Genomic DNA, 141,645 nt, shown 5'->3' on the forward strand with positions numbered 1-141,645 from the left:
ACCCTACTCTTGACCTTGATCAACGATTGGCTTTTTAGTCAACTAGCTTGAGTTCTTTTAGCGTGTCGTTGAGCTTAGAGTGTTAGTCAACTTGCTTGAGTTCTTTTAGCGTGTCGCTGAGCTTAAAGTGTTGTTGAGATTTCATGGAGCTTATTGGGCTCAGCATGATAATGTGTTTTCCTCGATTGACGTGTACCTTGATTTACGTACTGATTGCATCACATTGTGTTATGCTTGTTTATTTTATGTGATTTGACTTGTGTATTGAACTTGTTATGGATTGTGGTTGATTTGTATGTATGGCCTGATGTGATGAAATGTGAGGGCTAGTAGTGGACCATAAACCTATTGTCATGAGGTTTGTTGCTTCGAGACTTATTTCACACATCGTATCATTATTTCATTTCTCTTTCGTTGAGCCATTCTAATTGTGTACCTTGTGCTTTGTTCCATTTATTGTTTCATTGAGCTTTTGTATTTTGAGAACTTGTCTCATGTCTTGTTCTTCGAGCATTGTTATATTCCTTGGACTTCTGCTCAGTTCCGTTGAGTGATTCGGAACTGGGTTTCTGCTGGGGTTCCGTTGAGTGGTCCGGTTCCTGCTCTGTTTGGATTCCATTGAGTGATCCGGAATCCCTCGTGATTTGCGATTCCGTTGAGCGGTCTGGAATCGTATCCAGCTTGGATTTCATTGAATGGTTCGATATGCATTGTACACCGTAATTTTGTTAAGTGGTCCGGAATCGTATCCACTCGGATTCTGTTGAGATGTCTGGAATCCCTTTTACTCCACGATTTCGTTGAGTTGTCTGTAATCGTATCCTGTTTTGGATTCCGTTGAGTGGTCCGGAATCTCCTTTGGTGCCTTGGTTCAGTTGAGTGGTTCAGAACCCGATGTTCATGGATTTCGTTGAGTGGTCCGAAATCGCATCATTTGACTGTTTGGTTCCTTGGATTTGATTTCAGCTTTAAAAATGTAGGCTTCGGCCGAACTATGTCGCTCTAGCCCAGCATTTCGGTGTATGGTGTGTGTTATTGATTGATGTGATTGTGGAATGATGTTGGTTATTATTGTTGTCATTATGATTAGACTCGTTGACCAATATGGCTAGAGATTTATGTTGTTCTTCATCGAATGTTCCTCGAGATGTTGCATGCCTGTTGTGTGGTATTATATTGAGACATAGTAATTTATGTGATAATTGTTCTAGTGTAGTGAATGATGAACTACGAATGGCTTGATCCCTGTTTAGGGTACGTAGGCAGTCTAACAAAAAGGTTAGATGCAGCAATAAAGTGTACAAAAAATTACTACGTAGTTGGATCATGAGTTGTGCTTTGCACATATCCCGTAGGTGGGGTATGTTAGATATACATGTAGTTGGTGACATCACGTGTCGATCCTGGACGTATGTCGAGATCAGGGCATGACACAAAGACTGGGTGCTGCACTAAATGCCACCCTTGCTTCGCTAAAAAAGCGAGATTAAATGCATGAAGATCCCGAAAGCCTAGTCTAGCCTCCTGCTTAGGCCTACACATCTTATCCTAAGACATCCAATGAATTTTACAGGTATTGGGATCACTAGTTCACCAATACCTAACCATAAGTTGTTGGAGCTCCTCACAAAAAGCTTTAGGGAGTAAAAAATTCTGCATGGCATAGGTCGGTAAAGCTTGTGTAACCACTTTAATAAGCAACTCTCGTCCCATACCACTCAATAGCTTCCTTATCCACCCATTCAACCGATTTGTAACCCCCTCCTTAATGAAGGAGAAAGTTTTCTTCTTGTTTTTACCAACAAAGGTCGGGAGGCCCAAATAATGATCATGACGATCCACTTGTTGTACTCCCAAGAATGAGGCAAGATGAACTTGCACAACTATTTCCCCATTAGAACTAAAAAAGCCACATTACTTTTATGGAAGTTTATTGCTCGCCCCAACGCTTGGGAATAAATGTCCAATATATGTTGAACTACGCCACAATCCTCCATTGTAGCATGAGTGAAGAAGAAATTGTCATCTGCAAATAAAAGGTGGTGTAGGCTCGATGCAATATCATCAATATGGATCCCATAAAACACACCCTTCCTCTCATTTTGGGAAGTTAGAGTCGATAAACCCTCATCACAAAGCATGAAAAGATAAGGTGACATGGGATCACCTTGTCTCAAACCCCTTGACGACTCCAAATATCATTTCGCCTCCCAATTAACCATGAAGGAATAAGAGACAGACGAAACACAAGTCATCACAACGCGTACCCAAGCCTTCGCAAAACCGAGCTGAAGCTACATGGCTTCCAAAACCCCTATTCTACTCGATCGTAAGCCTTACTTAGATCCAACTTGAGAGCTAGAAAACCCTCACTACCCCTCCGCCTATTATGCAAGAAATGGCCTACCTCGGCAGCCATCAGGGAGTTGTCAGAAATAAGCATGCCAGGAACGAAAGCACTATGGAAAGGAAAAATCATGGATGAGAGAATAGGCTTTAGTCGATTAGCAAGAACCTTGGCACATATTTTACACAGAACATTGCACAAACTTATCAGACGTAGTTGAGTCTCTTTCTAAATTAATTTGCTAAAATTTTACGTATTGTTTATAAATAAATGTATTTAAAGCTTATGGTACATTTGAAAATAAACATACCGACTTTTGGTACTTTTAGATTCTAAATGTACCAAGAAATAACATATGTCAGAAATCCAATTGTACCATAAAATCAAATGTACCAATATTATGGATAATCAAATACCTCCAATGAAATTGTAAAAGAAAATGTTTAATCAAATTCTTAAAGGAACAGATGGTTAAGCAACGAAAGTTTTAAAACGCACTAATGTTTTTGCCCAAAAAAAAAGGGCATTAATGTCTAATAAAAAAATGCGAAAGATGAGAGAAATTCTAATTTCCTCGTGAGAAAATCTTTGTAAATGTTCTAGCGCTTGTTAAAACGCAAACACATATTGGTATATTACAAACCTTTGGGCTCTGACTAAGAACCCTTTTGAGCCTGTAATTTTGGGTAAGGCCATTGAAGCCCGTTATTTGCTTATATTTATGAGCCATTCTTTAATTATTTATATTAATTTAAAATTTTAGAATAGGTCATAAAGTTTTAACTTTATTTTTTTATTTTGCACCATAATATATTGGAATAGTATTAGTTTATACCTTTGGAAGAATCGATAGTTTTGATTCTTGATAATGTGAGATTCAAATATGAACTAACGTGTAAGTCACATTTGCACCACATTGACAAATTACCTCAAACATAAATATTGAAAAATGTAGTTAGCCCTTGATCTTATTATGTCAGCATATTATGTTAGTACTGTGTACTCTTCATAAAACCGAACTGATGTGGTGGCATTTCATTTGGCTGTACTTGAGTTTATTACGAAACAAGTTATAAGAATAAACAACGGTTATGTTACGTACTACATCAGCCGATATAAAACATTTGAGATGATAGTTGATGCCCGTAACAGTCCACTCTATAAAAAACATTGTCTTTACCCTAAACCAGTTAAAACATAATGAAGAACACAGATGCTATTCAACATTAGACATTACAAATTTCAACCTGAGGGAAAGCATGGATCATATGGTGAGAATAGTGCAAAAAACAAGTGTTACAAAAGAGAAACAAACGGCCGGAAACACTTTTCTTCTCCTCTTCCACCAGAATGCCGGCAACCTAAGAACATGCCGGTCCCCGTTGAATTCATCATCTTCAAACAACCAATAATTCAACTACACAACACATATGATACATCCAACCCATTAAGCTGATGGATTTCCTAACAGTAATCGTCTCCACAAAAACATACAATCAAACGCCCATCCGAGACCATTTTCAGTACCATAACCAATTCCGGATGAGCAGTCAGCTTTTGCATTCTCTGTTTTCTTCTCTTAACATTGCAGTCTGATGCGATCAAGACTCTCGGAGACAGTTTTCATCCTTGGACGCAGTTCGGGATCGAGCTCAGTGCAATTAAGGGCAATGTGAAAGGCTTCAACAACTTGCTTCTTTGCATAAACTTCTTGCACAAGTACAGGGTCTATGATCTCAGACAAGGGGCGCTCATCTCTGAATGTCTTCCTGACCAGACTCTCGAGTCCCTCGCCACCATTTTCGAGCTCCTCATCTGGCAACCTTCCAGTCAAGATCTCCAAGAGCACAATTCCAAAGGAGTACACATCACATTTCTGAGTGAACTTGCTGCCAGAAACTCGGGCCTCGGGCGCCAAGTAAATGGTTGAAGAACTTGGACCAGCCATACCAGAAGCCACAATGGATTGATTCGAGTTGTGCTTTCTCGACGCTGAAGTGGTGAACTTTGAGGTACCCAACATAAGACGTGCCAATCCGACCCCGGATATGTAAGGTTGGAGATCATCGTTGAGAAGGATCTTTGTCGACTTAATGCTTCCATGAACATACTTTCGAGGGCTGTGTTCATGTATGTACACCAAACCCCTTGCGGTCCCCTGAGCAATTTTTAACCTTGCCGTCCATGGCAATGGTGGCAAAGAGTTGGTTAATTTACCATGGAGTGCATTGTACAAGCTGCCATTGCGAATGAAATCAGTAACCAGAAGTTTCTCATCATTCGCATAGTAATATGCTCTCAGGCGGACGATATTGGGGTGGACCACCTTCCCCATCGCCTCCGCCTCAGCCTCAAACTCCTTGAACCGCCACGCGGCGTCACCCTCGCTCAGCCTTCTCACGGCCACAACCGACGGCGCCGCACCAGATCCCTTCCCGCTATTCCCGGCGACCACTCTGTACGTAATCCCACTCCTGCTCTTCCCCACCACGTACGCCGATGCCCTCAGCAAATCCTCCAATTCCAACTCGAACCCCTCGTCCACCACCACGAATGTACCATTTTGCCCTTCCCCCTCATCCTCCACCACGACAGCCACCTCCTTTACCACTTTCTCTTTTCCCGTTTTTCCCTCCTTCGCCCTGCTTTTTACGCGAAGCAGCCACACCGATACCGACACTGCCCCAACCACCACCGAAACGCCCGAAATTATCGGAACCGTCACTGACACGCCGCTCCCATTTTCTCGCTGCTCTGCCCTCCGTACCAAACTCGGATCCGGGTTGAGAGGCTTTTGAACATCCTCACCTCCGCTTTTCGGGGAATCAGGGTTTTGGGCTTCCGGGCACGGAATTTCCAACGGAATCCCGCAGAGGCTAGGGTTTTCGGAAAACGCGGTGGGGCCCTGGTTCGCCAGCGATCCCACCTGAGGCACTTTTCCGGTGAGGTTGTTGTGCCGGAGGTCCAGGCTCACGAGCACCGGAATCCGCCCGTACGAAGCCGGAACTCCGCCGGAGAATTTGTTGTACGAGAGGTTCAGGGTTCCAGCGAGGGAGGGAAGCTCGGCGAGAGACTCGGGGAGGGAGCCGTTGAGGAGATTGGAAGACAGGTCGAGGTGGTTCAGTGCCTTGAGTGATCGGATTTGGTCCGGGATTGGACCCACGAGAGAGTTGTTGGAGAGGTCGAGAGAAATGAGGGCGTCGGCGTTGAAGAGGTGGGCCGGCATGGGCATGGAGAAGTTGTTGTTTGAAAGATTGAGTCGCTTGAGCGAGTCAAGGTGACCAAGTTCGGAGGGAATGTAGCCAGTGAGGCGTTTGTTGGTGAGGAGGAGGTCGGTGACTCGGTTGCCGGTGCAGGCGACGCCGTGCCAGTGGCAGGGGGTGGGATCGGATTCCGACCAGGAGTCGAGGATCCGTGTCGGGTCGGTTTCGATTGCTGATTTGAGTGCGAGGAGGGAGAGTCCATCTTGGTTGAGACAGTGCACCACTTCAGGAACCAGAAGTAGAGCAATTTGCAGCAAAAAAAGCATCATTTTTTTGTGTTTGAAGTTTTGGGAAATTTGACGATGCCACACACACACACACACACACACTCTCTCTCTCTCTCTCTACTGGTTCATATGGAGTTGCAGAGAGACCGGAGGAAGAAGAAGAAGGGGTTTTGCAGTTCTGAGTTTGAAATTGTGGAGAATTGTGTTATTCGAGGGAAGTTTGAATTTTGCTGACAAGTCTTGTTGCACTAAGCATCTCTAAAAAGATTTCAAAATGTTCAAATCAGCAATAATGATAACAAAAAATAGTATCAATGTTACCAAGAAACCAAATCTAATGTCGCGTGACATTGAATGACATTTCTTCTCCCTGCTGCCAAATTTGACAGCACCTCCAGATTTTTTAATTAATTATTAAATTCTTTTTATTAAATTTTTATTGGTTTAAAGCATTATCCTTTTTTTCTTTTCTTTCTCAGTGTAAAGAAAATACATATGACCAATGTTGTTGCACTAAGAATCTCCAAAAAAAAAAAGATCAAAATGTCCAAATCAGTAATAACGATAACAAAAAATAGTTTTAATGTTTCCGAGAAACCAAATCTGATGTCACATAACATTGAATGACATTTCTCCTCCCCTGCTGCCAAATTTGACAGCACCTTCAAAAAAATTTAATTAATTATTAAATTCTTTTTATTAATTTTTATTGGTTTAAAGCATTATCCTATTTTTTTTCTTTTCTTTCTCAATGCAAAGAAATACATATGAATTTTGATTTTATGTTTAAAATTTGCCATATCAATTGAAAAACAAAACTTTAAAAGATGTCAAAGTGCCACATAAGCCTTTAAATTTAAATTTTAGGTTTAAAATTTGAGATGGTCTAATGAGTAGTTAGCTGCAAATCCCCAATGTTTAGCATTTTTTAATTTATTTTTTTTATTCTTTTTATATGGGTATATTCAAAATACTTGGTGTTTGATCGTTTGGAAAATTAAGAACAAATTAAAACGTGATTGAAGTTTGTTTTTTTTTTTTTTTGGAAAACAACGTGATTAAAGTTTGTTTAATTTCAAACAAAACAAGCAAAAGAAGGGGGAATGAGAAGATTTGTGAATTTTGAGACTGGATATACAACTAATCCCTTTGTATTATTAGCTTAATTATTTTCAAGAAGACAAGATTGGGTTATCCTGTTCGTTCCCACCTGCAATCGTCGTTACCGTTGTGCCCAAATTCAAATTCAAGGGTTATAAAGGTAAAGTGACATTTAGAGCGTTATTTATTTGATCAAGAGTAACATTGCAACTAAGTTCAACACTGGAGAATAATATTATTTGAATCCGGAACCTCTCATAATCCTCTTTGTGAGAATCTCGAGTATAATAAATTGTGTCCGTTCATTGTATATTGTGTGGTTAAAAATTATTTTATATGATAAACGAACACGATTCACGAACTTCCGAGATCTTCATAAAGAGGATTCGTAGAGGATCCTGTTGGATATTATTTGATGCCAAATATTATGTTGCTCACTTAGGTAGCTTAGAACCACCATGGAGTGACTTAGTGGTTAAGGACGAATTTCATATCCGTATTTTACACGGCACGCTCTATGTTCTGGCGTCGATGAATCGCATTATGATGGCCAATGCCTTAGGAGCCACCAGCTGATCCTCTTATTTAAAGAAAAAATAAATTAGGTGGCTTAGGTCAGTCCTCATCTTTAGTGTAAAATATTTTTGTATAAAAAATAACAAAATTCTTATTTCACTAAGTAAGGTCGGTTTTATGATTCGTAGAACATCATTGCACTCGTTTTATGATAAGTCGTTCATTAGCTCCAAATATTCTATGTCTTTTCTTAAAGCCTCTTTCTAAGTATTTCTAAGACGACCTCTACCTCTTTTACCCTTAACCTCTAGGGGTGTGCTATCCACACATCCCATTTTACTTCTCACACACCCCTTAATAATTTCTATCCGTTGATCTTCTTCAATTCATCCAATCCGACAGTTGAAAATTAAAAAGATATGCGAGAAGTAAAATAAGGTGTGTGAATATCACATCTCTAACCTCTATCTCTTAACCGGAATATGTATAAGTCCTCGTTACACATATTTAAACCATTTTAACAAATTCTTTAACATTATCCTAAAAACTTTATCCAAAAAAGTGTTTGTGTGGGGACTGTATTGTAATTTAGTGATGGGTGTCAGAAGATCGTTTGACAATGACATTATTTACACATGCAGACAATGCTTGTTACACTTTTCAGTTTCCACTAACTAAGCAACCCGGGGTATTTATGTCAATTCATTCTAAAATTTTGAGATTCAAAATTCTAGTGGGATACTGGTCAACAGAATCCGAGTTCAAGCTCTCTCGTCTCGTCTATACTGTTTTCTCTTGTGAACACCACCCGGTGACACGTGTTGTGATCTCAACACCACTAATTTTTCTTCAATAATCCGGTCGACTCAGTAGTACGCAAAATAAAATATCAGTATTGAATTGTAGAAATATTTTTTTTACTTATTTACCAATTTAATAGATATCAAGCCAGATTATCGAATAGTCCGGGCAATTGAAGACTTATCCCAACACCTCCAGAAGCAAATACTACTCCGAAGTGCCTTATGTAGGAATTTAATAAAATTTCACCGTTTTTCTTTTAACAACGTTTTATACAAAAACACTCATAAATCTCCACATACAAATGAGGAAAAACAAAAATTTCAGTTTTGTGTAACCCGAGCCTACAAAAACAATAAAACAGAGAGCTGTCTTTTCAAGTTCCTGGTTTCAGGATCAAGGTATTAACGGTCGAATTTCGGTCACATTTGACCGGATTGTGCTCGCTTGAATCGACACGAGTTAACCTCCATGTCCGGCCATGTCGTACTAGTCTGTTCGGAGTATTCCTTTCATTATTGTGTGCGTGGTGCAGCCAGAACTCAAGAAGAGATTTAAACTGATGGCAATACTCGACGGAGAAATCTTTGCCAGCGGATATTTTTACAACTCCGGATTCATCAGATTGTTTCGACAACTAAATAAAAAAACCCTCACCCTCCCTCCCACACATGATAAAGTTAACATAAACTATAGGTATTTTGGTTGTCCATGAAAAGTGTCGTACCAAAGTTGAAAAACCGTACTCAACCCTCCATCTGTAAATCAGCAAAAAAATCATTTGAACTTCCCGAAACACGATCTTTGCTTGCATTTTTCTTCTTTGTACCTGCAGAAGACGGTCATATCAGTTAAATACAACACAGAAGAATGTTTTCCGGTTACATGATTATTGTGCTTGGTTTTGGAGTCAAACGAAATTCCCTATTTCTCTTTTATCAAATAAACCAACCTTTGTTAGACTTCGGAGGATTCATATCCATATCCATATCGTCACTATCGCTGTCCTCTGCAGCTGCTTGAGGCCTTGATGTATTTGTAGAACCTTGCAATAATTCATCCATATCCCATAGCTGCATTAAACGATTGTCAATAGTAAATTCAAAAACCCAATAAAATCATCACTAGAAAATAGGTTGGAAACTGTTTAACTCTAAGAGAAGTGATATTTGCATACAAAGTTAAAACTTCATAAACTAGAATGTAAGCGTGAATTAAGATTGCATCACAGAACCATAAGTGCAACGGGTTAAAAAAGCATTTTCCACAATAGACAATAGTATATTGAGCACAGAGAGAGAGAGGGAGAGAGAGAGAGGGACACACCTTCAACATCTGATCATGTGCTATACTTCCCAGAAACTTTTTATCATAGGAGAAAGCTACAAAAGCAAAAAAAAAAAAAAAAAATTGTTAACCAAACACAGCCCAGGAGATAACTTGCAGATTAATGAGTCCTAAAAGGCCAGAGTATAAAAGTGAAGAGTTACAAATAATAAACAAATAAGAAAATTTGATTTTAGGTTGATGGTAAAGATTCAACAATGAGACCATATTGAACTCGGATAACTAGACCATATTGAACTCATGATCAATGAGTTCGCTGCCATAATGTATTTTCTATGAATTATAAACTGATATGTATCCTCAACTTCCTCAAGACAACAATAAAAGTGGAATAAAGAAACACGTTTTGTTTACTCAACCCTCCAGAAAAGAAAATAATGCATTACCGAGACCCTCAACTGGATAGTCTGAGTGTTCTGCAATAGGTTGGATGACTCTGTTGGGTAATATACCTACTAGGCTGAAACAAATTTGTGTGAAATCAATCTTAACGATAAAAAAGTTAAAGAACAGTTGAAATATTATGAATCAATTCTGAATGCAGTTTCACCTGATAAGTCCAGTTTCCGATCCAGTGATCAACCTATCTTCATCAAGCTGACACAAGAAAATTCCAAAATGCTTCAACGAACAACAGTCGTACAAATATCAAAAGCCAACATATGTAAAATAGATATATGACCAACTCACCTTCAACAAAACATCCACAGAATTCGGAGAGAGATCAACAAATCGATCACTGGAATTTGAAGAGTCATCCAGAAGAGAAAATCAGAAGTGGGAGGGAGAGAGGTGCAATAGAATTGAAAGTCTTTCCTTCATGCTTATAGACAATATCTCTTACAGTCAAGTACATTTTTCAATTTTTCACACATGATTAGAAACTAAAATATAATATACCTGCAATCCTTGAAACAGCCCCATGAATACAATAATAGATTCCCAATATGTGAGCTGCAAACAACTTTCCGACCATTCTGATCAAACCAGCATGAAAGGTTAAGAATAACTGGAAGAAATCATAAAATCACTGGGAGAAATTCAAAGGGAAAGGAGAAAGCAGTGAACCTTCATGATAACCACGGACAGTAGCTCCTCTTCTGAAAATTCAGATTGAGCTTGAACCTGAAATAACCATAGAACCAAATTTGGAAATCTTTTAGTAATCCACTATGAGCATTGAGCATGTATTCTATGGAATTTTAGAAAGAAAAAAAATCTTACTTTATTTCTTCGAAGATTGCAAACAGAAAGAGTCCCATCTCCACTTAACAATGCAAAAGAAGAAATATAAATAAACAACTCTTGAGCGTATGTTATTTGCCGCAAAAGTAAGGAATACAATAATAATGGGAATGCAGGACTACCTAGTTCCTAGGAGTTTCATGGAATCAGCTGCAAAAGTCATATCGGAAATGTACTCTTCATGAGCTTTAAAAGTATTGCAGCAAGATTGTTGCCTGGTGTCCCACACCTGAGCAATAAGCAATGTCAAACACATGATAAAACCAACGAAAACAACAGTAAATGAGGCACAAGTAACATAAAATGACCTTAATACAGCCTTCGTCATCACCAGAGGCCACCGTGGACTCGGTCAAATTGATAAGCTTATTGACCGCAGACCTGCATCAGATTAAGGTAATGTTTAGGATATGGCCAAAATAAGAATTCCTTGAGAGCTGACTAGTTACAGAGCAGAGAGAGAAATAGAGACCCGTGAGCCTCGTCGAGGCGAGCAATAGAAGCACCAGTTTCCACATCCGTAGCAAGAATTGAGCAGTCGGGAGATCCCGTCAAAATGGCTAACATTATCGTCCATGAGTAGCTTCTTATCAGCACAACTAATTACGGTATGGCAACAATATCAAATAACTAAAAAAATCAAATAAAACCTTGGCCATTGTTGATGAACCGAACAGCTCTGCAAGATTCACTGTGTGCATGAACTTCCAACACCCTAATATCATATTCATCTTAGTCATCACCACAAGTAATTATAATTATATAAGAATACAAAAGAGTAATTAAGAAAAAAGGCCAGAGGAACTTAAAAAGTAATGACCTTTGTGGTACGGAATCAGATGTGTATCGGTACAAGTGAAGGTCGCCATTGATAAGACCAGTAGTGACCAACTGCTGCGATGGATGAAAATCAATGTCAAACGCCAAGTGCCCCAAATTTATCTCCATTCCTTTATTACTTTCCTCTTTCTTTCTCACTATACGCAACGAATGATCGGTGCCTAATTTACGCAAGAAAATATGTTCGTAGGCCCGTAGAATGTTGCAGTTTCTACTCTATAGTTTTCTCAATTCAATCCAGAATCCACTCCAATGTTTGAACTAGACGATGGCTTTTCTACTAGGAAAAAAGAAAACAAAATGCACACATTACAAGTTGCCGTCGAAACCAACCCGAATAGCAACATGCACAATTAACCACAAAACTGACACAAATTCAACTAGAATATGTGTAAACTCAAACACAACAAAATTTCTAAAATCCAAAATAATCAAATAAACTGAGAGTAATCATTTCAACAAACAGCTCAAACCATAAAAAGTAATATAATTTGATATCCAACTAATTGGGCCTCAAATTTATGCAAAAGATGTCAAAGTTTTCAAATTAGTAATGGTAATCACAGAAAATCAAGAAAAAGATTATTGCCGAGCAAGATGAAGTATAACTTACAGAGTGAAGAATGAGACTGAGAGAATGAGGGAAAGCTGTGGAGGTGGTGGGGCGATGAGACCGACGGATGGAGAGAAGAAGAGGAAGGAGGAGGAGGAAGCGGTGCAGCGGCAGGCAACATAGGAAGAGGCGGAGGGGTTTTGAGGGGACTTAACGAAGGTACAAAACGTAACCACTGTTTATTTTTCGCTGGTATCCGTTTGGGTTAAATGATTTGAAGGCCCATTTTCGATTCCAATCCAATATTTTGAAGGCCCACATCTACTTTCAAAGACACTATATTTTCGAAATTAAACTACATAGGTTGCAATTTTACTTCAATTAAATCCAACGGCTAAAACGCTTTGCAGCACCGAGTAGTCTTAGGCTACACACCCCATAGATTGATTGATTTCATGTTAAAATAATTGTTTCAAAAACAAAACTCCGCTAACATGTTGGACCTTTCAAACATGTTAAAAGAGAAGTGTGAAAACCGCTAAAAGAGAACCATGGATTAACTTCACGCTTTAGGTATGAGTTTTTCAATTTTGACCTTTCAAATGGTTAAAACATGCAATTTTGGTGTGCATACAGCTAAAAGAGAAGTGTGAAAACCGCTACTCATTCTTTTTTACGCCTCGGATCAACTTTTTGGTGAATTGAAGTTTCTACTAAAAGCGGTTACAGTTAAAAAGAAATTCTTATGTCCTCCATACAGAAGCAGCCAAGACATTCTGTTAAACAACATTAAAAACCAAGAAAAAATGACTTCAAGTACAATATAAGATGAACACGTACATCATAATGCTATTGAGTTGGACGTCATTCCTTTAAGGATGTTGGTCATTCGTCCTACTTTTTGTCAAATACATATACTAAAGCCTCGATCTACCTCCGCTCCTTCCGGGAATCTGCAACGCATCATAATGGCCAAAGCCGTGGTAGAGAACTCTGATCGGGTTGTCCCTGCCGTATTCTTGCCCGTACTCGGCAATGGTTATCAAGCCACCGGCCTTCTCATCGTACATGTATACTGTAATTGGCATCCTACAGTAGCCAATGGATTCGTCATTCCAATGTCCAACAATAGAAAGCTCCGTAATAATATAGTTTTCAATACTGATGTGCTAAGGTTTTTTTCCGCTGGGTTTTCGTAGCAATGTTTATTGTGGATGAACTATGTTCCTATGGTAATACAGTTTTCAATACCGATGTGCTTCTGTAACTATACTGGCGAGCGTGAAAACGCAGGGAGAGGACTTACCGGAGAACATGTGAAGCCATGAACAACTCAGGCTCACCTCCCCATACATGTGGCTTTCTTATTTGGGAAACGTAAGTGTCAAAATCGCCTTCAACAAACCTGTCACATTGTACAGACATCAAATACAAGTCCATCATCAAAAACTTCGAATAACTTGGAAAATTATGTAAATTATGCTGGTGTTGGTTATCCATATGCCTTCACCGCAAAAGCATCATGCACTCGGAACGTGTTTTCACTTTTTGCTTCATATATTGACGCCTTACCAATAGGGAGAAAAAGAAGGGTGGTTCAAATAGAGAAGAACGGGAATGAGAAAGATTGGGGAAGGAAGAAGAAGAACAAAAGGGAGATCTAGGACTTCAGTAATCCGCCGTCTAAAAGAGTTGCATCTTCGCTTGATTATACAAGTCAACCCAAAATCTGCTCGCTCTCCCTAATTACATCAAACTCCCCCAATCAAATCCCTAAAGTTGTGATTTCTCCCTCAGATATTATCCTCCACATATTTGTATACAGAAATATGACATGCAATTCTTCTAGGATAGTAAAAGATGGATAGCATATATGTCATTCAGAAAGGAAATGTAATAGAGCACACGAGGTTGTCAAAACATCAGTTAAGCTCACAATCAGAAAACTCACCATTCGGTTTCTTCCCTCCTTTTGATAAATTCATCCGCAACCTATAAATTTAACATACCAACGCATCAATGACATTAAAATATCCATGGGCAAAAGTAGATAATTCAGTATCAAGATTCTTTCATTATTTTCTGGATTTATGGGCTTTGGCTTAGGATATGCACGGAATGGACTGGAAAAGGTACAAAGACATACTCTAGCTCTCAAGCCATCCGCTAATTCTCTCTGAAGGCTCTCACCGGGAGCTGATTTTCCAGCTCGTAAATGAGCCCCATGAGCAACTGAACGGAATAAGCACCTCCCGTCACCAGGTATTCCTGTGCCATATAGAGATCATTAAACACCGGCTAAAACTTACAGGATTCATCTGTTGTAAAAAGACATTATGAAAACTAAGAAGGATGCCTACTCACCAATGATAGAATAGTCAGTGTAAACCTTTTTCCCATGAGAAAATTTTACATATGACAAATCACTGTCCTCTTCCTTATTGTCCTTGTGAGCTGCTTGAGCATGCGCTGATTCAGAACAATTACAGACCAACAACCCAAATAATAAGCCAGAAGAGGCGCATCCTTGTGGGCAAGATACACGGCGCACATTACACTTGATTTTGGGAAGCATTCCTTGTCCTGAAACCAAAAGCCTGGTTTTCATACCGTGATAGGTAAATGAAATGTCAAAACGTCGCTTATGAGGCCCTCCAGCATTAACTGTTAATGAACGTGAGTTGCCTATTTCCTTGGAGAAGAAAGATTTGAAGCAGCTTGCATAGGATGTTTGGCCAATACTGGATGGACGAGTCTTGGAGTTAGACAAACGGACAAACTTTGTTCCCGACTTCCCCGTCTGCAGGGCGTAACAACATGAACTTGATGCTCCTCGTGACACCACACTACAGATCGTACTGCTCATCTGCATTAGGTTACAGTCACTCAGGCAGACAGTAGTCTTCGGCGAATGGTTAATGGTAGGACAAACAATTGCATTCGCATAGCCTAAGGCAAAAGAAAAATGTGAACTACTCGTTAGTATCATTATGTAACGAATATAGAAGCGCGAGTTTGCAATTGAAATCAATCTAGACAGGGAGATGAGATCGTTAAAGTTAAAAAGTATTAGTAACATTGGAAACACAACATGCAGAACTTCTTGCAAAATGGTTTATCCCTGCACGATCAAGTTATCTTCATATGTTATGAAAAGCATAACGCCAGAATTGTAGTATCGATATATCTCAGGTCGAAAGAGAATAAGGATCTTGGCCAGATCAGTACCCCACTTAGCATTTGGTTTTCGTGAAAAGCAGAAGACTGAGCTGAATTTGAAACTGAACCCGAGATCTGTTGACTTAGTTATCAAACCGATCTTCAAAATCTCATTACGATTCGGTTTGTCAACCCCAAAAACTTAAGCAAATGGCAAGTAAGAAGGAATACGCAGATCAAAAGGAAGGGACATCAAAGTTATGTAAACCATCACATTACCTTGGTAATCGAGATTTAACTTCATGCCATTTCACATCAACGGAGATCCTCCCTACCAGTTAAACCCGCGTTATAGAAACACACACATGGCAAAGGATTTTCATACATGAACTATAAAACATCAACATTCAATGAAAATATACAAGAGATTATAAATTTAACATTTTTATACTATCAATTAGAAACTACCCTAATTTCAACCATACTAAACAAAGCTTTCAATCCTTAGCGGTATCGCATAACGCAAAATAAGATTCAACAACAACAAAATACCCAACAATTCAAATTTTCACATAAGATTCTAATTCTAATTCCAATTCCTTAGGCTTAAATTATGAGGATTATAGAAACTGGAAAAAAAAAGTACCTGCTGGGATTGCAAATGAACAAAATAAAGAGGGAAACTATTTAAGAGAAAAGCTTGTATGTACAGGAGAGGAGGTTAATACGTAAATGGATAATTCCGGAGAATTCCAGAAGGGAGAGAAAGAAGGTTCTGGAAGTGGAAGGAAGAAAGGAATACCTGCCAATTGCAATGCATCAATCAAACAAAAGGCATTACTCAATTAACAAGCAATGAATATATGAAGACATGGCAATTTTTGTGTCGGACCCGGTGGCTTCTGGTTGCTACTTGTCAGTTGTCACTTCTCAGTTGCTTTTTGCTGTGTTTACGGATAACAGGGTCGACCGGACTTGGGCTTATGGCTTTTCATATGGGCTTTTGCTTCACATGTTTGATTTCTAATTTTATCCAGCTTTGTTTTCTTAAGCATCAAAACACAATAATATAGGACGATTATATTTACACCCTCCAAATTACTTCTCTCATATCTTTTTAATTTTTTAATATTTTTCAATTAAGTGTTAGTGGTGTGTAGAAAATATTAAAAAATTAAAAAGGTGTGGGAGAAGTAATTTGGGGTGTGTGAATATAATTTCTCATAATATACGGTTGAGATTTAATTAACTAAACGTTCATTGGTGAAAAATAACGTGCAGAGAAGAATCGTGTAATCGCATTGGGAGGGGGTTCGAACTCGCAAGGGGTGAGCGCACTATATTGATTAATTAACATAACTCACGTTTTTGTCAAAAGGAAAATTTTATTCGAATACATGATTTGTATTTCTACACCAACTTACTTTCTACACGCAAAGGAGGAAAAAAGACAGTATTAGTAATTTCCAATTCCAACCAAAATGCCAATTCCAACTTCAAATCCATTTTTAGTGGTTACTAAATGTATTTTTTTAATCATTTTTTTTTTATTTTTTGTTCTGAAAATAGCTATTACAATTGTGAAAAGTAGATAATATAATAAATAACAGTTTAAATTTAACATATTGAGTATAGAACAAAATTTAGAAAAAAAAGATCAAATTGTAAATAAGTTTTCAAATTTAAGTTTTATGTTTACAATTTGACATCTTCTTTAAAGATGCTCTTAACACCATTGAAAATAGACTGGTGAAAAAACAAGAGAGATCAATCAAAACACCAACACATTAACAATATTAACAAACAACAAAACACAGTTACTAGGGAGAGATCAATCGTCTTCAGTTTCAAAATTTGGCTTGAATTTAATTTTCGGTTTTAATTTCTTGAAGAAAAAAAAATTCAAAACACGGTTACTAAAGAATTGAACATTAAAATGGTATCAAACTAGCTTTCAAGTTTTTCTGTCAAGTGGAAGACATTTTTTATCAAAGGAAAACTAATTAAAAGAGCTTGAAAACTTTGAGTTTTAATGATAAGGACAAAATTAAGGGTAAAGTGAATAGTACCAGGATTGACTTTTTAGTGTAAAAATGTGGTTTTTCGTTAAAGTGAACAGTACCGGATGCTTTTCGTTAAAGTTCCCTTTTATCAATCATACCTTTATAATGCTAAAAGAAAAGTGTAGATAAAAAATGAGTCAAAGACCACTTTCCTTTTAAAAAGTTTGAGTTAAATATTATTTATAAAAAAATCTAACAGAAATTGTATTGAGACTATTATTTAGAGGAAAGTGTAGAAATTCTCCTTTAACTTTAACTCAATTGGAGTAATGATCACTTAACTAAAAATACATTACCATTGGTCCCTTAACTCATCAAAAAATGTTGTTATGGTCCTTTTCATCAGCTTGGTTTGAACTTCGGTCAAAATAAGTTACGACGTCACATGACACGCCCCAACCTAGATATCCAAATGACACATGGATGGCACATGCTGGGCACCACTCGAGAGTGACGAAAGTTATGAATATATGAATTTGTGAGGACATGAGGGGACATGTAATCCAAAGTCATACAACAAACAATAATCACAAGGAATATGCAAACCCTAAGAAGCAATAATAATAATCCAAATTAAACATGAACAAAACAGAATGTCCAACGGCCACAAATCCTAAATAAAAGATGTACAAATATGTCCAGAGCATACCACTAAACGGAAGTACTAGTGAAAGGTAAGACATCAAGTTACAATTATTCATAATGAAGCCACACGTAAGTGGAAGAACGCAAGATCACTGGTAGAGAAATGCCTCGAAAATCGGGTCGTATTCCTCGTCACTATGTCCTGAAGGGGGCGCAAAAACAAAAAGGTGAGTGGACCATAATTTATACTAATACTAATAATAATAAAACCGATTTCTTTCTGAACATACTAATCCCCTGTTTTGAAAACGTATATAATACTACACAGTAGGTTTTCTGAAAATTCTAACGTGCCATGAAAACATTCGTAGATAATAAAACCATATCTAAAAGTGGTATCAAAATAGCCCAAAGGCAAATCAGAGAAAGCTCGTAAACCCAAAATAATAAAGTACTCAACTAGGGGTGTCATAGTCACCCGAAGACACAACCATCATCTGAAGGTGAAGATGTATGACACTAGGTTACGCCAATGAAGAACTAGGGTAAGTCCCATCACCCGAATGTGAAGTTGCACGACTTTGGGCTACACCAGAGAAGAAATATATATATCCTCAACTGTGTCCTATGGCCATAAATGTATACATACTCATGTTGTGTGTATGTTCTATATGATAACCCACTAGATAAGCACCAAAAACGTATCTCAAAAACTCATACCAAGCTTAGCATTTAAAATCTCGTCAACCAAAATCATAAACAAGCCATAAATGTGATTCCTCTAAATATGCCATTTTATAAACCGTAAATGGGCAGGCCATAAATATTTCGTAAAAACAATATAAATAATCATAAGCTCTCCGTAACCATAATTATAGAAATCCGTAAAACATATTATAACTCATTATCAATTCATGAAATATGAAATGCATGCAAGCCTAATATTTTATAAAAATATGCAATTTAAGAAGGGGTCCATTCACAAATATTCTGGTATCGGGAAACTGCTCGAACTAGGGAGGACGGGGTCACTTCCAACCTATGCATCCTTAGGAGACCCAACAAAGATCGAAGTTGGCTAGAAAATAGCTGGAAGGTGGCCAAATGATCACGGATTTGGAAATTTCCAGAAATGAATAGTGACCTTCTTTGTGTTTTCCTTGGCCGAAAATAGCGAGAATTCACCAGAGAAAAATGTTGCACAGTGATGACACTATGCAGCACGGGGAAAGAGGTTTTAAAGTGGTTTTTCTTCTATTTTCTGGTTCAAGACTTCACTAAAGAAGCTAGGAAGGGTGGAGGTGTTGAGTAAAAATTGTACACAATATGTAAACAAATAATTCACTCGACACAATTTCACCCTCGTTCATTTTTCCAAAGAGGGTTTTTATTAATTTGAGTTCGACCCATTATAGGCTACGCGCCTATTAATTACAACACTTCTTTTGGGAAATGAATACCCTTTGATTCTAATATGAATAAATCGTAACTTGGGGATTTGGATGTTTATTTGATTTTGTGACTACACCTAGGTAGAGCCCTAGATTGCCTACGTACCCTCGTTGAGGGATCAAGTCACTCGTAGTTCCTTATGTGTTTTGTTGGAGTTTGATGCCTTGTGTAGTTTCAGCTCATACAGGTAAAGAGCAACTGATGCTTTGTGCAGTTTTAGCTTATGCAAACGAAGACTTTAAGCTGTTGGAGCGGTTGATGCCTTGTGCAGTTTTAGCTCGTGCGGGCGAGGACTTTGAGCCATTGGAGCTTTTAATGCCTTGTGCAGTTTTAGCTCATGCAGGTGAGGACTTTAAACCATTGGAGCTGGAACGCAGCTTTGTGCCATTTGAGTTTTGTTGCGGCTTCATGCCATTTGAATCTTGTTGCGGCTTCGTGCCTTTTGTGTCTTGTAAATTTAATGGGAATATTTGTGATGAACCCACTATTACTTTGGTATTTGACTTTATCTTGGTGTCGTGCATCTCAGACTTCTTGAATAAATTTAACCTTGACGGATGCCATATTCATAAAGCTTACATGTGTAATATGGAAGAGCTACTCTTTTTTTTCTCTGGGTTCCATGTGGGTGGCATTCCTATTTAATTTGAGGTAATTGTATATAGCAAACTTCTTATTTCTTCCCCCATTTTTTAATATTTTTTTTTTTTGAACTTTCAAACCCATTTGATATGGGACTTTGAACCCGTTTAACCCAAGACCTAAGCTTCTTTCCAATCTGACAACAAGCTTTACTCTTTATTTTTTATGACTTTAAAGGTTTCCAAGTTCTAATAGAACTTGTCTTCCCATTTCAACAACTTGACTTCCAATTTCAATAGCCTCATTTCTTCTCCACATGAGGTGTAAGGTGCGGATTTTATTCACATCCCTCCCCCTCTTGCGAGATGGCTTTCAGCAAAAATTCCCATTTTTTTCTTGGCTCCAATACACGTGGTTTTCCTCCACAAGCAAGAATCAATTCTGATATACCTGGGCTTCCGTGGATTTCGTATATTTCGAACCTCCATTTGGATTGGGTAACCGTTGATTTCCAAGTGAGAATGGGTAAGGTTTGTTGGAGCTCATAGCCTTTTCAAATTTCTTCAATTTACCATTATTTCCGCCCTTAAATCGCAAAGGCTTCTTCTTGTGCAGGTCCTAAACTCTTTTATTTTTCTGCTGCATTGTTCTTTTGCTCTTACTACCCGGCTTGTAATTCTTTTGTGGAGCAAAAATTCAAAGCAAAAAGGAGGAGAAAATAATCAGCAGGTCACCCCATTTTCATTTTTTTAAAATGTTTTGGGTTTGATTTGGAGTGGGTTAAAACTTTGAATTGCAACTGATTGGTTTAATTATTTCGTGCATGAGTTTCTGGCTATAATATCTATTCGATTAGTTGTTGGACAAACTATTTTGTAGTATTTTGAAAACAAGTGTTGATTCTTGGCTTCAAAGGTGAGAATTGCCCCCCTAAAATTTGTAGTAACGCACTCTTCATGTCTGCCATACTTGATTGGGGTTTTGGTGCGTTAATGTGTAATTATCACTTTCCGGCATCTCTGTTTCCATATAGAGAATTATTTGACTGATCTTGACAGTAGGCATTGGTCACCATTTTTGTGCTCTCATCCATGTGTTGTCTTTGATACTTGCCATTCTTTCTCCTTAACATTTGTGCAAGTGTTGTTTTTGATACTTGCCATTCTTTCTTTCCTTTTTGTCTTGTAGCATTTGACAATTTCATTTCAAAGCCTTTGGTCAAAATTTTGACCCAAAAATGATCGCCACACTTAAGTCCTTCGAATGACACCTTCCTCATTTCTTTTACTTGTCTTTATCAAAAGTTGAATTAGGGGACTTCCTTTTGTGGAATTTAGACCAAACATGAGTCGGTCAAGGGAATAAAGTTGCATTTGGCTTCTTTTCCTTTGTCTATTTGTCTACAAATGCATCCATTTATTTCATTGGACCTCAAAGAATGACTTTACATATAAGACTTGGCTTCCTATGTCTGCTCCTTAGCTTGATTTTTCTAACAGATGGCAATTAGAACTAACCTTACCCCAACATAACAACAATGTGAATGACATTCATGTTATCTAGAAGTCTTTTTCTTCTTCCTCCTTTTCTGGAATAATCTTTTAAAGTATAGAACATTTAGGAAAATGTCATCTACTTGGGGTATGTTGTTCTGCTTTTGCCAACAAGCTTCTGCATAGTTGGTGATCAAATGAATAAAAGGTTGCCATCCATATTTGGAGTTGAACAAAACTTGCTCTTTTTTTTTTTACCCAAATCCATTGCTTGTTGTGACACTGATTGCTGCTTTCTTTCTTGATATGGACATCAACCATGGACCTCTTTAGATTTGATCAAGGAAGAAAATATCGGTAATATCGGAAATATCGGTAGTCCGAAAACACGGAAATATCGATGGAAATATCGGGATAATATCGATATCGATAAAAATTACATGGAAACCACGGAAATTGTAAGAAAAACTTGGAAATTTTTATTGAAACTTTGCAGGATGTTTATTTAGTCAATTATCTATTAGTTTATTACAAAAAATTGGAAGGAAATGCATTGCATGATGGATTTAACATTATCAAGTTGATTATATAGCGAGCTGACAAACATTGTGAGTGTAGAAAATATGTAGAAATTAATGAAAGAAGTCTAAACACACCATAATCATTTATATATAATGAATTAGTACAATATTTTACACTTTATACATTGTATGGTAAGATACATGAGTGACTTAGTACCACATAGAGTTCCTATGAGGTTCAAAATTTTCACTATTTTCATCATCTCTATGTGTAGAGTGAGTGTATTTTGAAGAGTAGTTAGCAACCATGACAATGGTTTTCAAGAACCAAAACCCAAAAGTCAATAGGAAACCGAATACTTCGGTATTTTTCGGGATTACCAAACAAATGGGATTTGGAAACCAATCCCATATCGAAAATTTCGGTATTTTTCGAGATGGGATTCCCGAACTTCAGGATGGTTTTGGTTTGGGATTTTTCGGTTTGGGTTTGAGACTTTTTCGGTTTGGTTTGGGATTTTCCGGAATTTTTTCCAGCCCTACCATGTAAGTGACCAAATAAAAAATAGAAAAATTAAAAACCACATGCCATTGGCTAAGTAATTAATTGACACAATTTAAAATATAATACCACGAAAAATTTGGAAAATGTGCAAATTTGTTTCTTGTAAAAAGAATTCAAAACAAAAGAATATATATAAATATTGTAGCATATTATCACAACAACATAAGTGGTATAGTGGTTAAGGCGTTAAGGAGTTAAGTGGGAGGGGTTCGAACCCCTCTATGCTCAAAATTGAGACTTTTCAAAATTTTCAGGAATTTTTGGACTAATATCGCGATATTATCGATAATATCGCGATATTATCGATAATATCTCGATATTTTGACGAAAACTCATTGGATACTCATTAAAATATCGGTAACTCAAAAAAACGAAAATATCGCCGATATTTTGGATATTTTCTTCCATGGATTTGATCGGAATTTCATGGGATTATTTCTGCCACTGTCAGTGGGGAGTTGGTGGGTTGTTCAGAGTCTACATCTCCATTTGTTTGGTGAAGGAGAATGTCAAGCAAGGAGACAAAAGCCAAAAAAAGGCTAAAAGAAATATTAGAGAAAAAGAACATCATTTGCCGTGGATCTTTTGTTTGTTGTTCCCCCCTTTTTTTACTTGTTTCTCTGCAGTGGTCTCTACTGCAATGTTTTTTTTTTTGTTCTTTCTGCAACATAATATCAAACAAGAGAAAAAGAATAATTTTAATAGAACTTGTTTCATACCTGGTGATGAATGTTCTTCTTTGGATCTTGATTCGAAAGCACAAATGGTTGAACTCCTTGTTTTCTTTTTTGGCAGCACTTCGTTACTTTTGGTATTTTCTCTCAATGTCTCTCTTATTTTCTGCAGAGTATCCCCTCTCTTTTTCTGTCTTCTTCTTGCTGCAGCTGATGCCTATTTATAGGCATCCTGGGAAGACTCTAGAGTTTTTTACGTGTAGGAGATGGAGGTCATGTTTTCTGCCACTTTCTTTTAACCTCTTTCACCTTCTTTTGTTGTAGAAAAGTGGGGAGCCCCCCCTCTTTTGCATGTTTCCCCCTTTTGCATGAATGGATTCACATCCTGTTTACTTTTATCATGATGTATTTTTTTTAAATTTATTTATGGATGTTTGACTTGTATGTAAAGCCCATCATCATCTTTTGGGTTGAATTATAGTTTTGTTTTGCCTTGTAGTTTGACCCAATTTGTATGGACTCTATTTTTTTTATGTTGTATATTTTTGTTGTTCAACAGGAGGGTTGGTGGTATTGATCGTTTGTTGATGCATGAGTGTGTGTGTGTGTGTGTTCTTCGGCCAAGAGAGGGAGAGAAGTGAGTGAAGAAAAGAATAAGAGAAGAAGAAAAAAGAAAAAGAAAAAAGAAAATTAAGAGAGGGAGAGGGTCACGGGACAAAAAGGAACACCCTAGAAAAAATGGGGGTAACTTGCCACGTGTCAGCCAAGGGAAGGCCTAAAGTGGAGAAATATCTCCAATTATGAAATTACCAAAATGCCCTTGACGTTCAAAAATACGTAGACTTAGTTTTAGCTTCGACATCCAATCCGTTCACGCCTACGCGTTCGTATCGACGATTTCTATGGGAATAAAATAAAATAAAATTTCCTACATGTCAACGGAAGTCAACGTTTTCAATGTTAGGGGTATTTTTGTAATTTTAACTAATTAAAACGGGTCGTTGCATCACGCACGAGGCTGAATGAAGGGGCAAATATGGAAAACCAAATGCAAAGAATTGTAGCAATGGTCCCTTAACTTTAACCCAATTGAAGAAATGATTCCTTAACTTTAACACAATTTGAGCAATGGTCCCCAACTTTAAACCAATTATTGCAATGGTTCTTCCGACATGATTCATTTGACGGAATTCTACGAAGTTGATGAAAATGACCATAATTGCATGTTTTTGTGAGTTAAGGGACATTGGTCATGAATTTTTAGTTAATGAACCATTACTTCAATTTGGTTAAAGTTTAGAGACCATTGCTACAATTTTATCTATTATTTAAGAGGTATTTGTTGATTTGCCTCCCGAACTTGTATTCAGCTACCAATTCCTCTCCTAAACTTTCATTTTAGCCAATTACCCCCTTGAACTTGAATTTTAGCCAATTACCCCCTTGAACTTTTATAAATAGCCATTTTCGCCCATGGTGTTAGATTTTAAAAATTTTCATATAATTTTCCATCCATTATTTAATGTCCAAAAGTTCCTCCACCACATTTATACATCGAAGTTCCAATGTAGCAGAATTAGCATTGAATTAATGAAATGAAAGCATTTTTCTGTATATTAAAATCTAAAGGGTATTAAGGGCAAAAAATAATACAAGTTAATGAAGGGTGTTCTTGTATTTTACCATGCTTCTTCAAGGATACTTAGGCTCTTTTGCCATTTTACATAAGTATTCTTGGAGTAGTAGGTCTGGCCCTGAACTTACGTGCTTATGACTTCATTTCTCAAGAAACTCGTGTAGTGGAAGATCCTAAATTTGAGACTTTCTCCCAAAATATTCTCTTAGCGAAGGTGGTGGCAAACATTCTCAAATCTCACTTTTTTTTAGAATTTATGACAATTTACTCAAAATTTTATATAAAATCTCTAGAAATCAATTATACTTCATCAAAATTCATAAATTTATTAAAAACTAAAATTTATGAATTTATAAATTAGTTAAATTCCTATTTTTTGTTTTATTATTTAAAATAAATAAAAATATGCAAGGTTAAAGTTAAAATGAAGTCTGGGAAAAAGAGGCACCAAAGTTGGATTTTATATTTGGCCAAATCGGATAAATGATCCTTGCGGTCATAAGGTATTCGGAAGATAGCCCATGTGCTAAAAAAACTCGGATATAAACCCCTGTGGTGTACTCTGTTAGCAAATTTAGTCCAAAAGTGATTTTTCCGTTAACTATCTGTTAATACATGAGTAAAATTGTACTTTGACGTGTGCATCTTCTTCTTCCTCGTCTTTATACTGTCCAATGTATAAGAACAAGGTCTGTAATTTGTACTTTCACAACACCCGCAAAACGCTTGATCCTCCAGAAATCCAAGACCTGACTTTGTCTATTAGATCTAGTGGTGAACGATTAGGTATTCCCATAGAATGGCAATAACCCAACAAAGAACAAGGAAGCCGCAGCTCTTTATCCTCCTCCTCCTCATCCTCAAAGCTAAATTCTTTTTGTTCTTCTAAATTTCAGTATAATCAACAAATAAAAATAAAATCCCCCACAATAAAAATGGTGGGTGAATTGAAATAAAAGGTATTTATTTTCTTTCTTTTTATATGATTTTGGTTTCCCTTTTCTCTTGTTTCCTCTTTTTTGAAAAAATTTGTAACAAAAACAGAAGGCAAATCCTCCTCCTCTTCTTCCTCCAAGAATCACACAAAACAGTATCACAAGAGGAAATCAGAAAGCTCAGGATGCACAAAATCTGACAATATTTACAGCCAAAATAATATCACCAACGAAAGTGCTTAAAAATTAAGCAATAGCAGCAGCAACAACAACTCGAAAAACCGATTCCAGAGTCTTCAAGAATGCATCCGGCGATCGATTGGAGCATATCCCGGCGATTCAATCGGAGTAGCTGCAAGTCCATGAGTCCAAGCAGATTGAAAAATCATGAGAAATCCAAGAGATATGGAAGCCAACAACAACATAGAACGAGATGAAGAGGACAATATGACAGCGTATGAGCAAAGCAAAAGCAGATGAAGAAGAACCATAAGTCTCTATGTAGAGAGAGAGAGAAAAGAGGAGAGAGAGATTGAAGAAATTAAATGTTGGGAAGACTGAGGATCAAAAGGAGGAAAAGGAGAAGTACGGAGAATGTTCATTTTCTGTCGGTTTCGACTCGTATCTTAAAAAACGCATTTGCCTATCTCTCACTTCTTCTTCTTCCTCCACTTCTTCTACTGCCACCACCGCCGCCGTCTTTTATTTTGCCGCTTTCAATTCATGTCAAAGTACAATTTTACACATGTATTAACAGATAGTTAACGAAAAAATCACTTTTGGACTAAATTTGTTAATGGAGTACACTACATGGGTTTAAATCCGAGTTTTTTCTAGCACACGGGTATCTTCCGAATACCTTATGACCACATAGATCATTTATCCGATTTGGCCTTTATTTTATATTTTTATTTTAGTAAATCCTGGATTTGATTTTGAATTAAGAAGGGCATTTTAGTCAAACAAACTTACAACGGGAAATTCCCGCCCCAGGACACAGCTTATAAGTCGTAGCCGCGTAGAACTCGTAACTTTCCTTCCAAATTTCACAATCTCTCTCTCGCGCGCGCCGTATTCGATCGCTGCTCGGAGCTCAAATCTTGCGACACTGTTCCTCCAGAGAAGAAGGAATCCCTAAATCGTAAACGATCTTCCCTCTTTTGGGTTCTTTTTTTTGTTTGATGCTTTCTTATATTTCTATTTAATCGCGTTTGATTTTTAGTTGTTATATTCTGTTTATCGCCTTAATTGCAATTTTAGGGTTCATTTGTTTGATTATTTCTTATATTTCTATTTACCCCGTTTGAATTCTGTTTATCGCCTTACTTGGAATTTTAGGGTTTTCTGTTTGATTGCTTAGAAGTGTAGGACCCTGTTTGTTGCATACAAGCTAAAGAAAAGCGAACCCCAATCTGGGTTTTGTTTTTCAAACTTGGTCAGCTAAGTTAGTTAGTGATATTTAAGTATTAAACCCATGGATTCGTACCCAAGAATCCCTCTCCAGAGGAATAATCCCGAAAACCTGGACAGATTTATTCCAAATCGTGCCGCTTTGGACTATGACTACGCTCATTTCATGGTCACCGGAGGAGAAAGAAAAAGCAAAGAGAACCCTTCTCCTTATCAAAAGATGCTGGAGGAATCGTTTCAAATGAATCGGCCTTGAATTCTGTCCTTCAAGGACAACCCGCCAACCCCAACTGAACCCATTCCAAGGAGATTGCTTTTGCCTCCTTTGCATAAGCCCAAATCCCTTCGACATATCCCTCAGGGTCCAGAGAGGATACTGGATGCTCCACGTATCGTAGATGATTTATCCTTGAATTTATTGGACTGGAGCAGCAAGAATATTCTTGCAGTTGCTATTGGAAACACAGTGTACCTGTGGAATGCTTCGAACTCATCCATTGCAGAACTTGTCACAATCGATGAGGAAGATGGTCCTGTTACAAGCGTTGGTTGGGCTTGTGATGGGTGGCAGATTGCCGTTGGCTTAAATAATTCCTTTATCCAGTTATGGGATTCAATCTCCCTTAAACGGGTAGGAATGTTTAGAGGTGGGCGCCAAGGAAGATTAGGTTCATTGGCCTGGAATAAGAACATTCTTACCACCGGGGGAATGGACGGTCGGATAACAAATAACGATCCAAGAGTGAGATACCACATTGTTGGGACCTTCAAGGGTCACCAGCAGGAAATCTCTGGATTGAAATGGCCAGATTCAGGCCAACATTTGGCCAGCGGAGGGAATTACAATCTTCTCTTTATATGGGATAGGTCGACAATCTCTTTAAATTCACCGCGCAAATGGCTTCACAGGCTTGAGGATCACATTGCAGCAATCAAGGCTCTTGCTTGGTGTCCATTTCAAGAAAATTTGCTAGCCTCTGGTGGAGGTGAAGGTGACCAGTGCATTGAGTTCTGGAATACACGCACGGGTCTCATGCTTGAACTGGTTGAAAACAGCTCGGAGGTGTGTGGTCTCCTGTAGTAGATTACTCTTTTTCCTTTTAGCCTCTCTATAGTCATTTCTGATTTATAATTTCATGTATGTGCCATTTTCTTGACCTGTATATGCAACATGATTGACTTCTGTTCTTGAGTTGGCATTGTCTAAATTCTAGAATGCGATCCAGTTTCATTTGGTTTATGAAAGAGCCTTATTTTTATGCATATCATGTGCTTTCCAGTTTTTAATTTGTCGGATAATTGATTTTGCGTGTTGATTGCCATGATGCATGTTTATACATCTATCGCACTGGAAGCATCTTATAACCCGATTATAATGTAGAATATGCCAGATATCCAGTCGGCATGGTTACATCATCGAAAAAACGATGCCTCAGGCCAACGATACTGGAGTGTAAGAACAACTTTGACCAATTTATTGAGGTACATTCAAGTTTTCACTTTCATTATAATAATTAACTTGTAATATTGCATGGTTATTTTTCAATTTTGAGTAACTCCTTTCTTTTTTGTCTTCTTTCGGATTGCTATTCTCTTCCATTTAAGAACCATGAACTTAATTTGATTATGCATGTTGCTTCTAATGATTCTTTACATTAACTGCATCCTTTTTCAATTAGTTAATTAGGGCGAAAGGGATGTAGCTCAAAATGGTAGAGCCCTCAGCTTGTAATTTTCTTTACAAGATGAGAAGATCAAGGTTCGAATCCTTGCGTCCCGCTACTTTGCTATATTGGAAAAAGTAAGGCACCCTTTCAGTATATTGACAGATTTTGATTACGACTGTCATGGTTGTTACGATGATTACTGTGGTTGTCATGACGACACTCTGTTGAAATTGGGTCAACACAATGATTGGTTGATCGAGTAATTTTGTATTTGAGATTGAAGCATTAAAACTCCTGAATAGACGTGTTAAGGTTGTCGATGTTAACTTGGCTCCATTCTTTTACCATCTAGAGAGAAAATTTGAAGTTTACTCTTAAGTAAAAGCACTTGAGAATATTAGTAGGCACTAGAAAAAGAATGATTTATAAATTTCATTAGAAATGTTGCGAAAAATACATTGAAGGAGAGATCAGCTGGGGAAAACGCCCTTTACAATAGTAGTACAGACCGAACGATCAACAATTTACGAGCTCAGGTACAAAATATTCATCCTGGGTGGAAATTTTACCCAGATGAGCAAGTGAATGCTAGATCCTGGAAAAACTTTCCTCTGTGCTCAAAATTTCTTAATTCATCAAAGCTTGCCCAACCTGGACTCAGTACAATAGTGTCCCCTGCAATAATAAGAAAATAACGAAATAAGCTTGATATCTCTGCGTCGCTAAAATTATAATTACGAAGATTACACACGTTAAAACTATGCTGGAACCTGCTAATACGCAGTTAAACACAAACTTTTCTATTGTTACAAGACAGGGGACGTCATGCAAAGAACAGACAGACAGGTTTTCTAGCAGTTTATAGCAGTGATGGCACATACCAGTTGACAGCAGCCTCAAGATTACGGCTCTGATGCAGGGAATGCTAAAATCGGTATCAGACAGCTTCTTCTGAATCAGCATTCCAGAAGACGCAAACTTGGAGACATTTATGAACTGATAGCATTAGTCAGTCAGAAAATAAGAATTAGTTGGTAAAAGAAATCTACAGACGCAGGTAAATTAAATTTCGTATTGGAAAAGCACCACGAAAGTCCAAGGCACAAGCACTGATATGCAAGTTTGCAACTAACCATATCGAGAGATGTTACAAAATGAAATTTTAAGAGTGACATGTTTATTTGAAGAAAAAACGAAGGAAGGTCACACACACGAGAAAGGTACATGGACTTTATTAAACTGACGTAAAATTCATTGGAATTCCTCACAATCAGGGATTTCTCACATAAACTTTAGATGACCATCCAAAAGAAGACTACATTCCAAACTCTTGATCTCAGGAAAGAAAGTGTGAAATATTAATAAAGCTGGAAGGGCAAAAGTACTTGTTGGGAATCTTCATTTGACTACGGCTAACCTCCACAACTGCAACCTGGAAAAAAAAACGTAAATGACATCAGTATATGTAAAAGCAATGACGCCGTTTAGCCAAATAATGGTTTGGTAGGCTCTATAGAATTATAGTCCAACTATCGATTAGAGATGAGTTTTTAACAAATCGTATTATTTTTTGGCTTTTGAAGCTCTTTCCGTTGGAGATATTTTAAGAGTCTTCTCTTTAGCATGATGGTAATTATGGCACAGATGCTAAGAAAATCATTTTTCATTATAATGGCGACATTTGTATTTTACCTCCAGAAAGTTGAAAGCCGTACCAAATTAGCAAGGAGTTAGCAGTAGAGCACCACTAGTAGTCTAGTAAATTTGGCAAGCAAGCAAGCAGGCATGGCTTGGGAATTGATGTATTGGCTCATCTGCTTCTGCGTCGACCTTGCCCTCTTCGCCTCCAGCCTTTACCAGGTACTTGTTTCTTCTTCACCTTCTTTCTTATAATCCGCAAATTCTAATCAATGCCACCACCTTTAAACCCCAGAACCGCTGCTTCTCTTTTTCCCCTAATTTTTATTTCTAGGGGCGTTTTGGGTTTGTTTTGTTAATGTGGAGCCAAGAGCTTTCTGAGATCGCTCATGTATTTGTATTTGTGCTGCATTTTCATGGGAAAGTGGAAGATTTTGTGGGTTTTTGAAATTTCACTCTTAATTTCCTGTGGATTGTGGGTTTTCAAGGGAGCATAGTAACAGTTTATATGAATAAATATGAGAGAAATCAGTTCAAATTTTATCGTAAATCCGAAAATTCGCCTTTGTTGTTTGTGGGTTACAGAATTTTCAAAACATAGTTGAATGTACTGGGCAGCATTAATGAAATTCATATTTTGTGCTCCTAGAGTGAAACGACTCTAATGTTTTTTCAACTGCTATGTATTTTGTAGTATGTGATGTTAACAGACTTGGAGGCTGACTATATCAACCCGTACGAACTATCAAATCGCATCAATCAATTGGTTGTCCCTGAGTTCATATTGCACATTGTGTTCTGTGCATTTTTCCTCTTGGCTCGGCGTTGGTTCATGTTCCTCGTTACAGTCCCTCTTACTAGCTATATTGTCATGTTGTGAGTATTACTCGTCATTTGAATATGCAATGGGTTGCTAAAATTATGCGATGCTATTATCTCAACAAAATGCTTGTGTTACAATTTGTGTTTTAACTTGTATGAATGCATGTCGAAATCATAATAGACTCGTTTACCTTTTAAAACAGGAATGGGGTTCTTCCATTTTAAAACTGCCAAATAGCTTCACTAGACTTGATACCTGCCCGTCGCATTATTATGCAATTGAGAATGCAGTTGAACCGCTTCACTTTTTCTTTTGGCTTATACTACCTATGAAATGTCTGTCCATATGCATATCTTGATGCATGGTGTTTGTGTTTGTGGGGAGGGGGCAGAGCTTGCATTCCAACTTCATAACCACCATTTACCTATGATTCAGGTTTGTAAAACAGCGGCATCTTATTGATGTTACTGAAGTGTTCAGGGTTCTTAATACTGAGAAGAAGTGCAGGCTTGTCAAACTTGGCTTCTACTTTTGCCTTCTCGCTGTAATCATCATCAGGTTTGTTCTTTACAGTATACATATACTATCTTTTCCGGGGAAAAGTTTTTTGCTTTATGATTTAGTTCATTATCTCTAATTAAGTGTTTCATTGCTGTTTGGGTATAGAATTGCCATCTCTGGAATATTTATTCCGAGGGCCGGATCTGAAGAGTTAGACATTCGTGCCTCGTTTCTAGAATTCTAGAACTGACACTTTGTAATCTACTTTCAAATTCAATGTATATACCTTTCACTGCTTTGAGTTCGTTTAGCATCTGATGACATGAAGGATAAATGGATTCCTTTGTTGTATTACATGATATTGATGGGCATATCAGGATTAAGGATTAACAGATTCCTCATTAGTTTGCAAAGTTTTCTCAATGGAATTCTTTTATATTTTTCTTTTATCATAATATCGATTACTTTAAGAAGTTGCTGTATGTATAAGGGGTGATATGTTTATTTTCCGATGATCCCACTGTAATTGTTTCTGATTTCATTTTCTTTTATTTGAATGCATTGACTCTATCTATCACTTAATTCTCTCTCTCAAACAAAGTAGGGATTAAGTTTGTGAAATATTAGTAAATTTGTCTAATACAGCATGCAGGATTCTTTATCATCGATCAAATTATAAATAACCACCTGTTTGCAATAGGGTACCCAGTTCCCTGAAGAGCCTGGATAAGATCTATTAAAATCCTAATTTACATTCGAAAAAGGAGAATCTCTGCTTATTAATAAAAATTGTGGATGAATTTGTCGTGCAAGTTCACTGATAACTTGATGATCGATTGGGGCATCACCCTACAGCTCTTTGCTGAAAAGCACTGGAGTTTTCATTGTCCACTCATAACTGCCATCCCAAAATTTGTTTCCCTTGAGGAATTGTTTACCCCTTAAAAAATGTGCTACTGTTTTATATGAGCCATAAGCACCAAAATGTACTCAAAGTCAGCGTCTTATAATTGATTTCATTAAGCCTTGTACCTTTTTCTTTCATCATCAGTTTATCTGGAGGCAGTTTTGATCGTCGCTAGTTGCTTATTTTGCCTCCTTCAGTAACTTATCAAATGCCGATAATAAATCCTAATTTGCAGGCTTACCTTAGCTGCTTTCAACTCTTTGACTAGTGAAGAACATGCTGTGATATTTTGATTACTCACTGCTTGACAGTATGATAGCAGATAGCCGCTCATTGTAAGTTTGTTTTCTATCTGTACTACTGAAGGATGAATCATAGCTCAGGGGATATAGAAATTTAGAGGTTCAATGGGTAGAATGAATGATTCAGTGGACAACCGTACCCTTTTGTTGTTTTGATATCTGAAGTATTCCCGTTGACTGATAAGCATGGGGAGTCCGTGTAGATTGTACCTTTGTATTCGGAGGATTAACGGTGTAGTTGTTAGTTTGTCTTGGAAGTGAGTTAATCGTGTCCGTGGTATGTCATCTTATGTTTTTAAGGTCCTGTTATGATGTTAGCTTCTCTCGAAAGGCAGCAAGAATATCTCTGTTGTTCACTGTATGCAGAATGCTTGATTCTAGGGTCTAGTCACAGAAGAATAATCTTTAATTGTCGGTCTGTCTGTGTAAAACCTTACATCGCACATAACAAATTTCGTAAGTGAAAAAAGTGACAGCTGAACCTGCCTTCCGACACTCATAGTTCATAGTTTACCTTAGTCGTGCCAATTCATTCACCACTGCTATCCTTGCCGCCTTATGACTGAATGTTTCAACTTTCATTTCTGGGTCCGTTTCCAGCAAAATGTTGAAATTTGTATCCATTGCAAATGCATTCTTTTCTTCTTTTGTGCATAACCTCTCCACAACTCTTGGCCCTGTTATACGAGACCAATCACTGGTTGGTGGTGGTATTAAACCATATGTTTATCTATGCCATTACTTTATATAACCGGTTGCACTTAAGATTTTCTCTTGTAATTAAGAGAAAACTGGGTGCATGTAATTCCCGGTTGTGGGCAGAAAATATAGCCCCAAAGACTTATACGTGCGTTTGGGCTTGGTGGGGGACATGAATGGGGTTCATGTAGGCCTTAGTTTTTGTATATATGTTAGGGCTTTCTGATATGGCTTGATATTTCCAACAAGTTAGGGTTAGGGTTTAGGGTTTAGGGTTTAGGGTTTACAGTAGAGTCCGGGTGAGCCTAAATTGACGGATTTATGTGGGAGAGTGATATCTGCACTCCTTTTTCACGTCTTGCACTCCCATTTTTTTGTCTTTAGCCGTTAGATTGAATAAACAAAAGGCGAAGAGGGCATAGTTGAGGGCGAAGTGCTAGAAATCAAAAGGGAGTGCGGAAATCATTTTCCCTTGTAGCACTGAGGTCTGAAATCGACAAATGGCATCAAAATGGGCCCCATATTTTCTTCCATCCCCCAGGTGTCCAAGCCTCATGAGGTTGCCAGACCAGACATACTGTAGGCAGCTTCACAACAGCTTGCCTTTCTTCGTACAGTCAGTAGAACGCTAATAATTTTGATTGGGCCCACCTCAAACATCATCAGCAAAGTGGGCCCACATTGTCAGTGGGTCCTATCCCTGATGGGAAAGTTTTAACCGCAGATTTAGATGACCCTACTCCCCCAGCGGTCCGTGACTTGTAGCATGTTGGGTCCCTTTCGGGCCCTGGGGCTCGACTAGTGTTGTTTTCCTGTTTTTGGACTGGGCCACCATCATTAAGGCCTATTTTTGTGCTACGGAAAGTGGGCCTTCATATGGATGGTCACTGTCAAGTGGGCCTATCAGTTGGACAATATCTGACCGTCCGATGCACCAGCCCCTCTCTGTTCATGATGATTTTTACGCAAAGGACCTGTTTGGGCAACTGAAAGAAAAGTCTGTGGAGACTGTCTTCTGTTGTCTTTTGTTGTTTAGGAAAGTAATTTTAACAGGTTGTTTTACCTGCATCTTCTTCTTTCATGTTAAGGCATGGGCTTCCCTCTCTTCTGACATAAAATGAACTCACTCTTAGATTCACAAGATGCTCTCGAAGATTTGTTTCGTTCGTTGGTTTTTCTTGATCCCACAATTTCAAGGTAAATGAATGACAAATAGTTTTAGAGTTTTGTCAGACATGGGAAGAACTTCTGCTCGTAAGCATTTTGGCTAAAAGCAGTTTCATTAGAAGCGTGTCGAAGTTGAAAGTGCTTTGTGAAGAAGCACATTCTCCACATAGCATTAGAATGGGGTTTTATTATGTTAAACGCTCTCAAAAGCGCTCTCGGAGTTGCTATTATAGAGTGTAGTAGTAGTAGTAGTAGTAGTTGCATGAAACAACCTCCTATCCACAGCATCTAGGGTTACATTATCCAAACATTAAGACTCATATCCTGGCTGTTGCTTTGCTATCACTTTCGGTATGGCCCTTTTGATTGTTATGCAGCACTTGCATTGTACCTCTCACTGTTCTCCTCTTTGAAAATTTCTTTAAATCTTGCATTTATGTTAAATTCCTAATTGTAAAATTAGTATTACCGCAATTAGCAACAAGAAATGATAACCACACACTATTTTTCCTTCCGCATACCGATGTTAATTTTTGTTCATTGTTTATGGTTGATTTAATCAATTTATTCGATCTGGCTGCCATAGACTAAGAGGAGTGTGTACGAGGAGAAAAGTTGTGTGGTTATCGTTTCCCTTCCTAAAATTCACAGTTATGATTCACCTTGTTTTGTGGTTTGCTTGTGATGGAGACATTTTTACAAATGCTCCTAGCTAGACAAAGCCTTTTGGATTGGTTTCTGAGTTATTTCTTTCAACTACTTGGTGGAAAATGAGCTCTCAGTTGGCCCTCAACTTGTGGTGGCCCCACTTGAATTAGACACTTTACGTTTCTGTGGCGGACTGGGGCGACCCTCGATGTTTTGCAACTGGATGGTAGGTTTAGGCTAGTTTTATGATGATTAACATATTATGTTGTTAGATTATTTATTTAAATCACTAACAAGTGGGTTTTCATGTGCTTACCGTTTGATTATTTAATGATCTTGACTAAAGCACATTGTGTCACGTAATAGCATTGTTCCTTGACTAAAGCACATTGTGTCACGTAATAACAAGTGGGTTTTCAACTTGTTACTGCGAGTCATAGTCTTTTCCGTTAGCTACCCAACCCGCCATCCACAACTAGCACAAAGCCTTAGTTTGTCCCTTGGAAATGTGCATGAGGGTGGTTTCTTCCGGATTTGGATCCCATCTGGATCTAAATTATGGGATCCTTACATCTTAGCTATTTATTGTGTATCGTGCGGTAAAAAATTATTTGATTTTTTTTATTTAAAATTAAACACAAATAGTACTTAACGAAAACTGATCGCACGATGTATAATGAACGACTAGGATGTGGAGATTCCTAAAATTTTCACAAAGTGAATCCGGAGAAAATCCTCTTCTGTTTCTTCCTCTCAAGTCTAAGTCAAAAAAGGCATAATATACATAAATAATGAGGGAACTTTAGTGAAAAACTCACGGTACTGTTTATTTTAACGAAAAACCACATTTTTACATTAAAAAATCAATCATGATACTATTTATTTTACATTTTATTTAATCCTTATTGTTAAAACTCAAAATTTTCAAACTATTTTTATTAATTTTCCTAAATAAATATTGTTTGGAAAATGCGCATTCTATGGGCCATCTTCACATGGACTGCACGCAGACGAATGGTCACTGAGACTGAGGTGGACATTCCCATCTTTCATTTCATATGCAATGTGGCTGCTTTCAATACCTTTTGTGGTCCAAACCCTAAAATTCCTATGCGGTTTGGCAATTTGGTCAACTTCTACAAATTTGGATCCTCTCTGGATTTTAGTGTCTGGAACCTAAGAATTAAGAAATTCAAACCCTTGATTTGTGAAAGAGAAATCAGAATCATTGGTTTGTGTGAGGTGGGCCAGCAAAATAATTTAACTCGAACTTTAGGATTTAATTTGAGTGGTTCAAATTGCCGAATCATTGTGCTACGAACGATGAGATCTAGAGAGATTTTTTGTCCAACTTTTACACCATATTTGCAAATCAATGTCAACAATCTAATCTTTATTCCAAATAATCCCAATTGTCTCATATTTCTATTTTCTTTGTAAATAACTTTATTTCAAACTAGTATATGCCCACACACAAAGTGTGTGAATTTTTTTACTTTGGTTGTTAAAATTGAAGGACATAGGAAGAGAGTGAAAGAGAACGTGGGAGTGAGGAGAGAGGGAGAGAGGTTGTTTTTATTTTTTTTTAAATTAGAGATAATAAACTTACATATAGGTGAGGTTTAGAAAAAAAAACAGCAAACTTTTGTTTTGTAAAATTATGTTACTGTCCTTATTTTTTTGTTGTGATAGAAGACAAAAATGTCTTTTCACCCTCTTTTGGTTGACAAAGAATGTTTTATTAATGTAGATTTAGATAATACACAATTTACAAATGACGTCAACAAGTTCCGGTTATTTCTCTTTCGATCTCTCATCACAATTTCTTCAGACTTTCGAAGATTGTGGTTGAGTTAATTATACAGTAATTCTATTTTATTTAATGTAAAAGGGGTTGAGACTCCAATATAACCAAAAAAATAATAAGTACATACAATCCTTATTACATAAGGAAAACAATAAAGGACACAAATATAACTTTCCTAAAACATGACTCTAATAATTACACAATATTTACATTCCCTTTCTACATACTAACTCACACAATACTCCTCCTCAAGTTGGTGCATAGATATCACACATGCCCAACTTGATAAGTGAGTCATCAAAACCTCTACTACACACAGCATGAGTAAGAACATCCGCAAGTTGCTCTTCTAAATTCACAAATGGAATTGATACAATCTTCTTTTCGAGTTTCTCTTTAATGAAATGATGATCAACCTCCACATGCTTCGTCCTATCATGCTGCACTGGATTCTCAGTTATCTCTCTTGCTGTTTTGTTATCACAATACAAATTCATCGCCTCCTCCTATTTAAAACCAAGACCACAAAGCAACTTTCGTAGCCAAAGGATCTCACACACACCATGTGCCATACCCCTATACTCGGCCTCGGCAGAAGACCGTGACACCACCTTCTGTTTCTTGCTTCGCCAAGTAACTAAATTACCTCCAACAAATGTAAAATACCCTGACGTAGATCATCTGTTAGTCACATCACCTGCCCAATCAGTATTAGTAAATCCCTCAATCCTCATATGCCCATGATGCTTATACAAAATCACCTTTCCCAGGGCAGACTTTAAATATGCCAAAATTCTCATCACTGCTGTCATATGATCCACACTCGGTGAGTGCATAAATTGAATTATCACACTCACTACATAAGCAATATCCAGACGAGTGTGAGACAAATAAATTAGTTTCCCTACCAGTCTCTGATATCTACCTTTGTCAACTGGTTTCTGATTGGGATAAATTCCTAAATAATGCTTCTCTATAATAGGAGTATCCACATGTTTACGTCCAAGCATGCATGTCTCCTTTAATAAATCTAGAACATATTAAGATACCTCTAGATGAACGAGCTACTTCTTCTCCAAGGAAATATTTTAAATCTCCCAAATTCTTCATCTCAAATTCGGCAGCAAGGCTTTGTTCTAGTTTCACCATCTCTTTTGAATCATAACTTGTTATAATCATGTCAGCCACATAAATAATTAAGGCTGTCACCTTACCACTCCTCTGTTTTACAAACAACATATGGTCGGAGTGACTTTGGTAATATCCAATCCTCCTCATAACTTGAGTACATCTACCAAACCACGCACGCGGTGATTGCTTTATACATGTCTATTGACCTTCATCTACACCTAACCGGTTTTTTTCCTTTGGAAGTTCCATTACCTCCCATGTATCATTTTTATGTAGTGCCATCATTTCTTCATCCATTGCAGCAGCCCATTTAGGATCCTTCAAGGCCTCCTTAACTCGGGTTGGTACTTGGATTGCTTCCACATTATTCACCCATGCTTGACGGTCCAGTGCAAGATTTTTTCATGACACATAATTTGCTGTTGGATACCTCACTTTTCATTCAGGAGAAAACCTGTTAGGAGGAACACCATGATTTTGCCTTGGTGGCAACTTATTTGTACCCACAACATTATTGAGATTAGTTACATGAGCATTAGTGGTGTTTACCTCATGGATATTCAGATAAGACACATTGGGTGGCACTATCGAGCTCGAGAGAGAAGGGGTTATAGGTTCGGCAGCAGCTAATGGCTGGACTGTTCCAAATTCCTTAGCATCCTTGTCGATCTGCTATGCTTGTCTTGGCAGGAAGCGGCTAAAACTTTGTCACATACTAGGCAGTTTCTTGATGAGACCCATTAATCTCATTTTCAGTAGTTTCTTGCTGAGACCCTGATATCTCTGCCTAAACCAATTGTCTAATATATCCAACCATCCAGGATCACCTTGATCCCCACTAGCACTCTCCCTTTGGGGATCTGAAGGTGATGGGAACAAAGAAAAAAAAATACTCGAATTCGAAAAAGGTAACATCCATAGTCACATACATATGGCAAATGTCAGGGTGATAACACTTATACCCTTTCTGTTGGGATGCAAATCCAACAAAGACACACTGAAGAGCACACGGATCCAAATTGCTACGATGAATCTTGTGAATATGAACATACGCTACACACCCAAACACACAGGGAGTGAGGGTGTTGGTGGATACTACAGGAACATGTTCTATCAATACTTGAAAAGGTGTACAGAAGTCCACAACCCAAGATGGCATACAGTTAATCACATACATGGTATAGGTAACAACTTTAGGCCAAAACCGTTTAGGCATGGACGCAGCAATAAGCAAGGCACGATCAGTTTCCAAGATATGACGATTCTTTCTCTCAGCCGCCCTATTTTGTTGCGGAGTATGAGGGCAAGTAGTTTCATGGAGAATTCCTTGATCTTGAAGAAAACCAAACAATTTGGAACCAACATATTCACCTCCATTATCAAAGCGGAGAACCTTAATAACAAAGAAATATTGTGTTGTAACCATCTGAGAGAAAGACTAAAACAGCACACTAACATCACTTTTATTCTTCATCACATATATCCAAGTCATACAAGTGCAATCATCAATGAAAGTAACAAACCATTTAATTCCAGAAAGAGGATAGGAGAAGGACCCCAAACATCAGAGTGCACAAGATCAAACAGAAACAATCTTTTATTCATACTGGGAGGAAATGAAGCGCAATGACTCTTCGCGAGAATACATACTTCACAATGTAATTCTGATTCTTTTATTTCATGAAATAAACTAGGCAACATACGCCTTAAATAACCAAACGAAGCATGTCTTAATCGACGATGCAATAACCAAAATTCTTGTAAATTATTGGTACAGGATGCTCGAACTGCATTAGCTTTGCCAGGAATGACGTCATCCACATAATATAAACCCTCTCTCTTAGTGCCACACCCAATTATGTCATTGGTCTGAATATCCTGAAGTAAACAAAACAGTGGATACATGAGTACAACACAATCTAATTGCTCAGTAACTTGAGGAATAAATAACAAATTATGAGACAATGATGGAACAAGCAAGCAATGGTTGATGGATAGGGCCGGTGTGAGATTCACAGTGTTAGCCCCAAGAACAGGTGCAATGGTGTCATTTGTCGTTGCTATACACTTCTGAGGAGTTGTTGTTGTCGATGCAAATTTCCACCGTCTTCAGTCTTAATGAAAATGCAATTGCAAAACAATTAACACCTTTGATCAAGGACCTAAGCCTCACGCACCCACGAGGTTGGGGGGGGGGGAGGGTTAGGCCAATGGATCTCCAATGCCTGAGTCAGTTTCTCTGAAAGAGTAAAGTGTTTAGGGTTTTTTTAGGGTAGCAAAAGCTTCCGAAATTTGGAAGAATATGAGGTATTTATAGGGATGGGACTAGCCATAGTGATAGGGTTTTACCCTACACATGGCAGCATCATATTGGCCAATGTTTATGGATAAATATTCTCAAGGTATTAAATAGGAAATAATATCTTAAGATAATGGAGTAATTATCCCTAATTGATTTAAATTGGGATTACAAACTTGATTGGAGTCAATCTTCAATTGGAAATGTATTAAATATAGGATTTGGGTAATTAATCCTTATCCTTAATGCTTTGACTTTTCCTTGCTAAGGGCAGGTGAGTTGTGGGCAGTCGTATTCAGTTACTGAGACCTTCAAAGGTGTGAGCTAGGTGTGGGAGCATCTGAGAAGCCTACCCATTTAATGAGGGCAATCATGTCTTTCTTGAGCAAAAGTCCACGTGTCGCCTTTAGAATTTTTGGGATTAATTCAGGCTCCACAAATGCCCCCATACCTGCTGGGCTACACGTAGGAAAAGGTAGACCTGGCATTTTCAACCCGACCAGTTAACCTGACCCGACCCGACTTGTTAAAATTAGTATTTGGGTGAGTGATTGTCGAGTGGTTAACGAGTCAACCCGTTAAATAACAGGTCATTTTAAGTGAACTCACAAAACCCATTAACACCCGTTATTGAGAACTTTTGTAATTTCAATAGTCCTACCACTCTTCCTCTTCTACACCGACTTCCTAAGCCTATTTACTTTGATCCTCCTCCACCCCACAAGCCTCTTCACCACCACCATCCCCACCTCCAACACCAACACTAGCCTCTTCCAGTCGCCGACTTCCCCTCATAGGTATTTCACTCTGAATTCCTCTTCTCTTCCCATAATTTATTGCAATTGATTCCACATTTTCTTCGTATTATAATTTCCCTCTGTATTTCTTTGGTTTTATCAGATTTTAGAAACCAAGTGGTTTTGGGGCAATCGGCGTTGGCAGCACAGTCAAAATTAGCTTATGCACTTCTTGCTCTTACAAATATTTCTCTTGTTTCTTTTGTGATTTATTGAATTGGGTTTTTAATTTTATTTCGAGTTATGATGTGGGATGATAGAATATCAATTTGAACAATTATTCAATAGAAATTGAAGTGTTATTAGGGTCCTGGGATTTATCCGTTAAGTAGTAAAATGCTCTTGATTTTATCTATTAGCTCCTGATTAGTGTTCCGATAAAGATGTGGTTTTCTACTTGTTTTGCTTTGAACATGTTAGATTGGATCCTTGGGATTGGGCTATATTTACTTATCGAAAGAATTTGCATTTGGTAGAGGAATGCAGTAACAATGACGAAGATGTTGGAGGCTGCTTTTCCTCAAATCCATGTTGATCTTTCGAACTAACCTTCGCCCTTTCCAAAGCGTGTGGTTAGCAAGCTGGTTCCGGTTGCTCAAGTTACAATAAAGGAGAATGTTGAAGGAAAAAAAGATGGGTTCGGGTGAAAAGGGTTGGGTTCAGGTGACCCGTTAGCTTAATGGGTTGGGTTTGGGTGACTCGTTAAATTAACGAGTCGGGTTGAACCCGACCCAAACCCAGTAAACCTGACCCATTTACAGGTCTAGGAAAATGGCAGTTAGTGTAGAAATCCCAAGCTGTGTAGACTTGTAGAGTTGTTTCCCAATTTGAACTTGATCTCCTTTTTTTAATTTGGATATAGACTTCTTCTAGGAAAAGGAAACCAATTGCCCCCAATGCCTATTTAATTCTGCCTTAAGCAGGGGATTAAATAAATTTGGAGAACAATCTTCATTCCAACAAGGAAGAGAGAAGCCAGAGGAAATTTTTCTTCCCCCTCCCTTAGCTTTCTTCTTCTATTTCCCTTGCAAAGAGTTGTCTCTCGTTGTTGTTCTTAGTCACCATGTCGCACCAAGATAAGAAAAATTGGAATTTTCTTCTTCTTGAATTTTTTGGGAGTCTTGGGACTTGAAAAATTGGCTCGGCGGGGGCCGATGTCATGTGAAACACGTGGTAGGGGTGCCATGATGCAACTGGTGTGCATGGTGGTGTAGTTTGGGAATAGGCTAGAGTGGGCCAGGTGATTGACTCAGCTTAGCTCGGGCCGAGGTGGTTGAGACCGAGGAGACTGGCTTGGGCAGAGCCTTTGGGGCTGCTGGGCACTGGCCCGTGCAAGCATGAGGTGAGAAAGTGGGAGAGACCGACACGGGCCAGCTCTCGGGTCTTGGTGGCTTGGGCCAAGAAACCTAGGCTTCGCTGGAGCGTAAAGGAGAGGGAGAGAGGCGTGGGGTGCTCACCCCTACTTGCTGACAGATTAGGCCATGGGACTGCTTGGAGTGTTAAATGCGTGAAGGGAAAAGAGGGAGGCATGGGCCTTCTCCCCTGTTGGTCTCGGCAGTGCGAGCTGCATGTTGAATGAGAAAGAGTTGGGTCGTAAGGCCTGGTGCTGGGCTCTACGGACCTTTGTTTTTTTTTTTTTTTTTAAGCTACCTTTTAAATATTTTCCTTTGTAATTTTTGTAGAGATTTTGAGATGTCTTCATCCAATCACAAAAGTGACGAGTATCATCCACCTTTGTATCATCAAGGTGATTTTTCTGACAAGGTGGGTTACTTTAAGGCTGCGCATGTCAAGATCAATTCCGACAAACTGTTTCGGTTTCTTGAGGAGTACAAACATGTCATTTTGTCAGGTGTTCGCGTAAAGCGGGTGAAGGATGATGGCGGCCAAGAATTGTGCGGCGAGGGTGCCACTACCAGGAAGAGGGCTATCAAATTCCATTCGTATTACTTTGTGTTGGGATTTACTTTTCCCATGCTGCATCTTTTCCAGAAGGTGATCTACTTCATGAAATGCGAGCCTGCTTAGCGTTCCCCGAATGTAATTAGTGCGATGGTTGGGTTCTTCAACTTTAGTAGGTTCTTTGATCTTGGCTTGACCATAAATAAGTTTTGGTACTTCTTTGAAATCGGCCACAAGGAAGGTGTGGGGTAATTGAGATCTCTCCATGGGTTGCTCGATGCTCCCTGCAAAGGTTATCATAAGTGGGTGAAGGACACCGTGGAGGTAAGGGGAGATTGTGAGTTTGACTCATCTCCTGAACTATGCGTTTTGACTGTCTTTATTAGTGGTAAATGAACTACTTGAATTTTTGTTGATTGCTCCATGACTTCAGTTTACTGATCGTCTTTCTTACTTTGTGTAGATTCAGAGTTTGGCTCAACTTCAAGAACTTCGGTAGATATGAAGAAAGTGCACATCGCCTTGGGCATTCTTGCTGAGTACCGTTAATGGGGCTGGCTGCTCAGTCCTATTTGTTGGGAGAAATACGGGCTTCCTCCGAAGGAAGATATAAAGCGAATAAAGGATTAAGCGCTTGCTCGTCTGATCGCTGTTGTAGAGCTTGTTGCCAATGAAGGTGGAAAGAAAATATACTCCTCACTTGCTTGTAAGCCTTCGATCGAGAAGAAGCTGAGGAATTCTTCTGCTACTCGCGGGGGTTTGTCTGCTGCTGAGAAGCTTGTCATCGACCTTACTTCTCCTAAGGAAATGAAAAAATTCGTTGAGCCTGAGCCTGTGAAACCTGCTGCTTCGAAGGTAGCCATGACCATTGTTGAAAGGGTTGGCCAGCAGGAAGGTTCGATGGTGCCCCTAGTGTCTGGGTTTGTGTCGAAGCGTGTGTCGGGAACTAAGTCCGGTTCAGCTTCTGAGAGGTTCGTCGCTATGAAGAGCGAGAAGGTGGATTCCGTTACTAAGGTGGCGCCTAGACATGTTCTTCTTTCTGCTACGATTGAGTCGTCTATTGAGAAAGAGAAATCTGCTCGCACGGGCAGTTGTGAGAAATCCACCGAGTCTAAGGCTGGAGAGTTTCCTGAGGTTTATGCGCTGTTGAAGGCTGACATGCTTGAGGACTTTGATGCATGCGCCAAGTTCGTTGACAGTGTTGGGAAAGTTGTCATCCGCTCAGACTCTTTTAATAAGCATTATGCCTACTCGAAAAGGTCATCCCTGATTACCATAATACATAAGACTTTGATCCTGGTAGCTGAGTCTATGTTCGTTGATTAGGATGTTGTCAAGTGTGCTAAGGAGACCGAAGTGGTGTTGATGGCTCAGCTTCGCTCGGCTGCTGAAAAGATCGAGAAACTGGAATCTAAACTCGTCGTTTTGAATGGGTTTGATGTCTCTGCCTCTACTTCTATGCAACTGGAGACTGCTCATCATGCGATCACCTATTTGAAGGCTAAGTTTAGTGCGACTCAGGCGATGTTGGAAGCTACGGAGAAGGAAGTTAATTGTGTTTCTCCGGTGGTCAAGGACCTTAAGCGTGTCAATTTGGAGCTATGATCTGCTTGTTTTGCCAAGGACGAGGAGCTTGTCTTCATGCATGCTGAAGTGTCTCGTCTCTGGGATGTCGCCAGTAAGCTTAAGTCCAAGGAAGTGGATCTACAAGGTGCCCTGTCTACTAGTGAGAACTAAAAAATGAACTGGATAAGCTACAGGGTGCTCACACTAGGCTTGTTGAGGAGAATGTGCAGCTGAAAAATGAGAAAGTCGGTCACGAAGTGGCACATGCTTCTTGTCAGGGTAATTTCTACTAGCTTGGCTATGTAGACCATCTTCAGGGCATGCCGTCAGACTATGATTTTTTTAAGAAAGACTTCAAGACTTTCTTTATTTCTCCAGTTGATCTGGCTGATTTCTCGTTTAAGGCTGCCTTTGGTGGAGCAGCTGAGGTTCAAGTAGTCCAGTCAAGGGCGGCTGAGGATGAACTGATGGAAGCTTTAGTTGCTAAGAGCGACGCGACTGTTGAAGGTGTGGCAGTTGAGGGACCAATGGTTGCGCAGGCTGCCAATGAGTAGTCTTTTTGTTTAGACTTATGAACTTTCTTCTTTTTGTTTTTTTTTTCTGCTTTATTTGAACCTTGTTGGCCTTTGAGCTGGTTTATCAATTTGTTAGAAATTCAATAAACAGCAGTCGATCCCACGTCGTCACTTAGGTTTTAGTGTTGGCTTCGGGGCTTCGGGAGCTTTGCTTGCTTGAGGCGACTTGCAAAACTTTATCATAGGACAGACGGTTATGTTAGCTACTTTGATGGAGCAGTTGATCCCATGTCGCCATTTTAGGCTTTAGTCTTGGCCTTGATACTTAATAAGCGTTACTTGCAAGAGGAAAAATGTGCTAGACTTCTAACTTATAGAGCCGGCGGTTGAACTTGTTGCCTTCGTAAGAAACAGGTGAGTTGGCATAGCTACTGTAGTCGTGAATCTCGGCTTTAGTAGCTTTATGAGCTTCGGCCCTCCAGGGCGTGTTGCAAAGTTTTTAACTTATAGAACTGGCTGTTGGACACTTGTTTCTCGTAGAAAGCAGAGGAAATCCATATAGCTGCTATAGTCGTACTTCGACTTTTATGGCTTCTCGAGCTTTGGCCCTCTCAAGATATGTTGCGAAGTTTTTAACTTATAGAGCCGGCGGCCAGACATATGCTTCTCGTAGAGAGCAGAGGAAATCCGTGTAGCTACTATAGTCATACTTCAACTTTAGCTCCTACAAAACTTAAATTGTAGACCGTCAGCCAAAAACGCTGCTTTTAAATAAGTAGATAGGTCCGCGTAGTCATAGTAGGTGTAAGTCTTGGTTTACGGATTACTTCGGGTTGCCCGACGTCTTACTTACAGAATCAGACAATATTTACACAATTAGACAACCCGCGTGACCACTTTAGGTGTCATCATTGGCTCTCGAATATGTTTTAGGCGTAAGGTGTAGGCAGAATCACGACTTAGAAGCCATATCCTTTCGAGTTGTAACTTGATTTTGTAGGTCGTTAAACTAGTATTGCAACACTTTAAAACCAAGCTACGTTCATGAAAACTTACACGTCGAGGATAGATCATCTAGTCACGCGAACTCTTTCATGGGCAGGAATCCTGCACTTAGCATCTCTTCCGATTAGAGACTCGGGATCCCGCAAAATTAAATCTTTCAGTCAGCTAAGTTTATTTTAGGAAAATGACTATCTTGGCCAATTCTGGGAGTTGTTTGGCTCAAGTAGTTGCTGCATTCAGGGGAAACTGAGCAGTCGTACCACTCATCCATGTCTGGATACTTCGGATTAGTTTACCCTCTTCTAATTAGATAGCACACGTTATGTCTGCAAGGGTAGGGACGTCTTCTGCTTGTCACAGGGGTGGTCAGTTTGTTTATGCATTTGGCCCAAACTTGTGAATATTTCCTTCAATATTCATTGAAAATAAAGAAATTTATTAACTTTGCTAGTAGGCAGTAATGGCATAACAACTAACAATCTTTGGCATGCGAGGTCTTGTTCATTAAGCTACTTGAGTCTTCGAACTTTATTTGTCTTGAACGTCGTCTAAGGAATGGTAGGAGGTGACACGTAGTACTTTCTCAGGTTGTAAGCATTTCACTGCTTGTCGATTTCTTTGTCATTAATAGTGGTGATGGTATAGCTTCCCTTTCCGCCTACTGAGCTGATCTTGTACGGACCTTCCTAGATGGGAGCCATCTTTTTCGAGCCATCCCAGTGGGGCGGTGATGAAGGCTTTTCTGAGGACTAAGTCTCTTAGCTGGAATTGCCGGATCTTCACCTTCTTGCTGATAGGCCGTAATGCGGGTGATAACATTCTCGCGCTCTTCCTCTGCCAGGTCTAAGTTTGTGGCCATCTCCTTCTTGTTCTGCTCCAAATTCGGCAATACAATGTTGATGCTTGGCACTATGATGTTAGGATGAATGATTACCTTAAAGCCATACGTCAAGGAGAATGAAGTTTTGCTGATTGCTCATTTCTTGGTGGTGCGATACACTCATAGAACACCAGGGAACTCGTCTGGCCACTTGCTCTTCTTGTCTGAGAAGAACTTCGTAAGGCAGTCGAGAATGGTCTTGTTGGACACCTCGACCTGCCCATTACCCTGTGAATACCAGGGCATGGACATGTGCTGCTTGATGCCATATTTTTTGAAGAATTTCACGAAATCCTTACCTATGAACTGCGGACCATTATCGATGACGATGAAGTGCAAGATGTCGAAGCGGTAGATGATGTTCTTCCATATGAAGCGTTCTATGTCCATTTGGGTAGTTGTAGTTATGGGTTTAGCTTCGACCCATTTTGTGAAGTAGTCGGTTGCTACAATCATCATGTCTCTACCCCTAGTGGCAAGCGGCATTGGTTTTACCAGGTCCATCGCCTATTACATGAATGGCCAAGGGCTCGTCTACGGGTAAAGTTCGTTGGTAGGTAATGCGGGCACGAGCTTAAAGTGCTAGCAGCTGTCACACATTTATACATACTCATTGGCATTTTGATGCATGGTTGGCCAGTAGTAGCCAACGTTAAGAGCTTTTTGCTCCAGGAAGCGACCTCCAGAGTGGTTTCCACATACGTCTTCGTGGATTGAGCTAAGAGTCTTTAGGTTGTCGGGATGCGATAAGCAGTAGAGATGTGGTCTTGAGAATGATCTGCGAACAAACATGTTGTTCCATATGTAGTTGCGTGCTACCTTCATCTGGAGCTTCTTGAACTACAGTCTGTTTGCGGGAGCGTTCTGTTGACTATGTAGTCAATGATGGGATCCTACCAATTTGAAGTTGTGTTGATTTGCACTGCCTCAAATGCTGGTTCCTCATTTATACTTGGCTTCTCCAAGTACTTGATTGGGATGAAGCGCTTAAGCTAATGGTATAAGGCAGAGCCTAGGCCTGCTAATGCGTTTGCGTGGGTATTTTCTACTTGTGGAACCTAAGTGAACGTGTATGTCTGGAACATGGCCAGCTATTTTCATACCTTCTCAAGGTATCGGGCCATCATTGGATGCTTTGCTGCTTACTCCTCTGAGGTTTAGTTGGTGATCAACTAGGAATCAAAATAGATCGCGAGTTTTTTCACTGCTAGGTCTTTCGCCAATCAGAGATCTGCTAGTTGGGCTTCATACTCTGTTTTGTTGTTTGATGCCTTGAAGCAGTGATCACATGCTCGAGCATCAAATCGTCCTGGGTAGTGAGAATTAGGCCTGCCCTCGATCCTTGGTAGTTGGATGATATGTCGACGTGCAAGCACCGAAAATCTTATGCATGTGGGGCATGTGTAACTACGATGTGCTCGACTGCCTTTGGGACGTTTATGGGCTGAGTTACTGCACTCGTCAGAACATCCGTCAGTTTTAGCCTTTAACGTCGTGCATCTGGACTATGCAGAATATCGAGTAATGGCAATGATTATGTACGTCCGAAGGTATGGCTTAAGCTTCCAGGTTGCAACAACTAGGGCCAAAATCAAAGTTTTGATTTTCAAGTATCTGGTTTTCTCATTGAGTAGAGCCTTTGAATTGTGGAATACAGCTAGTTGGGCCCCCAACTCTTCTTGTATGAGGGTAGAGCTCATTGCTGCTTCAAATACCACCATGTAGATGCATAGATCCTCCGCTGCTTCCAGCTTGGATTGCATTGGTCAGTAGGTCGTGAGAGGAATCAACTAAATGCAACTGCTCGTCAGGTCAGACCTTGGATCTCATTTAGAATGGTGAATGACTTCATATCTAGGATCACTCAGATCTTCTTTGGATGTGTGTTTTGCATAATCTGACCGCTATTTAGGGTCAAGGGAGATGTGTTCAACTTCTTATTCAAGTTTTCATCCTAATTCATCTGTCAGGGCATTATCGACCTTGACGCCATCTTCTTGACCCGTTTGCTGTGATTGCTATTTGGTGGAGGTAGAATCGTCTTTCTGCACTTCAGCTACTACTGTTAGGGTGAAATACTTCTTGTTCAACTCTATGAGAACTTGTACAATGCATCATCGAGACATGGCCTGATCGCATTTAATCTCTCTGACTGCTTCTCCTGGGATGCAAAATCAAATCTTCTGATACTCGATCGAGGTCACAGCTTCAATCTTCACTAGCCAAGGTCGGCCCAATATCCTGTTATAGGGAGATGGGTCGCTGACGATCATAAAGCTCTGCGATGAGACAATTGGAGGGTTGGTTATGTTGAGTGTGATTGTGCCAATGACAGTTGAGGTGAATCCGTTGAATCTGGTCAAGACCTTTACTTTATGTCTAATCGTCTTTCAAGGCCCATCTTTTAGATGAATGACAGTTGTAAGATGTTGATTGAGGTGCCATTGTCCACCATAATTCTGTCAATGATGGTGTGGGCCAATTGAACAGAAATCACCAAGGCGTCGTCGTGAGGAAAGTCTATTCCCTCAACATCCTACTTGGTGAAGTCGACGATTGGTCCAGGTACAACATCTATGGCTTGAACCTGAAAGACCGATCTCACCTACTGGATCTTCCTCTTCTTGGAACTATTGCTAGCCCCTAGATGCTCGGATTCGATAAAGATTCCGTTGATTCAGATTATCTTGGCTGGGGTGTTCGGCATCGACGTCTGCTTCTTGCTTTGGCCGAGCAGTTAGTTTCTTGACATACTCATCACACTTGTCTTCCTTCATAAACTTCTCAACATACTTCATCTATATGGTGCAGTCATTGGTTGTGTGCCCCGAACCTCTGTAGAATGCGCAGAACTTTGTCTGGTCCAACTTAAAAGTGTCAGCCCTTATGGGTGGTGGAACTTGAACCACGACTTATCCTTAAGGTTGCAAAGGATCTGGTTGATTGGGACTAAGAACTTGGTGTACGTCTTGGGTGCCGTGCCTCCATTCGTTGGGGATCGGTTTCTGTGTCTGCTTCTTGGCTTGTTTTTGTCATTGAGCGTTTTGTTGCCTGCCTTCTTCTGAGTCGACTCTGTATCTTTGCGTTGCTGCTCAGGCGGCTTCTATGAGCGCTTGGCTTCATCCTAGAGGGATTGTTTTTCTGCCAAATCATACGAGTCTGCCAGGTTCAAGTTCTCGCCCATAATCAATTCTTCGAAAAGTGGATGATATGTTGGGATCCCCTTCCGGAAGGCTGAGCATGTAATGCTATCATCGCATCCGACAATCTTCACCTTCTCCACCTTGAACCTATTGACGTATGTACAGAACGACTCATTTGGGTCATTCTTCATGTTGAATAGGTGGTTAGACCTTTTCTTGATCGACTGGTATGACGAATATTCCTTAGTGAAACCCAAGAAAAGTTTGCTGAAGTTCCGGATTGAATGTGGCGGCAGGGTGTGGAACTAGTCTTATGCCTCACCTTGGAGCGTCGTGGAAAAGATCTTGCACATGAGAATGTCGTTGTTGGCATAGAGGGTCATGGTGCTTCAGTAGTGCATCAAGTGCCTATCCAGATCTTCATCTCATTTGAACCATTTGAACAAGGTGAAATGTGGCAAGCTAAACTTCCGCGGTGGCTCCATTTACTCGATCTCATCCGTAAATGGTGACCTGCTCAGGTTGGCTACGTCTTTATGGAGGGCATCGTTGGTGACATCAATGCGCTGGAATTCGTGCAATTACTCTGCTACGAACCTTTGTACTTCCTCATAGATTTACGCCTGGTGAGGCGGCGGAGCTTCCAAATGCCCCCCGGTGTTGACCTACGGGTCCATGTTGCTCTTTAGCATGTCCTTCTCATTTGTGCCTTGATCGCGGTGCACGTGGTTCATTTTATGCTGCTCGCCGTTGCACTAGGTGGGGATGCCATTGGAACTTGAGCTGGACTGCTTTCGTGCTCTTCTCTGTTCATCATGCGGCTGCCTACTCTGGTGCCTCGCAGAAGATTCTCCTTGTGGGCCTAGCATCGTGTGGATATTTCTCGTGGAATGTCCTCAGTACTCGTCAGAGTATGGACCCAACCTCGAATGCACATTGACTCGTGAGCTGAGTTGGGAATAAATGTTTCTCTGTGTACCTAGGCAGAAGAAAATGTTTCCCCAAAGGTCCAAACAAGAGTGCACATTACCCGAACACACGGTTCGTGGCGAGCTAAGCAACTCACTGGAATGAGTCACGTTTTTCCGCCATTGTCCTTCTTTGGGACATCTCGTCTGGGGTGTGCTGCATCTCAATGCACTCGAGGAGTTGGTTCACAAAGGTGGTCTGCTACGCGAGGGCGCTTGTCAAATTGGCGATCTGCTGGGGCAAGTGGTGCTCGCCATTTGGATTGGAAGAGTCTGGATAATGGGCGTTTCCATGTGTGGTGGAAGTGTAATGGATTGCAGGTACAAAACCTGAGCCTAGAGCAGGCATTCCTGCAGAAAAGTAGGGTGAAAATAATCCTGAATCGATCGCGGGACCGGTGGTCGGAATATGGATCACCGAAGATGGTTTTGGATTAGATTGGGCTGCAGGCCAAGTCATCGGAACAGGTCGCAGGGCGGGCAAACCAGGTTGGGAGGTTGGCACCTGCATGGTGGTGCATTAGGGTCGTGCGTGGGCTAGCTGACGTTGGGCCGCACCTTGCTTTTCGCGGGCTTAGGCTCAGTTAGCAGCCAAGTGGGCTCGAGTTGCCTTAGCAGTGAGCTGGGCCTGGGTTGCTACGATCTGAGCTGTTAGCTGAGCTTCAGTTGCCCCAGCTTGGGCTGCAGTGGTTTGGGCCTTTTAGGCTTAGCCTGCTTCTCTATAGACATATGCCTCATGCCCAGGGTTTTGGTGGTCTGTGCACTGCAAAGGCAGCAACGTGAGAACTTGGGTTGTGGCCTGGTGGCCTTGCCATAGCTGTTGGGTCACGGCGGTGGAGGTGATGCGGCTCCACGGCCGTGGGGCTCCTCTTGCCGTCGCGTTGAGCCTTCAGAATCTCCATTATAGGGCTATGTCCTCGTCTCTACTCTCCAGTCCAAATCCTTTTACGTATGGGGTTTCGTTCGTCATGGTTCTTGAATTACCTACCATTGTATCATTTCTCCAAAGATTGATCAAGAAACTTTTCTAAGAAAAATTAATTGAGACGACGTGTGAGAAATTCAACATAACAGAAAATTCAAGAAACCAAATGCAAGAGGCTTCTTCGAATATTTGAATTAGTTCTCAATGAAAGCATCAATTTGTCGATGCAAATTTCCACCATATTCAGTCTTGGCGAAAATGCACCTGCAAAACAATTAACACCTTTGATCAATGACCTAAACCTCATGCACCCATGAGGTGAGGGTTAGGTCAATGGATCTCCGATGACTAAGTTAGTTTCTCTGAGAGAGTAAAGTGTTTAGGGCTTTTTTTAGGGTAGCAAAAGCTTCTAAAATTTGGATGAATATGGGGTATTTATAGGGATAGGGCCGGCCATAATGTTTTTACCCTACACATGGCGGCATTCTATTGGCCAATATTTATGGATAAATATTCTCAAGATATAGGAGATAATATCTTGAGAAAATAAAGTAATTATCCCTAATTGATTTAAATTGGGATTACTTACTTGATTGGAGTCAATCTTCAATTGGGAATGTATTAAAGATAGGATTTGGGTAATTAATCTTTATCTTTAATGCTTTGACTTTTCCTTGCCAAGGGTAGGTGAGCTGTGGGCAGTTGTATTAAGCTGCTGAGACTTTCAGGGGTGTGAGCTAGGCGTGGGAGCATCTGAAAAGTATGCCCATTTAATGAGGGTAATCTTGTCTTTCTTGAGCAAAAGTCCACGTGTCGCCTCTAGAATTTTTTGGATTATTTTAGGCTCCACAGTTGTCATACAAGTAAACAAATTTTTATCAAAGGTCATTATGATATGTTGCACTAGAGTCTAGAATCCAACATATATGATGGTCCATGTTAGAGGCTAAAAGAACAAGCCCCATACTACCTGTATTGGATGGTGATTCACTAAGAGTGGTCTTAGTCAACAAACTTTGACTTGGATCTCCAGGGGGCACGACTTCATTGGTACTAGGTGCGGCATTGGCAATGGATGCACGACTTCCACTTGCTCTATTAACAGCTCTCTTCTTGGCATGTAATTTTTTCTTCAATTCTAGGAACCACTCAGGGACTTCATGCTTTTGGAAACAGGTATCCTCAGTATGACAGGTTTGACCACAGAAAGTATACTTCAAATCATCTTTATTCTCCCGAGTAAAAGGACGAGGAGTTGTCGATGAAGGGTGACACATATGGTCGGCCAACAGAGGATGGCCGAGACACCATGGTTATCGTCGATGTTAAGGCTCTTCCTTGGCTGCCGACACTACCTCCTCTCATCCTTGGATGCCGACACTACCTTCTCCTATCAGAATATCACTATATACTTTATCAAATACATCATCAAGTCCCACCAGGAAGGTATAAACGCAATCCAATTAAATCTCCTCTTGAAGTGTCTTCAAGGCAAGAGCACACTCCATCTTGATTGGTCTTCTTTGATCCAGTTCTTTCCATATTGCTTTGAGATCAGCATAGTACACATTAATAGGATGCCCTTCCTTACAGAGTCAAAACGACTTTACCTTCAATTCATAAATTTGAGAGATATCCGAGCCATCATAATATGTTCGTGCAACTTCTTCGTACACTTCTGTAGCAGTATAAAGATGGATGAAAAAACCATGATGGTAGGATCCATGGAATTAATCAACATCCCTTTCACAATTGCATTCCCAGTTTCCCAAGCATCATACTCGACACTCTCTTCCTTCGACTCTTTGATACTCCATGTCCCTTTCTTACCATGCCCAACGATATGCATCTCCAATACTTTGGACCAAAAAGGATAATTTGATCCATTGAGTTTCACAGTATTTGGTATGTTTGAAGCATCATTATGTATCACCATGGAGCTCACAATTGAATTGTCGGTGGTCGTACAAGACCCACCCTCCAACTTCAGTCGTAAATTATCTTCGACACCATGTAGTCAACTTTGAACCCATGTTTCTCTATGAAGGAAATGAAAATTTCATGGAAATAATCAACTCGAGGAAGAGTCATAGCTAAGTATCAAACTTATTATAAATATGTTCCGTCCTCATATCTGGATGTCATAATTAAGTATCAAACTTATCACAAATATATGATCCTCGCACCTGTAGATGTTAAACACACTACTATGTAAGATACTAACATTTCATAATCAAAACAATAATATATCCCACACACTATGTGTGTGTGAATAAAATAAAATAAAAAATAAAACAAAAAAGGATTTCGGAGATGGAAGGAAGTTATGTTTGATGACATGTAAGTGAAGAACATACTTGTTAGATTTGGAATATTAGATTAGAAATCATGTATGTTAAATGGTGAAATATTCAATGAATGTAGTGGTAGATACTAAGATGTGACAAATTGACAATATTGTTTCATGCAACTAGACATGACAAAGCCATGCAAATGTTGTGCATAAACTCATTCTCCCCCTTTTTATTTTTGTTCCAATTTGTCACCATCACCACAGGTACTGCACATACAATTTAACCTTTTTTTTTTTTTTGTGTTGAGTACGATGCTTTATTAAAAATCGAAAGAGAATACACAAGATAACACAAGACCGCTATTCTAAAAATCGGCCTAGGTGGGATAAGCAACCGCCTAGGTGGGTTAAGTGGTTGGTAGGTAGGTTAGGCTGTTGCTAGGCAATGGCTAGGAGGTTCCATTGTTTTTAATTTTTTTTTTTTTAGTTAAGTTACATGGTTTTCTGGGTACTCTACTAAAGAAGAACTCATATTACGAACTAGTGAATTTTCGAATTTCGTTTGGTTTTGGTTTTTTCTTATTTTTGCTGCATTAATTTGTGATGATGGTAATGCCATGATAGCTTAAGTTTCAAGTTTTAAATTTTAACTTTCTGAAATTCTCAATACAAGTATATTTTTAGAGAGTAAGTAGGCACTTATTTATACAGAATCTTTCAAAATATAAGAAGACAATATGCTAGGCATAGTACACTAATGATGTGGTTCTCAGTAAAAAACCTTCCCAAAGAACTTATTATTCTAGAGGGTGATCTTTGTATACCATTTTTTTTTTCACTTTTTGCACTTTTTTTAATTCTAATCATTGGTTCTTTGATTTGTTTGATCTAATAGGTAGTAAAAACTAGAGTCCTTGTGGAGAGAAATTATAGCTAGATGATAAATAAATGCGTGTATGCTACATAATGAAATTGTATACATAGATCCTAAATAAATGCCTACATGAGATACATCAATGCATGTTCCTTATTTAATAAGAAACATGAACCTAAGCTAAAACAATGAACAAGTATTTTTTTTTTTCTCTCTCAAAAATGGGACCAACTGTTGGCTTCGCTAGGTCAATCTATCCTTCCGAGGCTCGGGAAAACACAAAGGCATTTCACCCTCCTTTTGAGTACTATCGTATGATTCATCAGTGCTAAGAATTGAACCAAGACGCGACGTGTGAAATACGGGCCTAAAATTCGTCACCAACCGCTAAGCCACCCCGTGGTGGTTAATGAGCACATTCTTCAATCAGACCCTTTCTCTAACTCTTCTAAATCTTCTTCAGAATAATTTACGTCTTTTTTGTCCTACATCATTCTCCGACTTAATGAATATGATCCCACTATTAGTAAGTTCACCAAACACAAACCAAAGCACTTGTTCTTTGTAATTGGATTTATTTTATGGGTCGTGTCGTGACTCACCCACTAAACAAGCGGTGTTCACTTAAAAAAAAAAAAAAAAAGCACGGCCTAAAGGGTTATAAATAGACCGAATTAAAAAATAAAGTCATTTTCAATAACAAAATCGTTAGTCAAATTTGTTTATGAAATGATGTGCAATTAAGTTGAAAGCAAAACTACAAATACGAAGCTTTGTACTTTAAAAAAAAATAATAATCATCTTCAAACACAAAACATATCCAAACTTTGTTTTAACTATGAAATCCTAGAGTTTTATAAAAATTAGAAATATCCCGACCATTAGTAATCAATGATTAGCGAGTTGCTTAGGTTAACATTCAATGTAATTTGTGTCACATTTTGTTATATATAGACCTTTCTCAAGTCCGTTAAAAAAGGAGTTTGAACTATATCCCCTTCAAATTTCCTCTTCTTCAATCCTCTCCCTTTTCGCTTTGCTTTTTTTTTTCTTTCTCTCTCTATAAAAAAAAATCAGCACAAGATATTAATATAATTTAATCATGACCGTTCAAATATGAAAGGATGGGAAAAAAAAAATTTGGAGGGAACAGGGAAGAGAACTTACTCCTTTAAAAAAGTCCACATTAATATGGTAGGGTTGTTGAGGCTGGTATTTGACTGGTGCATGGTTGTTGAGGACACATAACTAGGGTTGACAGAAGCACATATTCATACTGACATTTTTCTGCTTTCTATGTTTTGTTGTTTCCTTTTTACACTTTCTCTAGGGCTTAATGATGCATGATCAAAACTTCGATTTATGGTGTTGCCCACAACTCAATATGTTCTTTGAAAATATTATGTTCTGTTTAATAATTATTTTCGTTTTTAATTTTTAATTTTGTGTTAGAGATAAAACAGCAATATAGAAAAAAATCAGGGATATTAAGGAATGGACGAAGAAGGGTGTAAGACAGGTAGATAAATATATAATAAAGAAAGATACACAAAATGCAAACTAAAAATTAAGTATGAAAAACTATTAAGTTGTTTTAATAAGAGATTTAAGATACAATGCTAACTCAAATCATGAGTTTTTTGATATACAAGTTTTTGTCACTTAATATGGTCGGGTATTCCTCTCGACTTATAATTTTGTAAGTGAGGGGTCTTAGATTTGATTCTCGTCAAAGCCGAATTCAAACCAATTAGTATGACTAGCCCATTTGTGAAGTTTAGACCATTCTTCACCCCTTAATGTAGATAATATCAAATGTATTAAAAAAAATTCACCGAGTTTAATGAGAAAAAAAAAACTAAATTTCAAGTATAGTATATGAAATAAATAATTTTTAACATAAGCTTAGTCTCAAATTGTTTTTTTCTTCTTTCAAAAAGAGAACATCTAGTAGCTTCGCCACGACACTACACCATTTTGGAGTCCGGGAAAATTCACAGAGGTATTTCAGCCTCCTCCTGAAGACCATCCATGCAATTCATCAGAGTTAGGAATCGAATTCAGAATGTGCCGTGCGAAATACGGGCTTGAAATTTATCTTCAACCATTGGGTCATCCCATGGTGGTTGTTTAGTCTCAAATTGTTAAAATGAACAATTTTTTTGTTTCTTGTGACAAATAATACTTCCCTCTTAGTCTTAACAAACTCCTTAAAATTCAAATGGTTGTTAGATGACTTCCATAAACTCTTGTTTTTCCTTAACAGTATAGGGAGGGAATTTGAACTCTAGTCATCTGACTCATCATTCACAAAGGACGTTGCGGAGGACTACCCTGCCAATTAGAATTATAATATGAATCTCGGGCACTATTATTCTGGGAATAAACCTGAAGGATTATAATTCATTTATTTAATAATATAATTGGAGTCTTTAGGACTCGAAATGGCAAGTGTCTTCGTCCATGAGCGGTAGGTCTCGGGTTCGAGACTTGGGAGCAGCCTCTCCATAAATGGGGGTAAGGCTAGCCGACATTCACCTCTTCCAGATCCTGCGTAAAGCAGAAACCTTGTGCACTGGGTACGACCTTTTTTTTTTTAGTTAGTTTTGGGATGTTCTGCCCCTTATGTGACCAAAAAGAATAAAGTTATCATTGTATTGATATATTATTTTTAGCTGCAATAATAGCATCTTTCAAAAGGTAGCAGGTTCTCACTGTTTATGTCCACCCCTAGGAGTTAGGATGGTCATAGTTTTAATTAGCTCAACATGTTGCATGTACTGAGGCAGAAAGGACTACACTTATCTGCATTATTGCTACAGAATATGGCCCTAGGGCACAGTACAAAGCTATAAATATTGGTTTGCGGATCCGGTTCTTCATATATTTTGACGGATATGGATCTTATCCGAATCTAAATGGTGAGAATCTTAGGATTTTTATATTCTAATCGTTTATCGTATATCATACGGTCAAAAATCATTTTGAAAATTTTTATTTAAAATTAAACATAAATAGTATCGAATGAAAATTAACAGCACAATGTACGATAAATAGCTAGGATGTGAGGATCCTTAGAATCTCCATAAAATGGATCCGGAGAGGATCCTCATCCTGTTATGACACACATTTTATTGTATATACGTGAAGATTCGGGTACACATTTTGACAACTTTCTAAGGACAACTTCGTAATATATTTCAACGATTTACTAATTTATTTTTCAGGTTTTCCTTCAAATATTATCTCTACAAAAAATTAGTCAAATACGAAACCATATGACCTGGATTAAATGGTAGTCACTTTAGTGTTTCTTTATAGAATCATTTTCTTAAATATAAATGAATGCCTAGTTTTTTTGTTTTTTTGACTTTTTGCGAGAATGATCAATAAATGATAAAGTAAAATATAAACATTTCGGATCGTTTAAAAAGATTATAGAATGAGAACCCCCACAAGAATGTATATCCATAAATATGTTTCTCAACTATATATTTAGGATTCGGATCCGGGACATACATTTCTTAAACACATTTTGTATGGCCCACTTTGTATTCTATTTCAACAATCTTAACCATATATTTTAGTACATCATTCATATATAGATCATCCTTGTAAGAATTTAGACAAATTCAAAACCATTAAAATATTTATTTATAGTGAAAAAAATAAAAGAATATTGTAATCAGGAAAAAAATGGACGGATATTGTTCTACGAAAGTACCACAAAGAAACATTTCCTTGGATGCTATTCTCCACAATTTGGTCTAACCGGTAATGATGACGAAAATGTGAATTTGAGAAAACTTTGGGCTGGTTTTTTAATTTGCACATTCACAAATTAATTGCGCTTTGACGGTGATAAATTATAAAGAGAGAACCTTTCTAGGTTCTTTCCATAAATAAATATTTTTGGGTAGTATGGACCTAATCAAACCTAGGTTGGGCCTACCCTACCCAGATGTTATAAATTCAAAGTAAGCCCAATTAGGTTCTGTTAAAATAAAATGTTGGATCATCCGACGACCAGAGGAGCTTCTATGTCAGATCATCTGTCTGTGGGTGGGCCCCACCCATTTGATCTCTTGCCCTTCATATTGGAAAGAGATCCTCTCCGGATCTTTTTTCACCAAAGTCACGGAATCAAGCGATCCGAACCTTTCAAATTTCATATAACGACTCACCTGTTTTGATTCTTTAAAAGTTGTGATAATTTTGGACTGAAGAATGAAATTTGAAATGCTCGAATCACTTGATCCGGTAGCCTTGATGGATCTATGTCAGATTATCTGTCTGTGGGTGGGCCCCACCGTTTAGATCTCTTTCCATTCATATTATCCATTGATCTGATCAGCACTACTACTCATCCAGAGTTTTCACACAAGAATTAAATATACATTTTTCTTTGAACTCAGTCAATCAACCTGCACTGATACAACGTTAATATTTTTAAGAGACGAACTATTGCACAATAGCCTACCTTATTAATCATGCTTTACTACGTTTATCTGTCTTACACATGCATTATCAAGTGATTAAACAATTTCGAAAATTTCATTTAAAAATTCAAGTTTTGGGGCACACCAACATTAATTAATTGACAGTCAATGAAATCAACCTCCAAATTCTATCGATATTTTTATAAATTGAACTATCAATATTACCGTAAATAACAATACTTTGATCACACGCAATAATCCTTGCCTTGAGCAATAAAACACAGGTCCAAATGTTGACCACGGCTGAGGAATACACAAATGCGGTAAAAGTAATTAATGAAGTATTATTACTGACCCAGTTATAATTATCAATGCAGGAAAACGACGGGTCGTCTTCTACTTACTGTGTCGGGCTTTTGCTTCATGGACGGTCCGCGCCCTATGAGACCTGGCATACGTATCATTCTACGCCCCAACGGCCTACTGTCCTACCACTGCACCGCACTGTACTGTACGCCTTCCCATTTGGTATAAAACTAAAGAAAACTAATGAAAATGATTTGAAAATTTTGAATTTTAACGATAAAAACAAAATAAAGAGTAAAGTAAATAGTACCATAATTGATTTTTTTGTGTAAAAATGTGGTTTTTCGTTAAAGTTCCCTAAAACTAAAGCTCTTTTTTATTTTATTATTTATGGTTTTGTACAAATAATATTTAAATTACATATTAATAGAATATTCATTATCAATAAAAAAAAATCATAAAATTATTATTATAATCCTCTAATCAAAACTAAACATAAGTACAAAAAAATGGGATAATGTATGTGCCCCCAAAACTTTGTGTTTTTTAAAGTCTTACTTACGTGTGATTCTAATATATCTGTAATTAAAAAATAAAAATTTAACCTTTATCCCACTACTGTGTTCTTTCTCATTTTCTTCCTCTCATCTCTTCCACAGTCCACACTAACCACCTACAACCCCAATATGTGGGATTTTTTTTTTATTGGGAAATTGTATTTTCTTTTAAAATTCTAATTGATTAAGGACAACTTTAGGATTATGAAACTTTCACTCTATTTGCATCTTCAATTTATATATACTGGTCTTTTACCACACGTGTAGTTTGTAGTCGTGTGATAATTGCCTCTTTTTTATTTTATTTATTTATTCTAAAAAAGTTGAATTATTTACATGTGTTTAAAAGATTAAATAAAATAGATATGTAGGTAAGTCCTCCTCATATACGTGAGGTAGTTTTGATTTTAATTTTTATAGTTTTCTCCCTTATAAATTAAATTGCTTTATTTAAAAAATTAAATAAGGGAGCGGCATTTTTTACTATTACTTTTTAACATATTTTCACTTTGTGTATACATATAAATTTATTTATTTATTATTTTACAAAAACAAAATTATTGATTATTTATATTATTAATAGGTCTGTAAATTTTTTGGATGACTTGTTACTTGACACCAAATGTCTCGAAAATAACAAATTTTAGGTCAACCTATTAACAAACCAAATCATTATTTATAATAGATAATGTCATATTTTTGTGTTCTGAAATTGTAACTTGCAAGTGAATGAAAGTTGAACTTTGTAAGGACATGAGATCTAATTTGGGAATCTTCTATAGCCAATCCCATAATTTTTGCTCACCATCTGACTGTAATAGTCATCATCTTATATATCATTGTTGAATGAGTTTAAATTTTAAAATCATTGTAGTTTTTACACTCTTTTTAGCCATTTACACAATTTTGTTTAATTATTGCCATTAATTATGCTTGATTTATTTAATTCGATGAACATAATTAATAAGAAAGAGTAAATTGTAGCTATGATCCTTTAACTAAAAATTCATTACCATTGGTCCCTCAACTTATCAAAATGTGCAGATATGGTCCCTCAACTAAAAATTCATTACCACTGGTCCCTCAACTTTAATTCAACTGGAGAAATGGTCTCTTAACTTTAACCCAATTGTAGCAATGGTCCTTCCAACATAACTCGTCATGACAAAAGTTTTGACGTAGTTGACGAAAATGACCATAATTACACACTTTGATGAGTTGCGGGACCCTAATTATATAAATGGTTATTCCAATATAACTTATTTTGACAAAATTTTGACGAAATTGATGAAAATGACTATAACTACACATTTTGATAAATTGAGGGACCAATGATAATTAATTTTTAGTTGAGAGATCATTGCTCTAATTTGATTAAAGCTAAAAGACTATTGCCATAATTTACTCAATAAGAAATATGTGTGAAGCTAAAAATAATGTGAAAATCATTTAAAAAGAACTTGAAAGGGAAAAAACAGGGAAAATGGAGGCAGCGTTAGGCAAATAATGGTGGTCCCCCTCCATTTCACCATTTCATCCTCCTCCCTCAATTTAACCTCTCTCTCTCCTCACTTTCTCTCTCCTAACTCAGCTTCAGCTCTCACGAACTGTACAAATCAAATGGAGGTAAGAAAATCCGTATAATTTAAAAACAGGACACGCAAAACAAGCAACGGTGCTTTCGTAATACTTCCAATGCCCCAGAACCAGAACTACTAATATCTCTCTCTCTCTCTCTCTCTCTCTCTCTCTCTCTCTCCCCACAACCAACACCCAGACGCTCTCTCAGACAACTCAAAGAAATAACATTTTGACCGCCATAGCCATCTCTCTCTCTCTCTCTCTCTCTCTCTCTCTCTCTCTCTCTCTCTCTATATATATATATATATATATGTATACCCACTTGCCCAATTTGCCCACATTGCCTAGCTTTACCCGTTTCTCTCTCACACCCAATTTCAGTCACAAAGACCACTGTTCTTCCCGAGACCTTAATCAAATTACCGGGCTTTTGCTTAATTGATACCTACACTTTGTCCGAGTTGAGAACTTTGAGAAATTTGTCACGGAATTGAGCTCTGTTTCAGTTCAATTTGCCGCCCAATTCAATGGACCCAACCGGAGCAACCGTACCCGGATCCACTTTACCGGGACCCGAGCTCGAGTCCCTCCAATTCGGGGAAGAAATTCACCAACTCATGACCGTGCCGCCCGAGAACGCCAGCTCCTTCACCGCGCTTCTAGAACTTCCGCCGACCCAAGCCATGGAGCTCCTCCACCTCTCGCCGGAACCCGACTGTGCTCCGCCGCTGGCCGGCGTCTCCGCCGACCCCCAACACGCGCCCTACGTCCAGCAGCCCCCTTTCAATTCCAGCCTAATTTTCCCTACCAATTCCGCTCTAACCGAACGCACCGCCAAGTTCTCGATCTTCGCCGGCAATGGCTCGCCGGACATTAGCTCCGTGCCGTCGAACTCCGGAGCCGAATTGGAGAAGGTGAAGACCGAGCCGGCCGAGACCGATTCGAACCCTAACTCGTCGCAGCTGACGCTCGACGAGACCAGGAACAACCAGAGGAACTCGGCGAAGAGAAAGGAGCGAGAGAAGAAGGTAATTCCCCGTCCAATTAGGGTTTCTAGGTTCCCCTTTTCGGAATTTTGCTGAAATTTCAAAGTGAGCAATAACAAATCCGATTTGAATCCCCTTCACTTTGTGAAATTCAGGTCAAGGCCCCGACGAAGAAGTGCAAGACCGAAATCAAAGAGGACGCCGAGAAGATGCCGTACGTTCATGTCCGAGCTCGTCGCGGTCAAGCCACGGACAGCCATAGCTTAGCAGAGCGAGTAATCCTTTGATTAATTAAACCCACAATTAATTTTCACTAATCAAGTATTTTGTGCTAATTAATTAAATATTCTGGGATTTTACAGGCTAGGAGAGAGAAGATTAATGCGAGGATGAAGTTGCTGCAGGAGCTGGTCCCAGGATGCAATAAGGTTCGATTAACTTTTAGGATCTTAATCTTTTGATTAATTGGTTGATTGGGGATTTTAAGTATGATTGTTCTTTGGAAAAGTGTAAATTATGTTTTTTAAGATACTATGTGCTTTTTTAAATAACGGTTTTGTCATTGTCACCTTTTCACAAAAGTGCCTTGCTTTTTCTACCAAGAAAAGTGCTCTCGAGCCAGAAAATTTTTTCATTGTGACGAGAACATAAATAGTACATCACGTATTTTTATAGAAGTTGTGAGAAATTTTATTTTATTTAAATTATTAACTTTTTAACACATATATCCCACAATTTGTATAATGATACGTGGTGTACCATCCTGTGTACCGGACACATTGAAAAATCTCTCATCTGTCTATGTCCCAGTGGCATTTCCGTAATTACAATGCAGTTCATTTTTCATATTTAATTTTTATAATTTGGAGGAAAATTGAGAAAATGGAAAGTTGTAGTGGTGGGGTGAAGGTGGGTGTGTGTACTGGGTATGGTGAGGAGTCATTTTTAAGGTTAATTCTGTCATATGAAATTTCACTTAGTTTTGTCACGTTAGGAATTTGTACTCTATTTCTTTGTCTAAATGACTCGTGGTTCCAAATTAGTCTCAAATAAAGATATTTGAACTCGGGTGTAAGGCGGTGGACATATTGCCATGTCTGACCAGAGAAACTCTTATGTCTCTTGTTATATACCCTTTTCTTCCTTCCTCTCTCATGTGATAAGAGGTACGAAGAAAGAAGTATATACCAAAATGTGTAAGTTTTAGATGTCTAACTGACCTAACTCAAATCTGTCATGACCCACTACTACTAATTCACTTAGAACATAGCTGAATTTTGTTTTAAATGACGGATACGCCCTTACTGACTAGGACATTGTCATGGGGTAATGCTAGCTGGACTGAGTTGTGGTGCTTTGGGGGAGAGACCCCACAATTAGTGGGCATGTTGAATTCGTAGATTTAGACATTTGTGGGTCCCACAAGTTAAATGGAGGGTTCCCTCTATGTGAAGGGTGCATGGTACTACCATTTGTAACAAGTTTGGTATCCATCCCTCGTTGGATGACGGAAAAAGGAAGACAAAAGAAAGCCTCCTCTAACAAACTGCCCTTCACCACCTAACTGCGTGGGACATCATGATGTGAGTGCGTGAGAGTCCAATTTGCATTTCACTTGATTGAGCTGAACCAAAGATCTAGCATGCCTAAGATTCCTATCTGCTGATGGCAAGTTTTTGGGATTTTCTGGTATAAGTTTTGGGAAATTACCTCAAATTGGATAGGACAACATTTCGAATAAAATTTAGCAAATTACCTTTTCTTCGGTGTAAGTTTGATAATAGAAAACAAATGTGATTGATTTCTATCTGCTCTCATTCACATTGGAGTTGATCCATTGAGCTGTACACTGCTGGACGCTGACAGATTGCTATAAAATTTTACTCCACGTGATTCACCTTGCGGAAAGGGCCAAATGAGGACACTTTCTTAAATGAGTTGTTTATTTTAGTGTATATTTGATTCATTGCATCTGCATCTTGCCATCAAAATATTCAAGTTTCAAATGTGCTTCCTCGTGGAATTGCACATTTTAGAAGTCATTCTGTTATTCTCCAGTGAAGTTGTCTATTGTATTTCAGCCTGTTCTTCATGCCAACTCTTGTTGTTCAAATAGACACGATGACAATGTTTTTGAAAATGGGAAATGTGGATCCATGGTGATCAGTTTGAGATTCTTATTGGGAATACCTCGAATTTCTGTAAAAAATTGTTCTGCTCATATATGATCTTAGTTTGGCTTGATCTGTAATTGGTCTCTTTACAATGACAAGAAAATTATATGATAAAGAAAATTATCTACCCAACTTAGGGCTCATTTGGAAGTGCTTTTAAAATGACTAAAAGCGCTTTTGATGAGAGTGTTTTTGGAACCAATCCTTAGTAGAAATGCAAGTGCTTTTGGAACCCAAAACATTTTCACCACAAGCGCTTTCGGCCATTCTAAAATCACTTCCAAACGAGCCCTTATTTTTTCTGGTTAAATTTTATATGAGGAGCCAAAACATTTTGATCACTAGAGGGATACTCCAGTTACGGGTTCCATCTCATTGAGTGGAATGTGTTAAATCAAACTTTTTTCTGTTAAATGATCTTACAAATACCTTGAATCATTTGAATGTTCATATGCATTTTTGAGAAATATTTTACGCTTCCAATTTAGTCACTGACTAAAAGAATTTTGCTTTGCAGATTTCAGGAAAAGCATTGGTTCTAGACGAAATCATCAATCATGTGCAGTCCCTACAACATCAAGTTGAGGTCAGACCTGCTGCACATTTCATACATCTCAATTAATAGTTTTGACACTGAAATGAAAAGGCTTGTACTTGAAAAAATTGGTTAAAGAATCATTTATTCCTTTGTTCTTCTGAATAAAACTTAAATGAATTGACGGATTCTTCTTAATCTTATGTGGGCTATCGGAAGCATAACCAGGGATTGGATATATTGTCTTAAATCCAATTAATCATATTTAACTTGCCCAGAAGTTGTGCATAATTACGGATCTAGGCTCTACCTCCTGTCCTTGTACATACCACCAATTTGGTTTTAAGTTGACTACTTATGCTTTAGTTATAGTACTGGTAATTTTGAACTATGTTTTACTGCTATGTTCTGATTCTGGTTAAATTTTACTTTTTGTTTCAGTTCTTATCAATGAGACTTGCAGCAGTCAACCCAGGAATTGATTTCAACCTTGATAGTATATTGGCTGCTGAAGTAAGTATCATGTAGCTCCTTTAATTACTGTTGCATTGTAAAATTGGGAAACATTAAGCTTGCCCCAGTGTTTTATGATTTTATCACTTGTTCAGTACTCTTTTCGGGGGTGTGTTTATGCATGCATTCTTAGGTGTCTGTTTCCAGTTTCCATCATATGCAGTTTGCAAAATTACAATACACGTCAAATTGCTCATGAAATTGCACCCCTGCAACCTGTAACCGTAATATCATATACTGAATAATAATGGCAGTGTAGATTACCAAACACTTTCATGGTATGTCAAGTTGAAGATTTTAGATTTGTGATTTACAACATGACAGACTGCAAGCAAAACATTGACACTATTTTTAGTGATTAATGTCAGGCCAGTGGATGGGTTTTGGACTTGGAGTCCTGTTCTGTCTGCTACCTGGCTACGTATTATATATCGACTGTTCTTTAAATTACGCTGATAGCATAAAAATCAGGCGATCTAAAGGTTGATTATGATTGTTGGTTTTAGAGGTACTACTGAAATTGGGGGTCCATGAAAGAGTAACTTTCTCTTTCGTAATAAATAGAATCATTGTAATTGATGGGCTACAATACATCACAGAGCAAGTTATATCTTTGAGTTAGCGTCAAAAAGTTGATACTGTATGTTTCTGATACTGATTTACTTTTTCCATCCTCCACAATTTTCAGAGTGGACCTCTGATGGAAAGTAACTTCGCCAGTATGGTTACACCTCTGATGTGGCCGGAAGTCTCAATCAACGCGCACAGACAACCGTATCAACAGCAATGGCACTTTGACGCGCTTCAGCAGCCAGGTTGGGGGCGGGAAGAAGAAAATCATACTTTCATTACCCCAGAACCCCCCCTCATCAGTTGCGACTCTTCAGCAAACTCAGGTAGACCTTAGACTGATTTTAAGGTTATTGGCAAAGTTCTTTTGCGTATCTTATTTTCGGGCTGAATTATCAATGAAAAATGGACATGAGTTGCAATTTGTTTCATTTGCGACTCAAAAACCAAAATGAAACAACGATGTTAACTTGATTTCGGTATTTCTGTACAGAAAATCTGCAGACAAGTCACTTGAAGAAGGAAATGTGAAGACGTAATTGAGTTGTGCTAGTAGAAATGTATATAGAAAGTATAGTATGAGCAGTTAGCAGGAAGTGGAGGAAATTCCTCAGTAATCATGGAGAGTTTCGTTGTTCTCCAATTTTCAGGGTCAGTTAAGAATATCCCGATTTCCCTCACCTCGAGAGGAAATAGATTTGGTGTGTTTATCCTTAGTAAGTATAACTATATATATATATATATATATATATATATATATAGATTACTAACTATGAGGGTCATTGAATCTAATACCTATTTTTTGAACTGTTTGATTTGATTCCGATTGTAAAAACATTGAAGGAACCCTTGCTTTACACTACTGTTATTACAAGACTTCTTTGTTCATTGTGCACCATAAATTTTTCTGCACTTTAGCAATTACACGGGTAGGCTGCTGACGTATCTTGTCGAGGATTTGTACTCGTTTGATGTCGAAAACTTGTTCTTCGAAGTTAACACAACTTAACTACATCCTCATCTGTCACGGTACGTTGTTTTGAGTTGAAATCTCATGAATGATAATCTTTACTAAAGCTTACGGATACACTTCTCTATGTTTTTTTAGCAAAATCATGTTACAGAAGGGAAGCAGGCCGTTTTGCTAATTATTCGATTGGGCTTGATTTTCTTATGTGAAACAAAAGTGGCTTGTGTTTTCAATTTTCAATTGGAGCTCTTTAGTTTGATGCCTAGGGTGAATGGTTTGTAAGGAAAACCAATATCTGGATTTGCTTTGTATGTTACCGTCTAAAATTTAACCAACTCCATATACTCTATAAATTTCGTTCACTCAGAATTTATGAGGTGTGGGAAACATGTTAGGATTAGTTGCACACACGGGTACAGATCAATCATCACTATTCATGTTTGCAGGACACACAAGGCAGGGAGGGATGACCATGTTCATCATATGCCGTGTGCGTGTGCAACTAAACACTTCTCGTTGTGAGAAAATTGAAATTTTTTATTTTTTCCGGAGTAAATATAAAAATAGACCTAAGGGTTGTTGGTCTAGCAGTCAGGTCCTTGGTTTGCTCCCAAGTGGTTTGGAGTTCGACTCTCTCTCATGGTTCCTCGCTCCCAAAAAGTGCGGAGTCCGCTAGAGGACCTAGTGATTAGCCAAGTCAAAGACTTGGATACACTAGTTTATATATATTAAATATAACGTGTAACAAACGGGGACATAGCCTGTTGGACTTGAACCTTGGCATCTCCTTAAGCAGTCTAAACAATTTAGAAGGGTACCTTTTGGAAATGGTCAAACAATTTTCCCGCCAACTCTCCCTTTCGTCCTTCCCTCCAATTCCGCAGAATTTAAAATCTCTATGCTCCAACGGTCAACTGAGAGAAGCTCTGTTGGAAATGGCCGCTATAGGCCTTGAAATGAAGTTCGACGGCTACTATACGCTCCTAAACGAGTGCATAAACCGAAGGGCTTTTAGAGAAGGCCAAAGAGTCCATGCCCACATGATCAAAACCTGTTATCTACCGCCTATGCACCTCCGAACTCGGTTGATTGTCTTCTACAACAACTGTGATCGTTTGGGTGATGCACGCCGTGTGCTCGACGAAATGCCTGAAAGAAATGTTGTGTCTTGGACTGCCATGGTTTCGGCTTATTCTAAGAGGGGGTATGCCTCCGAAGCCTTGAATCTTTTTCTGCAGATGTTTAGATCAGGTATATTATTGTTTTTATTCGAGTTATGTAAGTGCATCATTCAGACATTGCTCATGCTGTGAGTAAAGATCATCAGATTTTCTTGCTTAATTCAATGATCTTTTGATTAGTTTGAGATTCTTGTTTATGTTTTTAATTTCGTTGTGTAACAAGGGCTTCTTGTATTGACAATATCGGCAAACTTTGCAGGTACGGAGCCTAATGAGTTCACATTTGCGACACTACTTACTTCATGTACTGGCGCTTCGGGATTGGACTTAGGAAGGCAAATTCACTCTCTGATAATAAGAAGAAATTTTGAGTCACACATATTTGTCGGGAGCTCACTTCTTGACATGTATGCCAAAGCTGGTAGAATCTATGAAGCAAGAGGAGTTTTCGACTGCTTGCCAGAAAGGGATGTTGTTTCTTGCACCGCCATAATCTCTGGCTATGCCCAGCTGGGTCTTGATGAGGAGGCTTTGGAGCTATTCCGCCAGTTGCAGAGAGAAGGAATGATTTCGAACTACGTCACTTATGCGAGTGTGTTAACCGCATTATCAGGGCTTGCTGCATTGGACCTTGGCAGGCAAGTTCACAACCACGTCCTTCGTCGGGAACTGCCCTCATATGTGGTTCTTCTGAACTCGTTGATTGATATGTACTCTAAATGTGGAAACCTGAGTTACTCAAGAAGGATCTTTGATAGCATGCCAGAGAGAACCGTCATCTCATGGAATGCTATGCTTGTAGGGTATAGTAAACACGGAATGGGAAAAGAGGTGGTTAAGCTTTTCAAATTAATGAAAGAAGAAAGTAAAGTCAGACCAGACAGTGTCACCTTTTTGGCGGTTTTATCTGGTTGCAGCCACGGAGGAATGGAGGATAGAGGGTTGGAATATTTTTATGAGATGGAAAAAGGTGAAAATGGAATTGAGCCAGAGCTTGAACACTATGGGTGTGTTGTTGATCTTCTTGGGCGTGCTGGTAGAGTTGAAGAAGCATTTGAGTTTATAAAAAAGATGCATTTTGAACCAACTGCTGCTATATGGGGTTCGCTTTTAGGTGCTTGTAGGGTTCACTCAAATATCGACATCGGTGAATTTGTGGGTTTCCGGCTTTTACAAATTGAGCCTGAAAATGCTGGTAACTATGTCATTCTTTCTAATTTATATGCTTCTGCAGGGAGATGGGAAGATGTAAGAACCGTAAGGGAATTGATGTTAGAGAAGGCTGTGATAAAGGAGCCTGGAAGAAGTTGGATTGAGCTTGACCAAATCCTTCATACGTTTCATGCAAGCGATCGCTCCCATCCAAGAAGGGAAGAGGTGTCTGCAAAGGTGAAAGAATTGTCAATTAAGTTAAAGGAAGCTGGTTATGTTCCTGATTTGGGCTGCGTTCTATATGACGTGGATGAGGAGCAGAAGGAGAAGATACTCCTAGGCCACAGCGAAAAACTAGCTTTGGCTTTCGGGCTGATTGCTACTGCTGAAGGAGTGCCAGTGCGTGTCATAAAAAACCTTCGGATTTGCGTTGATTGCCATAACTTTGCGAAACTTGTCTCGGAGATATATCGAAGAGAAGTGTCGTTGAGAGATAAAAACCGGTTTCATCACATTGTTGGAGGAATCTGTTCTTGCGGAGATTACTGGTGAGTTGTGAAGATCCTCCTTAAAAGCTACAAATGTCTGACTTAAGAACGGAACATATTCAAAATAGTTACGTTGTAACCGTGACACGAAAAGGAATAGTGAAACGTAGAATATTGAGAAATTATACTTGAGTATGATGTAGAGAAGTATAACGTCAGTCTCTGTGGACACTCCTGCTATTGAGAAAACCTTTCAATTTTTTTTTTTTGAACAAAGGATACTATCTACACTAAGAGCAATTCTAATGTGTAAGGGGCTCCCCATGGCAATAGGCAATTGAATCCCTTCAAGGAATAGTAACTGTCTTTAATGAACAGTAATTGTTTTTTCCATATTCACCCCTAATCCGAATAGTCATGGCAATAGGCAATAAAATATTATTATTTTTATTTTATAAAATAATAAAAAAATAATTTTATTTGTAATTTCTGATAGGATTTTTAACCGATCTTGTCACGTCACGTGTCATTATCCAAAAGTACAATTTTTGGTGATAAATTTTGGAAAGGGATCCTCTTCGGATCCCTTCCTCCTAATCCACAAAATCAGGAAATTGGTGCCATTGAAAATTGATCCAACGGCTGAAGTTATTATAATTTTTAAAGTGGGTCCTTGTTTGTAGCCGTTGGATTAAATTTCAATGACACGGATTCCCTGATTTGATAGATTATGAGAAAGGGATCCAAAGAGGATCCCTTTCCATAAAATTCGATACAATTTTTTATGATAGATTTCGATAAGATTTTATCCAATTTCGTTGTGTCACATGTCATTACCTTTTTAGAATTATTAAGGATAAATTTCCAATAAGATTTTTAACCAATTATGTCGTGCCACATGTCCACATTTCTCGCAACTGTATCACATTATCCGTAATCGGATCATAAGTAACTTCAACTCATCTAGAACACAATGCAACACCTTCAATAAGCGTCCAATTCGTACCTACATCATTAGCCATATTTTTGGAAACAAAAGTATATAGAAACTTTAAGAGAAAGATTGGAATGTGGTTGAAAGTATTTGAGAAAAATATGAAAGTGTGGTGTAAGGTGGAAGATAATGATAAGGTATTTTTTTATATTAATTTTTAATATTTTTTTAAATTTTTATTAACTTAATTAATTTGTACCGTTGGATTACACAAAATTTGAAATCCAACTCTCTAGATTGTGACACAAGGCATAACGGTAACATTTCATATTTTTTTTCTTTTTAATTTTTAAAGCAAAAAAACTTGGATTGTTGATTTGGATTTGAATGGCTCAAAAGGTGCCACGTCATCTAGCCGTTGGGGGAGTTTTGAATTTTTTTCATTGTTGGAAATCGAACGGTCCCGAAAAAAAAGTCGTTGAAATCCAACGGGCGAAAGGGTGCCACAGTGCACCCAGCAACGACTACAAACAACCTGTCCAGCTCGAGCCCCATCGCTTGCAAATCCTATTGGTGATGCGCCCCCACGCGCGCTTGTGTTGCACACGCCTGACGCAAAATTTTTAATAACGTGGTTAACGTCAGACGGATGTCATCCCCCCTCAGGGGCTCGAGCCTTGGATTTGCGCCTGAACTCTCCCTTGTGCTCCCCCAGCCTAATAGCCTGAAAGAGCTGGAACTGCTTAGGCTGACGATTTGGGTTCCTGTAGCAGGGGTGGGCTTAACCTCACAATGAGTTAGCAATAATGTGGTTCAAATTCATCTTTCAATTTTAAAATCAAAACTCTCACTTTGTTTGGTTTCCAAACAATTCCATATAGAAATATAACCAAACCAATACCAATTCACTACATATCTTTGTGCAAAAAAAAGAAATAATTAAATTAAACTAAAAGTAATATATGTTAGGTTTAACCACGTGGCACAGATTTAGATTTGAAATCAATAACGCCCAATTTAACGGGTTGATTAAGAGTTGAATGACATTGGGTTAAAATAATAAGTAAATGTATGAGATTGAAATGTTGTATAAGGCTGCAATTGAATATAAACATGAGCAAGGTAAAATATAATTTACGCTATATAATTTGTTATGCGTCTAATGAAAGTGCATAGAAGTAAACAGAGGGTGTCAAAATTACAACCCTATAAAATATAAATGGTGCTATCCACACAATCTTTTTAACTTTTCACATATTCCTCTCAATTTCCAATGTCAAATCAAAAGTAGAAAGAGCTAACTCCTGTGTCCGGACCCAGGATATAAATAAAGAATACCCAGGGTAAATAGCATTACCCAAAATATAAATAAATAAAAGGGAACTTTAACGAAAAGCACCTGGTACTGTTCACTTTAACGAAAAACCACATTTTTACACTAAAAAGTCAATCCTGGTACTATTCACTTTACCCTTTATTTTGTCCTTATCATTAAAACTCAAAGTTTTCAAACCATTTTCATTAGTTTTCCTTAAATAAAACCCAAGGAGATAAATGTGAGTAGAGTTGGGCTTGTCCTCCTGAGTCCTGACCCATAGAATTATAGCAAAGGCCCAACAAAGAAGCAAATACCACAGAAAAGCAAAAGTTCACTCTCAACGAAGCCCCTCTCTCCCCTCCTTCATCTCTCCCTTTCGAGCTGGGAGCGGAAGTCTTCACCATACCTGCCTCTACAATGCTCCGCCATCGCCTCGTCCAGGCGCTCCGAACCCGCGGCGGCTCTGCCACCGGTCCGAGCCGGTGGACCAGCCCGGGCCACGAGGAACAACCCAAAGGCTACCTCTTCAATCGGACCCCACCTCCCCCAGGCCAGTCTCGGAAATGGGAGGATTGGGAGCTCCCGTGCTACGTCACCAGCTTCCTCACCATCGTCATCCTCGGCGTCGGCCTCAACGCCAAGCCTGATCTCACCATCGAGACTTGGGCTCACCAGAAAGCCCTCGAACGGCTCGAGATCGAGCAGGCCGCCCTCTCTGTCGCCGGGTCGGGCGAATCTGACTGAAATGCGATCTGGGTATGCCGGTTCGTTCTGAGATCGATCCCTTTTTTGGTTGAGTTGAAATGGGTTTTCGGTTGTTGATATGATATGTAGTTCAAATAAGGGTTTGGGGATGTTTAATTGGGCTTTTGATGTGAAGCTTGATGATTACTTCATAATTTAGTTGTTTTTCAATTATTTGTATGTTTTTACTCGTCGATGTTATCGAATAGTTCATCAATTTCTTGCCTCTAATTACAGTTTTTTATGCTTATAGTTTGAATTATGCAGTGGTATCATTAGGTAAATTTGTAGAATTAGGATGCATTCGTGAAAATTTCTAGGACTAGGATGCCATCTATGTTCCTTAAGGGATTACACTGTCGATAGTTAGTCTGAAGAGCATAAGTAGGATAAAGTTGTACTGGGTTTTGCTTCGAATGATGCTAGATGTGTAACGAAGGTTAACAAAATGATAATGATGCTAGATGTGTAAGGAAGGTTAACAAAATGATGCGACAATTTACATGGTACGTAAGCGCTTTCATCAGTTTATAAATTAGACATTGTAGAACTTTGGGAACGGTTAGCGGTTTTCTTTTTCTTGTAATTGTTCATTCGGAGATATAAGTTTTAGAGGCGTGGAGAGAATCAAAGTGCTGAATTGATACATAGGAGCCAGGATTGTAATCCATGTGCATAAAACATATCTGGATACTTAGCACTTACATAGTAACACCGTTGACTTTTAAGCTCTTGCATCAGGTTATAAACTTAAACACCATAGAACTTTGATACCATTTAGCATTTTTCTTTTTCTTATAATTGTTTCCTGGAAACATAAATTTTGTATGTGTGGAAAGAATCAAAATGCTGAATCGTGATATAGGAGCCAGGAGTTGTGGTTTCCATGAGTTTTACAAATCACATTTAGAATATAAATGCAGATCATTGAAAATTTTCTCTGAAACTTTGGAAGTATTTGGGTTGGTAAATAACGCACTCAAAGGTTTTGATTAGCCAGTATCATGAACACCATCTCTATTCCATATTTCCTCATTGAGGTTGTCGGCTGACTCTTGAAAGAAGATTCATTCTCTTTAGTGGGATGCAGTATGTTGTGGTCTCACATTATAAAACTTGGTTGATACTTGGGTGATTTCTTGGTTTGATCATAGAGGTCTTTTGTGCTGTTAGGAAAATCATAAACATAGTTTAGGTGTCATTAGCTAAAACTAGAGCACTGTGGTAATCACCTATATCTATAACTGAACTGGCTGGTACCCTTTTCAGCGGGTTTAATTACGCTTCAAGTTGATTACCATTGGAGAAGCAAACAGGTGAATTGTTCTAGTTTTATATAATCAAGGAGTTGTTTCTGGTACTTATCAGTGAGGTATTTTTCATTTGACATGTGATGGATTTTCATCGTATACTTCATTTGTATCAAGAAGCTGGAGCTCTTGTCGCATTGTCACTCCATACCATTTCCCAATCTTAGCGACTTGTTTTTGGTGTTAAAATTTGAGAGGTTGGGACGTTGGCGTTGATGAAATTTAGATTCAGTTATCTTTGTCCATTTATTTTTAAGTTTTTTCAGACATAGGCAACAGGGTAACCCTGAAAAGGCCCAGGGTGTGATGAATTGGTACAATGGATACATAAAAGGATCAGCAGCTATTCGTATTTCATTCTTTTTCAATTGAATTCGTAGTCTTTGTTTCAGGTTGATTTTGTTGTTCGATTTATTTGAATCGAAGCTATCATCTTTGAAAGGGATTTTGAGTTGTTCTGTATGGTTCAAATATATGCCATGAACCTTGAATGTTGCAAAACCATGAGTTTGTAGTTAATTGGTGCTCCAGCGGCGTCTGACCACAGTTTCCGGCAATACGCTCCCCAACGCTCTCTCATTGCCTCTGTCGTTGCCATTTTCACCAATCAAGAGTACGAGAGGATGTTTTGCTTTAAGCCCGTCATACTTTCTTCCCCTTCTTTCCACACTCTTCAACGGACTTGTAACAATGTTCTCCCGTTTAACAGCAGTCTTCGTCAAGTAATCGAGAAGTTGGAAATTAACAGGGCAACCCTCAAACCCTCTAATTTCGACTTCTCGGAGGTGATCATGGGAGCATTTGGGCGGAGTATCTTTCTTTTCGTTTCTTAAGTGTTCTTGAATAGAAACTCAAGTGCACCTGAAATCAAGAACAAACCAGAGCAATTCCATCAAGTCTTACACCCCAAATTGGTGTTTTAGTTCATTTGCAAAGAGCTTAATTATAGCCGAGCTGGTTAAGAGTATTTACTCTTGAAATCTAAAGTTCTGATCAGTTCGATTCTCCCCTCCCTCAGTACCGCTTGTATATATATAAAAAATCGAAAGGGCATATACTTACATTCAACACAAGTTTAAGCAAGTAAGGAGACGCCGTAACGAAAGAGTTTAACTGAAGAAGATTGCAATGATCATCTAAACCAAATGTCTCCAAATGCTTGAGATTTTCAAGCATAGGAAATACTTCATGTTCATCTGCAAACCAAATAATAAGGCACTAACTAAACATAATCCCACAAAAACCAAGGAGAACCAAACATATAAAGTTAAACCACCACAAATGTACTAACCAGTATTCCATCCAGTTTGAGAGTCTCCAGCTGAGAAAACCAACATGGAAGTTGATTCAAGGCAGCCTCTATGAATCCATCATTATCAGCACAGATGGATATATCTACAAGTTGCGGTACGTTCCTAAGAAGGTTTATCCGATCTCCGATACAAAACGATACAAGATTTGCGCCACAAATATTAATGCTCTCGATCTTGCAACATTTTCGTATCTCTATGTACTTCAGTGCGCTCGACATGACTACTCTTAAATTAACCAAATCATTGGAGTTGTCCACTGATAATCGTTCAAGAACTGGACAGTTAGACATGATGTAGTTGAGTTGAAAGCTTTTTCAGCCACACCAACACTTTTGAAACAAAGAACTTTGAGGGATTTGAACCCAATGGATGCAGAAGGGTGTGGACTTGGAACAGCAGGAGACAAATTGAAACCTTTCATCAATGGAACATGAAATCTTTACCATCACAGAGACAAAAACGCAACCTGCACTGCTCAATTACTGGGCTTTTATGTTGTTCTAGCACACTATTCACCCAATCAATGTACGTGTTACGCAGTTTTTTGAAGCGCACGCTGCATGATGTTTTTTGGGGATCAAAGTTGAGAGTCGTAGTGGACGTTCGCAAGCACCTCCATCGCTGAGAAAGGATACTAGTAGATGCGGCTTTCTTGAGCGGCAAGAAAGGCAATATACTGACAAGAACTTCGTCTGGCAACTCACTGATTCGGTCTACCGAGTTGTACTCATGCTTGCCCTTTCTTTCTTTCAGTTAGAAGATTAAGAGGAAATTTTACGTACAAATTCTTGCAGTCAATGAAGCAGCGTGGTGGTGCTTCTCGATTTCAAGAGAGAAGATGAGGAAGGAAGAAAGACTTAATTGGGTCTTTTGGTCAACAGAGTCTAGTTTCGCTGGTCAGTGCTCGAATAGTATTCTTAAACTCCAGAATTTCCCCAGGTACGGTTTCTTGTATAGCAAGTTATTATTAATTGTAATTTGTATAAGATTTTACGTGGTGTCCTATTCTTTGTAGGGGTGTGCTATCCACACACCCCATTTTACTTCTCACACACCCTTGATAATTTTTTTCATTGATCTTCTTCAATTCATCCGATCTGACGGCCGAAAATTAAAAAGGTGTGTGAGAAGTAAAATGGAGTGTGTGAATATCACATCCCTTCTTTGTATTATAATGAGGGTATCAACCAAAAAAAAAATTATGTGTAATAATTTGAGTTGAACAATAACACCACAATTTCAAGTGCATACAAAATTGGTCGGGTTTGTATTCCCTTATATTTAATCCGTGTGTAGGCAGGGGCGGATCCACTCTTGGACTCGAGTGGTCCTGGGTGATCACGGGACCACTCAAACATTCGAAAAAAGCGCGTGTGAGAACATCTGAGGACCACTCAATGGTCTAGACATGTGGTGGAAGAGAGAAGATCACCATGACGCTGATCTTGGACCTTGGTTACAATGTAGAAGAAAAACTTTTCTCTCCATTTTTCACATGGCCAACTCTCATTTTTTTTTTCAATTGACGTCTAATCAGGTGGTACTATCCTAGCATAAGGGATGATGTATTACTCAACCAATATTTTTAAAATTGACACCATATTTTTGAAAAAAAAAATCCCTATAAATTCATTCGATTCCTGAAAATTACTTCATAAAGTATTATGAATTCGTAGTTGCTTGCACTTGCATCTCATACCATCAAATTCACTAAAATACTAAAGTAAAAATTATGATATTTTTGTATGTTGTATGTTCAATAATAAACCTCAAATTCTCAATGCAAGTGTAGTTTTTTTTTTGTAAGTGTAAATAGACACTTACTCTTGTATGATTTATAGTAAGTTTACTTAAATATGTCTAGCCCACCTAGGCCTTTGCCTAGACTACGTCCAGGCGCACATAGATGCCCCAGTCTGTTGCCGGACTATCGCTTAACTTCCCTTGATTAGGACCATCTGAAGTTAAAATCCTGAATCCCCTACTGATCGTAAGTGATGCACGAGATAAGTCTCTTTTTGACATTTTATTCAATGATGTGCCCTCGTAGTTTACTCAAAACTGTCATTGTTTTAAAAAATAATTTTGGTACCTTTTTACTATTATTATTGATTTTAGGTAAAGGATAACTTACATCCCCCAATAAATTTTACGAGAATGAACATAGCTCACCTATTGCACCATATAAATTTTATGATTGAATCTTTAATTTCTTTATCTTCATTTGAAGATCGTATTTATAAAAAATTATTCTAATCGGAGATCGTCTATGCATCTAAATTCGAATGTATGCAACAAATCGACGGTGTGAGTACCAAGTAAAATTTTCATGATGAACCGGCCATTTAATTATTACATTTAGGAGACAACGATCTTTGATTCAAATGATTTTTTTTTAAGGATGATCATTTCTAAGATTTGAACTTGCATTCTTGCAACTTATTAAGTCAGGTGATACATGAAAAGATTATATATAGTTAGTTAGTGTAGCACCTTTCACAGCTGTTAATTTTTGTGAAAAACACTAAGAATCAAACTATCGGAAAAGCATGATTACCTGAACTTTCATAAATAAAATAAATTTTAAGCAAGAAGTTAGTCGGATCCCTAAGACCATATCCAAAGGAAATGTTAAATTATAAGAGTCAAATTACAATTGACGACTGATGTGACAATCTGAAACCTTATGTCAAATTTTGTATTTTTCCAACCGAATTGTCAAATATTATATTATTATTTAAATAGAGCTTTAAACGATTATAACTATTAAAAAATATTGAAACAAAATTTTTATTGGTTAAAATGTTAGTGGAATAAGGGATCCACTATTAAAATGAATTAAAAATAAATTTAACATTGATGTCAAATTTGACATCAAATCTAAGCCTTCAAATTCAGTTAACAAATAACATTTCGGTTGGAAAGACTTTTGATGTCAAATATGTATAGTGACATTCCACCTAGGATTTTGACATCTCCTTTAGAGATGCTCTAAACAGTCTATCTGTCAAAGATTCAAAATATAGACAGACGGTGTGCAAATCCAAGAAAATTTTATTATAAACAAGAGTATTTTGTTTACTTATTAAGTTAACTAGCATATGGGCATACACAAAGTGTGAGAAATTTTTTTATTTTTGTTTTTGAAATAGGAGAGAGAAAGAGAGCGATAGAGGATGTGGGAGTGAGAAATTTTGTTTTGTTTTTTTTTTTAATTAGAGATATATTATGATTACATGTAGGTGAGACTTTGAAAAAAAATAGCAAAATTTGATTGTGTGAAATTACATTTCTACCACATATTTCTTACTCATGTTATATTGTAATTAGAAAATTAAACTGATAATTTTATAAAATTTTGGTTAATAATGAGTGTTTTATTAATTAGTAGAGATTAACAACTAAATTTTGCCTTTTATGCTCCATTCTTTCCAGCGTGCAAAGACAAGTTTTTTAACTTTTTACGCATAAAAAATTGTTCAGCAAGAGATCCATCAGGAATGATGAATGCGTGTTTCTTAATTTTGCCTAGTTAATAATATAGTTCTGGTATGTATTTAAGAAAATTGTTATTAATACTTTGAAATTTTAAGTATGCACTCCAATTTTTTAAATATTTAATTTTAAAGAAAAATACTCTTATCAAAGAATGCATAATTCGATTTTTAAAGTGTCAATAGTAAGTTTAAAAAAAATAATTATTCCATTTCCAATTGTAACACTTAATCTCCAAGCATGTGGGATGAAATCAGACATACGCATGTGTTGTCTGGTTGCTTCTTCTTTTTGTGATTCTGAAAAGACATAAGCATGTGCATATTGATCATGTCAAAGTAATGCCAGGAGAGAAGATCACGTTGCACCGATGCAATTGTTTTGTTTACGAGCGTAGTTACAGAGTATATATATTCCGTAATTAGCGTCATATTAAGTTACTAACTATTTACACTCAACACTTGTACATATACACACACACATACACATATATAAGTTAACAGACTTTTTAAAAAGAGGGATTCTTATTTTTTCAATGATCAAGATGGTGTCCTCATTTAGAAAAAAAAAAAAAAAAAGGACCCATCTTGTTAAAGGATTCCTATGAGTTAAATAGTTATATATGGTCTTAAACCACTCTTTTATAGTTATATATGGTCTTAAACCACTCTTCTAGTACTGATGAGTAACTTAAATCAGACTCATAGGAACATAGCGTTGTATGGATTGACATATATTGCACCTGACATGTGTAGTGTTACGTACCAAATTTTAACCGAATGCTACTCGTCACTCAACATGTTGCGTTGACAATGAGTTCAGTAACTAATTATATATAAATATAAATATAAGGACAAGGTTATCATTATAATTTATTGACAGATTAAGTTGAAACTTGTTTGTACCATACTTGACCAATCCCGAAACTACGGAGCACTGGTCAACGTTATACCATCAAGGACCTAGAAGAGTTTCTCTCCAATCAGGAGACCAATCACAATGTGACATGTGTCGACATCATAAGCCAATCACAGCGCGACACGTGTCAACATCAGAAGTCAATCACAACACGACACATGTCAATGTCAGAACAAAGCTATAAACTCTTCTATAAAAGGAGATCATTCTCCCACAATATTTTCTAATGTCATTTGTACTAAATCATTCACTAGTAATCACTAAAGGAGAGCTTGAACCTATGTACTTGTGTAAGCCCTTCATAATTAATGAGAACTCCTATACTCCGTGGACGTAGCCAATTTGGGTGATCCACGTATATCTTGTGTTTGCTTCATTGTCTCTATCATTTACATACTTATCCACACTAGTGACCGGAACAATCTAGCGAAGATCACAAACTTAACACTTTCTGTTGTACCAAAGTCCTCACTGATTTTATGCATCAACAAAACTAATGCATATCATTTTTTGGAATGCAAAACCTTTCATATCCATTGTTGGGTACAAAAAGTGCGAAACAAACACTATTTTGAACATTATTTTAATTTGTAAGAGGCTTCTAGCTAAGTGGTTAAGATCATTTAGTTATGCATCAAAAAACTCATGCTTGATTTCCCTTCCCATCACTTGTAGAAATAAGTGGAAGGTTAAGTCTATCTTGGATTCTTTCTTAAGTTAGGAATTGAAATTCTCTGTTTCAGTGCGAAGAAGATGGCCTTGATCATGGGACCATTTTCTCCATAGCCATTTGGCAAATGAATGTGTCTTTCACAAAAAGTATAATTTCCCCCTTTGAAAATACTCCTACCAACACACATGGTTTTGAGGTTGAGGAGCTGCATGCATGTGCACAAAGTGGAGTGATATTCTTATTATATTAGGTTGATCGGTGAATACTAACCTTCCATTAATCACCTTTTCAGCAATTGCTCTTTTTGATTTGTTGTTTGGAATTGTACGAACGAGTGGTATGTCGAGATTTCTTGGGGGGTGACTTACTTTATCATCTCATTCGAATTACTATTATTTTCCCTGAAATTGAATATGCTTTTGGATAATGTACTATTTCTTCTTAGTTTTCTGGAAAATTTGCAAGCTAGAAAATAACCTAGTTTTCTATTCTAACAAGCGACTGTGTCTGTGTATTGAGATCCTTTAAATAAGCTTATTTATTAAAGATCTCTTGTAGGGCCTAATTCCTAAATTTATTACATTTATTCCACCGTCTATCTTTTAAAGCCTTATATCAAACATTATATGTATTAAAAATTACTCAAATTCGAAACTATATGACAGTTGAATTAAATGGTAACCATTTTAATGTTTGTAATTAGAATAGATATCCTTAATTCAGGAATCTTGTCCACAATTATCGTTTCTTGTATAACAAGTATTTAACAATTGTAATTCATATGGGAATCTTTTCACAATAGGGACTGTCATAGCCATATATATAGTTGCATTTTGCTTTTAAGGTAATAAGTATTTCATTAATCAAGTAAGAAGAAGAACATCATCCACAAGGAATGCAATTCCATCATTACAAATGCAACAGAAAGACAATACAAAACCTACCCCACATAACCACATCTAACCAAACAGAAATGCTCACGAGGACAAAACTTTACATTCTTTCTGATGAACTTGCAAAAGACGACATTGTTTTGGCAAAGAAGCCCTGCTATGAGACATCACAAAGATGTCCTCATAGTTCTTTGCCAGGAGAACTAACAAATCACAACCAAAACAAAACAAAAAACAACATTACACAAAATAAGCGCTTTAGAGGTACGATTCTTCAATCACGAGAGACCCACACCTAACTAACAAGAAAGATAAGCTCACAAGGCTTAAGCCCTATGAGTTGGACCTAACACCATGAAGACACACAAGGTAAACATCGTACCATCACTTGAAGACTGTACAATGACAAGAAAACTTGATTGTGAATCCCTTAAACCATTGCAACTACCACGAAGGAAAGACTGCTACGAGTCACCAACAACGGCTAGGTTCCTTCACATGATCCTTGTCAAGTGTGCTAACCACAAAATCGCCACCTCATATTTGAACAACAATTGTCGCTTTAAGATCTGAAGTTGAGCAGTAAGTCATAATAGCTACAAAAGCTCACATCCTCATAAAAAGAGAGTGACCACAACCACAAATGCTCTCGTCGATAAAGTGAGAGAGCGATCACTACCAAAAATATGAAACGAAATAAGGAAGATATCAAGAAGGATTGTCACCACCTCAATGCCAAAGCCTGAGACCGTCGGCGATATTTTTTTTTTTTTGGTCAAGGGGGAGATTTTAATACAACCAAACACACAGATACACAAACTTACAAATAGACAAAGGCCCAACAACACCTATAAACAACCAAAAAGGGCCTAAACAGAAAAAAAGAAAAAAAGAAAAAAAAAGAAACAGAAAATGAGCCCAAAAGTCCAAAAATGAAATAACATCCGAGAAGTATCCACTACTTTCTCCACAGTTGATCTGAGGAGCTTCTAGCCAGCTGATTCTCCGAGCACCGCCAATCATCTCCTTCTCAGACGCCTCCTGCACACAGCCATAAGCAAGGAGTAATCGGCATCCAAGCAAAAGAGGCCAATCACCTGTTTGAAGCTCAACAAAATTTCCGAACAACACTGCTGAAAATGGCAAACACCAAAGAAAACGTGGCGGTGTTGGAATTTGTCAAACCGTTCATATATTGTAACCTAATTTCATTATAAATGCTAGTCATAGTATGGTATCAGGCAAAATTCAGTCCTAGGTTTACAACTTTTTTTCTGATCCCCTACTCTCTACTAGTAGAAGTTAATTAATAAATCAAAACTGAATCGGTCTTTATTTATTTTGTTCAAGACTAAGTCTAAAGACTTGTGAAATATATATAGAAGCATTATTTGTTAGCACTAACGAGTCTTTTTTTTTTTTTTTTTTATCGGAAAGACTCAGCATCATGGGTCATTTTTTTCCTTTTTAGGCTTTTTAGAAGTTGAATAAGGATCACTTGTGTTTTTGGAGTTCAATTTTCTCACAGGTCGACTTTGTGGTGTCCAAAACCTAGTTCTTCTTGTTGCATCACTGAACCCATTTACCATTTCAAAGACGTATGTTTGTAATTGCCCATCAACAAAACTGAAATCCCTACCAAAGCCCCTAAATTTAGTACCTCGCAAGGATTTGCAAAGCTCTGAACCATTTTGGGAGATGATATGAAATCTTTCGGTAAACTAAACATTCAAATGGTTAGATTCAATTCTTGAAAATTAAAATGAGTGTTATAAGATTTGAGAAATGTGAGGTGTAAAGAAAATGTGGAGTGTATGTACAAAATATAAGATGTATATTGAGAATGTAGGGTGTAGGGGTATTATGAAAAAGTATGTGGGGTGCATTAAGATAATTTTTAAGTGAAAAATCAAATGTGAGGTGTATTAAGTATGTGATGTTTATTCAACAATTTGTGAGGTTTTAATATAATTAGTGTTTACATAAGAGAAGTTCAGTTTGATATGACTGAAAGGTTTATGATAAATAAATGCCGTATTGTAGGACCTTAAAATGCACCCAAATTGGACTGGACCCCGACTCAACCACTACTCCATAAGGTGACAATATATTTTTCACTGAAACGCTACTTTTCCCTGTTTTTTTTATTAAATTCTTTTATTTTGTATGCATGTGGTCCGTGGATGCAGGGCAATCCTACCATTCTAATTTGTTTCTGCTTAAAAAAAATAAGCTGGGAAAGGAACGGTCCTCTAATTTGTGCAGAATTAACGTCAGAAGGTGACAAGAAAAGGTGGATTTACGTCGGTGCAGGAGGGAGGAAGGGGACATGACAAATTAAGGTGAGGATATCACTCAGCGTAGATTACTGCTGATTGTGTCATTGTCGGTGGGAGTGGTCCATTGAGATGACCAAATGGACCAAACATGCGACGGGGCAACTCCCTTTAGACGTACTGGTTGCAATTTGATGGAATACAATTATTTTCGTATAATGCATGTGTTCTTTTTATGGAAAATTTACTTACCTTTTACGTATTTTTACCCTACAAATATAATTATAATTATTAATTTTCTTGATTTTGATAGCCTTGATTGTTTGATCATAATCTTTAGATGATGATTAAGAGAACAAACAGTTTCGATTATAATGTTTGTATGATGAAGATGCATTCATCATAATGAGAGACAAGTAGGTTCTTCTTAAAAGGAAACCCAAACAATATCCATTATTTTCTCGTCAAACCAATAATATAAGTTAATAAATAAGAGACTATATAATTTTGTATCAATGACTTCAATGACCCGAAATATCTCTTATTCTATGAAAAACCCTATTGTCAACTTAGAACCTCTTCGAGTTTGCATCGTCTCGTCAGGTTTATTTTATAATTTAATACTATTATTTATATTTTAGTTAACTTTTAGTGTAATTTTACTTGTTTAAATTTTTCTTGAGGGTTGTCACTTAGTATTACAGTATAGTGTCATTCCTATTCACTTGTAAGTGAAAAGTTTTAGGCTGTTTTTTATTTTATTTTAAAAAAATTAGAGATGATAAACTTATATGTAGGTGAGGTTTAAGAAAAAACAGCAAAATTTTGATTTATGAAATTACATTACTGTCCTTAGTTTTTTTATTATGATAAAAGATAAAGATGTCTTTTTATCCTCCTTTAATTAACAAAAAGAGTTTTATTAATGTATTTTGGATAATGATTTGCAATGTTGGAGCCAGTGAGTGTGGTGGGGATACGAATGGTAAAGCCTATCCTATCTTATTTTGTTAACCCATTAATTACCTGCTTGATTGGGAATAATTAATACTATCATCACCAACTTGAGAAGCAGTACTTTCAACGTCCCATTAGTTAAACTTTTGAGGTTTTAACTAAGGGAACTTTAACGAAAAGCACCCGGTATTGTTTACTTTAACGAAAAATCATACTTTTACACTAAAAAGTCAATCATGATACTATTCACTTTATCTTTTATTTTGTCCTTATCATTAAAACTCAAAGTTTTCAAGAATTTTAAGATTACAAAAATAAACCACGTACATGGATGAAGTTACTTCATTATATTTAAAATGACGTGGTCACGCAGAAGACCTAACCTAGGAAAGAAACTCCAACAAGAAAATAATTTAAATGTTTTTAACTGTTACTAACTACCTTACCTTATAGCCAAAATAAAATGACATTATTGTGGACAGGGAGAGAATCGGGAAGGAAAAAGTTGATTGAACTTACAAGTCTTAAAAGCATATCACATTCAATACGATCCATTCACCGCCAGTCCAAACGAGAGATTTTTTGGGATGCTCAGAACGCCGGACATACGGACACAAGTGGAGGTATACTTCGAAAATAAACTTCCATCCACTCATATAATACATATGGCATAACGCGGCGTGTTCTTAATATATTGTAAAGGGTGAATTTTCAATTTAGTCAATAAATTATCAATCCGAGTGGAAATTAGGTCCATAAACTTCTTTTGTTTTTTTTTCCCAGAAAAATCAGTAATTTAAATATAAAAAACTGCAAATTACATCCTTAATATTAAATTCGAAGCTACTATATTCAATTTTCCGTCACTTTAAGTTACGTTATTTGCATGTGATACACATCTACGAGTAGATTGATAATTTTTTCATAGAGAAATAGTGTATGAAATTAACTTTGGAGGGTAAATCAGACATAAGGTTCGCATCGTATATGAAATGTTAAGGACTTATAGGTGAGACAATGACGGTATTACACTCTAAAGTGTGTGAATTGACTCAAATTGACGAAAAATTGGATAAAATAACTTTGAATATAATAGAGATGAAATTAGCAATTTTAATGAATTCATGGACTTATTTTACCGAAATAATAATCCAGTAATCTAATTTTCACTGAGATAATAATTCAAAGATTAAATCGAGTAAAATCTTTTTTCACCTCACCTCCCTTCTCATCCCATCCTCTCACATTCTCTATTTTGTCTTTCTCTTTCTATAAAAAAAATTAGTATAAGATGTTGACGTGGTTTAACTGTGATATTTCAAATAAAAAAAGAGGAAAAGAGAGGAAAAAAAAAAGAAAAGATAATGCTCCTCCAAATGTAATTCACCAAAACAATGATGGCAGTTTAGGCATACCATACCATACTTACACTCCACGACGCGTAACGGCGTAACGCAACCCCTTAACCGGTACTACCCGGTCACCCAACGCCCACCGACAACCTCTCTCCCGGTCACCCCACTACCCCATGTCCGTACCCCTACACAGTCACCCCACCCCTTTAAATGGCACCTTCCCTCCCTCGAAAATTTCTCACAAAATTTAACACCCCATTAACTCAAAAGCTCTTAATCGGCGTGAAATTATTGATAATCCCGGAGCCCCCACAGCAAAAATCCATTCGGTAAGTACAACTTTTTACTGTCAGTTACTTTTTTGACTGCTCGATGCTGCCTCTTTCCGAGATATTGTCGTTTTCTTCTGAGCTTATAGCTTCCGGCGTCATTTGGTTCTGGAATTCGAGTTCTTTAATTGTGGTGTCGCGCTGCTGACGGAGAGACTGCGGCGGGTGTTTGTTTGGTTCAGTTCGGCGTCGTTTTGAGCTCGGATTGCGACATTGCGTTGGATCTTCTCCGGTCACGTTTCTGGTAAGTGGTTGCCCATTTCTTTCTTCACTGCAGAAACTTCACGTTATTTTACATTCTACGGTCACGATCTTGCCACGTCGTCAGCTGAACATATGTAGGAAATGATTGTGATTAAATTCAAAAGGGAAAATTAATTTTTGTTAATTTGTGATGATTAATTCAGCCAACTTTTTCACCTTTTTACTTTTTTGTTGTTGTTGATGTTTCTATAATTTCATCGATTTGACTTGATTCTATTGGTTGGTCAAGCTAAAAAAGAAAAACAGTAAATTAAAATTTAAAAAAAGTTGAGTATCTTTTGTTGGTTTAGCTGTTGCCAGTTGCTAGATCGAGATATATTCATTTTATTCCACATTTGATGTGGACATAGAATATAATAGATTTGTGTCATGTTTTGATTATTTATTTGATTCCCAAAATTGACAATTTTTCCGAAAAAATTGATATTTTAAACTATTCTAATCTACGTTAAGAGAAGTTTAAACTCGAACTCGGATGAAGGCGGGCAGACTGTCTTAACCAATTGGCATAACAGTAGACGAGTCTGAGATGCATGACTGTCACTGTTTAGAAATATGGCCCTCCCGTGCTTTATATGATTTCGACCCTTTTGGTTGAAATTACTGGGGGGATACCCGTGTCTTAAATGTCGGTGGGGATGTAGCAATGATGATAGCATAAGCAATATTGCATTGAAATTCAAAAGGAACTCACCCGAATATTAGAATAGTTTGGAATATCACTTTGATAAAAAAAAGGGAGAAATGAGCCTTCTTTAGGTGAATGAATAAAAAAGGTCGTACCCAGTGCACAAGGCTCCCGCTTTACGCAGGGTCTGGGAGAGGTGAATGTCGGCTAGCCTTACCCCCATTTATGGAGAGGCTGCTCCCAAGTCTCGAACCCGAGACCTACCGCTCATGGGAGAGGTGAATGAATACATGTACTTTTTTCTTTTTGTGCGTAAACAAAATTTGATTTTGATTTGAGCGATATTCGGGGAGGGGGATCCGAATCTAGTATAGAGGAATCCTTTGCTGTGCGATTCTTATTTACTTGAGCTACAAGTCCCTTGCAATGAGTAAACAAACTTTGTTTGGTCCTTGTGATTGATTTTTTTGTCTATCCTTCTGGAGTTAAGAAATGAACGTAAGGCTCTGTGACTGAGACGACCTTTAAATAGACTAGTCATAAGCTTGCTCTTCATTGCATTTTTTGTGATGCACTCAACGCGCTCAGTGTAGCGCTGTTTTGATTTTGTTGCATGGAAAACGTTGTGTATAAGTCTCCGGTTGATGACCCATAACAATGTCCAATTTGCAGGCTGACCGAAATAATTTTAAAGTTGAAGAAGTTGCTGCATAAGAGGTAATTGTAATCCCTTTGCTTTATGTTTCTATTGCTGGTTTTGGCTCCATTTCTTTGCTTTGTTTTTTCGTTTTCAAGTTGTCGCTTAGGAAGTAATAAGGAGAAGAGCTTTGCTTGGTTGTTGATTGTTTTGTTTTCTTCCATGTCACAGTCTTTCGTTTGATTGTTGTAGCTGGAGGAACTAAACCTTGTTAAGCATGAAGGAGGTTGACAAAAGGAAAACCCCAAATACTAAAAACACCAAGCGGACTGGAAGAACTGAAAGGAGAGACAATAAACCGAATCAAGGGAATAACGGCAAGACATTGAATGGAAAAGAAATTGAATCCAAAGACTCTTATGCTAAAACAGACCCCAGTACGTTAGTAAGTGATTCAAACACGGGCACAGAGCTCTCTGAAGTTAATGAAAACTTGGTTATACATTATGTAGATGATGTCAACAGGTTTGAGGAGGTGCCTCAAGATCTGAAAGCTACTCCAATGACTTCCAAAGAGAACATTGATGGCGAGGTGTCAGATTGCGAGACAATAAAGGACTCCGTATCATCTCAAGGGGATTCACCTACCCTTGAGGATGAGAAAGTTGAAAGAGCTTCAAGGGTACCTAAAACCATTGCAAAGAAGAATTCCTCAAAAAGCTCTCATGGATCCAGGGAGAGATCTGGTAGTGAATCTACTAAGTCAAAATCCAAGGGGTTGCATAACACTGCCAAAAAAGTCACTAATTCAAACAACGGGCCTTCGGGAGTTAAAACCAGAACTTCTTCTGATAGCGAAGTTCCCATTGAACCTTCGTTAGAATCATTTGAGGAGGTTGATGATGAGCCTATTAAAGAGATAAGAGTAAGTGATATCCTTGATGGGGCCTCAAATGGTGCTCAGACTGTGGAAAGTGACCATGAAATAGTAAATGCGGAAGAAAATGGCGAACAAGAGGTTGAATTAGCTTTGGAACGAAAGATTGAAGAAATGGAAATGCGAATTGAGAAACTTGAAGAAGAGCTGCGAGAAGTTGCTGCTCTTGAAATTTCCCTCTACTCTGTAGTACCAGAGCATGGGAGCTCTGCGCATAAAGTTCACACACCAGCTCGGCGGATTTCTAGACTTTACATCCATGCTTGCAAGCATTGGACTCAGGACAAGCGAGCGACAATTGCTAAGAATACTGTATCAGGACTTATATTGATAGCTAAGTCCTGTGGCAATGATGTCCCCAGGTAAAATTATCATGTTATAGTTCATAGTGTTACAAATGTTCTCTGATTTCTGGATAATGATTTATTTTTTCCTTTTGTATGTTAAGGTTGACCTTCTGGTTATCAAACATTGTCGTGCTAAGGGAGATCATATCTCAAGCATTTGGCATTTCACGCCAGTCAAGTCCTTCAGTAAAGTTTGCAGAGTCAAATGGGACTAGCAAGAGAAATGAAGAGAAGTCTGCCTCACTGAAATGGAGGGGTAGTTCCGGTAGCAAACAAATGAACGGTTTAATGCAATTCGCTGATGACTGGCAAGAGACAGGAACCTTCACAGCTGCATTAGAAAAAGTTGAATCCTGGATTTTCTCTCGGATTGTTGAGTCAGTATGGTGGCAGGTACACCTACACAAACAAAGAACCTCTCATTCTTGCTTTTAACATGTTAAAGGTGGCTGGGGTCTACATCACGACAATCATATTGTTTAATGGATAAGTTCCATGTTCAAGGCCATTTTTTTCCTTGAAGTGTATACATGAATTTATATAGACTGACAATAATTTTTAATTTTGATTGAAAACTTAATTGTCACTTAACCTGTGATTTTTGTAGTAGCTTTGATGTGCTTTTATGTTTTGCTGACCAGAGTCTTATCTTTTTAGGCTTTGACTCCAAATATGCAATCTCCAGCTGAGAGTTCATCTACAAATAAGACGACTGTAAGGTTGTCAGGACCTGCACTGGGTGATCAGAAGCAAGGTAGCTTTTCTGTCAACCTATGGAAAAATGCCTACCAGGATGCTTCTCAGCGGCTCTGTCCTGTTCGAGCAGGGGGGCATAAGTGTGGCTGCTTGCCTGTTTTGGCAAGAATGGTATGAAATCATTGAATATCTATCTAAGAACCCTCTGTGGTTAAATTTTTTTTCCGTCAGACGTTGGAATTTAATTTCAATCGCCAAAGTTTCTCATCTTCATCATTTATTCTTCACTAGAACATTTGTATGAGCTTTCCTTTTGCTATGGCGCCTTTTAGGTAATGGAACATTGTGTTGCAAGGCTAGATGTGGCAATGTTCAATGCTATTCTGCGTGAATCTGCCCATGAAATCCCTACTGATCCAGTGTCAGATCCGATTCTTGATTCCAGGGTTCTACCTATTCCCGCTGGCGACTTGAGTTTTGGGTCTGGTGCTCAACTTAAGAATTCTGTAAGTATCGTGCTCATTTTCACTTAGTTATTTTTCTTCTTTTTAAAACAGAAAGAAATATCTACTTTTGAATGGTTCACATCATTTATAAATGCATTTTCTTAAGGATTCCCAAGGAAAATTGGTAGTTTGTTGCTTAGAAGGCCTCAATATTGCTATTCCTGTGGTCCTTACCTGGAGATTCTTAGTGCCGGCAACAACTAGTTGGGTTTAGATTGCTCACTAGTTACTCATAAAACTGTATATGTGAATGTCCTCTTCACCATTTGCTTGAATCCATGACAGGGGCATGACCTGTGCCTCCTTCCTCATAATACTTTTACGTCCTTGGGTCTTATTTTAGAAAAATGTGATTGCTAGATTTAAATAATGAGGAGGCTTCATGTCGTGCAGGTTGGAAATTGGTCTAGATGGCTAAGTGATATGTTTGACATGGATGCTGATGATCCCCTGCAAGAAGATCACCCTGGCAGTGAGGACGATGATGGGCAGAGTGGGGATGGTGATAAATCCTTTCTTCTTCTGAATGCCTTGAGTGATCTTTTGATGCTTCCCAAAGACATGCTTATTGATAGGAGAATCAGAAAGGAGGTTCGTTTTTATAATCTCATTGCCTTCTTATTGAAGGGAAATGGCTGTGGTTTTAGTTCGACTGCCTCAACTTATCTGAATTTTCTGGCGTCGTTTTCACCTCTCCTTTTGGGCTGATTCAAATTTGTTTCCTTTCATGTTTACTAGGTCTGCCCATCAATTAGTCTTCCATTAGTTAAGCGGATACTTTGTAACTTCACACCAGACGAGTTCTGTCCAGATGCTGTCCCAGGAGCTGTATTGGAGGCACTGAATGCCGAGGTATACTTTTGCTTTTATTCAGTTTTTATGTTTTGTGGCCTGATGTGTTTTTGCAATTACAACTGTGTAGGTTTGAAACATTTGACAACGTTTTTTTCGTGAATCTTTTTAAGGATCTTCTGTTTAATGTTAAAATGTGAAACCAAATGGACCATATTCTGTAGTTTCTAATGAAGAAATGCGCTTTTGCTATGGCAAAAACAAAATTAACAACGCTGAAGGTTTGACATACCCTTTCATCATTTCTTCAGAGCATTATGGAGCGCAGATTGTCAGGAGAACTGGCGAGGAGCTTCCCTTACACAGCGGCACCAGTTGTGTACACCCCGCCTTCCTCAGCTGATGTGGCAGAAAAAGTTTCAGAAGCAGGAGGAAGTTCACAACTGGAAAGGAGTGTCTCAGTTGTACAACGAAAGGGATATACAAGTGATGAGGAGCTGGAGGAGTTGGATTCACCACTTTCATCCATCATTGACAAATTACCATCAACTCCAACTATCGTAGCAAATGGAAATGGAAACGGAAAGCATGAGCATACAGGTCATGCCTGCACGAATGCGAGGTATGAACTCCTTCGTGAGGTGTGGTCTGCGTAATTTTCAGAAGAGCGGACTCGACATGTGTATACCCGTTGGTTTTCTGGATCATGAAAGTATGGAGAAAACTTAAACAGAGCTGTGAATAATGAAATGGAAATATCAAGAGGATTGAGGAAAAAATGTGGCCCTAGCCATTAGTGTTTACGTATATTGTGTTAAGCTGCCATCTGATTTAAATTACTCATACGCAATAAACTCGATCTGGAAGAATCTATATTCGAAATGCATCAGAGAGGCTTGAGACTCGAAAAGAGAAAACTAGAAATTGAAAATGAAATAGTTATCAAACGGGACCTTCATTTCTTCCTTCAATAGTCGATATAGATATAGTGAATTATCCATTCTAATCCCAAAAAATGCTATCAAAGATGACTCGCCGTTGATTATAATGGCTGGCCAGTGTGTGGCCCAAATCCCCAACCGGTGGTACTAGGTTGACAAATACTATTAAGGCTCGTTCATTCTAGCCTCGTTTGGTTGGTCGGAATGTAAGAGTGGGAATAAGAATATGATTCATTTCCTTGTCGATGACATAATGAATTGAGATGCAGTTAACAAGTATAACTTGGCTTTTTCAGTTGCGATCTCTAATTCGACCACTACTACATCAGTTCTGTATCTAAATAGCTGGCTGAATATCATGGATTGCTTCACCATGGGGATTCAAATCACTATGCGGGGTAGGCACTTGTTGCTTTCGGTGTCGTTTGACCGGCACCGACGCCCGGCGAGATGTTACTTTGGCGTCTAGTGAGGATTCGACTGGACTTATAATGTGAAGGTTACTATCTTGCATAGTTTCTGCCAGAGTGAAGCATTCGAATCAGGGAGTATCAGCAGGTGCCTATTGTGATAGAAGAACATAGCTGCATGTACGAGGAGAGCAAATGCTGAAGAAACCCCAACAAGCAAGAATAATCCCCACAAACTAGTGAAGCTAATGGAAGTGGTGGCAGGGTCCCTCTTACAACCTGCATCTTTCTTGAACCATTTGTCCTTGATACTCTCTATTTTACCTTGCTCTTGCAGATTAGTGATCACCCTTGAAACATCAAGAGTTAGAGGTGAACCTTTTGGGAAGGCCTGCACATCACCAAATCAAAGAAGGAATATAATCCCACATGCATGAGAAAACATGCATTTAAATAATAACAAGAATAATAATAATCAGATGACTTGTTTTTGTGTGTCTTGGAGCTTGGTCCGAAGTCAATTTGAAAATTATAGGAAATTAGGTTAAGGTAAATAAATAATTTCATATTTGATGAGCATCTCATAAAATATGTTAAAATACGTGTAGATTCAATCAAAATCCTCATGAATTCTATACAAGTCAAGTAAACTCCCTCAAAAATCCATGTATTCATAATTCTTCACAAGTAAACTCCCTCAAACTCCATGTACAATACATCCCCAAAACTAAAATCTTTTGCTAAAATATCTCTTCATCATTTATCTCTTCTTTAAAGCACAAAATTTTGATTGCCCAAATCCTAGAACTGAAAATATTTTGACCTCAAACAAATTATCACTTTGAATTAATATATTACTGCAAATGTCATTTGATGAATGAATTTGTAAAAAGCAGTTTGATAACCTTTTTGTTTTTCAGTTTTCAGTTTTTTTATTTTCTGAAATTTTGTTTTTGTTTTTTATTTTTAGTTTTCATCCTAAAAACTAAAAGCTACTATTTTGAGTTTCCAAAATTTGTGTTGGTTTTTTTTTCTTCTAAAAAGGTTTTTTAGCCAAAATGGTCATTGATATTTGCATAACACATCACTTTGGTCCCTAAGATTTGGAATCAATAAAAGTGGTCCATGAAATTGTCCATCATCAATCATTTTGGTCATTCCATGCAAAATTATGTTAATTAAGGATCAAAATGACAAATATACTCTCAATTTAATAAATAATGTACCAAAATGATTTGACAAAAATTAAGGGTATTTTGGTTATTATTTTCTTATTTAATGGAGATTTTTCAAGGAATGATCAAAATGATTGATGGTGGATAAACTCAGGGTCCAATTCTATTGATTTCAAATCTTAAGGACCAAATTGAAGAGTTATGCAAATCTTAAGGATAATTTTGGCTAAAAAGCCTAAAAAAAATTAAAACTGAATTGGTTATCAAACGTACCTAAGAGACTCAATGTTTCATGGTAATGCTTGTGAGAATGCATATCAAAAGAGAAAAAGCAATTAGTAGATTAACTTACGAAGGCAAAACCACTGTCAGCATTGAATAACGTTGGTTCAATCATGGTATATTCTGAGCAATAAGTTGAAAGAAATAGGTTCATGAATGGGGTTTCATCAAAGGCAGCAGAAACACCGCCCTTTTCAAAAAGTTGAGCCAACTCTTGTGTCGATCTGTAGGCCCTAAGCTTTTCCACATGAAACCCTAGTTCATTTGTCAGTAACTCCTGGACAAATGAACCTTCTTGGAAGCCAACAAAGTCTCCATTCTTGAGGAGCTGGCCTACGTCAGTAACGGTTGGTTGGAGCTTTTCGACAGTTAACAGCGATGTTAAACTTGCTGTGTAGGTTTGAGTTAATATGAGGACTACAAAACACCATACTACCACTACAAACCTAGACAAGTTGCTCACTAGTTGCTCCCCTGTGACAAAAAAAAAGTATAAAAAAGAGTAAGAGATAGCACATGGACAATTAATGACGACTAAATAATCTATGGATCCAGATGAAAAGAACACGTACTCTGTGCAAAAACCATGGTTGAGAGGGAGAACCAAAAGCTTACGGCAGGCCCGCCAGGCCCGCGAAAATCCTCGTTTATCCGGTGTTCAAGAACCCAGATAACGAATCCAATGAGGATGAAACAACAACAGGTTATTACCCAAAGGTCCCAAGTAAAAGGCTTCAAGAACACCAATGCACCTTGCCTACTTTTGCTATGTTTGATAGGTACCACCATTGATACCCCAGATTCTGTGTAAGGCAATGTAAAGTCAACATACAGCGACCTATTTGCTCTATTCGTCATATCTCCCACTCCAGCATCATAGTTCTGCCAAGTAATACATGACATAAGATTTTATGAAGAAATTGGACAGTTTCTGTGAAGAAATTGGATATAGTTTCTGCCATATAAGTAGGTCTCATCTCTTTTAGCAGAATATATAACTTACTTGCACCCAATGTACCACTATTGATTTTCATGTCTCTCTCGTCATGGGACCAATTAATCATGTAAAGAGAGAGAGAGAGAGAGAGAGAGAGAGAGAGAGAGAGAGAGAGAGAGAGAGATGCAGAGTACTGGTGATATAGGCCTAGTGTATGTAAGTTTTTCTCTACTATAGATGCGGTTAGAGAAACACATATATGTAGTTTACCTAGCTTTTACTATGATGTAACCAAAATAGTAGCAAAGGATAAGCAGTTTACCCCAAGAAACAGTTGAAAGATCAAATCATTGTAGCTGCCAGCTGCCTCACCATTAGGCTTCGCGAAAGGGTAAAAATCATAGGAAACAGCATATGGTAATTCTTCGATTGCGGCTTTAAAGACATCAATACAGAATCCAGTGATCATGGTTGTGTTAGTGCTAGGATCAAATGTCACGTTTACAAGTTCTCTAAACCCACGCTTCACTGGAACTAGAATTTTCAATGTATTCCCATGGTTAGGATTCTGCCAACCTTTTGGAATGGTGGTTGTGTCACCAGGCCATATAATAGGTCCAAGACTACTGGCATTAGAAGTGGTAGAATATGTGTTTGTGCTTGTGTTTGTGTTTGCAGACTTCATGTTTCTCACAAGTCCATCTTTGGGTGTCCAATATCCAAGTCCTCTTTCCCCACTACCAATTACATTAACTATCTGAAAATCTGATGACTGAAGTTGTCCATTAACAAGAGTAAAATTACCTGAGAGGCCTCTGAATATTGTACTCGATAGTGCTTGGACAAGTTGAGGACCACTTAGAGAGAAACCTAGGGTTTCTAGATCATTGGCTCTGTCGGAAGTGTTTGTCTTTTGGAAGCTGAAGTTTTTAGAACTCCCAACCTTCTCCACTGCCATGGCCAGTGCCCCAGCAGTATCGTAAGCCCACAGTCCAAAAACATCCAACTTAACATTTAGAATAGTTGGATTGTCGTTTTGGAATTTTTGCTGCCATCTGACTCTGAAATGTTCAAGCTCCTGTGTATTTGGGATGTAAGTTTTCAAACCCAACACCCCTTGCATGTTATCTATGGCAGAAGAATTTATGGAACCAAAAAAGTTTGTCATCCCATCCGTCATTATCCAAGCATAACCTTCACTCATCATGCCTATCTCTTTTGCCTTGGCAAAAACCCTAGAACCAAGAGAAGGCAACATGTGTACTATGAATACCCTTGTTTTCATAGTCATCAAGTGTTGAAGCTTTGAAACAATGTGGTCATCAGTGACCACTGGAGGGATGACACTCCAGTAGGAGATACGAGCACCAACTTCTTGCAAAGCATTACCCAGGTAAGGTATTACTCCATCTCCAAACTCGTTGTCAACATAGATGAGCACTGCTTCACTCCATCCAAAGGCTTGGAAGATGGAACTTATGGCTTTCACTTGAGATGAGTCATCTTGTGCAATTCGGAAAAAATATGATGTCTGAGAAGTAGCTGGGGAAGGACTTGTTGTCGAAAATGAGATTACGGGCACCTGAGCTTTGTCTCCAAGATTGACTACGAAGTTGGCCTCTTTTGATGACTCCGGTCCTATGATAATGGCTTGCACTTCAACGTCCTTTATCAATTCTAAAGCTGTTTAAGGGGTGGAAAAACAGAGATTAAAGTAAATTCTGATGCGGTTCTAAATTGATACAAGAAAAAAGTCGAATTTATTTCCCCCACACCTAACGGGGAATAGTCAGTTGGGGATATGTGGCTCGATATAACTTATAAGCCATGAGTGTGGACGAACATAATCCACCTCAAAAAAGTATCACAATGACCTACAAGTAAAGAGTTGATGATTCATTAATTACTTTCAGCATTAAGATCTTTTAAGATAAACACTACACCTGATCAATAAGTCCATTGCGCATGATCACCCAAGGTATTGGATTTATGCATTTAATTTGGGAACCATATCGGTGCTGCAGCGTATCGCAGACTTATTAGCAATGGATCCATGCTGGTCGAAATTGGTATCCGAACTTAGTTTCTAACTAGGTAGAGCAGGCTAAAGGAAATTCTAGTAACAGGTGTAAGGGACTATATCACTCTTGAGAAACAATAAATCTAAAGTTTAATATGGTGGTTCATTTCTAGTAACGCCAAGACCTGTTAAGATAAAAACTCACTTTTAGATGAGTACATTGAGCATGAACTCACCCTTATTATAACAGGTTAATCTTGGTTAATCTACGTAATACGTGACATATTCTAAGAAAGGATAGTAAATGATGAACAGGGGTGAACAAAAACTGAACCCAAAAGTACAATTCCTAGGAAAAAGCAATCGGTTATGCTTCGAAATTATGCGTGTAACATCAAAATAATAAAAAAGTCAAGAGAAAAGTAATGGAAAAAAATTAAAAGTAGAGAGAGAACCTGCAGCAGCTTCAGCAACGACATCTCTCATGGAGTCCCTGGTGTGAAGGACCAGCCTAGTCTTGTAGTAAGCATGAGAAGCATAGAAGTCAGAGAGGGCCATGTTAACGCAGCTCAAACCCACCTTCCCAAACAAGGAATCAAGGTCAAGGATCACCCCCACATTTACTGGTATCGTTGTGTTTTGTGCCATGTCGGCCATGGCCAATAAGGTCTTAAACAGTAACAACCAGAAGACGAGACAAGAAACATGGCTCGTAGGATTCTTCATCATCTTTTAATCTCTGGAAAGGTTTGCGATTCATTGGCACCGACTAAGAAGAAATTTATATTGTTATGGAATCATTAATTAATTATGGATGAGGAAGTTTCAAGGAAATCTCGTTCGAATTTCTTTGAAGCTTCAATGTAGGTGCATTACATACATCTCAGTATTAGTAAATGAAAGGAAACTGCAATCCGTTGTCCTGACCACGATATTAAATATACAATATATAAGTCAATGAAAAATTGTTTGGCTTTGTTGTTTTGTAATATTTGAATGGAGCCTGGACTTTCTATGAATTAATTGTTTAAATTTATCCCTAAATTACAGATGATTTGTTAAAGGGAATTAGTATTAACATTTTAAAAATCTCATTTGACATTCCAAACTTTTCATAATTAAAAAAAAATACATTTATGAGGAGTGTATAATGAGATTTTTGAAGTGATATAACAGTTCCCTTTGTTAAATTCTACTTTATAGGTTTCAACAAATAGAAACAATAGATTTTCTATAAAAAATAAACAAAAGACTTTGCAGTTCATGGGAAAGTTACAGCTGTGTTAGGCAACCAGAGATTTAAACTTGGAAATGTAAATGGACCTTTTACAACCTCGGTGACATATTTATTGTAATATTTTTCTTTTGCACATTGACTTTCTTTACCATTTTAGGTTTTGTTTTAGAGTTAAGCTTCGTGTCACAATTTTTTTCCTTGTATGTATCTTTCCTCGTTTTTCTATGAGGGTATGGTTCATTCCCTTCCACTTTTTTTTTTTTTTTTTTTTTTTTGTGTGTGTATATTTTTCTATGTCCAAAGTGTGTCGACCATTCACCTTTGGACCGGAGAATGGCCTTTTGCATCCTACATTGTTCTACTTCAAAAAGCTAAAATTGCATAAGCACTTGAGTTAAAACTATCATTTCAAAAGTTTAAATTTCTTTCACGTATCACTTTTATAAATAAATTGACATACAGATCAGTTGGTGTAGTCATGAATTGACATACAGAGTTTACTGCAAAAGCAATATTTGGCCTTGTGAAGGTCAAATACTGCAGTGAACCAACTATACTTCTATATGTACTAGGATCTTGTAATGGGGTGCCTTTTGTCACAAGCATTGAGTTGTGGGGCTTGCAAGGAGTATTTGCAGGTTTACAAGACTCCAAACCTGCCTTATCAATGAGATCCTTGATATACTTTGTCTGATTCACAAATATGTCTTCATTATCTCTATAATAAACCTATAGTTCCAAAAAAAAAAAAATGTATATACAATATATAAGGAAATCTCGTTCGAATTTCTTTGAAGCTTCAATGTAGGTAGATTACATCTTAGTATTAGTAAAATGAAAGCAATGTCCTAACAACGATAATGTATATACAATATATAAGTCAATGAAAAATTGTTTGACTTTGTTGTTTCGTAATATGTGAATGGAGGTTGGACTTTCTACGAATTAATTGTCTATCTTATCCATAAACTAAACAAAAAACTAATATGGTACATAATCACACACTACAGATGATTTGTTAATTTCTATTTTATAGAATTCAACAAATAGAAACAAAAGGTTTTCAGGAAAGGAGTCCAACAAAACAAAGGCCTGAAGGTAACAAAATACCAGCACGGCCCAAACAGAACGCCGACAAAGCATCAGTTGACAGCATCAGTTGAGTTTTGAGAGATTGAGAGAGATTGAGAGAGATGAAGACGACACAGTACCGTATGAACTAAACCCAGAAAATCCCACTTCCCAAAATCTCAACCTCCATATTAAGATTTGTAAGATGGAAAAGCCACCGTCGGATTTAGTGAAGAGAAGGTTGCAGCGTCGACCACCTTCTCAATTTTCCCAAGACCAGGTAAAATTGCTGTAAAGTTTGCATCTTTGTTCTTCCCATGTATCCAATTATTATAAAAAAGCAGCATTTTTATTGTTAAATTTCTTTCCTAGATATCATCAGTTCGTCGGATTCGTTTGGTTCTGTTTTTCTGATTGGTTCCTCGTACTTTGTCTATGTTTTCTGCAAAATTGATTTAGTTATTTAAGGAAATCATGAAAGAGAGGAGAGGAGATAACCTGGTAAAACTTAGTCTTAACATTTGTGTCTGTTTTTTGGGGTTCAATTGATAGGGCGGTGGTTACAATTTGAGAAGTAGGAAGAAAAATAAGCATGAAGACAACAACTTGTTGGATTTGGACCGAATTAGTACGTTGCCGAATGAAGTTCTTGTTAGTATACTGTCTCTCTTGCCACTAAAGGAAGCACAAGCTACTAGCGTACTTTCTAGGCGATGGCAGCATGTGTGGCGGCATGTGCTAGCATCTACTACTACTCTCGACTTTGATGCTGAGAAAACTTTATGCAGTTTGGCTGATCTCAGAGAAGGAGCAAGAGAGTTGGAAATCCGTAAGTACGTCGATTGGGTGAACAGTGTGATGGAACAGCATCAAGGTCCAACCGTTGAGCAATTCAGGGTTTGTTTCGATCTAGATCCTAGGTTTTCAAGTTCCATTGATAAATGGATTCAGTTTGCTATGAAAAAGGGAGTTCAAATGCTTGAGTTGGACTTGTTATCGTATGGTGTTTTTCCTCGGAAGTTTTTTCCGTGCTATACATTTCCGCACGAGCTTTTGGGTATCCAAAAAGATTCCACCTTGAAGCACTTGTGTTCTGATATTCCAAGTCCCAATCCTTGTGCGTGCATTGGCTTTAAGTCCCTCACAGTTCTTAATTTCAAAAGTGTTGATGTGGATGGAGACGTTCTTGAGTACTTCTTGTCGAACTGTCCTGTTCTTGAACGGTTATTGGTGGATGATTCACCAAATTTGCGTAATCTAAGTGTTGTTGGTCCATCGATTTCATTGAAGTACCTAGTGATACAACAATGCTCAAGCTTCAAAAGCATAGAGATATGTGACGCAAACCTTGTTTCGTTTACTCATGTTGGATGTGAAATAAACATGCTTCTTAGGAATGTACCACTTCTTGTTGAGGTATGTGATTATTCATATAAGAGCATACAAGACGCCTTCACCCAACTTTCATGCTGTATTTCTAAGCTAGAGATTCTCAAGCTGAACGGACTTCTGGTTAGTACATCTAATTTGTATGCGATAGTTCTCTTTTCTTTTGTTTGATTTTGTTAAGTGCCTTAATCCTGGTTTGGTTTTCAGTTCCAGGAAAGGAATTGTGTATTCCCTATACTAGAAAACCTCAAGCATTTGGAACTAAAATTTCAAGCAAATGATGCTTTCATCCTTCTACAGTTAGCTTCTTTCATTAAGGCATCTCCTTACTTGCACAAACTTGTGTTGGAGGTATGTATTTTTATGTGGTAGATCACCCGTTAAAACTTTATGTACTTTGGTGATTTTGTGTATGAGGTTTTAGTCAAGGGAGCAGGGATGTGGTGTATTGTCCGGGGTTTAATTGTAAAGATATTTAACAACCTATTTAGTAGCAATTTTGCTTACCAATGAAGATTTTAGGATAGTTGTTTGGGGGTGGGGGAGGGGAGTTAGGGATCCGAATCCAGAAAGCGGGTCGTGGTGCTTCTCTTAAATGTCTTTTACTTAATGTGTCCTGTTATTCAATTCCTTTTAATTGTAAAATTAAGTTCACCACCGTAATGCATGTGAGATAAAAGAAATGAAACTCTATATCGAACAAAGGTGCCCTGCATATATTTTGAAGTAGAGAATGTACGGATTTACTAGATTGTCTTAATGGCAATTCTATTGGGTAATCCTATTTGGTAGCTTCCCAAGTTCAACTTTATTGTTCCAAAGACTTGTAGACTAAATGATAGTTCTATTTTGTGCCTATAAACTTCCTGAAACTTTTTGTTCCTGTGCTATTTACACTAATTAAGTTGTTTCCTTACTGCAGTTGTACCCATTATGCGAGAGAAGAGAAATGAGATTTAAGAAACCATCGAAATGCTCCCATCGCTATCTCAAGGTAGTGGAAATTGTAGGGTACGATGGTCGCGCAAGTGATTTTGAAATTGTCAAATTCTTGATACAGAATGCTGTTGAACTGGGGAAAATTGTTATTGATCCCACCGATCCTATCGAACCACATTATTGTTTTCCCATGCACAGAATAAAGAAGACTGTTGAAGAAGTGGTGAGGGAAGAGAAGGCAAGAAATCTTGCAAGGCAGCAGCTTATAGAAGAAGTTCCTTCAACCATAGAATTTGTATGCTTATAAAAAGAGCATTTGCTCAGATTTTCGATAGATTGTATTGGTGATTAACTAAGTAGATAGTGTTTGTAATAAACAAAAATGACAGTTTATGAGCATAAATTTTACTGTTGTGCATGTGACTGGTGAGTCAGTATATTTAGCTGATCTCAAGATTAATAGTGACACATCCTGACCCTGATATCTTGGTAGCCGAAATCATGGCATGCTAGCCCATGCTGGATTGTGACGAAGTCATTTTACGCATGTTGACATAACGACTTAAATTATAAAGAAAGTCTACCAAAATTTTGACAAAACCTCGCTTGTTTATAAAGTAAATACTCGTCTATTTACATGTGAGAAACATACAATCTTGTTCCATAATCCTCAAAAGGCCAAACCTAGTGGGTCTCGGACCCTCTACTACATGCATGTAGTTCATGTTCAAAGCATAAGTTAAACTAATACAACAGAAGTTTAAGATGTACATTAACAATCCAGTTATCATATCCTCTAAAGGATGGATACTCGTACAAATGGAAAGACAATTCTTCTCCCTACACTTCGGGAGGTTTTTCAGAGCTACCAATGGTCCTAGATATCGACCGGATCTCTCTACTAAGTCTTGAAGGAGGTGCAAAACAGAAAAGCGCGAGTGGACAAAAAGAAAATATTCTAAGAATCTTTTTTTCTTTTTAACGTAACAACGCCCTGTTTGAAAATCCGTATATATATAATCCATACTACATATATAGTCATCATGTAAAATCCAATGGGTAAAATCACAAGTCCAGAATATCTCATTGTAAAACCATAAATCCAAAGTAATCACAAATCCAGAATATCACAAGATAAATCTTATTTCAAGATATCTCAAAACATGTAATAAGATCACCATGGCATATAAGCAATCACCCAGGTGGACGCTGAGGGACCTCCCCGAAGCCTCATTCCGACTTGTTATGTTACTTCTTGTGGTCCCATCGTGGTGTAACCAAAGTTCCATAACAAGTAACATAACAGATAAATTGAAGGGACCAACAGACCACTTAGCTTTTGCAAGCAGCCTTTTCATAATTTACAATCTGGATCGTTTAAGCTCATCAATAACAAGTCCTTCCAACTAGAAGTGTCCAATACATGACCTGATTTGGATACCCCTGAGACTTCGACAACACTTCCATTTTCTCTATCTCCTGGTAGTACTGAGTTTCTCTCTATAGGGTTTACATGTACTTCAAGGTCAGCAACAGGAGCCACTTCACTGACCATGTCACTACCAAGACTCCCGTCAGTCTCCCCCAATATCGTGTCCAAGCTCATCTCAGCTTGACTACTGGAACATTCCCCAGTATAGCTAGAGATTGCATGAAGGTTATTCAGCCCCGGAAGAAAAGTTGAGTTAATTGTTTGAGGATAAGCCGAAGCATGGGAGTTTTGAAGAAGATACGAGGAGTTAGGGTTTTGACTGAGCTTCTGGCCGTAGGCATCATTGTTATAATACTGAAACTGGTTTAATTCATGGTTCTGTGAGGGTATGACAGGTCCAATATTGATTGCACTCCCCACCGAATTATCACCTCTGCCATCAGTATTACCGTCACAATGACTAAAAATAGGGTTTGTCTCAAAATTAGCGTTCTGATAGCCTGTACTTCCATTTTCTCTATCTTCTGGTAGTACTGAGATTGAGTTTCTCTCTATAGGATTCACATGTACTTCAAGGTCAGCAACAGGAACCACTTCACTGACTATGTCACTACCAAGACTCTCGTCAGTCTCCCCCAATATCGTGTCCAAGCTCACCTCAGCTTGACTACTGGAACATTCCCCAATATAGCTAGAGCACGTATGAAGGTTATTCAGCCCAGGAAGAAAAGTAGGGCTAATTGTTTGAGGATAAGCCGAAACATGGGAATTTTGAAGAAGATACGAGGAGTTAGGGTTTTGACTGAGCTTCTGGCCGTAGGCATCATTGTTATAATACTGAAACTGGTTTAACTCATGGTTCTGTGAGGGTATGACAGGTCCAATATTGATTGCACTCCCCACCGAATTATTGCCTCCGCCATAAGTATTACCGTCCCAATGACTAAAAATACGGTTTGTCTCAAAATTAGCGTTCTGATAGCCTGCAGGAACACATTGAACTTGATAGCGAGGGCTAACACTATAGTACTGAAGGAGTTGGTTATTTTGGATATTATCAGTATTTTGGAAGTCTTGGAGGAAGGGGTCTACATACTGACTACAGTTTGAATCATTGGGGTATATTGGTAGGGTTTGAAGAGTTGTTTGCTGAAATGACGAGGACGGTTGGGTTGAAATACGGTTAAGGATGCCTAATCTATGATCTTCATAGGGTTGCAAAAAGGGAGTTTTTTTGTTAGTCTTTCTTCTGCTTTGTATGAAATCGTCAACTGATGAAGCAAACTTTAAAGACTTTGAAGCACCCTCTCCAATTGGAAGCTTTTCGCTCTGTAAAATGCTGTTGACATCATTTTCACTTACATCAAAGTTTGTGGCTGCATCTGTGCCCTTCGTCCTTATAGCGCCAATATCATAAGCTCTGGCTGCCTGCTCTTCAGTTTCTGATTATGTGATTGTAGAGCAGGAAAATATTAGACAAATGAATAAAATAAGTTAACTAATTGTTGATCAAGCCATTAATGGATAAAATGAGGCATATGGGTCATATGACTTACCAAATGTACCCAGATAAAGGCCATTGTGCCGTTTACCTCTCCCTAGTCTAGCTTGCCATTTCTTTTTGCCTGAGATCCTGTTTCATGGCATGAGTGAGAGAGAGAGAGAGAGAGAGAGAGAGAGAGAGAGAGAGAGAGAGAGAGAGAGAGAGAGAGAGAGAGTTGAGTTATAATACCTTGAAACTCCACGATAATTAGATAAACCCTTGGCAAAGCTAGGACTTGCTCTGAAATTCAACAAGTTTAACATACATCAATAAATAGAGATGGCAAGAAAGTTACCCAAAAAGAAAGATGCCAAAAAGAACAATAAACCAGGTAACTAGCGAAAGTTGACTGTTGAGAAAGCAAACAATTTGTACCAAGGAGAAGTTGATCATCAGCACATTTTGCACTAATGAGAATGTTGCGTAACAATAACAGCATAAAGCCATAAATTATTTGTATTTTTAGAACATCATATCTCCAACTTTGTTAAATCAACACTGTTACCTTCTTATGTGGAGGAAATAGTCTTGTTTGGTCATAGTTTGCATCTCCTCCAAATCTTTCTTGTATTCTTCAGTCTACAAAAATACATAGATATGCAGGATGAGTCATATACCAAAATACAGGAATAAGCACTCAAATACATCGTTGTTGATCTAATAACATACAGGAAAATTTAATTTAGCACACTCGCCCCATAATTTTAGAGCAGCTAGATCATGAGCTCTAGCGGCATCCTCTTCTTTATCAAATCCACCTGCCAAATTTGAAGGAAAATTAAGAAGTAATCAACTATTTAAATTTGAGAATCCCGCAACTTAACTTCTTTGACTTGAGGTTTCTAGTTTATGATTGGACATTGATAAGTTCGTAATGATGCTTACGGTCCCAATTATGAAGCAAATAAACTATTTTACAAAAGTAAATCATAATATATACTATCCTTATGGTCCCTTATTAGGTACAGGCTAGAGCACAACAAATGCGGCTAACCACTCCATATATGTACCATTATGATGTTAGGATTAGAGAGTTGAAATATATTGTATGCATTGCATTGTGTGACAGGTGTCATTAGGAGATTGGGTGTGTCTGCTACCCATCCCTCAAACCTTATCGATCTAACAAACTTGAGTCCAAAACCACTGCATGCATTTTTTTGGGGTATGCCTCTCAGTACAAGGGTTACATTTGTTATTCTCTTCGCAGTCACAAGTTAATTGTCTCTCGCCATGTCTTATTTGATGAAGATAGTTTTCCTGGTGTCCACTCTCCCAAATCACATCCAGTTTCTTTGCCATCTGGTTCTTCTCATGTTGTTCATCACAATACTTTTACTCATGTTCCTATTATACCTATACCTCTTCCACAGGTGTTTGACCATTCTTCTACTGCATCATTCCCCATTACTCAGTCTCAGTCCTTGCTCAATGGTGACCTTGTTCCCTCTTCTACAAGTACTTCTGGAAATTCAGCGGATCATGAATTACATCCTTCTACTGCCACTTCTCAGGCTACGGATCTGCAACTTGTGTCTATTCCTTCCCATAATTCCCATCCAATGCAGACTCGATCTAAATCGGGGATTTTCAAGAACAAGACAGCTTTTCCAGCTCAGGTTCAGTGTGACAGTATTAAAGAACCTTCATCTTACAGTGTTGCTTCTAAATCCCCTGAATGGCAACAAGCCATGCATGAAGAAATGGCAGCTCTTACTCAGCAACAAACCTGGACTCTTGTTCCTCTTCCACAAAACAAAAATCTTGTGGGTTGTAAATGGATTTATAAAGTGAAAAGGCATCCTGATGGGTCTGTGGCTCGGTATAAAGCCCGTCTTGTGGCCAAAGGGTTCTCTCAAGCTGCAGGTTTGGATTATTATGAAACTTTTAGCCCGGTGGTCAAACCTACTACTGTTCGGTTGTTATTTTCCTTGGCTGCTACGTATGGATGGCAGTTGAAGCAATTAGATGTCAAAAATGCGTTTTTGCATGGTTTTTTGGAAGAAGAGGTTTACATGTGCCAACCACAGGGGTTTGTTGATCAAGTTCATCCTGAATATGTCTGCAAGCTTCACAAGTCCCTTTATGGCCTAAAACAAGCTCCTAGGGCTTGGAATGATCGGTTCACTAAGTTCTTGTTTACTTTGGGGTTCCAGTCTTCTTATGCAGATTCTTCTTTGTTCATCAAGCATGATGGTCATTCTATGGTTGTGTTATTACTCTATGTGGATGCTATCATCCTCACTGGTGATAGTGATGAGGGTGTTCAATCTGTGATTCAACGATTAACTACAGAGTTTGATATGAAGGACTTGGGCCTGTTGCGTTATTTTCTTGGGTTGGAAATTGAGTATCATTCCCAGGGACTTTTTGTCCACCAGTCCAAATATGTGAAGGATTTATTGCATAAAACAGCCATGACTGATTGCAAGTCTTATGTCACTCCTTCTCATCCCAATCACAAGTTGCTGAAGCACAGTAGTCCTCCTTATAAGGATCCTACCACCTATAGAAGTATTGTTGGTGCTTTACAATACTTGACTTTCACTCGGCCTGATATTGCCTACTCTGTGAATCAAGTGTGTCAGTTTATGCAAGCTCCTTTGGATTCTCACTTTGTTGCAGTCAAACGCATTCTTCGGTATCTCAAAGGTACATTAGGCTGGGGTATATGTTTCAGACCTGGTTCTTTGGATTTAAAAGCCTATACCGATGCTGATTGGGCTGGGGATCCTAATGATAGGCGGTCTACGACTGGGTTTGTCATCTTTCTTGGACAGAATCCCATCTCATGGAGTTCCAAGAAACAGCACACTGTCAGTCGCTCTTCTACTGAAGCTGAATATAGGGCGATGGCTACTACCACTGCCGAAGTGGTTTGGCTCCAACAACTCCTCAAGGACTTTCATATTTCCAGTTCTATTTCACCCATACTCCATTGTGATAACATCTCAGCAATGGCTTTTGCCACCAATCCTGTGTTGCACTCTAAAGCCAAACATATTGAGATTGATTGTCACTTTGTGCGCGAACGTGTTCAACAAGGCACCATTACTCTGCAATATGTTGCTTCTGAGCATCAGTATGCCGATATCTTCACCAAAGGCTTGTGCTCCTCTCTGTTTCTTGATCATTGTTCCAATCTTATGCTCGGACCTTTCTCCCATAAGATTGAGGGGGAATGTTAGGATTAGAGAGTTGAAATATATTGTATGCATTGCATTGTGTGACAGGTGTCATTAGGAGATTGGGTGTATTATGTCCTAGGGTAGTTATACTGTGAGTATTTATATCGTAAGTCTGAGTCTTGTAAAAGTTAAAGTGTGAAAGAAGAAAAGATTGCTCTTCAAGATTCTCTCTTACTCTCAGAGTGTTTTCCCTCTCATTTCTCTTCACGTTATATGTACCATTATGATTTAATTAGTTTTTTCCTTTTTGTGGTGAATGTCTAAGGATTTAGATTGTAATTTTAATTAACGAGTTATCCAAGAAATTCACTCACCAACATAAACTGCATCCGTGCATCGTTCATGGAGGAAACAACGAGACAAAAAAAAAAAAAAAACGAGAGTTAATTAATGGATAATTTTAGATGTTGCATGATTAGTAAACAAAAATCGGAGATGGATAATCAAATAACTTTGGTACCTGTCTTGCCTTTCTTTTCTGGTTCTGTGCCATCCCATACAAATGCTTGAAAGCGTCCTTCCGTGTGCCTATATATTCATTGTTAACTACATACTAGATTAAGCTATGCATGCGAGAACGAAAGTGCAGCAGGAGAATAAAAGAATCGAGAGAGGAAAGAAATGTAGAGAGAGCTTTTTACTTTTTATATTTCGAACTATTGTTATTTTCTACGAAACCAGAAATTAATTCATTGGAAGGGGCTTTTATGTCCCCCGGTAGCTAGAAAGAAAAATAACTATCAACACTTTCACTTGGGAGAAAAGTAACTTATGAAAATTGCTTATAACAATTCGAAACAAGTATAAGTTGACATACCTTGAAACTCCGCGAAAAACAGATTTTTTGTTGCCAATTGTGTGTTTTGAGTTTTGATGCGGATGTCTACGTTGCCTATTCATCGGACTTGTACATCTCTTGTTATCTTCATTGATGCTGATCATTGTGGAACATAACATAATTAAATTTTCAAATATAATATTACAAATTAAAAAATAACTTAAGTTTTAATTACCTCATCAAGGGTCCTCCAAAAATCTTCACAGCATTATTTTTTCCATAGTTTTCACCAATTAAACCCGTATCACATTCCAGAGGCCGTGATGATGAAAATGGATTGTTTAAAAAAGAAAAGCTATCGTAGTTAGGCGTTTCAAACAAGGCACTTTCAAGTATGGATGGACTTTGAGGCTGCATCGTAGCATTATCCTGCATTGCTTCTGAAGTATTGTTGTGAAAATTAGTAAAACCCTCATTCTGCACATTAGCATAAAAATGTGATTGCATTTGCACAGGAGGCGATAGACCGTATCTTTGGCTTCCATGAATGTCGAAATCATTTAAGAAGCTTAGATAAGAAGAGTGCTTAGGCACAGAGCTAGTCGAACGCCTCAAATGAGGAGAAGAAAAACAGAAGCTGTCACTTGAGTTCATAGTGTTGACTTGAAAGGCGCTAAGAGTAACTGCTGTAAAACAAATCAATAACACTTTATAGCCTATTCAGATAATAATAAGTGAATAGTTAATAATGAACAATGCATTTAACTAATGAGTTCATTATTGTCTCACATTGAACTAATGTTAACCAGATACCAAATAGTGATTACAAATTTCTGCTTATGATGTGGCACTGATAATTATGGACAAAAGGTGAAAAAGCGATTACAAATTTTGATCGAAATCAATGATGAGGACAGCATTCCTGCAAGGCCAGTGATTCCAATTGGCAAAATGCTTCAAATTAAGATGTTAAGGTGGTGTTCAGCTGATGGTGTCCTGGAAAGCTTTGGCAAAATGCTTCAGATCAAACTTTGTAACCGCTTTTTAGTGCAACAAGCTTTGGCTGCTTCCTTATATGATTATCACTAGTTCGATGCGAGACAATTATAATGGTGAAGTTCTTCGGCAAGCTTATGTGTCCAATGACTATACTTGAAGATGGTGAATGTCCACCGTTCTGACCAGACTTATAGTAGCGACATCACGATTTGGAATATGATAAAATTCATGTGAAGCACACCAGAAGTTATATTCTTCCTTATAATCCATCATAATACATAAACATAATGAATACCAACGACTAGCAGTGTAAAAATGTAATACATGCATGTACATGAACATTAATTAACTTAAGAATCCAATTAATTACTACAAAAAATCTAAGCAATCACATACGATAGACTACTATTAACTTCAAGGAAAAGATCATTGCAAAATGAACTAATTAATTAAAACGAAAGGCTAGCTACCTACAATTAAGCTTTAAGGGCTTGTTATTTGCAGTTATCAGGGTTATAATCATCACAAGATATTTTGCTAGACCAGACGACTAGTAGAAAAACCATTTGCACGACATAACTTTATGCGACATAGGAGCTGGGAGCTTCGTGCAACGATTTTAAGCCTCCGTCGCGCAAGTTTTCATCGCACATTTATTAGCATTTTTGAGAAGTTTTTCGAATCGGACCTAGTTGATTATATTTGTTCACATTTCTATAAAAATGTGTGTTAAAGCTTCATATATAAGTAATAGTTAAGTGAAATAATTAAGCACCCAAGCCAAATTGGTAGGACGTATACAGAAACAAAATTGGCTCCCTTTGAAGATTATGGCTCGACATGATGTGTCGAACCAAAATTGGTAGAATATGTACAAGTTAAGAAAAATATCCGAATGAATACAACAAATTAGGGAAGAAATTGAATGACAAGAATAAGAAAGAGGATGATAAGTATATATAAACAATATATATATACACGCACTTTTATTTCAATCAAAATGGAATTGCTATTTAAAAACAAAAAACAAAATAACAAAATTTGTGTTGCTCCTAATCTAACAACATGATCTGACTGTATTTTCATGTGGAAGTATGTTAATCTCGATATAATGATCCGACTGTATTTTCATGTGGAAGTATGTTAATCTCCATATAACATCTTACCGTTAACTTCAAACGATAAGATGGTAGTAAAATGAAGAACCCCTCGATAAATAATCTCATTTTACATCATTTTTGTTGTAAATTGTATTATTAATTAGGAATGTGATTGTGTAAATTTAAAGTAGAATATAAAAGGATTTGGAGATCAAATTTTCTTAGGTTTTGTATTACCTATAAGAGAAGAAGCTCATCTTGAATAGTAAAAATAAAGGTACGAGGCCAGGAGTGAACATACAATTCTCATACACCTGAATCCTTCTCTCTCTCTCTCTCTGTCACCCACTTTTATAATTTAGTTTACAACAATTTTTAAATTATAAAGCCAGGGTTGAGTCACTTTTAAATTTTTTACATTTATAATTGTAGATTAGTAAGTGAAAAAATTAAAACCTATTGCGCGCCAAAACTCTATGGCTACGTATATAAGGGGGTAGGATTCTCTCACTTCCTCTTTCTATCCCTTTCCATCCCCTCCTCTCACACTCTCTATTTTGTCTCTCTTTCTATAAAAAATTAATATAAGATGTTGACGTAGCTTAACCGTGACCATTCAAATAGAAGGGGAGGGAAGAGGGGGGGGGTGGTGGAAAGAGGAGAGAGAATCCTTCTTTGTAGATAAGATGACTTAACAAATTTGAACCTGATTGGCGCGAAGTACCGTTAAATTATTAGAAACTTCATCCCATTTCTCAATTGGTAATTTCATTTCTTTTTCTTTCACTCCCTACATCTTAGTAGCGGTAGTATATATAAGGGCCAAAATGGCTTATTATAAATAAACATTGAAATCTCTAAGGTTGCTTCAAAGAGAGGTCAATAATTAAGGTGAAATAAGCACCATGACCCGTTCAGAATACAATAATCTATCACCTTGGTTCTTAGAAAAAAAGGGTGACTAGCTTGTAGGTGATTTTGATTTGGTTATACGGCGATCTATTGAATCATTTGATTCAATTTGCTATTTCCTAGCAGAACAATATCACTGAGCAAAAAGAAGCCAATGCTGATAAATTTTCTTTGTCCACCAAAAAACTAACTCAGAAGCCTTTTCCTATACATGTGTGTGTATGTATAAAATAGATAATTGATCATCTAATGGCAAACAAACTAAAAATAATCATAATCTAATAATTATTTGTACCTGCCTTCGTCTTTGGTGAAGTGGTCTCCTTAAATCAAATTAAACCTCCACAATCCTGAAGAGAATTGAGAAATGAGAGGACAAAAACAGCAGATATGTAAACCGAATATCGAAAATTTACAGGGTAAAGATGGTGCAGGTAGCACTGGAATAAGAAGTGAAAGGGAAAGGGAAGCGAGAAAATACAGAAAAGAGGAAAGCAAAGTTGAAGGCGTTACCAACCGGTGTGCAAGTGTAAGCGTTTTAGACCCAATTGTTTTGCATGCTCAACTGGTTTTATTCATATGTGTAAGGATGAGCTACATCTGGTCGTCTCTAAATTCCATTCCACAATTAATAGGAGGTCATATTTTCTGCCATCTTTAGGCCTCAGAATTTAATTCTATAAGTATCTCGCTTTGGCAATATTTTACAGTAGAAATCTATATGTATTCATGCTTGTCAACTGCCTTATCAAGTTTAATTATTTTGGTAAGTAGATAATAAGGTGCATAATCTTAAAATTAATTTAAGAGAGAAAACTGCCTCTTATATGTGTAACAAATGTTTGCAAATTATTAGTGGCTTTAGAATGGACCATGACACTTGCTTTATTTTAGGAAAGATAATGTTGTCACACAACATGCAAGAAATCTAATTGTTGAATTTGAAATTTGGAGTTTACCTATGGGCCTAGGGCCCTCCAGAATTTGTATTGTTCCTTCCTATAAAGTGCTCTAGACAAAAATTCCAAGAAATACAGTTACATTTTTAAGATGAATCTATATATGTTATACATTATGTAAGCAATTGGAGTAGTAAATGCAGAACTTCATGCCCCAATAACTTTATCTGTGGCTAATTTATGGGCCATCAACTTGATAACAATGTTAGTATATGAGTATGAACATAACATTGGATCTGGTTATAGTGTGAGAATTAGATATGGAAAAGTCTTATTAATAAGCTTTAGTAATCCTAATCCTTATGGGATTGATAGTACTGATATAGTATTTTGAGTTTTGTGGACTTGAGATAGTACTGGGATTGTGTTTAATCACATGTTTTAATGTGGATTGGATAGTTGAGTCCTATACTGATTCTAATAAGAGATCAGTAAGGATTGTCTTAGTATATAAACACTAGCCACTGCTCTTGCAATGTACTGCTTGATTTGATTCAAAGCCCTATTCTTTGAGAGTTGTGAATTACTAAAGAGGAGAAGGTTAACTATTACAAAGAGCTTTCATGACTTCATCATCTTCATCTGGTGTTGTAGGTATGTATTTTACTTCATTTTTACGGTTACAAAATCGTTCTTGACTTTTGTGGTTCAATGGCATCTCTATGATCTATAACATGATATGTGAATATACATCTCACATGTGGTATCGGAGCTATGGATGATTATTGCTGTTGAATGAAAAAATCTTGTTCAAAAACCTCAACTAGATTGTATCTGGGTGTTCATAAAAGAACTGTCGAAACCTAGAAATCAATAAAACTTGTGTTTTAATAAGTTTTGAAATAAAGGATGTCGTTTAGACTATATAGCCGTTACTCACCTTTTAACTAAAAATATGACCATTAAAAGAATCTCGGTTCTCTCTCTTCTTTCATTCTCTCTCGCTCATTCTTCACTAATTTTCTTGGAGATTACACGATTGTGCATCACAACTTACATCGATTCCCAGGAAATCATTGAGAACTAATCTTAATCTTTAGAGGTATGTTCATCGATTTGAAATATTGCTGCAGTCTATATAATATGTTTTCTTTATTTGAGAAAGATTGCAAGATCAGGGTAATATGAATTTTGAAAGTTTTAATCATGCTTGAGTAATACTGAATCTCACTTAATATCTTTCAAACTAATCAACTGTTTCCGCTGCCAATTAAAGACTGCATTAATAGAATCTATGTAATTGAAGAGATTGAATATGTAGATGCGTGTGATGTAACTTTTTGGACATCGTTTGAACATGTATCTGTGTATTATGTTCATGGTGAATTGTTTATTCTATATATGTCTTCTTTTCTGTGATTGCAAGGCTATATATATGATTAAATTGGTTCATTGTGTATGATTTGAGTGAAGTAGGATAGAAATCAGGAATCTTATAAAGATTCAAAGTGCTGATTTCATTATTGTATTTTGCAGTTTCACTTAAATCAATCAATTTGGCATATGTGCCAATACTCATTGGTGGAAGCAACTATTAGAAATGGAGGAGAGAGATAGAATTGTTATTGACACTAAATGAGTATGATATTGCACTTGATACACCACAACCAGCGCCTCTCACAGACAAAAGTAACAAGGCTGAGAAGGTTGATTTTGAGAGGTGGAGAAGGGCAAATAAGGTTGCACTTCAATATTGGAAAGTGGAATGACACCGTGCTTGGGGACATTAAGAAGTGTGAACTTGCATCTGATTATATCAAGGCTATTGAAGGAAAATTCAAGGTCTCACAAAAGGTTGAGATTGCTGAGCACATGACTTTGCTTACCAGTTACAAGTTCGAATGAGGAATTTCTAACAGAGATCATATTATGAAACTAACTGATGCAGCTGAGAAACTCAATTCTATGGATGTCAAAATTTGTGAAAAACAATTGGTGTTCATGATTCTGCAAGCTTTACCTCAGAAATTCAATCAACTGAAGGTCTCATACAACACCCAGGACAAATCTTAGACTGTGGATGAGCTTATAGCCCAGTGTGTACAAGAAGAAAATCATCAAAAGCAGGAGAGAAAGAAAGAAGTTGAATCTGTCAACTATATGCAAACTGCTAAGGCAAAGAACTCCAATTTTGGTAAATTCTCTAAAACTAAGACTGATGATAAAACTATTGTGCCTGCTAAAAGTTCCAATTCCTCTAAATTTAACAATCTTAAAGCAAAGAATAAGAACATAGAAAATGTTAGATGTCATCACTGTAAAACTAAGGATCACTATAGAAAAGATTGTGAAATTTTTAAGGATTGGTTAAGGGCTAAAGGAAAGGCTGATGTTTATGTCTGTGAGGAATCAAATCTCATTGAAATCCCTCACAATTCATGGTGGTTTGATATTGGATCATTAGTTCACAAACAAACTCATTGCATGGTTTTATTAAACAAAAGGAAACTAGTTGCTTCAATGCTTTTGTTGGAGAAGGAACAAAAGTTAATGTAGAAGTTGTTGGGGGTGGTTAGACTTAAATTAGTCACTGGATTTATAATGCAATTAGATGATGTTTTGTACGTTCCTACAATGAGAAGAAACTTAATATCAACATCAAAATTGGTTAAACAAAAATATGTTTTCATTGGTGATGATACATGTGTTAAGTTTTTTAGTAAATGTTCTGTTTGGGTTAATATTTGAACATTGGACTTAGATGAAGAAAAGGCCAAGGGTGTTGAATTAAAGGAGACTTGTCTGAAGCCCAGCATCAAGCCTGGAAGCAAAGTGGAGGCTTCTCAGGCAAGATAAAAGCCACGTGTTTGCCATTAAAGTGACAAGTGATGGAGAAAAACCTATTACTAGCCAAAGAACACTTTCTAGTGGCATTCTAAGAAAAAAATTGATGACTCACTACCTTTCAAATGCTTTCGGACAAGAGCAAAGTTGCAGCAGTCGGGCTAATATGCCTATAAAAGGAGGAAGAGGCCTCACAGACAAGGACACTTAACCAATCAAACAAACAAACAAACATATAAACTCTGTTCTCAAGCTAGATTTGCATCCAAAAGCTGAAATCAACCCAGATTCAGTCATTTTTAGCGACAAGCTATCTCTTTCTCTAGTTTAAAGCTCTGCTATCTCCCTCAGTGGCATAGTATTGATTCCTTTGTGTAAACTTGTTTACCATCCATCTCTTTCTAGATTACAAACCCTTGTAATCACAAAGAGAAGTGACTACAAGAAGTTCAACCTTGACAAACAAGGTGAAATCTTGCCCGAAACTCTTTGTTTATTCTCTAAATTTGTAGATCTATTATGTAATGCATTCTTCAATATGTATTCAAGTCATATTCACCTGTTTTCCTACTTTAAGAGTCTCATTTGCATTTGGATTTGGTTAGTTTAATGGATATGTTATCATTAAAATCAATCAAGAACCAAGCAAATGGCTAAATGGCTTAAAAGGGATCTGGACTCCCTTCATTCGGACAATACAAGACTATGAACTAAAAGTCCTTGTTTACAAGGCAAGAAAAAGAACTTAATGTGGACTTAACCCATCTACAACAATCCTTTGATAACAAGAAGTCCGAGTAACTTGGGGCGCAAGTAATCGACTAAACACACTTGTTCTATGTCTGCTATACTGAGATAACAGTGACACGCCTAACACTTAGTTAGTTTTGATTGCGAGCCTCAAGGCGTACATCTAAGGCCCCACAAAGGCACATTTCAGAACTAACTTTGTCCTCTTCTTGCAGCACATCAGCAAGCAAGAGCCATACTACACATCCAAAATGCCAATCCTTTGGGGAGCTGTGCTGAGGTGCCAATGACCCTTCCCCATGGAAATCTTCGTCACCAACATAATTTTAGCACGCCTGGTGGGATACATTTAGTCTTGTATGCTAAGAAGAAGAAGGAAGGAGAAAACCTTCAGGTGGAACACAGAATACGGGCCACCCCAGTGTTTACCAAAACCAACATAGTTTTGGCATGCTAGGTAGGATACATTTAGTCTTGTATGCCAAAAAGAAGAAGGAAAGAGAAAACCTTCATGTGGAACACAGAATATGAGCCACCCCAATGTTTAACAAAACCAAGCATGACAAATCACGTAGAGGATTTTCCTTCCCTCAAAGGACCAACTATTATAGAAAGCCTGAGCTCAACCGAGAAGTTAGGAGGGAAGGTGACCAATGAAGACTTGCTAGCCATTATGATGCAAGTACTGAAAACTATCAAAAGTATCACTCTGGAAACCAAAGGAGAATTAAGTAGACTCTATTCTTTAACAGGGAGTTTGCAAAGAAGATTAGATGTGGAGTACTCTACTCTAATAAATGGTCATGCCAGTGAAGTAATGAAATAGGCTAGTCTTGAGAAAGAACTAGTTATCCCCTATTTCCTTTGCTTGAAGAAAAGAGGGATAAAGGAAAAAACAAGGAAAAATCTAAAGCCAGTCAGCCAGTGTTGGAGGAGATTCTAGAAGCAGAGTCGCCCGACCCCTTATTATTTTCACTAGATAGTAGGGGGCAGAGTGAGAAAGAAAGAATGAAGTATGGGATGCCCTAATTAATCGGAGAATCCAGTGGAAAAGGAGAGCCCACCAAGGTAGACAAGCTTCCTCCTTATAGGCCCCTACCATTGGCCAGTAAGGGATGAGATGCCAAGTGGAGAAAGCCCGAACGGGAGACTTTCTCGGGCAATGATCGCAACCCAAAGTGGGAAGCCCCACATACCCCATACAACAATAGGGCTAACCAGCAGCTCAAAGATGAGCTAACCGAGTTAAGGAGGATGGTGGCTTAGAATGCTTAACCCCAAGCTCGCCTGCTGTTCAAGATCACCTACCAGAAGCCATACTCGGAGTATATTGATGAGCAAAATCCTTTTCCACTCAACTTCAAGATGCCCACATTTCCCACTTTTAGTGGGGAGGATAACAGTGTATCCTCTAGAGATCACATCTTCAAGTTCTCCAACCATTGCATGGCATTTGAGGACAATCCTAATTATAAGTTAAGATTGTTTGGGAACTCATTGGTTGGCCTAGCATCTCAATGGTATTCTATGTTGCCTCCCAATTCTATTTCTAATTGGGGGCAAATGGGGATGGCTTTCCATGACCAGTTTTATAGGATGAAGCCCGAGATGTCTACCAATGACCTAGTAGAGGTGAAGCAATACAAACATGAGTCTACAGAAGACTTCATGATGAGGTTCATGAGGAGAAGAATGAGATGCCAATTCCCTATCAATCATGCCCAACTCATATCCATTACTTAAAAAGCCTGGAGGCTGCCTTTGAGGAATAAGTTTTATGACGTACAGTTCAATGAGTTGCAAGAATTGGTAATTGTTGCCACAAAATATGAGATGTTGTTACTTGAGGAATAGCAAGTAAAGCACTCATCTAAGGATTTTTTTAATTTTATTTATTTACAAAAGTAAAGCTACAATTCACCAAGTGCAGTTTGAAGGAGCTGAGCCAGAGTGAAATGATGGCCATGTGAAAGGAGCATATTTATGCGACTTAGTTAACATGTTTTCTTGCATTTACTTAGTTAGTTATTGCTTATAAGAGTGTTTTAAGCTATTTTCGTGTGTTTGTAGGTCCTAATAACAAAGTTGGAAAGAAAGTGCATTTTGGTGCAGTTTGGAGCAATTTTGGGCCAAAATGGATTGCATGCATATGGAGCAAGTGGGATGGACGTTTTTGGTGTTTTAAAAAGGGTTTCAACACATGCAAAAATCTGAATAATGAAGTTGAAGTGTGGAAGTGTGCAGATACATACACTTAAGGAACAATTTGAAAGGAAAAGAAGTGAAAGATGCCATTTGTTGGATTGCTTTACAAGATGTATTCACATTTTCAGCAACTACAAACATAATTGCAAGCTGAAATGATGCATAACATGTGTGTAGAGGTGTAAAGTGGCCAAAAGTTGATGTTTGCAAGATGAAATGATGCAAAACATGTGTGTGAAAGTTGTCTAACAGCTAGTACATGTGGAAAATGGATGGAATACAAGGCAAATGCAGCAGGAATTGAAGAATGAAGGCACATGGACAGCTACAAAGGAGTTGAATTAGCAAAAGAGGAATGATTGCCTTTTGTTAAAGGCAAGACACAATGATAAAAGAGCATGTAAACTAGCTGTTTTTGCATCATTTTGGTCTTTGTTTGTATTGTTTATTGAAGCCACTTGAGTGATTCTTTGCTTTGGAGCTTCTATAAATAGGGAGTGAAGGGAAGAACACTACACATTACACTACATCAAAAACACAATCAGCCACACCACCCATTCTCCATCCATTCTTTTAGCCAAACCCATTTACACATTCATACACTACGTCACAAACACATTTTCAGCCATCTTTCTCTCTTTTGCCACACTCTCCATCCATCCTAAACACCACCATACCATCTCCCATCCATTCCTCCATACAAATACCATCTAAACCTGTCCCCAAAACCTTGTGCCGCAGCAAAGAGGAAGGAGGAGAAGCCTTGGACATGCATGCCATTCAAGTTAGGATCGTTGGAGCGTTTAGGTGTTTTCTTTCTTTTGATTTCAATGTTTAAATTCTATACTCTTTGTTTTGTACGTATGAGGAACTAAACCCCCCCTTGGCTAGGGGGGATTCGAAACCATGTTTATGCTTGCTATATGATTTGATTACTTTCAATTGCGTTTCATAAGTTTTGAATTCAATTTACTTATCTACATGAATTAAAACTGATTTGTGTGTGTTGGTTGAGAGTGCACGCTTAATTTTCATGCATAAGTTTGATGTAGGATATAAGGGAATTTCACCTAATCGTTATGAACTTATATTCAAAAGTAGTAAAGGTTGTTGATCACAATCGTGTTAAGTAAATTCTTGGCAGAAGTTTCATGCAATTCATAGTAACGAGTGCCTCGCCAATGCTTATGATTTTCAGAGAACTTAATGATCTTTGCTTGTATCTTTGTTATGCAATTCATGCAGGGAACTTGTGAGAAATGCTTTGGGTTGTCGTATGCAATTCATCCAATTCGATAACTTTAGGAAAACCTGAGGGTTAATTAGTGCAATTCACGGTTAATTTGGGGCGTTGGGAATTCATGGTTTATTGAGAAGCAATTGGAAATCGTTTTGTATGCAAGTGTGACATGTGTGGAGAAGAACCCCTTAGCTAGCTTTCCATCCATTCACTTTTATCAAATTCGTTTTAGAATCTGTTCAATTTACAAAGTTTGTTCTTGTTTTCAATTTTCGTCAAAACTCAATCCCCATTTATTTTGAAGTGTTAGATTAGTTAGAAATCAATTTAGTTTGTGTTTTTAAGTATCTTGAGTCAAGTCATAACCCAATTTCGTCCAATTTAGTGTTAGGTGTTCAAAACTGCCCAGAAAGTGTTTTTAAGGCAGTTTTGAGTGTTTATTTGCTGTTTTGAGTCTTTTGGTTTGTTTTGGTGTTTTATAGTTTAGTTTTACATTCTTTGAGTCTAGCTTAGTGTTTTAAACTTTGTTTTTATGTTTTGAGTCAGTTTCAAGTGATTTGGCAATCCCTCCTAATCCCCGGCCTAGAACGATCCCTACTTACATACTTTGCTACAATTGATAAAAAGAAGGTTTAATTTGTGTGCTTATATATTTCGCATCAAATTTTTGGCGCCGTTGCTGGGGATTAGCAACATTGCTAATCCCTTGGATTGTTTTATTTCAGTTTGTTTTAATGAATTCCAGATTCTGACCTTGTTTTGTTTTCTTGTTTTTAGGTACTAGTTTATGACTCGGAGTTCTCATCCGATTCGTGAACACATTTTGGACTTTGACGACGATTTTGAGCGAGAATTGAGAAGAAAAAGGAAGAATCCAAAACCTAGTGAATCAAATTCAAATTCAGAAGCCGAAGTTGAGTTTGAAGAAGAGGAACCCACGGCAAGAGTGGGTGAAGTAAAGGAAGCCATGGCACAAGACAATCGTACAATCAAGGAGCTTTTGGCTTCGGGATTAGACAATGTCGCACCTCTATGTATTCAATATCCCGCGGCTGCCCAAGGAAAGACCGAGGAATTCGAGTTGAAGTCAAGTTTGCTACACCACATTCCTAAGTACCATGGGTTGTCCATGGAGGATCCTAACAAGCACTTGAAAGAGTTCGAGGTGGTGTGTTCATGCATGACTCCAATCAATGTTGACGGGAGCATATTGAAGATGAAGGCTTTTCCCTTTTCTCTCATGGAAAAGGTGAAAGATTAGTTGTATGAATTAGCTCCCAGAACGGTCACATCTTGGGAGAGCATGAAACGGGCTTTCTTGGAGAAGTTTTTCCCAACTTCTCGAGTCATCCTCCTACGAAAAAGGATAAGTGGAATTCAACAAGATGAAGGTGAATCTTTTCCTACTTACTATGAACGTTTTAAATCTCTTGTTGCTTCATGTCTACAACATCAGATGAAGGAGGAACTTCTTCTATAATACTTCTACGAGGGGCTACTACCAATCGAACGTCAAATGCTAGATGCCTCGGCGGGAGGAGCCTTGGTGGACAAGACCCCCACGGCAGCCAAGACATTAATCTCCAATTAAGCGTTGAATGCCTAACAATACGAAGGTGTTGGACAAAGGAGCAACCCACGGCAACACCAAGTGAATGAGGTAAGTGTCATAACCGAACTTCAAAATCAAATGGCTAACCTTACTACTTTGCTTTCTCAGGTGGTGGAAGGTCCAAAAGTGCAAAACGTGGCAGCTTGTGGCGTATGCTCCATGCAAGGACACCTTACGGACAAGTGCCCACAATTGATAGAGAATGGAGGTTGGGAGACCCTCAATGCCGTGGGATTTGGCAACCAATACCAACCGAGGAATGACCCATTTTCTAATACTTACAATCCCGGTTGGCGTGATCATCCAAATTTCAAATGGTGAGAACCCCAACAAGGCCAACAACAAAGCACATTTAGGCAACAACCTTCGGGTTTCTATCAAAAGCCGTTTGCACCAACTCAACCTCAAGCACAACCCGCCCAAAAATCAGGTTCTTCTATTGATAATGATCAGATTTTTAATTTACTAACTTCTATGGCGCAAGGCATGCAAACTAGGGACAAGAAGGTAGACAAGTTGGAGAAGCAAGTGGGGCAAATTGCCGAGTTTATGGGGTAGTTTCGAGAGCAAGGCAAGTTGCCTAGCTCAACCGTGGTCAATCCAAAAGGTGGATTCGAATCTGCAAAAGCTATAACTTTACGAAGTGGGAAGCATGTAGGATCTGAACCCTAACACTCCAAATCACGTTCTAACGAGGTGGAGGAGTTGATGATTGAAGAGGAAGAACAAAAACCACCCACGACAAAGGTGGAAACACCTTTGCCGCAAACCCTATGTGATCCTAAGTCATCCAATCTGTCCAATAGAGGTAAGAACGTGTCAAATCCAGTTCCTACTAATGTTTTTCCTTCGAATGTTCCTTTTCCAAATAGGTTCAAGCAAACAAAGAAAGAAGAAGCTGAAAAGGACATTCTAGAGACATTTAGGAAAGTTCAAGTCAACATACCCCTTTTGGATGCAATCAAGCAAGTCCCGAGGTACGCCAAGTTCTTGAAGGAACTTTGCACCACGAGGAAGAGGATGTCGACCAAGGAAGTTGTGAAAGTAGGCGAGAACGTGTCAGCCATCTTACAACGCAAACTGCCCCCTAAATGCAAAGATCCGGGTAGTTTTACGATTTCTTGTGTCATTGGTAATACTAGGTTTGAATCTGCCATGTTAGACTTAGGTGCATCTATAAATGTCATGCCATATTCAATTTATGCATCTATGAACCTAGGAGAGTTAAAAAATGATGGTGTAATCATACAATTGGCCGATAGATCTAATGCCTATCCAAAGGGAGTTTTGGAGGATGTTTTAGTGCAGGTTAATCATTTGATCTTTCCGGCGGATTTCTACGTACTTGAGATGGATGAATCGGACCATACCCCTTCATTACCCATCCTCCTTGGAAGGCCATTCATGAAAATGGCCCGAACAAAGATTGACGTGTTTAATGGCACTTTAACGATGGAATTTGATGGGGAAGTGATTAATTTCAATCTTTTTGATTCTATGAAGTTTCCTAGTGAAAATCATTCATGTTTTGCTATTGATATAATTGACTCTTTGGCGTAGGACCATTTTGACAATTTGAAGGACGATGCATTTGAATTGGTCATTGCACAAGGAAAGAACATGAAAAACATTGAAACAGTCACCAAGGAAACCCACGGCATGCATGAGGATTCCATTGCCGTGCCCCCTAGTGAAGATATCATTGAGATGGTGGCTGCCCTTGAGTTATTGCCATCGCAAACTGGTAAGTTTTTGGACCCTATTTTAAGTTCGGTTTCGGCTAATAAAATGCTTCCCTCAGTTGTGCAGCCACCCACACTTGAACTTAAGCCATTGCCTAGTCACTTGAGGTATGTTTTCTTGGGAGAGGATGAGACATTGCCCGTCATCATTTCATCCTCACTCACGGCACAAGAGGAGAGTAAATTAGTGAGGGTGCTAAAGGAGTACAAAACGGCAATTGGATGGACATTGGCCGACATCAAGGGAATTAGCCCTACTACGTGTATGCATCGCATACTTTTGGAGGAGGGGTCTAAAACATCTCGAGAGGCTCAGCGCCGTCTCAACCCTCCTATGATGGAAGTTGTGATGAAGGAGATCATAAAGCTTCTAGATTGTGGAGTTGTCTATCCAATCTCTGATAGTAGGTGGGTTTCGCCCGTTCAATGCGTACCAAAGAAATCCGGAGTGAAAGTGGTAGCTAATGCCGAGAATGAACTTGTTCCTCAACGCATTCAAACTGGTTGGAGGGTGTACATCGACTATAGGAAGCTAAACGCCACCACAAGGAAGGATCACTTCCCATTGCCGTTCATTGACCAAATGCTTGAGAGGTTAGCGGGTTATGCTTTCTATTGTTTTCTTGATGGTTATTCTGGTTATAATCAAATTGTCATAGCACCCGAGGACCAAGAAAAAACCACTTTTACATGCCCTTTTGGTACATTTGCATATCGTCGCATGCCTTTTGGTTTATGTAATGCACCTGCCACATTTCAAAGATGCATGATGAGCATATTTTTGGATTATTTAGAGAAAATAATTGAAGTTTTCATGGATGATTTTAGCGTCTTTGGTGATTCTTTTGATGGTTGCTTGCATAATCTAAGTTTGATCTTAAAACGTTGCGTTGAAACTAACCTTGTTCTTAATTGGGAAAAATGTCATTTCATGGTTAAACAAGGCATAGTTTTAGGTCATATAATCTCTGAAAAAGGTATTGAGGTTGATAAGTCAAAAATAGATCTTGTACGTCACTTACCCTCTCCGACTTCGGTTAGAGAGGTTCGTTCTTTTCTTGGCCATGCAGGTTTCTATCGTAGGTTTATCAAAGATTTCTCAAAGGTGGCACAACCTCTTTGCCGTCTCCTACAAAAAGAAGTGGCGTTTGAATTCACCAAAGAGTGCACGACATTATTCAACCAACTCAAGGAGTTGTAGACCATGGCACCCATCATTGTTCCACCAGATTGGAGCCTACCTTTCAAGCTTATGTGTGATGCGTCCGACTACGCTTTAGGGGCTGTTTTGGGACAAAGGAAGGACAAGAGGCCGCATGTCATCTACTATGCTTCCCGGACGTTGAATGATGCACAATTGAACTATTCCACTACGGAAAAAGAACTTCTTGCCGTTGTTTTTGCTTTAGATAAGTTTAGATCATATCTAATTGGTACTAAAGTAATTGTTTTCACTGACCATGCAGCGTTGAAGTATTTGCTCACCAAAAAGGAGGCCAAGCCCCGGCTGTTTCGTTGGATGTTGCTACTACAAGAGTTCGACATAGAGATTCGTGACAAGAAGGGAAGTGAAAACGTGATGGCTGACCACCTAAGCCGAATGGTGCATAATAAGAAGTCCCTACCCATTGTTGAGACATTCCCCGATGAACAATTGCTGTCCATAAAGGTTAGTGAGCCTTGGTATGCCGATTTGGTGAACTTTTTGGTGTCAAAACGAATTCCAAGCACTTTCACTAGGCACCAACGTGATAAACTTAGGCATGATGCACGGTTTTATGTGTGGGATGATCCATATTTGTGGAAATTTTGCCCGGATCAGATTGTACGTCGATGTGTGCATGATTCTGAATTTCGTTCAATTTTAAGTTTTTGTCACACATATGCATGTGGTGGTCACTTTGGCACACAAAGAACAGCACTTAAGGTGTTACAATATGGGTTCTATTGGCCTAGTATATTTAAGGATGCTAGAACTTTTTGCTTAACATGTGATAAATGCCAAAGAACAGGAAATATAAGTGCAAGGGATCAAATGCCGCAGGTTTCCATCCTCAATGTTGAAATTTTTGACGTTTGGGGTATTGATTTTATGAGTCCCTTTCCTTCCTCGAATGGTTTCATGTATATTTTGCTTGCAGTTGATTATATGTCAAAGTGGGTGGAAGCAAAAGCCACCCGGACTAATGATTCTAAAGTGGTTGCAGATTTCATTAGAACCAACATATTTGCAAGGTTTGGCATGCCACGAGTAATCATCAGTGATGGAGGGTCTCACTTTTGCAATCGGACCATTGAGGTGTTGTTAAGGAAGTACAATGTCAACCATAAGGTTTCAACACCTTATCATCCTCAAACCAATGGGCAAGCCGAGGTGTCTAATAGGGAGATCAAACAGATTCTAGAGAAGACCATTGGGCCAACAAGGAAGGATTGGAGCTCACGTTTGGAGGATGCATTGTGGGCATATCGCACGACATACAAAACACCCATTGGCATGTCCCCATTTCGGCTCATCTATGGCAAACCATGCCATCTTCCCGTAGAATTGGAGCGCAAGGCGCATTGGGCCGTCAAAACATTCAACATGGACCTTGATGCCGCGGGAATTCATAGAAAGCTCCAATTAAATGAACTTGAAGAGATTCGGCATGAGGCTTATGAAAACGCCCGAATTTACAAGGAGAAGACGAAGGCTCTCCATGACAAGATGATTCGAGGCAAATCATTCTCCATTGGGCAGAAAGTGTTACTCTTTAATTCCCGCCTTCGCTTGTTTCCTGGTAAGTTGCTTTCCAAATGGATTGGTCCTTTTGTGGTTACTAATGTTTTTTCTCATGGTGCAGTCCAAATACAAAGTTTGAAGACGCAACAAGAATTCAAGGTAAATGGGCATCGTTTGAAGCCCTATTATGAGGCCTTTGAGGAGCAAGTCGTGGAGAATGTACCCCTCCATGCCATGGGCCCTGTTCAAGGTTAAATGGAGGTATTGTCCGGCTGGAAGACGTTAAAGCAAGCGCTTCTTGGGAGGCAACCCATGTATTCAAATTAGGAAGTTTTTTGAATCGCTCCACAAGCAGTTTTGCATTTCTAAAAACCTTCCCTTTTCTGCATTTTCATTTTGCCTGATTGTCAATATTTTTTTTAATTTATTTGGTTGTTGCTTATTTAATTATTTTTGGGTTTGGATTTCTTTTTTTTTTGAAACATTGACAGATATGCAAGGTATTTTTATATTCATAAAAAAAGAAAAAAAAAAGAAAGGAACATTAAGCAGAAAAATACAAGAGGAAGCCTTCACAAAGGTTGTTTGGGAGAAGTCTCAGTAGTCGGCGGGGCCACAGAAGGAGGAGGTATCGGAGGTTGATCATTTGGAGCTTCACTACGCGGTACAGCCCCAGAAGATGAAGGCAAATGCTGTTGGAACAAACCCACAAACCTTCGATGATCAAGTAAAATCTGACCATCAGATTCCTGCATCTGGTCAATTTTCCTCTTCATGTTTGTGGCATAGTTGTGTATGAGCTTGTGCAACTGTTTATTCTCATGCTTGAGCCCTCTAATCTCCTGTTTGAGACTCATCATTTTAGCCGCCAACGATTCAACTTGACGGGTTCGAGCAAATAGGCGTTGGGCTATGTTGGACACAGAACCCGCACACTGCACACTAAGAGCCAGAGACTCCTTAACAGCCAATTCATCAGACCGTCTGGAAAGCAGTCTGTTATCTTTAGGAGTGACAAGGTTCCGGGCCACCACCGCAGCGGTCATGTCATTCTTCATCACCGAATCCCCAACGGTAAGAGGATCAGTAAGGGATATGAAGGATGGGCGCCATATGTTGTCTGGAGAAGGCGGGACTGCCTCTTCACCAAGGTTCAAGTCAAAACGACGGTCGGAGGGGCCAAAACATTTTTAGAGGTGTTAAAGAAAGAAGAGGTCGGACAAGTCAAGATCGTAGAAGTGCAAGAAGGGAGTTTCTACAAGCAGAAATTCAAGTGTGCTTTGAACGTCCTGCGTACCTCTATAAAAATCAACACTCGATGGGATTTCAGAGATCGAAGAGGTGAGCTTAGAAATCGAAGAGGCCAACTCAAAAATTAAAGAGGCGCTAGCTTTCTCAAAAGCTGGGCTTGCTTAGAAACCACGGCCAATCTTCTTTTCCAGATTTGTCCGCACTTGTCACATGCAACCTCTGCACTTGACGAGATTTCAGAGATCGAAGAGGCAATTCCAGATATCAGAGAGGCATTTGCTTTTCCAGACGTGTCAGCATCTGTCACATGCAGAGTAAGCTTTGCGAAAATCACGGGCAGTTTGTCGAAGCGCCGATTCCAACCATCTACTTTTCGAGACGTGTCAACATCTGTCACATGCAGAGTCAGCTTTACGGAAATCACGGGCAGTTTGTCGAAGCGCTGATTCCAGATATCGAAGAGGCACTCGCTTTTCCAGACGTGTTAGCACCAACCACATGCACACTCAGCCTTGCGGAAATTAGGGGCAATCTGTCGAAGATCTCTTGTGAAGTAGAAAGCACGTGAAGTTTACTATTAAATCATCCAACGGTTGCTGACAAGAGTGAAAGAATAGTATCGGTTATTAATTCCTATAAATGTCACCCTTCACCCTCCATTGCAAGGCAGACATACATAGCCCTCATTCTTCTTCGAGAATGCCTTTCTAACAAACCCTCTCAAGTCACTCAGTGTTCCTTATTCCTTGGGGTACCTCTGCAAACAACTCATCCAAAGCAAAAGTATTTCATATCTTGAAGGTTGAAAGTAAAAGTATCTCATATCATGCTTTCTCCCTGTCCTTCTCCTTGTCCTTCTCCTTGTCGTTGTTTTGGGACAGGAGAAAGAGAGCAATCAGCCAGCACTTGGTATCAATCTTCCGATCTGGAACTAACTACCTGGAACCCCTTCCTGATTGCTATCTGGAACTAACTAACTAAAATCTGTGGGAATAATGATTTTTAACATGTCATGTGCATTGGAAATCCCTGAGGCAAATGTTGGAAGGATTAGAATGTGTTTTGTTTACTTTGTTTTGTTTGTTTGTTTCGTTTTGCTCGAGGACTAGCAAAAGCTAAGTGTGGGGGAATTTGATAGGAGCATATTTATGCGACTTAGTTAACATGTTTTCTTGCATTTACTTAGTTAGTTATTGCTTATAAGAGTGTTTTAAGCTATTTTCGTGTGTTTGTAGGTCCTAATAACAAAGTTGGAAAGAAAGTGCATTTTGGTGCAATTTGGAGCAATTTTGGGCCAAAATGGATTGCATGCATATGGAGCAAGTGGGATGGACGTTTTTGGTGTTTTAAAAAGGGTTTCAACACATGCAAAAATCTGAATAATGAAGTTGAAGTGTGGAAGTGTGCAGATACATACACTTAAGGAACAATTTGAAAGGAAAAGAAGTGAAAGATGCCATTTGTTGGATTGCTTTACAAGATGTATTCACATTTTTAGCAACTACAAACATAATTGCAAGTTGAAATGATGCATAGCATGTGTGTAGAGGTGTAAAGTGGCCAGAAGTTGATGTTTGCAAGATGAAATGATGCAAAACATGTGTGTGAAAGTTGTCTAACAGCTAGTACATGTGGAAAATGGATGGAATACAAGGCAAATGCAGCAGAAATTGAAGAATGAAGGCACATGGATAGCTACAAAGGAGTTGAATTAGCAAAAGAGGAATGATTGCCTTTTGTTAAAGGCAAGACACAATGATAAAATAACATGTAAACTAGCTGTTTTTGCATCATTTTGGTCTTTGTTTGTATTGTTTATTGAAGCCACTTGAGTGATTCTTTGCTTTGGAGCTTCTATAAATCGGGAGTGAAAGGAAGAACACTACACATTACACTACATCAAAAACACAATCAGCCACACCACCCATTCTCCATCCATTCTTTTAGCCAAACCCATCTACACATTCATACACTACGTCATAAACACATTTTCAGCCATCTTTCTCTCTTTTGCCACACCCCCCATCCATCCTAAACACCACCATACCATCTCCCATCCATTCCTCCATACAAATACCATCCAAATTTGTCCCCAAAACCTTGTGCCTCAGCAAAGAGGAAGGAGGAGAAGCCTTGGACGTGCATGCCATTCAAGTTAGGATCGTTGGAGCGTTTAGGTGTTTTCTTTCTTTTGATTTCAATGTTTAAATTCTATACTCTTTGTTTTGTACGTAAGAGGAACTAAACCCCCCCTTGGCTAGGGGGGATTCGAAACCATGTTTATGCTTGCTATATGATTTGATTACTTTCAATTGCGTTTCATAAGTTTTGAATTCAATTTACTTATCTGCATGAATTAAAACTGATTTGTGTGTGTTGGTTGAGAGTGCACGCTTAATTTTCATGCATAAGTTTGATGCTAGGATATAAGGGAATTTCACCTAATCGTTATGAACTTATATTCAAAAGTAGTAAAGGTTGTTGATCACAATCGTGTTAAGTAAATTCTTGGCAGAAGTTTCATGCAATTCATAGTAACGAGTGCCTCGCCAATGCTTATGATTTTCATAGAACTTAATGATCTTTGCTTGTATCTTTGTTATGCAATTCATGCAGGGAACTTGTGAGGAATGCTTTGGGTTGTCGTATGCAATTCATCAAATTCGAAAACTTTAGGAAAATTTGAGGGTTAATTAGTGCAATTCACGGTTAATTTGGGGCGTTGGGAATTCATGGTTTATTGAGAAGCAATTGGAAATCGTTTTGTATACAAGTGTGAAATGTGTGGAGAAGAACCCCTTAGCTAGCTTTCCATCCATTCACTTTTATCAAATTCGTTTTAGAATCTGTTCAATTTACAAAGTTTGTTCTTGTTTTCAATTTTTGTCAAAACTCAATCCCCATTTATTTTGAAGTGTTAGATTAGTTAGAAATCAATTTAGTTTGTGTTTTTAAGTGTCTTGAGTCAAGTCATAATCCAATTTCGTCCAATTTAGTGTTAGGTGTTCAAAACTGCCCAGAAAGTGTTTTTAAGGCAGTTTTGAGTGTTTATTTGCTGTTTTGAGTCTTTTGGTTTGTTTTGGTGTTTTATAGTATAGTTTTGCATTCTTTTGAGTCTAGCTTAGTGTTTTAGACTTTGTTTTTACGTTTTGAGTCAGTTTCAAGTGATTTGGCAATCCCTCCTAATCCCCGGCCTAGAACGATCCCTACTTACATACTTTGCTACAATTGATAAAAAGAGGGTTTAATTTGTGTGCTTATATATTTCGCATCACCATGGAAGAGAAATGATGGACATGTGTGCGGCAGAGATGACGACCCCCTTTAAACCTTTAATAGTGAAAGGGGTTAGTCCAACCAGTCAAGGATTAGAAAGTGGTGATGAATGATGGTGGATTTGTCTTTATGAAACCCCCTAAATACCAGAGTTATTCCTTTGATTTAATCAAGGCCTCAGAGATCTATGAAGAGTTCATGCGGGCAAGTGTGATTGTGCCCGACAACACCAAAAAGATGCGTAAACCAGAAGAGCTAAGAGGAAAGAAATATTGCAAGCTGCACTATACCTTCAATCACTCCATAACCAACTGTGTCCAGTTCAGGGATTGGATACAAGACCTCATAATGAAGGGAAAGTTGCTGTTGGAAAAACCACAAGCCAATATGATGATTGACATTGACCCTTTCCCAGAAGTCCCAATAAACATGATCAAACTGACTTGGGTTGAAAAAGGGAAAAGGAAAACCACCTGGGAAGTAAAAGCAGAAAGGAAGCCAGTTGATAGACCAACAGAAGGAACTATCAAGCTGCCTGAGAAGCCAAAAACAACCATAGTTAAAGGAGTGGTATTATGCAACAAGTGTCAGTGTGAATGTGAGTTAGAAGTACCAGCATAAAAAAATTATTATTGATCAGTAATTGATCAGAAGGAATGAGAGAGAAGAACAAGAAATCCGTATGAGTATCATACTAGCAGCTGAGAAAGAGACCTCCATAAATGTTTTCCAAAGGTTAGGAGGAGATTCTTAGCCAAAGGGCTTATCAGAGGTATTCAGGACAAATGCCAATATGTTTTGGAACTATCTTGCCTGTAAGGAGAATGCCTTCACCTTTGTTGGTCGATACTTTTTGTGAAGTTCCAGGACAAATGCCAAACTTTGGCATAACTCAAGAAGAAGCGCTGCCCGAACTAATGTTGCCAAAAGTAGCACAAGCCTGGCTAGATGAATTCATAGGCCACATTGGGAGTAAGAAAGATGATTTACTTGGACCTGGCAACTTCCACGTAAACATGGCATATGTTTTATTTGCCATGTTTTGTCCCTAAGCATGATCAACCTACCACAATGGAGGGTGATTACTTGGCAACAGAACCCATGATGGCACATGTTAGTGTTGAAGAAGCGGGAAAAGAAGAGTCGGGCATAATAGGGTTGCCCGAACTCATAAAGAAAGAGCTCGAAAGAATATACTTAGACAAAATGGTCTTCAGTCACCCAAGTTTGACCCTAGCTAGTCATCTTAAGCCTATTTATGTAACTGCTCATCTGGAAAAAGTACCCTTCAAGAGGGTTTTGATTGATGGAGGGGCTACGGTAAATGTGTTGCCATATAAGCAAATGAAAAAGATATGTTGGAGTGAGGAAGATCTCATCCTCACGGATCTAACAGTTTCTAGTTTCTCTGGGGCAATTACTAGAACTCATGTGATACTGCCATTAGAGGTTGACTTGGGTTCTAAGCAAATCATGCTAGCCTTTTTCGTGGTGGACATCACTTCCATTTATGGAGCTTTACTAGGTCGAGATTGGATTCATCTGAGTGTCTCTGTGCCTTCCACCTTACACCAATAGGTAGTGGTTTACCACAAGGAAGGAGTTATATAACCAGGATTTTGGGAAATGGTGAAGGCTGAGTCACATCTATTCCTCCATACAGCTAATGTTGCAGAAGCCAACTTTTATAATCTTAGTATTGGGATCCTCTAGTGTTTAAGAGCAGATGAGAACGGTCGCCTGACTAAGGTGACGGCCCAAAACCTTCTAGAACAAGGATTATTCTTCACCAATAAGGAATGAGATAGGCCTCATATTGTCCTAACTCCCCAACATCAGTGATTTCAGAACAAAGAAGAAATGACCAAGTAGTTGCAGTCAGGTCCTTAATCAAAAGACTGTTGGTGTATGGGAGAGAGAGAAAGCAAGAAAGGGAGAGCTTGGCCAACAAACAAAAAGAAGAAGCTTCAAGCAGCCAGAACAGAAGTGAAGAAGAGTTCTTTGGGAAAGAGTTGGAAGCGGCCATAAAAATGGTTGAATGTATATATGACCTGGATGGGCCAGAAGACTTACCCAAGAGTCCAGAGTTGCAAGACCCTTTGGAGACCTTTGATTTGGGGACTAAGGATATATCCAAGGCCTATACAGATCAGTGGCCTACTAGAAGTGGAAGATCAGGCAAAGATAGTCAGCCTTTTGCACGAGTTCAAAGATTGTTTTGCTTGGCATTACACTGAGATGCCAAGTTTAGATTTAACCTTAGTAGAACACAGAATGCCTATTAAGGAGGGATATAAACCTGTGAAGCAAGCACCACGGAAAATGTCAAAAGAGATCGAGGAAAAAGTCAAGGAAGAGATTGAGAGGTTGGTGAAGGCTGGATTTATTAGGCCGGCTAAATATGTCAAGTGGTTGGCCAACATTGTACGTGTATTAAAAGCTAGGGTAAAAGACTATTTACTACCCTCATGTTTCGTGGTTTTCAACATTTAGTACATCAAGTTTTTTTCGTCTCAGATTCATACCTAAAGTGTAAATTTTGGAACAGTTTCATACATCCGTTAGTCAAACTGTTAAGTTTCCTGTTAACTGTGACGTGGCGCACTGATTGGGCGCCACATGTCATCCACATTTTTTTTTCTTCTTCTTTCTTCTTCCTTCTTCTTCTTCCTCCGACTGCAACCTTTTTTTTTCTTCCTCCTCCTCCTTCTTCCTTCCCCTTCTTCCCCTTCTTCATTCTCCTTCTCCTTCTTCTTCTTCTTTTTTTTCCTCCAAATCTGGGGAAGTTTTTTTTTTTTTTTTCTTCTTCCTCCTTCTTCCTTCTCCTTCCTTCTTCTTCTTTTTCTTCTTCCTCCGAATCTGCCCAGATTCAGCTTTTTTTTCTTCTTCTTTCTTATTCTTCCTCCTTCTTCCTTCTCCTTCCTCATTCTTCCTTCCTCTTCTACCTCTTCTTCTTCCTCCGAATCTGCCCAGATTCAGTTTTATTTTATTTTTTTTTCTTTCTTCTTCTTCCTCCTTCTTCCTCCTTCTTCTTCTTCTTCCTCCGACTGCAACTTTTTTTTTCTTCCTCCTTCTTCTCCTTCTTCCTTCCTCCTTCTTCCTTTTTCTTCTTCTTCTTCTTCTTCCCCCGAATCTGGGGAAAATGAAGGTTTTTTTTTTTGAGGAAGAAGAAGGAAGAAGGAGAAGGAGGAAGAAAAAAAAGAAGAAGTTGTAGTCGGAGGAGGAAGAAGAAGAAAAAAGAAAAAAGAAAAAAGAAAAAAGAAAAAAAAACTGAATCTGGGCAGATTCGGAGAAAGAAGAAGAAGAAGAAAAAAAAATTCCCCAGATTCGGAGGAAGAAGAAGAAGAAGGAGAAGGAGAAGGAAGAAGAAGGAAGAAGGGGAAGAAGGGGAAGAAGGGGAAGAAGGGGAAGGAGGAAGGAATAAAGAGGAAGAAAAAAAAAAGTTGCAGTCGAAGGAAGAAGAAAGAAGAAGAAAGAAGAAGAAAAGAAAAAAAAAACGTGGATGACACGTGGCGCCCAGTCAGTGCGCCAAAATTTACACTTTAGGTATGAATCTGAGACGAAAAAAAACTTGATGTACTAAATGTTGAAAACCACGAAACATGAGGGTAGTAAAGTCTTTTACCCTAAAAGCTATAACTAATGCAGTTCGATGTTGCGTTGATTATATAAACATTAATGGAGCCACGCCTAAAGATGAATATCCCATGACCATGGCTGACTTATCCATATATATAATTTCCAGACACAAAGTTCAATCTTTCATGGATAGGAATGTCGGTTACAATCAGATAAAAATGGCTAAAGAAGATATACACAAAACAGCTTTTAGGTGCCAATGTCATGTTGGAGCATATGAATATTTAGTAATGCCATTCGGGCTAAAAAATGCCGGTGCAACCTATCAAAGAGCGATGAATGCCATTTATAATGACTTGATCGGCCATAACATGGAAGTATACATTAATGACATCGTGGTGAAGTCTAAAACTGAAGAACAACACTTGGAACATCCTAGACAAGCCTTAACAAGAATGAGGATCCATAAGCTAAAAATGAATCCAAAGAAATGTGCTTTTGGGGTAAGTTCGGGCAACTTTTTGGGATTCCTTGTTCATCAAAGAAGGGTGAAGGTTGACAAGAACAAAGCTCGGGCAATAATGGAAACACTTCCTCTCACCAATAAAGTACAACTGCAAAGGTTGTTGGGAAAGATCAACTTTTTAAGGAGATTCATTGCTAACTTGGCGGGCAAGATTCAGCCACTAACTCCTTTGCTAAGATTGAAAGACAAAGAAGAGTTTGAGTGGGGCCCACCACATCAAGAAGCTTTTGACAAAATAAAGGCTTACTTAACCTCTCTACCAGTGCTCATGCCACCTCAGGGGGAAGCCTTTAAAACTTTATATTTTTGCCTCTAAAAAGTCAATGGGAAGCTTGCTGGCCCAAAACAATGAAGGAGGAAAGGAACAAGCAATATATTACATTTGTAGAATCCTTACTGAGGTAGAGACAAGATACACACCAGTGGATAGGTTGTGCTTGGCTTTATACTTCATTGCCTGCAAACTAAGGCATTACATGTTGCCTTGCCACATCCACATCATCGCCAAGACAGATGTAATCAAATACATGTAAAAACCAATGCTAACTGGGAGAATTGAAAAGTGAATTCTAGCACTATTAAAGTTTAGCTTTCAATATGTGCCTCAAAGAGTGATCAAGGGACAAGCAATTGCAGGTTTATTGGCTGAGCACCAAGAGTCTCAGGAAGGGATTATTAACATCCCAGGAACTCTGGAGGTAGCTAATGTATGGATCCTATCAAGCAAAGCCTTTTCGGGTAGAGAATAATGGATCCAGCAAGAGATAAAAAGAGTAGCTAGTCTTTGGATCACCCATTAGAGATTGTATTTTGATGATTCTTGCACTCAAAATGCTATTGGAGATAGGATTGTCATCATCCTAGAGGTATTCACCATTGTTATTCATTCCTCCTGGATTATTAAGAGACTACCAATAATTGAGTAGAGTATGAGGCATTGATAATTGGCCTGGAAATCTTAATAGAGTTGAGGGCAACTGAAGTTGAGGTGTTTGGTGATTCAAAATTGGTGATCAATCAGTTAAATGGAGAATACACACATCACCATGGCCGGTTATTACTTAACGGCCACTCAATTGTTAAGTTATTGGGGGCATTGAAATATCAATCAGCTACATCCCTAGAGAATCAAATGCAAATGCCAATGAGATGGCACAATTAGCTTCTGGAGCATAGATCCAAGAAAGGAAGTTTGAAGGGGATATAGAAGTTCATAAAAGAAATCTCCCTTCTATCTTTGAAAGGGGATTCAGCCTACATATGATGACTGAAAAAATAGAGATAGAGGATTGGAGGACACATATTTTTCAATATTTGAAAGATCCATCTTTCCCCATGAGTAAGAAAAATAGACGACAAGTAACTAAATATGTCATGTGGGATAAATCTATGCTGAGAAAGCCTCCAGATGGACTGCTGCTGAAGTGCTTAGGCTGGGAAGAATCAATGAGGGTAATGACTGAAGTACATGAAGGAATCTATGGGGCACATCAGGCTGGAACTAAGATGAGATGATTGCTTAGAAGATATGGCTATTTCTGGCATGAGCTGGAGAAAGACAGCAAAGCTTATGCCCGAGGGTGTGAAAAATGCCAAAGACATGGACCGCTCCAGCATGTGCCCTCAATACCCTTGAACCTTGTGGTCAAGCCTTGACTCTTTAGAAGGTAGGCAATTGACTTCATCGGACAAATTTATCCAGCTTATAGCAAAGAACACACATTAATAATCGTGGCAACAAATTACTTCACCAAGTGGGTGGAAGCTTCAGCTGTGAAGACCATTACTTCAACTGCAGCTAAAAAGTTCATTCAAACCAAAATCTTACACAAATTTGGGGTGCCCGAGACAATTGTCACAGACCATGGGCCATCTTTTATTTCAAGGGAAGTATAGGAGTTTGCAAGTAAGTTCAAGATAAAGATGATTCAGTTTAGTCCTGACTACCCCCAGTCAAATGGTCAAGCAGAAACCAGCAACAAGGTCTTGGTGAACATTATCAAAAGAAATAGTCCAGAGAAGTGGCATGAGAAATTAGGAGAGACTTTGTGGGCTTACAGAACTTTCAAAAGGACAACAATTAAAACTACTCCTTATGCTCTAACCTTCGGGCAAGACGCTGCACTCCCCATAAAGATTAATGTGAATTCTGTCAGAATTCAAAACCAATTCGGGCTACACAGCGAGGAATACATTTAGGCTATGTGTCAAGAAATTGAGGATCTAGATGCAACCTGAATTGAAGCTCTAGATAAAATTCAAGAGGGGAAGAGAGCTGTTGTCCAAGCATACAACAAAAAGGTAAAATTAAAAACCTTCAAGGAAGGAGAGTTAGTTTGGAAAGCAATTCTGCCTTTGGGAGCTCAAGTTAGAGGCTTTAAGAAGTGGAGTCTGACTTAGGAGGGTCCTTTCATTATCAACCAAGTCCTAGACAAAGGAGGATATTACTTGGCAGATGTAGAAAGAAGCTTACAGAAACATCAAATCAATGCTAAGTTTTTGAAGAAATATCACCCAACCTTGTGGGATGTTAGGGATTGCTACATTGAAGAAGTGTAAACATTGCGAGGCATCTAAAGTCATCTTAAGTGCTCATCATAGTTGAGTTTCAAGGCGAAAATGCAAGCTAAAGTGGATTAAAGAAATCATTTTCATTTCATTGAATGTTAAAGTTACATAAGAATTAGCTCAATAGTTTTACATCATTAGTTGGGCAACTATCCTAGAATGCCTTAAGTGGAAACAGTTGCTCCTAACTTCTCAATTTCGGAGACACCTCTGTGATCCTTGCCTCCATAGCAGAGCCTTCTTCCACAAGTCCTACCAAAGTCTTTGACATTGATCCTAAAACCAACAAGGTCGTGGTAGTTGAACCCGAAACATACACCTATGATGATGAAGTGATCAAGAAAGCAGAAGCTATAGGGAAGTCTAGGCTTGTGGATATCAATGCTTTATATCCACAAGTAGAATCTACCGGTGCGATTAAAGCTACTCGGCTACTCCTCAATGTCATAGAAGTCCTAAAACAGAAGCTGGAAGCAATGAGCCTTTCTGAGGATATTGTAGAAACTGATTTCTCCTTGGGCATGTTGTTTTCAATGGCAATTGGGATCTGAGATGTCTATGCAGGTCCCAAAGAGTGCACTCATCTCTCATTGAAGAAAATTTTAGTATGCAAGCCCACCCGAGGGTGATGACGGGTCGTTAAGTAAGCGGTGCATGGTGGAAATCCCCTCACCAGTCTCGCAGAGAGATGGAGTTTGAGCAACTTTGGGTGCCATTGGGGATTTTAAGGAGAAAATAGGAAGAAAATCGGAATTGGGGGGTAAGAACTGAAGAACAAGAGAAGTTTATGAAGGCTCGAAGAATTCTAGGAAGTTCTGGGAATTTGAAGATTAGAAATGGCTAAGGTACTTTGCCAAGGAGTTTATGTGAGGGTTATGTAGTAAGTGGTTGGTTAATGATGTAGTTCCTGGGTTAGTGCAAAAGTTTTGTTAATAACGACTGTTTTAAATGGTGCAAGTCTAGAGTAAGTGCATGCGACGACTATTTAATCATTATTAGCTTCCTGGGTTGCAGACTCAACAATGATTAAAGGGGGCACTGTTTGGGTTAATATTTGAACATTTAACTTAGATGAAGAAAAGCCCAAGGGTGCCGAATTAAAGGAGACTTGTCTAAAGCCTAGCATCAAGCCCAGGAGCAAAGTGGAGGCTTCTCGGCCAAGGTAAAAGCCACGTGCTTACCATTGAAGTGATAAGTGATAGAGATGAACTTACTACCAGCCAAATGACACTTTCTAGTGGCATTCCAAGTAAAAAGCTGATGACTCACTACCCTTCAAATGCTTTCAGGCAAGAGCAAAGTTGTAGCAGTCGAGCTAATCTGCCTATAAAAGGAGGAAAAGGCCCCAGAGACAAGGATACTCAATCAATCAAACAAACAAACATACAAACTCTGCTCTTAAGCCAGATTTGCATCCAAAAGCTGAAATCAACCCAGATTCAGTTATTTTTAGCAACAAGCTATCTCTTTCTCTAGTTTAAAGCTCTGATATCTCCCTTAGTGGCGTAGTATCAATTCCCTTGTGTAAACTTGTTTACCATCCATCCTTTTCTAGCATAAAAATCCCTGTAATCACAAAGAGAAGTGACTACAAGAAGTTCAACCTTGACAAACAAGGTGAAATCTTGCTCGAAGCTCTTTGTTTATTCTCTAAATTTGTAGATCTATTACATAATGCATTCTTCAGTATGTATTCAAGTTATATTCACTTGTTTTCTACTTTAAGAGTTTCATTTGCATCTGGATCTGGTTAGCTTAATGGATATGTTATCATTACAATCAATCAAGAACCAAGCAAAGGGCTAAATGGCTTAAAGGGGATCTGGATTCCTTTCATTTGGACAATACAAGACTATGAACTAAAAGTCCTTGTTTACAAGGCAAGAAAAAGAACTTAATATAGACTTAACCCATCCACGCCAATCCTTTGATAACAAGAAGTTCGAGTAACTTGGGGCGTAAATAATCGACTAAAGACACTTGTTCTACATCTATTATACTTAGATAGCAGTAGCACGCCTAGCACTTAGTTAGTTTTGATTGCGAGCCTCAAAGCCTACACCTAAGGCCCCACAAAGGCATCTTTCAGAACTAACTTTGTCCTTTTCTTACAGCACATCAGCAAGCAAGAGCTCGACTACACATCCAACAACTAAACGAATGCATGGGTCTGATCACACATTTATGCTTTGACATAAAAGATTGGGACATATTTCAAAAGATAGGATTTCTCAGTTGTCTAAATCGAATTTGATTCCTTCCATTGATTTTAAAAATGCATCCAAGCGTGTGGATAGTTTAAAAGAAAAGATGGTCAATGTAAGGAAACTAGATGCTAAAAGAAGTCATAGCCTACTTGAATTATTCATACTGATATATGTGGTCATTTCCTTGTTAAAACCATATGTGGGAATTCATATTTTGTGAGCTTTATTGATGATTTCTCCAAACATTGTCATATTTTCCTAATTAGTGAAAAGTCATAAGCCTTTAATTGTTTCAAAATCTTAAGTGTGAAGTTGAAAAACAATTAAATACAATGATTAAGATTGTTAGATCAGATAAATGAGGGAAATACTTTGGTAGGTACAGAGAAGTAGGTCAACAGAAAGGTCATTTTGCTTGTTTTCTTGAACAACAAGGGATTGTGGCACAATACACCACCCCTAGAACACCTCAACAGAATGGGGCCGCATATAGAAGAAATAGAACACTGATAGGGATGGTAAGGAGCATATTTACCAAATCCCAATTGCCTGGATTTCTCAGGGGAGAATCTCTGAAGACTGCAAACTACATATTAAACAGGGTTCATTCAAAAGCAGTACCAAAAACACCTTTTGAAATGTGGACAAGCAGAAGACCTAGTTTTGATTACTTCCATGTTTGGGGTTGCAAGGCCGAAGCCAGGTTTTATAATCCTAATGAGGAAAAGCTTGATTCTAGGACTACTTCATGTTTTTTCATTGGATATTCTAAGAAGTCAAAAGGTTTCAAGTTTTACTATCCTGAAGCACATACTAGAGTGCAAGAAACTCATAATGTGGTGTTTCTTGAAGATGAGGATGTTTTTGAATTGATACAAGACATCTTTGATTTTGAAGAAATTGAATAGTCAATTGAAAGTGCATCTTGAATGGATTATAAATATGTACCTATATTGCCAAGGTTGCCTGCATCCAACCTTGATTCAGATCAAGAGATAGATGACATTGTGGTTGCACAAGAAACTCAAGAAATGGCAAAACAATCAAACACTGAAGGCATTTAAATTCAAGACCAACATGCTCAAGAAACATATCAATTATTTGTTCAAACTTCACTAAGAAAATCTGGAAGAATTTGAAAACCTATCATTTCACAAGATTATGTGTATCTGCAAGAAGGTGAGTTTGATTTAGGAGATATTGATGATCCTATAACTTATAATCAAGCAATGCAGAGTGCTTAAGTAGTTATATGGCATAAAGCAATGGAGGAGGAATTAGATTCAATGTCCAAGAATAATGTTTGGACCCTAGTGAATAAA

At 38.2% G+C, this 141,645-nt stretch overlaps 11 protein-coding genes, 1 long non-coding RNA gene and 1 pseudogene across 22 annotated transcripts; 8 read left to right on the top strand and 5 right to left on the bottom strand.

Moving 5' to 3' along the window:
* Positions 1-3,483: 3,483 nt before the first annotated feature.
* Positions 3,484-6,098, bottom strand: LOC126598613 (receptor protein kinase-like protein ZAR1). The gene has a single exon (XM_050264978.1). It carries the CDS (start codon positions 5,877-5,879, stop codon positions 3,927-3,929), a length of 1,953 nt encoding a protein of 650 aa, XP_050120935.1. The 5' UTR covers positions 5,880-6,098; the 3' UTR covers positions 3,484-3,926.
* A 2,390-nt stretch (positions 6,099-8,488) lies between these two features.
* LOC126598412 (WD repeat-containing protein 55-like) lies at positions 8,489-12,472 on the bottom strand. Of its 2 annotated transcripts, none has more exons than XM_050264781.1 (15): positions 12,301-12,472; positions 11,668-11,964; positions 11,498-11,562; positions 11,320-11,407; positions 11,156-11,228; positions 10,970-11,076; positions 10,827-10,869; positions 10,671-10,727; positions 10,503-10,579; positions 10,293-10,341; positions 10,153-10,199; positions 9,989-10,062; positions 9,582-9,637; positions 9,208-9,328; positions 8,489-9,084 (listed from the first exon to the last, which is right to left on the bottom strand). In XM_050264781.1, the coding sequence occupies exons 2-15, from the start codon at positions 11,793-11,795 to the stop codon at positions 9,002-9,004; spliced, it is 1,068 nt and encodes a 355-aa protein (XP_050120738.1). In that variant the 5' UTR covers positions 11,796-11,964; positions 12,301-12,472; the 3' UTR covers positions 8,489-9,001. The 2 variants fall into 2 exon arrangements, with proteins under 2 accessions (XP_050120738.1, XP_050120737.1); XM_050264780.1 differs by having other exon boundaries at positions 11,668-11,967.
* Positions 12,473-13,014: 542 nt separating this feature from the next.
* Positions 13,015-16,349, bottom strand: LOC126598413 (OVARIAN TUMOR DOMAIN-containing deubiquitinating enzyme 4-like). Of its 4 annotated transcripts, none has more exons than XM_050264782.1 (7): positions 16,202-16,349; positions 15,679-15,730; positions 14,605-15,189; positions 14,387-14,508; positions 14,192-14,232; positions 13,547-13,645; positions 13,015-13,329 (listed from the first exon to the last, which is right to left on the bottom strand). In XM_050264782.1, the coding sequence occupies exons 2-7, from the start codon at positions 15,701-15,703 to the stop codon at positions 13,158-13,160; spliced, it is 1,044 nt and encodes a 347-aa protein (XP_050120739.1). In that variant the 5' UTR covers positions 15,704-15,730; positions 16,202-16,349; the 3' UTR covers positions 13,015-13,157. The 4 variants fall into 4 exon arrangements, with proteins under 4 accessions (XP_050120739.1, XP_050120740.1, XP_050120742.1 ...); XM_050264783.1 differs by lacking the exon at positions 16,202-16,349 and adding an exon at positions 16,046-16,195; XM_050264785.1 differs by lacking the exons at positions 15,679-15,730; positions 16,202-16,349 and adding an exon at positions 16,046-16,195.
* A 4,065-nt stretch (positions 16,350-20,414) lies between these two features.
* On the top strand, positions 20,415-23,865 carry LOC126598419 (uncharacterized). The gene is made up of 3 exons (XR_007614822.1): positions 20,415-20,606; positions 20,697-20,810; positions 23,507-23,865. It is a non-coding gene; the product is annotated as an uncharacterized LOC126598419 (long non-coding RNA).
* A 3,138-nt stretch (positions 23,866-27,003) lies between these two features.
* Positions 27,004-28,751, top strand: LOC126598415 (cell division cycle 20.2, cofactor of APC complex-like; annotated as a pseudogene).
* A 632-nt stretch (positions 28,752-29,383) lies between these two features.
* LOC126598418 (uncharacterized) lies at positions 29,384-30,793 on the bottom strand. 2 transcript variants are annotated; one of them, XR_007614821.1, is made up of 4 exons: positions 30,675-30,793; positions 30,368-30,414; positions 29,864-29,978; positions 29,384-29,657 (listed from the first exon to the last, which is right to left on the bottom strand). XR_007614821.1 is itself a non-coding variant. In XM_050264790.1 (3 exons), exons 1-3 carry the CDS (start codon positions 30,155-30,157, stop codon positions 29,548-29,550), a joined length of 267 nt encoding a protein of 88 aa, XP_050120747.1. In that variant the 5' UTR covers positions 30,158-30,167; the 3' UTR covers positions 29,384-29,547. The 2 variants fall into 2 exon arrangements, 1 of the variants encoding a protein (XP_050120747.1); XM_050264790.1 differs by lacking the exons at positions 30,368-30,414; positions 30,675-30,793 and adding an exon at positions 30,116-30,167.
* Positions 30,504-33,438, top strand: LOC126598416 (protein cornichon homolog 1-like). Of its 2 annotated transcripts, none has more exons than XM_050264787.1 (4): positions 30,504-30,842; positions 31,315-31,496; positions 31,879-32,001; positions 32,110-32,393. In XM_050264787.1, exons 1-4 carry the CDS (start codon positions 30,768-30,770, stop codon positions 32,186-32,188), a joined length of 459 nt encoding a protein of 152 aa, XP_050120744.1. In that variant the 5' UTR covers positions 30,504-30,767; the 3' UTR covers positions 32,189-32,393. The 2 variants fall into 2 exon arrangements, with proteins under 2 accessions (XP_050120744.1, XP_050120745.1); XM_050264788.1 differs by lacking the exon at positions 32,110-32,393 and adding an exon at positions 33,087-33,438 and having other exon boundaries at positions 30,517-30,842.
* A 29,251-nt stretch (positions 33,439-62,689) lies between these two features.
* On the top strand, positions 62,690-68,321 carry LOC126598411 (transcription factor bHLH48-like). The gene is made up of 7 exons (XM_050264779.1): positions 62,690-63,683; positions 63,797-63,916; positions 64,004-64,069; positions 66,333-66,401; positions 66,792-66,863; positions 67,552-67,759; positions 67,927-68,321. Exons 1-7 carry the CDS (start codon positions 63,183-63,185, stop codon positions 67,962-67,964), a joined length of 1,074 nt encoding a protein of 357 aa, XP_050120736.1. The 5' UTR covers positions 62,690-63,182; the 3' UTR covers positions 67,965-68,321.
* A 138-nt stretch (positions 68,322-68,459) lies between these two features.
* On the top strand, positions 68,460-71,491 carry LOC126598410 (putative pentatricopeptide repeat-containing protein At3g13770, mitochondrial). Its single transcript, XM_050264778.1, has 2 exons — positions 68,460-69,654; positions 69,844-71,491. Exons 1-2 carry the CDS (start codon positions 69,231-69,233, stop codon positions 71,286-71,288), a joined length of 1,869 nt encoding a protein of 622 aa, XP_050120735.1. The 5' UTR covers positions 68,460-69,230; the 3' UTR covers positions 71,289-71,491.
* A 2,311-nt stretch (positions 71,492-73,802) lies between these two features.
* Positions 73,803-74,451, top strand: LOC126598417 (uncharacterized). The gene has a single exon (XM_050264789.1). The coding sequence runs from the start codon at positions 73,894-73,896 to the stop codon at positions 74,218-74,220; it is 327 nt and encodes a 108-aa protein (XP_050120746.1). The 5' UTR covers positions 73,803-73,893; the 3' UTR covers positions 74,221-74,451.
* A 13,184-nt stretch (positions 74,452-87,635) lies between these two features.
* Positions 87,636-93,349, top strand: LOC126598409 (uncharacterized). 5 transcript variants are annotated; one of them, XM_050264774.1, is made up of 10 exons: positions 87,636-87,739; positions 87,829-87,983; positions 89,304-89,348; positions 89,500-90,567; positions 90,654-90,945; positions 91,210-91,419; positions 91,581-91,754; positions 92,148-92,345; positions 92,493-92,606; positions 92,858-93,349. In XM_050264774.1, exons 4-10 carry the CDS (start codon positions 89,546-89,548, stop codon positions 93,200-93,202), a joined length of 2,355 nt encoding a protein of 784 aa, XP_050120731.1. In that variant the 5' UTR covers positions 87,636-87,739; positions 87,829-87,983; positions 89,304-89,348; positions 89,500-89,545; the 3' UTR covers positions 93,203-93,349. The 5 variants fall into 5 exon arrangements, with proteins under 5 accessions (XP_050120731.1, XP_050120733.1, XP_050120729.1 ...); XM_050264776.1 differs by having other exon boundaries at positions 89,521-90,567; XM_050264772.1 differs by having other exon boundaries at positions 87,647-87,983.
* A 345-nt stretch (positions 93,350-93,694) lies between these two features.
* LOC126598408 (glutamate receptor 2.8-like) lies at positions 93,695-99,150 on the bottom strand. Its single transcript, XM_050264771.1, has 5 exons — positions 98,767-99,150; positions 96,614-97,974; positions 95,927-96,236; positions 95,425-95,828; positions 93,695-94,288 (listed from the first exon to the last, which is right to left on the bottom strand). Exons 1-5 carry the CDS (start codon positions 99,038-99,040, stop codon positions 93,974-93,976), a joined length of 2,664 nt encoding a protein of 887 aa, XP_050120728.1. The 5' UTR covers positions 99,041-99,150; the 3' UTR covers positions 93,695-93,973.
* A 1,433-nt stretch (positions 99,151-100,583) lies between these two features.
* Positions 100,584-103,365, top strand: LOC126600808 (F-box/LRR-repeat protein At3g26922-like). The gene is made up of 4 exons (XM_050267462.1): positions 100,584-100,899; positions 101,172-102,131; positions 102,216-102,359; positions 102,931-103,365. The coding sequence occupies exons 1-4, from the start codon at positions 100,825-100,827 to the stop codon at positions 103,252-103,254; spliced, it is 1,503 nt and encodes a 500-aa protein (XP_050123419.1). The 5' UTR covers positions 100,584-100,824; the 3' UTR covers positions 103,255-103,365.
* The last annotated feature ends 38,280 nt before the right edge of the window (positions 103,366-141,645 follow it).

This window comes from Malus sylvestris, chromosome 14, assembly GCF_916048215.2.
Source record: "Malus sylvestris chromosome 14, drMalSylv7.2, whole genome shotgun sequence".
NCBI lineage: Eukaryota > Viridiplantae > Streptophyta > Magnoliopsida > Rosales > Rosaceae > Malus > Malus sylvestris.

What these genes read in the sequence shown, in the direction of transcription:
- LOC126598613 (XM_050264978.1), bottom strand. Translation starts at nt 5,879, where the DNA reads ATGATGCTTTTTTTGCTGCAAATTGCTCTACTTCTGGTTCCTGAAGTG.
- LOC126598412 (XM_050264781.1), bottom strand. Translation starts at nt 11,795, where the DNA reads ATGGAGATAAATTTGGGGCACTTGGCGTTTGACATTGATTTTCATCCA. An exon ending in GTTCATCAACAATGGCCAAG is followed by an intron (nt 11,408 to 11,497) that starts GTTTTATTTGAT and finishes CGATAATGTTAG; the next exon opens with CCATTTTGACGGGATCTCCC. An exon ending in ATGACGAAGGCTGTATTAAG is followed by an intron (nt 11,077 to 11,155) that starts GTCATTTTATGT and finishes CTTATTGCTCAG; the next exon opens with GTGTGGGACACCAGGCAACA.
- LOC126598413 (XM_050264782.1), bottom strand. Translation starts at nt 15,703, where the DNA reads ATGAAGTTAAATCTCGATTACCAAG. An exon ending in CGGATGGCTTGAGAGCTAGA is followed by an intron (nt 14,233 to 14,386) that starts GTATGTCTTTGT and finishes TTAAATTTATAG; the next exon opens with GTTGCGGATGAATTTATCAA. An exon ending in ATGGCTTCACATGTTCTCCG is followed by an intron (nt 13,330 to 13,546) that starts GTAAGTCCTCTC and finishes TGGCTACTGTAG; the next exon opens with GATGCCAATTACAGTATACA.
- LOC126598418 (XM_050264790.1), bottom strand. Translation starts at nt 30,157, where the DNA reads ATGTCACTCTTAAAATTTCATTTTGTAACATCTCTCGATATG. An exon ending in TTGTAACATCTCTCGATATG is followed by an intron (nt 29,979 to 30,115) that starts GTTAGTTGCAAA and finishes TAATGCTATCAG; the next exon opens with TTCATAAATGTCTCCAAGTT. An exon ending in CTTGAGGCTGCTGTCAACTG is followed by an intron (nt 29,658 to 29,863) that starts GTATGTGCCATC and finishes TTATTATTGCAG; the next exon opens with GGGACACTATTGTACTGAGT.
- LOC126598416 (XM_050264787.1), top strand. Translation starts at nt 30,768, where the DNA reads ATGGCTTGGGAATTGATGTATTGGCTCATCTGCTTCTGCGTCGACCTT. An exon ending in TCGCCTCCAGCCTTTACCAG is followed by an intron (nt 30,843 to 31,314) that starts GTACTTGTTTCT and finishes TGTATTTTGTAG; the next exon opens with TATGTGATGTTAACAGACTT. An exon ending in ACTAGCTATATTGTCATGTT is followed by an intron (nt 31,497 to 31,878) that starts GTGAGTATTACT and finishes CCTATGATTCAG; the next exon opens with GTTTGTAAAACAGCGGCATC.
- LOC126598411 (XM_050264779.1), top strand. Translation starts at nt 63,183, where the DNA reads ATGGACCCAACCGGAGCAACCGTACCCGGATCCACTTTACCGGGACCC. An exon ending in GAAAGGAGCGAGAGAAGAAG is followed by an intron (nt 63,684 to 63,796) that starts GTAATTCCCCGT and finishes TGTGAAATTCAG; the next exon opens with GTCAAGGCCCCGACGAAGAA. An exon ending in CCCTACAACATCAAGTTGAG is followed by an intron (nt 66,402 to 66,791) that starts GTCAGACCTGCT and finishes TTTTTGTTTCAG; the next exon opens with TTCTTATCAATGAGACTTGC.
- LOC126598410 (XM_050264778.1), top strand. Translation starts at nt 69,231, where the DNA reads ATGGTCAAACAATTTTCCCGCCAACTCTCCCTTTCGTCCTTCCCTCCA. An exon ending in TCTGCAGATGTTTAGATCAG is followed by an intron (nt 69,655 to 69,843) that starts GTATATTATTGT and finishes CAAACTTTGCAG; the next exon opens with GTACGGAGCCTAATGAGTTC.
- LOC126598417 (XM_050264789.1), top strand. Translation starts at nt 73,894, where the DNA reads ATGCTCCGCCATCGCCTCGTCCAGGCGCTCCGAACCCGCGGCGGCTCT.
- LOC126598409 (XM_050264774.1), top strand. Translation starts at nt 89,546, where the DNA reads ATGAAGGAGGTTGACAAAAGGAAAACCCCAAATACTAAAAACACCAAG. An exon ending in TGTGGCAATGATGTCCCCAG is followed by an intron (nt 90,568 to 90,653) that starts GTAAAATTATCA and finishes TTGTATGTTAAG; the next exon opens with GTTGACCTTCTGGTTATCAA. An exon ending in TGGAGGCACTGAATGCCGAG is followed by an intron (nt 92,607 to 92,857) that starts GTATACTTTTGC and finishes TCATTTCTTCAG; the next exon opens with AGCATTATGGAGCGCAGATT.
- LOC126598408 (XM_050264771.1), bottom strand. Translation starts at nt 99,040, where the DNA reads ATGATGAAGAATCCTACGAGCCATGTTTCTTGTCTCGTCTTCTGGTTG. An exon ending in AACCATGGTTTTTGCACAGA is followed by an intron (nt 95,829 to 95,926) that starts GTACGTGTTCTT and finishes TTTTTGTCACAG; the next exon opens with GGGAGCAACTAGTGAGCAAC. An exon ending in CTGACAGTGGTTTTGCCTTC is followed by an intron (nt 94,289 to 95,424) that starts GTAAGTTAATCT and finishes GGTGATGTGCAG; the next exon opens with GCCTTCCCAAAAGGTTCACC.
- LOC126600808 (XM_050267462.1), top strand. Translation starts at nt 100,825, where the DNA reads ATGGAAAAGCCACCGTCGGATTTAGTGAAGAGAAGGTTGCAGCGTCGA. An exon ending in CTCAATTTTCCCAAGACCAG is followed by an intron (nt 100,900 to 101,171) that starts GTAAAATTGCTG and finishes TTCAATTGATAG; the next exon opens with GGCGGTGGTTACAATTTGAG. An exon ending in TGCACAAACTTGTGTTGGAG is followed by an intron (nt 102,360 to 102,930) that starts GTATGTATTTTT and finishes TCCTTACTGCAG; the next exon opens with TTGTACCCATTATGCGAGAG.